The sequence below is a fragment of the Acipenser ruthenus genome, chromosome 6 (assembly GCF_902713425.1).
Source record: "Acipenser ruthenus chromosome 6, fAciRut3.2 maternal haplotype, whole genome shotgun sequence".
NCBI lineage: Eukaryota > Metazoa > Chordata > Actinopteri > Acipenseriformes > Acipenseridae > Acipenser > Acipenser ruthenus.
The window spans coordinates 49419244-49563422 of NC_081194.1; the positions used below are offsets into that span (position 1 = coordinate 49419244).

Consider the following 144179-nt stretch of genomic DNA (forward strand, 5'->3'; position numbering starts at 1 on the left):
AGTGATTCCTTACCTCTCGAGTCTGGCTGATTTGTTCGTTGTAACAAGGAAACCGGGTTGTCTCTCAGCTCGTTGAGTGTTTTGAAACTGAAGACAGTATGTGCCATGTTGGATCCAAATTCCTGCTTACTTAGTGCAAGATAAGAACTCTGTGTGAGCCAAAATGGCGTCAGTTACATCCTCCAGACCATAGCTATATATCTATGATCCAGATGGTGTGTACTTTCTAGAGTGCTGCTTCACACTGTCAGAAGCTCAGATTACAAGTTTGTGCACTAGAATTATTATTTTTCTTACAGTTCGTCTTAGTTTACTATGTAGGTAACCTTGTGTAAGTCTGCCACATAGGCTACTAGTTGTAGCCTATGTGTGTTTGTTATTTTTTATACACATACAAAATTAATCATATCTGTAGTTAACTATTTTGCACAAATTATGATTAATACTTCTAAGTCATCTTGAGTAAAGTCAGACAAATTACTAAATAATATTAATAATAATAATAATTGAGATATACACCTCATTTCCAAAATAAATAAATACAAACATCTACTGGTATTGTAACGTTATTGTACTCAAGGCTTAATTATATAACTTATGATTACATATTTGACCTTGAGGAATGAATGTATTTTATACATGACAATTTACAACTACGGTTAAATATTTTATAATTTAATAATGACGGCGATTCACCTTAGTCCACAAGGTGAAAGGTAGTATCAGCTACGATACAACAACCTTTTAGGAGGATATTGCACATTCTAATGGATGACGTTCTTAAACGTCTATTATATTTTACATGCACATTAAATATACATTTTCTAAATGTTATTTTACTGTGTTAAACACTAAAAAATAATAAATATATACACGCTTAAACTTTGTTTATATAAAATGTACATGTTGCGGTTATGGGTGTGCTTCAACGTGTGATTGATCACATGACTAATCCCAAAGGTTTACTGGATAGAAGAGAAATTGGGCAAACAGCGTTTTGCTATGTGCTGAATAAATACCACGGGTTAGTTCCACTAATACCACTCGTTCGAGCCTCTCTTTTTTGTTGTAAAAAACAATGGGAGACTCCAAATGTATAGAAAAAAACACGTAAGAAATGCAATTGACTATTTTTTTTTAAAGATTAAATTAAATTAGATTGATACTGATGGCTAAACAATGCTAATGTTTCAAACTGTTATGTTATCTCCACGATTCTAAATATATATTATTATTTTTTTGTCAAACTATATTTAATTTAATGTTTATGAACCCAGTCAACCAAATATAGATTCTCCCTAGCTTTTGTGATGTGCAGTTCGTGAACGACTCATTCTTTCTGGTTCAAATAAACCTACGTAAACAATCTTAATGCGGTCTACATTGATTGGTTTTATGTCATTGAATCAGTGAATCAAATGAACGAAATGAATCGATTCACCAAACTGAACTGAATCAAATGAATCAAGTCACTAAAAAGAATCGAACTGCCCATCACTAGTCCTCCCCAACCCCGTCCCCCTCTCCCACCGAGTCTGACTCACTAGTAGGGCTACTAGCTAGTGGAGATTGTGCTGGTGGTGATGCTGAACTGGCAGGATTAGTAGTGCAGACAGCGCTGCTAGCTAAGGCATCGCCATCAGGAACAGTTTGCCCCTCATTTTTGATTTTTTCTTTCCTTTCCCACGACACGTTTCAAATTCAGTAGCGATGACTAGCCTAGGCTACGTGACGTGATTATGTAGGGACCTCTCACTAGCTGACCACCACTGTTTCAAGATCAGTTACTTACCTCGTCGGCCCGCCCCATAACCTCTATGTACAAATAAGAGAGCAGATCTGGAATCGGTGTGGCAGGATAGGATGCACTTTTACCAGGGGGGGTGGGGGGGGGGGGTGGCAGGAGAAATAACGTGGAGGCAGAGGCAACTTTAACTGATCACTTTTATTAGAATGTTTAAAGTGCAAACAGTGGAAAAAATAATAAATCATGCCGCAAGAGGTACAGGATCCGGGCAAATTAGGTGCCGGAACGAAAAAAAGTCAAATCTGAGAGGTGCCGGATCCTGTTCTGGCAGGATCCGGCTGAAATTAAGCACTGGACCTATGGTTCATAAAAATACATATGTTTATAGAATATATTAGATTTTTAACGTTATTGATTTTGGTGGATTACATCTGTAGTAGAACCTATACTATCATGAATTAATTTATGCCCAGCTATAGTGTAGGTACCAATACTATTGCCATTTGCTTTGTTATACATTGTATTAGGGTGTGTGTTAATAAGCACTGTCATGTTCCATTTTTTATATATGAGACCTATAACCTGTTAACCTATTGTTATTACTTCATCTGTTATTGTATTGCTATGGTTAAATGGAGAAAGAATTATGTTTATTGTTGTACTTTATGTTATCTTTAATTGTTTTTATTATGATTATTCATATGCTAATTTAAGGGGTTTTTATGTTACTAAATGAATTTAACTATGATAAAAGCTCATCTCGGGTGAGTAACTTTTACCGGTGTACAAATTGACAATCAATAAATCAACTAAACAATATTAAAGAAAAATAAACACACAAATAAAAACCCAGTCAAAGTATTGGAAAAGTGGGACAACTCATTATAAAATGCATCCATTAATTAAAACAAATTGTGTAACTATTGCAATAGTTTATAACAGGGCTTGAAAATTAAGGCACCCATTCAGAAACGTAATTAACTACTGACATCTACCGGTTAAAATAATATAGCGCACAAAACAAGTATTTACCTCGGGGAGCTCCCATTATTTATTGTATTGGTGATACCATGTTAAATTTACACAAAATTGTAAAAGGATCATCATTTTTGTAAATACAGGATTTTGTTTATTTTTCTAATCTTCTCTGCGACAACTGAAGCAGCAGAGAGGAGCAGCAACTGGCTGTGGTTGAGACGGAAAGATTCTGGCTGGGGACAGGTAAGTAAGCTGGGCTGAGTTGAGTGGGGGACGGAGGGGGGTGATGCTGGGACGCCAGAATCACCGTCGAGCCCTCTTGAGGTGTCGTGGGCTAGTCGACGAAACACTGAGGATGGAAGGTGCCCACTTGAAAACCCCAGAGATGTACCCTACTTAGCTCAATCCAGACGGTTGTCATGCTGATGCGCTGGGGAGGCCGCACTTTGGTTGATCCCTGGAGCCAGCATCGCAGCCGTTGTGTGTGCTGATGCGCCAGGGAGGCAAAATAAGCTGATCCCTGGAGCCAGCATTACACTTCAGCCATTAACACCAGTCAGAAGGATATCTACATCATCATATGGAAGGAAACGTAAATGGATGGAGACGCATATGGATCACATTAGTTTACTGTAAAGCTACGTCTTAGTTGGTGCTTATCTTGGCGAGAGCCGAGTTCAAATCAGCATAAAGTTTTAACATCTACTCTCGTGTAATGGAAATCATAATTATTCTGCATGTGTTACAAAAACAAACAAATTAATATCTTGAGATATTTAATCAATTAAATAGTAAAAAAAAGTATATGCTGCTGAATTTATATTCTTGTATGAACTTCTTTATATTTATAGATATTTTATATATTTTTAGGTAATGTATTCCCAACGCTTCCATGACAAGTGCCTGCGCTCCTGGCTCATAGCTGAAAGGGAAGGAAAGGTGGCAGACAAACTGATTGTCAATGTTATTCACTAATTTATATTAAACTATAATTATTTAGCAATCATAAAAGTTAATTGAATGATTAAATTGATTGAACATGCAATTATCCTAGCAAGTACTAGTAATCAGAGTTAAGATGGGGGTGCCAGTACTTAGGTTTTTTAGTGGCAGACATAAGTATTGGCATTAATAATTTACATGCAATGTTTACTGATGCTGGCTAGGACCATTGAGTGTTCAATGAACTTTAAAAACATACCATTGCTTAAGTAAGTATAGTTTAATATACACTTTTTTATTTATGAGAAAGGCCCAACAAATGGGCTGAATTTAGGGCACAACACACAAACACAATTTTATCAATTGTTGTAATGTCCTTGTTGTCTTTGGTGATATGGGTAGTGTGCTTTGTAATATATGGTATTTGTTCCGCACTGCCCCTATTACATGTTCAACGTGGATACGGGAGTTAGCCATTTTTCTGGTGTTCTCAATGTCTCTTCCACATAACTGGTCTTTCCCTCTAGTGAAAGCTGGAATTTGTAATTGAGCACCAACACTGGCCACACTCTCAGCTATGTCAAATCCAAGATCAGCAAGCACTAGGTCTTGAGGGAGAAGACTATCTAGAAATCCACAATGTTCTGTTATGTGTTTGTCACTGGCTCTACCTCCCCAACCTTTGGAGATGAAGCTGACTGAACCCTGCGGGACTATTCCTATTGATAGGAGGAGGCTGTGTGGTCCAGTGGTTAAAGAAATGAGCTTGTAACCAGGAGGTCCCCGGTTCAAATCCCACCTCAGCCACTGACTCATTCTGTGACCCTGAGCAAGTCACTAAATTTCCTTGTGCTCCGTCTTTCGGGTGAGACGTTGTTGTAAGTGACTGTGCAGCTGATGCATAGTTCACACACCTTAGTCTCTGTAAGTCAACTTGGATAAAGGCGTCTGCTAAATAAACAAATAATAATAATAAGAAGAATTTCACTGTGTTATGATGCTTATATGAGGACCATGTCAGAGCACTAGCCATAAGGTTTGAGGGTCACTCAATAAACATTTCAAAACAATCCATTATAACAGCCACACGGGTACCAAAATAAATTCTAAAACACATGGGCATTGTTTTTCGCAGCTGTTCCCTTTCTGGCCATAAGATAAGTGGTGCGGTTCACACATATAAAATATCCATAACTGACAGAAATATTTTAGACACTGTACCCACTGTGATCTTGAAGCGATATGACAAGTCCTGTACAGATGCATCTAAACGGGGTCTGATAAGGGTCAAAATTAACATCTGAAATTTTGACAAAGCACTCCTTCCATTATGAGTAATGCTTGCAGACACAAAGTCAGAAACAATGCTAATAATGCAACACAGTTTGGGAGGCCAGTGTAATATTTCACTTTCTCATTGTCTCCTTCAAAAAACCTTTCAGTGAATGGTGCATTCTGTCTAGCCTCCTCTTTAAGTTTGATGTTTACCAGTGTAAGGCGTTGTAATTCAGACTGCATATCTGATATAGATGAACTAGTTAGCTCAGTCTGACCTTCCTGATTTGCATACTGTGGTAACTGATTTTCAGATTTGGCAGACTCTTGTATAGGCAAGTCCTGAACTAACAACTCCTGGTCTGAGGACTCTGCTTAAAGGCATCTCCTGATCGTAACTGTCTTCAGGACCCTCGTTTTCTTCAGAATGATCAAATGAAAGCTTGAAGAGGGCAGGTACACACTCATTTTGTGTTTTTCTATTCTCCCTTTCCTTTGTTCGGATGTACCTAAACTGCTGCTCTTGCCTCACTTTGTTATGACCAAGATTGACAGTGGGTACCCAGTCTGGATTCAGTTCATCATATAGGTCTGCAGACTTTCCTTAATAAAAAAAGCCAAAATCAGCCTTACATGACAATACATGTATACTACGACTACTACCACTACTACCACTGCTAATAATAATAATAAAAATAATAATAATAAAACCCCACAAAGAATACATTTATACTGGGATACATTTTACTATAATGGTACAGGTTAAAAACTAAAGTCGAGTGCTTTATCACTTTAAAGTTTGGTTATTCCTGGTAATGATAGAGTCTGACCAGTAGAGGTCTCTGTTTTGCATGTAGTCACACATAATGATATTGGATTGAATAATTAATGAATGGTTTATGGGCTGATTGCGTAATGATAACTGGTTAACCAATTTATACACCTGGATAAAAGGGCTCTGAGTGATAGTCTTGTGTGGGTTGTGTAGGAGAGCTTTGGAAGCAAGAAAGAGAACAAGTAAGGAATTAAAACTAAAAGTGTAACACCAATTCCGAGTCAACTGTGTGGAGAACGGCTTGGAAAGGTTTCATGGGAAATATGAAATGATTTATGAGATATAAGCAGTCAAATAGTGAAGGCGGTGGTGGATTGGCAATGTGCATTAATAATAATGTATGGGGAGCATGAGATAAGGCACGATGACCTAGGGGTCCCTTCTGTATCAATGGAGTCAATTTGAGTAGAGCTATGGCTTTATTCACAGGGGGGGATTAATCATAGTATTTAAAAAAAAAAAAAAACACAATTAAGCATATATTATTATTATTTATGTATCCAAGGTGACTTCCGGGTGTTACAGGGCAGTAAAGGATTACAATGCAAAATCAATATTTAAATAAAGTTTGGTTTACAGTAAGTGCAAATTAAGATGCAACAAGTTACAACAATGTATATCTGCAATACTGCAAGGATAGTGCATCAGCTGAGAATACAGTAACATGGTGCTTAGGTCATGCAAATACAGTTCATAGTAGGAGAGGTAGATCATGAGCTTTACAGGTGCAGTGTAAACAGGCGAGTCTTGAGGAGGCGGGGGAAGGCAGTGAGAGACAGTCCTGAAGTTCTCCAGTAGCTGGTTCCTCCACAGAGGAGCTAGGGAAGAGAAGGAGGGGGCATGGGAGGATGGAGAGTGGAGGGAAGGCATGACCAGTCGGCCAGTATGGGAGGATTGGAGATAGCGAGAGGGGGTGTAGTGAGACACGAGGGATTGGAGAAGGCAGTGTGGTAAAATTTGAATGCGAGAAGAGCTAGGTAACCAGTGGAGGGTGTGAAGCAGACAGGTAGCACGAGAGTAGCGAGGTTGGGAGAAACAAGACGAGCAGCAGAATTTTGAGCTGAAGGGGGCGGATAGCCGAAGCAGGGAGACTAGCAAGGGGAAAGTTACAGTAGTCCAATCTGAGTTTGGACCAGGAGTTGAGTGGAATAAGTAGTGAGAAAAGGACGGATTCAGTAGATGTTGCTAAGAAAGAAGTGGTAAGTGTTTATCAGGGAAGACATGTGTTAGGGAAGGAGAGGGAGGGGTCAAGAGTAACAGTGATAGTCAAGGGAGACTTAGATGGAGAGGTCAGAGGAGGGAGGAAGCATAAAGAAAGTAGAAGAGGTCAGATTTAGAAACGTTAAGTTTGAGGTGGTGTTAATGCATCCAAGTTGAGATAGCTGAAAGGCATTCTGTGATGCACGAGGAGATGTGAGAGTCAAAGGAGATAATGTGGCAGGCAGTATATGACATCTTGGGGATCCTGTCCTATTCTTCTGATTTTTGGTTTTAACCGATAACACCCCCGATACAAAAAAATGAAATTGGTGTATAGCCAATAAACACCGGAAAAACTCTAGAAATGGTTACTCAATTCACGTTGACTTCACCCCTTTCCCATTAAAAAAAAAAAAAACTACTACTACAAAAAATAAAAACAAACTACCTTTCCCAATGCGGTTGGGCAATGTCCCTGCTTCCTGACTTGTATCTATCATTGATTCGTTCTGAATACTTTAAACCTACTCCAGCTAACAAGTGGTAGGAAATACCTACATTTCTATTGGAGACTTCTGAGATTTAAAACGAGATTACAATTAGAAGGTTTGTTCGTGGGATTTAAAGCTGTATTACAGTTATCGGGAGAATTTAAAACAGAATTGCAAATTGTGGTGAAATGTAAAACAGAAGCCTAGACATACAAAAATCCCAGAAGAATGTGCCCATGTGACCATAAGGATTTCGTTGTGGAAGACAGCAAAGGAAAGAAGGTACAACTTAAGTGTGCAAGTACTGTCATGTTACTACATATTGCGACAGAAAAAAAACACCCAAGTATTTTGGAAAGTCACAGAAAACAATAATTTCATACAGAATATAAAAAGTGAAAGCCCCAAAATATTCTTTATCGTGGAAAACTAAAATGTTTTCGCACATATTTGTTACCTTTTTAAGGCAGCGGTTCTCAATCTGTGGTCGGCTGGCTCCCTTCAGGTGGTCCGTGGAAAGGTTACATAATTATGGACAGGAAGTGGCAACGTAGTTTATTGCAAACCCAAAATGTGAGACCTTAAAAACTCAGCTACAGAAGCAGGAAGAATATGCATGCATGGAGAATATCTCCAAGTTAAAAAAATGGTCTAAACTCTGTCATAATTCATTTTGGAGTGTCTAAAATGTATTCTTTACTAGGGAGTTTGTGTATTGCGCTCACGTGCACACAACACAGCAGCTTGTAAAGTAAGTGATAACACATGATAGGGTATGCGTTGTGTTGCATTAACATATGACAGTATTGTATATCCTTCCGATTTGGAGAAAAAAATTGTCCCTAAACAAGGTTCTATTTGTTGTAAACATTAAACAGGTTTTTCAACGTTTCCATTTATTGTAATCTATTAAAATGAATGAAGCCTCCATGCTGGTCAAAATCGCTCGGTAAACAGAGTTGACATAACCCGCAATGTTAGTGACCAAGCATATAAAAATGCCAATCATGTATTTTTGTTGAAAATGAAAAGACAGAAAAAGAGGCAAAGACAAAGGTCAATATCCACGCATTACTACCGCTGACCTGGAGAAGTAAGTACAAAAATACATGATTGGCATTTTTAAATGCTTGGTCACTAACAGGCTATCATTGCGGTTTATGTCAGCACTGTTTACAGAGCGACTGAGACCAGCACGGAGGCTGACATAAAATTGAGTACTCTTGACCAGCCGAATTATGCACTGAAGCATAGAATTCTCGTAATAGACCGTTTAGATTTTCAAGACAAACTTCCTTCCTTCCTTCCTTCCTTCCTTCCTTCCTCCCTTCCTTCCTTCCTTCCTTCCTTCCTCCCTTCCTTCCTTCCTTTCTTCCTTCCTTCACTCGACCACATTCCGCACATGTTTTCTAATGAGCGGGGTCAACAGCCAATTTGTCAATCAATTATTAGCTGCAGACCACACATTCTCATGGGATGTCATTTCGCAGAGACGAGAAGCAAACATCGACCCTGCCAAGTACATTTAACTAAAATAAACACAAATACATTAAACAATAACAATAATAATACAAATAAACACAGGGGCGGGGTGTACCCGTAACACATAAATATGTCACATAAATAATGACTGTGGAGGGAGAGTGACGACTTTCTAAGCTGCCTGGCCTGTCTAATCCCCATGATTAGTCTTCAACTCCCCAGTTAAAAGTACCAGTAAGTCATGGACTGCCTTAATGTTGTTATTGAGAATCCTAAGGCAGGCCTTTAATAGTTGATGACCTTTGACGATTTAAAACTTTCTATCTTGTAAGGAATGTAAAGATATCATTGTATAATTTAATATTCGGAAAAGGTCAATGAACAATGGTCAGTTTAAATGCCTGGATTAAAAAAAAAAGCAATTAAAGCCTCCCCAAAAGAGCATTCTGTCAATTCTGCCTTGACCTTTGCATTGTTTTTTTCTCTGGTATGCCAGTCATTTTGAATGGCTCATCCTGTGACCTACTGTATATATTGATTCACTTTACTTTAGACTGCAATCATTTCAAATTTAAATGTAGACTAAATCTCAGTTTGCTGAAAACTTTACTTGATCACTTTTGATCCCTGTTAAAGTTCCCTGGAAAAGGGGGAAAAACTGATAATGCATCAGGACATTATACTGAAAATACCATAAAATACCACTTGATATTTGTGGACAGGGAGTTTTACCTGGATAATGAAACATCTCTTTCTAAATCACATCCTACAATGCTTAAAACCTATAGTGTATTTTTTATTTTATTTTTTTAACAAAAAATCAACACTGCTTTTAACTGGCTTTAATATATATATATATATATATATATATATATATATATATATATATATATATATATATATATATATATATATATATATATAAATTTTGTGAGGGTTTAAATTAATTAAGGTACAGTTTGGGATGGATGGCATTATTGCAGAGGGAGTATTTTTAACATTAGGTAAATAGATTACGTTTCAATTAGGCATGCTTAAAATTCAAAGGTAGAGCACAGCACACAGTCACGCTAAAGAATCAAGAAGTGCAGTTAGCATATTTAATGACTAGTGAACTGTTTTGTCATTGCAAATCTTTTTCACAAAACAAACATTTAACTTTAAAGCTGCAGTGTCCAGTGCAAACCAACATCATGAAAAAACACATTTGTAGGTAAAAAAAACGCTAAAATAAAAGTTGCTACATTTAATAAATATATAAACAAGTGAAATTTTCGGTCTACTAAAATAAAGGGCTTTACATAATCTCTGCAAGTAAGAAATTGCTGTGTCTAGTGTGAAAGAACAACATAAAATAATACATTAGCACCCAAAGTAGCACTGTATAAAATGTTCAATACAAAAAAATGGCGCCTGAGTTGCAAGCTCTTCCAGTCTAAAAAAAATGTCAAAAATATGGATTGTAGCATAACAACAGGAAAACGTAATCAATCAGACTGTGGAGTCTGTATCTGAACCAAAGATAACCCTAAAGTTCTCCACACACTGGACGCGATGCGACAAGTGAATGTGTCGTACAACAACAGCACCACGACAAAAAAAATTAAAATAAAACGTATATTTTTGATACAAGACATTCACATGCCTGCAATGCGACAGGTGACACTTAAGTGACATAGAAGCGATGTGAAAAAAATAGGATTGGTGTCCAAGTTTGCGATTTTATGGCGTGACAGCTGGGGAACTGACCAATAAGGAACAGCTTCCCTTGTGCGCCTTGAAGGCTTCAGTAAACAATAAAGAAAATATTTTCTTTCTGTACCAAAATACCCAGAGCTGTACGATAAAGGACACAAAAATGATAAAGACACAGCAATGAGGGAGAACATCTGGGAGTCCATTTCCAGGGAACTGGATATAGCTGGTGTATATGATTTGTACGGAAGCGTCCTGGTGCCAATGAAAAAAAAAAAAAAAAAAGAAAGCATCTCCTACGTAGGACTTTTTAACTTCTAATCATGAGTCCATCTAGATTGCTTTCACAAGTTGAGGTACCCGGCACTGCATAATATGTGGTACTGGTAAGTAGTTTTAATGTTTTACATTGAAAACCTTAATATCACACAACTACAAAAGCTGTGGCAGTCAATGCCAAGTTGTCTGAGATAAATGATCGATAAAAAATATGGAAACATGAATGTGGAGGCCTAGACTATTCAATACTTGCAAGTTATCAGAAGTTGCGTATGTGTGGTCCAGTGGTTAAAGAAAAGGGCTTGTAACCAGGAGGGCCCCGGTTCAAATCCCACCTCAGCTACTGACTCATTGTGTGACCCTGAGCAAGTCACTTAACCTTCTTGTGCTCCGTCTTTCGGGTGAGACGTAATTGTAAGTGACTCTGCAGCTGATGCATAGTTCACACACTCTAGTCTCTGTAAGTCGCCTTGGATAAAGGTGTCTGCTAAATAAACTAATAATAATAATAACACAGCTGTCTTTTCAGAACACTTTCAGTTCTTTATGGGAAGAACAAAATATGTTCTGTAATATTTGGATATATATTTTATTATGTTGTAGTAAAAATAAAATATGATTTACTGTTGCAATATTAGTGTTTTGCATAGCCTACACTAATCCCTTTGCACGTAAACTTGGGCCTAAATACTGTAAGTGGGTATATTGTTAATTTACTGGATGATCTACACAAGAAAATAGTTTTTCAGGCTACTTTCTGTTAAAAATAGAAATAAGCTAAATAAAATTGTTAAGTCTGTCCTGGAGTGACTGAGAGAAAACAAGGTATTGTCTATAGTTTAATCTCATTTGATTTTCATGATTATTGAGAGACCTTTGTTGTCTTTATAATACATGGATTTCATTGCCCTTCAGGATAAAGCAATCTTTCAAAGCGCCATTGTAGACTTTTCTATTGTTGACAGTGATGATGTGATGGAAGTGCTGGACACACACGACTGCTGGACCAGGGTCACCCGGAGTAATATTCCAGCAGTTCTGCACAAGGAAATGGTCCAGAAACCAATGTTTGTTTCCGATTGCTGGAGGGACATTCTACAAGAACTTTGTATTGCAAATGAGAGGCTGGATGGCATTTACACAAAGCTAATTCCATCTAACAAAGGCGGTCGTCACATGTTAGTGTTGCCTGACTCTGGCAACGCGCGTGGGAATGAGGTGTGCAGATTTCTGAAAAGATTATTATTATTTATTTCTTAGCAGATGCCCTTATCCAGGGCGACTGTATGTGAAAGAGTTGGATTTCCACAGGTTACGCCTCTTCCTTCGCTACTGCACTGGCTGAGGTGTATTGAATGTTGACAGAAGCACAGTAGACTTGGTACGAATGAAGGTCTTTGAACGAAGGCCAAGTGGTCACACCTGTGGGTGTGTTTGTTGGAGCCTGCAAACCACGACAGCTTCATGGAATTCAGAAGTGAATTTGACAAAGTAATAGAGAGCAATGTCTGGGTGATGGACTTCATCTGAGTCAACTGCAGAAAACAATTATTTTAATTTTAGACTGTTTAAGGACTACTATTATCCTGGCTTAATCACAACCCAGTTTAATTGTGAAGGAATGTTTTGGAAATGATGTTATTTTGTTTAGAATATAGCGAGAAAGAATATTTTACATTGCCATTTATGAAGCCAGATGTTCTTCCGCTGAAAATGAATGGTGGCCATCATCATTTCTTTAAGTTTGTTTCATGGAGATTTTAGATTACTTATGGAAACATGACAGTTGTCACTGTTTAACATAATGGTAACATGAACATATTTTTCAATTTACGATTTTCGTTGAAAGTGTTTAAAATTAATTCTTGTTGAACATGTAGGTCTATTCGGAATGTGTTTCGCAATACTTTTACTTAGAGGTTGTTAGCAAAGGTGCCTGTCAATGGGCCTACTGACATCGTAAACTTTATTTTGAAATGTGTCCACTGCCTTTGGTATCCTTTAGTTTATCCGTAGCAAGCTGACAGTTTATGGGTTTTCTTTAATTTATTTTACATATACTATACAGGGTAGATAATTTAATATTTTCCATTTAGCACTGACATTTAATGTATCAGTTGTACAACTGAATATATCTCTAATAATTAATAGAGGGTAATTATTTTGTTTATTACTGCCTAAAATGTATAAGAACTATAATCATATTTAAATATAAAGTCTCAGATAGCTGTTACAATAGGTAATTAAAAATATTATTGTTTAATGAATTATAGTTTGTTTTGAATGTAATTATTTACATAAAACACACAACAAAGTGATGTACAGATAACAAATACATTTCCAATTTTATTGATTAAACATGGTTAAACATTTGCTGTTCAGAAAAAAAAGAAAAGAAAAAACCTTTTTGATGCTTAAGTCAGTCTTACTGTATATGATTGTTACAAATTTACAAGGTAAAATGTTTTGTAACTCGTAATTGTGTTGTTTAAGCTAATACAGTTGATTATGATGTAGGAAACAATCTGATCAATAACCTTAATCTGTTCATTTGTAATAATTAGTCTGTGTTAATTTATAATAAAATTATACAAGTTCGTGAACAACAATTGTTACCCTCACAGACACGGACACTGTTTGTTTTTAATTAAGGTTTTTTTTATTTTTTTTATTTATGACACCTGGAGAGCACAGGGACACACACAAACTTAAACTAGACTAAACTAGACTTAAACAAATTACAAATCTGGTACTGATAGCGCTGTTTTGTTTGTCAGAGGACACTGTTTCTACAGAATGGAAACCCGCCATCAAATACTCGGTATGTAGTTTGCGATTAGCAGATGGATCACATACTTTTACCTACACAAGGTATGCATCTTTTAGAAATCGAGAAAAAAAAATAGAAATACTTTTAGTTGCTTAAAAAGGGTTTTGCAGAGTGTTGCTATAGTGTATAGGTGTTGATATAACAACCAAGCACAATCAAAATAAAAGGGGTAAAATTAATTTGCCCAGGTAACATTAGGAAACAAAATCAGGGGCTCCAGAGTGGCGCATGCAGTAAAGGCGTGCCGCATGGAGTGCAGGATGCGCCCTATAGCCTGGAGATTGCAGGTTCAAATCCAGGCTATGTCCCAGTGGGCGGCACACAATTGGCCGAGCACCGCCCGGGTAGGGAGGGCTTAGGTCGGCAGGGCAATCCACGGTTCACCACACACCAGCGACCCCTGTGGCTGATAGGTCACCTGCAGTGGAGCCATTAAGATCTGTGTTGCACTCCAGCACTATAGGTCCGACAACGGCATAGTCTGTGCTGCAGCAATACCTCAAAGCCATTCACAAGAAACACTAAGTTACAGCCTCCAGAGCATTTTTTGGGCATAACTGTATTATTAAGAACTCTAAAGTCAGCATGAAATTTTATGAATGCTCTGTTGTTAGCCAAAAGAAAAAAACAAGACAAATTATAGTTGATTCTGACAGCGACTAATTATTATTTTAAAAAAAGTAGTTTTTTGATTTATGACTTTTAGTAAAGAAAAGTTTAGTTTAATTTTATTTGTGTGTGTTTCTTTTTTAGTACTGGTATTATACAAAATAAAATACAAGCTACTGGTCATAATTCAGATTGTAAAAAGCCACCTCAGCACTCGGCATACAGCCAAGACCTTTGTGAAGTCACGGAACTCCTTGGTGGCTTTTTACAATCTGATTAATTTTAATTTTGTCATGCCAGTAAAGTCTTTTTTAATGTACAGTAGCTTGTACTTTATGCTCGATATATTATGTACATTCTAAAACGAACCCACAGGTTCCGAAAGTAACCTTTATTATAAGGTTCTTCAGGGGACCCCATCAAAAAGGTTCTTCAACCCACAGTATCAACCCCAGGAACCCTAAAAGGTTCTTAATGAAACTATTTTTTCTTAGAGTGTACAGCCGCAGAACCAAGTATTGACACCCTTCATTTGAAAACTTTATAGTGAGTACTGCTAAAGATTGCAGGAACATTATTTGACTTAAGACAGGTGTGCCAATACGTATGTCTGCAACTACATAGATAATCTATTGGAATCTTCACTAGTTCTCTCATAAACTCTGTAAAGATAGCATTGATAGATAAGTATAGATTAATAAACTTTAATATTTATTTAACTAAATGAATCAGTGAATAACATTAAAATGAAATGAAGGTTGCCAACACTTTGTTCTGTGACTTTACATGAAGTCAAATCATTCTCAACTTTAATGAGTATAAGTGATGATATATGAGCCACCACATCAGTCAAATACATGTTGTGTGAATTAAACACACTGACGTTATATTCACCTTGTTTTGTTTGAAGGACAATTGCATTAATAAAAAAGCAGTTTCATCTAGATGCTCTAGATCGTCACAGCTTCAGACATTTACTTTATTGTTTGGTCCACAAAATGAGTTACTTTCACTTTCAAATCCAGAAAAAATACATGTATTTAGATTATTTGCAGAGGTGGCTGGGAAACACGGTGGTTGATTGCTCGGTTATTTGGAGGAAAACACGATAGATAGATTCAACCATATAATCTACCCCCTCACCCCACTTCTGCATAATTTTATTTAGAATGTCACTTCTAGTGTTTTACAAAAGGACATAGGCCCCCATACCACATCTGGCAAATGTTAATTGTAATAAATTGCCTTTTTAAATGACCATATCTTATCTGTATGAGGTCCATAAAGTAGAACTGAATAAGGGCCTTATCAAGGAAATCACCAGTGAAACACCCCATGTCTTTCAGCATTGCAAAGAAATCCATCCAGTATTCTGCATTTTGTTTCCTTAAAAAGCCCCACCATTGTTCGATTCATTAATATATTTTGATTGTGGGGAGGGTGACAAAATTTGCCCTGACATCGCCACTGGTGTGAAATATATTGTTGCAGCGAAAATACCATTTTATCACCAGACAAATCGCATCGCATCTGGTGTGTGAAGACCTTAACCCTGAATCATTTAATGCACAGATCAACTACTTCTAGTCAGTTTTTTCTATTCACGTGAGACCCGATATTTCCCCTCAGGCATTATTTGCGCATGGTTATTAAAAACCTGAAATTAATGGTGAAAATTTGACTTTCAGCTAAAAGTTGGGGTGGGGCAATCGTTCAAACGAAGGCATTAACTCAGCAGAATCAGGTAATTACATATCTGCTTTATAACTTTGTTATTTCCTTACTATGTGTAACGGATAGTGTTGTGTTAAATTGGAACCTCTGTTGGCGAGATGAGATGGGGTTTAAAGCGCTAGCTCTTTTGCACTTTCAGACATAAAGGTGCCTCAAAGACACCCCTGCGTTACAGAAAATGTGAATAAGGCCCTTTTTTTTAAGCAAGTGCACAGGCAAATTATCAGAGATGAATGCAACTGTAGTAATGGTTTAAAGCTAGACTGCTTAGTTGTAGGAAGGAGCAATTAAATGTTCTAAGTAGTTTCTGGCTAGTTTTGTACTGAATAAATGAAAATTAGCCGCTGCCATTGCTTTTGCACTTGGGTCAAAACAGGGCACTTACTGTTAACATTTTCTAAGCACTTACATAAAAACTCATGCTTACCCCTGTTGAAATTGAATTTGAATGTTACCATATAACTTACAAAATTACACCAAGAAGTCACTCAAGTTCTGAATACTGTGAATTGTCTAAATTTCGATTTTGAAGTTATCATCCTATTCACAAGAAACGTCCTGCATATATGTGAAAGGCTCAATTGTAAATTAAATGCATTGTTTTCTGCACTGACTGCCCCCCACAAATGCAGATTGCAAGTACAATTAGAGTCTGCAATGTATTCCATGTTATATGATCTACTAGACTGAAATAAGCTGCAACATGTGCAACATTTATTTGAAAGCAGAAGGATCTTGTGACTTCCCAAGGGGGTGCCCAGGCCAGAGGGTTGTCCTTCAACACAGTGGAATATTATCAAGTTTTAAAGTTCAAAAAAAAGAATACAAAAGACAACAATAGGTTTTCTTTTAAGTTGCATATTTTTTTGTTGTTATATAGCAGATTTGAACCACCAATGCATATTCATCAAAGCAAAGGGTACTTTATCTTTAACTATTTAAATTAATATCAATACAGGGATATCTCAATGAACTGTGATGATCTTCCTAATTATATATTAATATGTATACGCATATGGCAATATAACATTACAGTGACATAACAAGAGTGCTCCAGATGTCCTCAATAGAGCTGTCAATTGTTGAAATGGTTACAATATGGGCCATTTAAAAAATGTCAGTTTAAAATACTGTCTTTGAAGCTGCAGTGAAAGCAGAACAAGTACACAGTCAATTCAGTCTGTCAATATCACACTGCATTAGAATTATTGCTGATCCCTTTTGAACATCCTCTCCCTGTGTCAGCATTAGGGCTTGTCAGCTGTAAAGAAATGATAATAAGCGGGTGTATGAAGACATTTCTTTTTAAAACTAAATGTTTAACAAAACAGAAAAAAAACACATGAAATCATATTGTGGCAGAGCAGACGCCCTGCTGCTGTAAATAGTGTAAGGTTGGCAGGGATGGGGTTCAATTTGTCCCTGCCAGCAATCTCAGGTGTGGCCATTCCCCAATTAGGTAATTTATGATAATTGGGCAGTGGCCACATGTATAAAAAGAGCCAGTATAGTCTTTGTTTGTTGGAGGAGTTTGTACCTTTTATTTTGGCACTTGTGCCTTTTTGTTTGTTTGTTTATTTGTTTAATAAAATGTGCAACAGCACTTTAAAACTGCAGCTTTCTGTCTCTGGGTCTCTTTCCTGCCGGTAACATCTTGGGCTGTGACGCTACCCTGTCACACATATACTTGGTAAATTGGCTGTCATAATCTATAATCAACAAAGCTGAATTTATAGTACACCGATTCACTCAAATCTCTTCTACAAATACTTACTAATCCACTATATGTGAACAATTTACCTTAGGGGCCGTAACAAGAAAAGGTTCTCTAAATTGAGAAGTAAGTTAAGCCCCAGACGTCCTACAAAATGAATGTAACTTCTGCAAGCTTGCAACCGTTCTTCTATTTTTTAGGATATCATCTTTTGAACATGGCTACAAGCCTTTTAAAGTGGTTTTAGCGGACACAATAATTCCATAAATCTTCCAAAATGGCAGATGTACATGTGGTTTTGATGACACACTAGAAGCGGTCATGTGGGTGTGCCATTTCGTACAGGGGTAGACATGGTCCTTGATTAATTCTGATTGAAAAAAAAAAAAAAATGTGTTAACAATTACATATCTGAAAGGTATCCTATGTCATTTCACCTGGAGAGTGAAATTGTCTTCACTTATTCAGTGACCTTGGAAATTAAACAGGTTACTTAAAGTAAGGCAATCAAACTGTTAGCTTTCTTTACCAGATCTATTTTTGTATCTATTACTGTATATAATGAATGTAAATGCATTGTACTGTAGGTAAGATTTATGGAATTAGTTATTTAGCTATAACCACATTAAATTCAGACACTTTGGAATTCTGTTTAATTTTAGCTATAATTGTAAACCTATTTTGTTAAAATATTCGAACAATAGAAAATTGAAAACCATTATTTGACGTATAAAATTATATATTTTATTTAAGCAGAACTCTTTAGAAAAAAAAGATTACACTAAAGTAATGTTGCATACATACTTTCAAACCTACAACTTCAGATCTCAGAATTAAAAAATTCTAACGCTTAAAATATACAATCAAACTTTTTTGCAGCAGTTTAGGTCTGTCAGAAACATAAAACCAGACATTACCCTAACACACAAAAACAAACATTAGTGTAAATCAAAAATACATATTTAAACCAATGGGCATTGATAGTGACAGAACTTTAAAAAAACAACATTGTTAGTAGATGGCTGAATCAAGCGCCTTTCTAATATTAATAATTCAAACATTAAAAAAAGGAATTTATTTTCTTCTGTTGACAAATTGCTTTGCTTCCTTCTTTAACTCTGTAATGTCTTCCTTGGCGCTATCATCAGACTCCGGTTCATAGTCGGAATCTTCATCAGTGTGATCAAAATCCTCTTCATCATTTATGAAACTGTCCTCCAGGTCATACTCATTGGATTGTCCATCCTCATCACTGTCATCAGCCAAAACACTCTTACCTAGACAAAGATAAAGGATTATAAATGATATCCTCTTCGCTAACCAATTTGAGTTTCTTCACAAAATGGTTATATACTTCTGTATTGAGAGGGAGTATATATATATATACAGTGTATATATATATATATATATATATATATATATATATATATATATATATATATATATATATATATATATATATATATATATATATGTGTGGCTTATAGTAACTGTACAAAAAAAAGGATCAAATTCAAGTTCCATGTAGAAATCTTAGCATGCAGAGTCCCTGGAATCACATTATACTACTTGCCCCGAGCACTGCTGTAGAAACAAATATTTAAACTGAGTGCATGTGGCAAACACAAAATTACATTTGTAGAAGGTAGAATAATGAAAACTGGTGCAATTAACATTGAAGCTGAAATACCCTCCAGCATGGAAAACTTCCTCAAAAACATAGGAGAAACACTTCTGGATAAACTATGACATAAGGAAACAGTTAAAGCATTTATGGTACAATTATATTAAAATGATGAATATTTAAGATTTAAAAAAACAATCAGCTTCTTTATTTATGCCAGTATCTAATCTCAATCCTTAACCTTTTCCAGAACATACTAGCCAACGTTTAACTAGCTTCACTTTGAGGTTTGGATGACAGCGAATGCACATGCCCACAGTGTATCTATACTGGCACACTAATGAATACACCACTTGTGTTTGAAACGGATCAAAACAAACAATGCACTTCACTAGACAATAAATCTTCCTGTATTTCCCATCGCTTTGAACACTGTTTCCGCTAGTTCCTAGAATTGTGATTGAGTGTTTTGAAGGAATGAGTTAAACACACTTTTCTAAATTAGCTTTCTTAATAGGGCCAAAGTCGCACATCACGGCTTTAATATACTATATTTATTTATTTGTTTGAATATATTTCACACTTAAGGTTGTGATTGTAAAAAAGATTCAGATTCAGTAGGGTTATGTTGCTTGAGGGGTTTTATACTTGGACACAATATTATATATGCCTATCATTTAAGCCACTCAATTGTAACCAAATACACAAAGCATTTGAGTTGGCTTTGAGAGCTCACATACTGCCTCTTTGTCTTGACAAGCAGAAGACTGAATAGCATTATGAGGCAGCAACAGGTGTTTCACAGAGATAGTCTTGGGCCAAAGGTATCCAATACAATTACTAAGTGACTGGCAGTTCAATTAATCATTTTCATCCTAATACCATGCGAGTTCTCCATAATTGGTTTAAGCAGCATTATAAGCATAATACTCACAGTATCCCAGGTTCAATCTACTCATTGCTAAAAAAATACTTTATTGTATGTTTCTTCATTAGCAGGCACTTAAAATATATTTTAGTGGAACATTCAGATAGAAAAAAGTAAAAAAAAAATAAATAAAATGATTTAAAAACAAAATATAGAATAGGTAAATACATCAAATTTAAATAATTAAAATAGCCTTGCTTACCGCTTGCTATTCTCAATAAAAAGCTCTTACTTTCCCAAGTTACAGTCAATCACCATATGGTAATGCCCTCTATATGGTCCACATGTGTCTACAAGATTTCTTTCATTTACTTAAAAGCTCTGTAGACACACATATAGTTGCTCTACCCTGTTTTATATCCCAAACACTAACAGAACCAACAGAAGAATATGGAGCATTGGGACTTCAAACTCAAAGCTACTTGGAGTGATTGTGGTTCTCATAGCATTATACTGAGCTGGAGCTGTGAGCAAAAGCTGTTTGGACTGTGCTAATGGGAAAATAAAATGTACCATCTTTGCTGAATGCTTATTTTTTAGCTTTATAGGACAACATAAAAATTCCACTGAACATTACTTTAATGCACTGTATTACTCACATTTATTGAAATATTGAAATATTTTTAAGGAGATTGTGCTAATGGTTAAGATATTATTATTCATACTGACCACAGATCACTTCCCCCATGTGCAAGTACATTAAAATGGCATGGTTCACTTTTGGTTCAGTTAATAAAGAACAGAAAACATATGCAGGCGACTTCAAAAGTACCCTTTCTACCTTTTAGGTCATGCTTCCGCTTTGATCTACGCTCGCCAGTCTCTAAAAGACAAAAGTATGAAAATAACAGGTTCATGTTACTGTATAATTGAAATGTAAAGAACAAACAGAAACATAGTTTAAATACATACATAATGGGAATCCTACATGGAATCATCTGTTGGAAGTCATCATTTATTGTAATATGAAAAACATTGAAGTACATTTTGTTTGTGTACTTGACCCATGGTTTTAACTTGGTTCCATGCAACATACTGTACTGACTGCATTAGAAAACCATACCTCTGGATGAGACGTAAAACTGAGGTCCTATTGTAAGGGACTGCAGCAGCAGTTGTTGATGCATAGTTCACCCCTTGTAAGTCGCTTTGGGTACATGCATCTGTTAAATGACTAATTAATAAAACTTAAATATGAGGTAGTTGTTTTACAAATCATGTAATTATTTGGTGATATCCATAGATTTTTATTTTCCTGTATTTCAAGGACACAGGGTAAACACGTTTTAAGATGGGTACAATTCTGGGGCATTCCCAAAATAATTACTCTTTAAGTGCTTATATTGACTAATAAATAAAATAAATAATGTACCTGGAGGCAAAGTGTGCTTGTACTCCTCCCTGTGTTGTGGATTTTTCCTGTGAAGAATTTCAAAAAAAAAAAAAAAAAAAATGTTATTATCTATTTGTGGGGGTTTAAGTTTTATGTTTAAAATGTTAAACACTCACCACGTATACACTTTATTAAACCCCACAAATAACTCGGTTGGATAATTTTCAAACATTTCTTGGTTAGCTACTTACATTGATTGATTACTTTGTAGTTTTATTCCATTAGTTTTATCCCCTTCCATTATTTTTATTAAAATGTTTAAATTGACCAGGTGCTTGTAAGCTTGTACGTTCATGGAAAACGTTTAAAACTTTTACCAGTTTACCACAGTTTAATGTGTATGACTAGAAGTACAGGAGCAGAGCGGGAAATTGCTTCTCCGGCTCTCTCCTGTCAAGTTCATGTTCTTTCCCGTCAGCGTAGATGTTGTCATGTGACTCCTCCTTGCTCACTGATTGGATATTTGTCCAGGGCGATCGCTTCCGATTGCATGAAAATAGAGCCCCAGCTCGACAGCTTGCGATAGGATGCAATCCGAACGAGCCCGATTGCACAGTGCAATAATGATGTGATAACCATGCAATCACGTGCTGCATTGCACCGAAACTGCATAGTGTATCGTGGCCTTTACAGCGAGGGAGCACTGTAGAATCAGAATTTTAGAAACAAATCTTCACAGCAGCAATTGCATGAGCTCAAATGTAAAATGCAAGCACATTATTTTTACTTAGAACATATAATTGTTTTTAGACAACATTTATCATCAGAGTAGGTCTTTAGAAAGACTGCATATGTGTAAGCGAACACAACTTCTAAAAAGATAAATATAGCTAGAATATAACCTGCATATTATAAATTACCTCAAGTCATGAATGTGTGTTGTAAATTAAACAGAATTAGACAAGTTCTGAAAGGTCTGTCAACAAGGACAGCAAGCATCAGAATACAATAAAATTGTAATAATGCTTTTGTTGTGTAACTAGCCAGTTGTATTATTTAATCACCACTTTTGGCTACCAAAAAAATAATATTTTAACAGTGGTGTTTTTGTTGTTTATATATATATATATATATATATATATATATATATATATATATATATATATATATATATATATAGTGGTTTGCAGAAGTATTCACCCCCCAGCAAAGTTTTCACCTTTTGTTGGCACCTGAGCGTACTCTACAATTTCAAATTAGACTTTACATGTAGAATCTACACAAATTACTCCTCATTAATGAAGTTAAAAATGCATATACAATATAAATAAGTAAGATTTACAGAGAAAAACAGATTAATATCAGTTGCAGAATTATTCAACCCCTTTGCTACTGCAGCCCTAAATCAGCTCAGGTGCAAATGATTTCTTTGAAAGGTAACAAAATTAGTGAAATGGTTTCAGCCTGTGTGTACTCAAAGTGGTTTAACTTGTAGATAAGTTCCCTCGGGTATTCAATCTGCAACTCACATAGTGATCCAACAAAGCAACCATGAAGACCAAGGAGCTTTCGAAACAAGTCAGGGATAAAGGGGTAGAGAGGAACAAAGCAGAAGGGTACAAGAAAATTTCAAAGGTGATGATTATCCCTCTCAGCACAGTGAAATCCATCATTAAGAAGTGGAAGATGCATCATACCACCCAGACACTGCCCAGCTCAGGTCAGCCGGGCAAGCAAGAAACTTGTTTGGGATGTCACTCTGAAGCCAACAATGACCTTGAGAGATTTGCAAAGTTCTATGTCTGAGATGAGAGTCAGTGTTGTTGGAACAATTCAATAATTGATAATTTAATGTTTATCTCTTCTTAATAATATTTAATTAATAATATTTAATTGACGTGTTACAAAGATCGAGGATTTACTATGAACACACATTCACGCAAAGACACAAGGAATACTTAATCAATAATAGTATTTTATTAAGTACACAAATAATAAACAGAAATCAGAAAAGTCAGAAAGTAAATGTCTTAGTCTCTAAGCACAAAACACAACTCAAAAACTCTCACTGACTTAACTGGACTAGCAGGTAATTTAAATATGACACCGCCTGTCTCCTCACACCCCCGCACCAGCTTCAACAGCAAGCAGGCTGTGACGTAGCTAGTCACTCGCTCACACACACACACACGCCCACTTGCAAACACAGAGTAAATCTGAGATAATGTAGACAATCTTAGAATACATCACATTAAGCTTATTAATGGTATATAGATTAAGTATATGGCAAGTTTACTTTTAAAGAAATTCTTCATACAGCAATATGAGGTAGATTACTTACAGTTATTTCAAAAAGTTTCACTAAAAGTTATCTGACGCACAAAGTGTGCAAACTAAATAATTAACAGTTCAATTATATGTGAATGTGTTACAATTAATTAATTTAGTTCCATGAAAGGAAAATGCAACTGGAATTATACTCAACGTTTCCTGGAAGCTTAGACTTTTGGTCCGTTATTTTGGAAACTCAATCTGTTGAAGTGTCCAGTACAAAAACTCTCCTCTCCGCAACAAAGTCTTACATTGGATCAAACTCGGCAACAAAGCTTTCAATACTCGATAGAATCAACAAACAGCTGCAACAAAGTCTTCAGTCCTCAGTATAGGATCCACAATAGCACCTGTCCGCTCTGTCCTCTTTGTTGAATCTTTTAGCTACGCAGGTAGCAGGGCAGTTTCTTTTGGATACTGTGGTTGTAGGTGTACAGCAGACCCAGACTGGTTTGTTTGATAACAGTCTCTAAGTTTTACGGCTGTCCTTCAGCTGGGCCTCAGTCTCGTGGCTTGTTGTCGTTGAGTCCCGTCTTGATTCTGTTTTTAGGCAGAGTCCAGGAGTTGCAGCTTTGCTTAGCAGAGTGACAGCACCTTGTTTAGCATTCGATGTGGAGCGCAAAATGTTCAGCTTTACTTGGATATTTATAGTCTTTCTCACTCTGCTAAATAGCCACTTTCATGAGATAATTTGTGTATCTTGCCTTTTTTTTAAACTCACAGTCCTTCGATGTTTTAATGTCCTTTTCCACTGGGACATCACTAGTTAATGTCTTCCTTGGGTCAAAACTATTGTTGTTGCATGTGTGAATTACCTGTACATAATTCAACTGTCCGCTCAGCCTAATCCAGTTAAGGCCCCAGTCCTCTAATCAGTAGGTCACATAGTTCAGTATGTCTGCGAGGAACCAAGGGGACCTTTTTCTTAAGACACAGCAGTTTCATTAATTAGTCCAGTTATATCATTAATACACGTTCAAGTATTATCATATTCAGGGAATATGTCCAACAGTGTTCACACATCAACAATAAGCCGGTCCCTACACAAAGCTTTCCTGTATGGGCAGGTGGCAAGAAAGAAGCCATTACTCAAAAAGCCTCATCTTAAAGCACGTATGCAGTTTGCGAAAAAGCATGTAGACGCAGACATGTGGAAAAAGGTTTTGTGGTCAGACGAGACAAAAATTGAACTTTTCAGTCTAAATTCTAAGTGTTACGTCTGGCGCAAGCCCAACACTGCACATCAGTCAACACCATTCCAGCTGTCAAGCATGGTGGTGGCAGCATCATGTTATGGGAATGCTTATCTTCAGCAGGGACTGGGAAGCTTATCAGGATAGAGGAGAGAATGGATGGTGCAAAAGTGAGGAAAACCTGATTGAGTCAGCCAAGACTCTGAAACTAGGGAGGAAATTCACATTTCAGCAGGACAATGACCCGAAGCACAAAGCCAAAGCCACACTGGAGTGGTTGAACAAGAAGAGAATTAATGTTTTTGAGTGGCCCAGTCAAAGTCCTGACTTGAATCCAATCAGATTTATGGCGAGACTTGAAGATTGCAGTCCATTGACGATCTCCAACAAACTTATCAGAATAAAAAACACTTTCAGCAATCTTATATATTAAATTTAAAGGATTGGTTGGCTATATCTGGCATGCACAAAACAATCACATCAATTCACATCAAAATGGTACCATTTTGTACAAGTTTTCCGGTTCGTTTTTTGGCACATTGTATTTTAGCTTTGTATTCCATGATGTCCCCCCATTTGTTGTGTTGAAAAAAATGTATTAATTTCTGGTGTACATGCTGACATGGTATGGTGTCCTGAAAGATTAGTTTAAATTTTAATTTAAAAAAAAGAATATAGTCTGCAGAAGAGGGTTTAAAAAAATACACACCTTGGAAGAAACTGACAACAACATTTAAAAAACAGAAATAAACTATTGAGCCATAAACAGAGTTCTTTAATGCCATCAGTTTGCATTCACATCTTCCCATCAAGAATTAAAATTCTATTTACTTTCTCTAATTTATCAAACTGAAAATTATAGATTTACTTGACCATGGACTAGATTTTTTACTGCGTGTATATTTTCACAATTGGCAGCACTTAAGTTTTTTAAATAGTAAACAGTAGCAAACAGACTTTACAATTAGGAGGAAGCAGTAGAGGGCCCATTTAAAGGGGACCCACAAACTCTTCTTTACCTTTTTACATATGTGCATGAACCTTTTTTTTTATACTACTTTTATTAAAATTACTGCCATTTTAAGATACAAGTTTCCATACTATTTTGTAATTAGTCCAAGATTAGTGCTAATAGGGGTCTATGAAACCAGCTGTCAACTATTTATTTATAAATGTGCTTTTTACAAAACTATCTATTTTTAAAGATGCTTTACTGAACTATTTAAGTTATGTGGCTGTTTTATATTTGTTTAAAATGTGCCTGCACATAAAGTTTTAGCAAATTTTTCAACTCTGAAAATATAGTAATAATACTCGGTTTCAAAACAGCAAACAAACTTGTTTTACAGAAAAGCTGCTCACATTATTTATTTTTATATATTTTTGGTATATAGCAAAACAATATTGAGTGGGAGGAGTAATCTGCATTTAAAAATATATAAAACAGATATTTATTTTTTAATTTTTTAAACGGGGTGGTAATGCGTGTAACAGTTCCCTGCACTTATTTTTGTTCTACTGACTGTATGCAAGGGTGTTTTTTGTATACAAAGTTATAAGCATTGATGAGCGCATTAGCGAAATATTGTGGTAATACTTCAAACTCTATGATCTCCAGGATGCTAGGATGCTGCCGTTTACCTTGTGGTTGAAATATTTGTATATTTAGAATTAACTTAAGAAAGCAAGTGAAGAAGCAAAAGATCATTATAAGAAAAAAAGGTGAACCTAAAAAGAGGTAAGAAATTAGATTTTATAACCTTGGTAGATCATGGTCACGTAGCAACATAACCTTTTCATTTTTAAAATGGAAACATTTCTAGATTAAACAACATGTCTTTCCGGGATATTTTTCAAAATAAATACGGATATAAATAGTAATGAATAAAAAGTAATGAATAAATAAAAGGGCAACCAAAGTAACTAAAGGCGGAAATCTCTTCAAGGAAGTCAGTCCAAGAGATAAAGTTGGTTTAAAATTAACAAATCAATAAGCCAAGTGCATACTGTATACTGGTGGATATCCAGCCCAGCGTTTCTCAAATGCGGCTACCAGCGTGAATTTGTACGGTCACCCTGTAGCCTGCCAGCAACTCCACTCTTACTCAACCATTACCTTAATTGTGTCACTTCCATTCAGTGCAGTTCATTGCTGCTATTGTTTTGGCTTGCATTCCGATTCCTCATACTGTTGTTTCTGTTAGCTGTTCTTGGACAGCGCTAATATCAGTATAATCACTGCACATGCACACTAATCACTTATGCTTATACTGAAGACGTCAAAATGTTTGCATATTTTATGAAGTTTTTACTAGTTCAAGCACTTGACTTTTCTTGAGTGTTTTAAGTTAATATTTGTACAGTAAACAAACAAAAACAATATTATTATTATTATTATTATTATTATTATTATTATTATTATTATTATTATTATTATTGTAGTTGGGAGTGTGATTTAGGGGCCTGGAGCTAGGGCTCCTCCCCCCGTTCTATCCTGACAATAATCTCTGCCAATCTCCCTATTTAAACCCCAAGTCATGCCCTTGTTCTCTGTCTTGCGTTTTTCGTTTGTGTGTCCCTGCACAGCTGACAAACACTGCTGACTACTCTACTCTTGACACTGCTGGACAAAGCTTTCTCGCTCCGAATTCTCGCATGCTGAATCTGAATTCCCGAATGGGCTGTCTGTTTTCGTTCCTGTATCACTACACAGCTCTGCAGACTCCGACTTAATCATTTCAATATGATGATCTATTTAGATATAAAATGGCTACTCACCCGCAACACTTTTCTTGCTCTTCATAATCAAATTCTCGAATGGTAACTGCGTTCTTTAGAGACTGGCCCAATGACAAGATTCTGTTTCTATGTACTGCCGCGGCGCACTCCCCAGCTGTTGATTTTCTCTATGTACTATGTACTGCCGCAGCACCCTCCAGTGCTGATGATTTTCTCTATGTACTATGTACTGCCACAGAGCCCTCCCCTGCTGTTGATTTTCTCTATGTACTGCTGCAGAGCCCTCCCCTGCTGTTGATTTTCTCTATGTACTGCTGCAGAGCCCTCCCCTGCTGTTGTTTTTCTCCTGTGCTGATGATTTTCTCTATTTACTATGTGCTCCCGTGCTGATGACGTGACCCAGCAGCCTGATATTGCAAGCAAGAATAATAAATGGGCTCCTTCACAAGCTGCTTGCTAAGCCGTAAACAGAAATACATTTTTTGATTAACTGTTTCAGGACATGTACATGTAGTCATAGATACTGTATGTGTCTTTATGTTAGTATGGTATTGGGACAACTCATTCAGACTCTCAGCTCTGCCGTTTTCAATCCACTTAATCAGCGCCATTTTCTCTCCCCCTCCAGCACAATGCAGAAACCAGCCACCAGAAGTCCCGCCCTCGCAGTACAAGCACATTCCATCCGGCATTCCTCTATGCAAACTGTCTATCACTCTTGTAGTGACATACAGTTATGGCTGTGTATTCTTTCACGGTTTACAAAATTGGTATTTTTCACTATCTAAAATAGGTATATCAAGATTCACGATTAAACATAATATTTATTCCTTCCAGATAGATGCAATCAAAGTTAATGTCAACAGGTCTTCCTCTGCAGTGGAATTTTTTGTTTGTTCTCTGTGATATGTCTTTGTCGACAGAGTATTGCTAGTGGGGGCCATCTCTCTGACAGGCCTTATATTAAAATGAATAATACATTTTGCTAATCATTAACACATTTCCAGGTTGTGGAATTATTATTATTATTATTATTATTATTATTATTATTATTATTATTATTATTATTATTATTGTTGTGTTGGAACGTCCATTTATGCTTTAAACCAAGTTTTGTAGCAGAGGGTTTCAGATGGTATGCTATGGAATCCATTTTACCATGTATTGGAACTACATTTCCTGTGCCATTAGAGGAAAAGTAACCCCACTGAAGGATATTACCACCTCCATGCTTGACAGTAGGTATGGTGTTCTTTTCTTTCTACGCATCACCAGACTTTCTCCAAACGTAACGAGTTTCAGCGTGACCAAATAGCTTGAATTTTGTTTCATCGCTCCACAAAACCTTTGACCAGAACTCTTATTCATCATTCAAATGCTGTTTTGCAAACTTTAAGTGATTGTCCTTGTGACGTTTTCAAAGAGTGGATTTTTCCTTGGCCTGCGACTATTGAGACCTTCACCATGCAATACTCGACCTATGGTTGAAATGGAAAGCCCAGTCCCACTTGCAGCCAATTCACTTTGAATATCTTTGGCAGTCAATCTCAGATTGTTATTAACCTTCCTCACGATTCTTCTACTTGTTCTTGGTGAAAGAACCTTCTTTCTTCCAGACCGAGGGAGGGTTGTGACAGTCCCATGAGTCTTGTATGTCTTGATAACAGAAATAGTTGAAATTGGGATACTCAAATGCTTGGAAATCTTCTTGTATCCTTCTCCAGCTTTATGACAATAAATAATTTTCTGGCTAAGGTCTTCAGATAGCTCTTTACTTTTTCCACATATGGACTTATTGGTAATGATAGCAATCATCCTATGCCTAACCCTTTTATTCTCTCTAAGAATATTCATCTAAAATCCAGCACCCCCCTTTGAAACCCAACCCCTTCCCCAACCCCTTTGAAACCCAACCCCTTCCCCAACCCCTTTGAAACCCAACCCTTTCCCCACAAGTCTTCTTGTGGGTGGGTTGGAGGGCGGGTCAGTCCACATTCTGGCGCCTCCGGGAAGGGACCGGGAAATGACGACAGGGGATCCAAAAGGGGTGACTGGGAGGTTGCAACAGCAGGTCACAGCAATGTCTAACCCACCAGGGGGAACAAAGCAGGAGGCAAGGGGAACACCAGTGACGTCTGCCGACAGAGCAGTGCCATCTGGGGTTTCAGGGGGAGCACAGTAGGAGACCAGGCGAACAACTGTGCCTAGTGGCACATCAACCTGGGATCTAGGCCCAGTAACAGGAGGTCCAGACACCACAGCAGGGTGTCTAGGAGTACGGGGCAAGGGGCCTGACTTACCGACACTGGTTCTCGATTTTAGTGTTTGGAGCATCTTTCTTTTGTAGTATGTTTTGTAGTTAATTTTCACAGAATCGGTGTTCAGCCATTTTCTGTTGTTATGAGGAGTGCCGGGGACAAAGGTGTTCCTTTGAAATGGGCCAGGACTAACAGTGATGTGAACCAATCATAGACTATTACCCAGTGGTGTAAGGATGTGAGGGCAATAGTTCAATCTATTTTTGCTCCTATGATGAGGTTTTAACCAATCACAGGCCAGGATTTCCAACTACTGATTCTTATTATCATATATATATATATATATATATATATATATATATATATATATATATATATATAAAATTAGGCTGTCAAGCAATTTAAAAAATTGTGATTAATCTCATGATTAAAGAAGTTAATCTTCGTTAATCTTGGTTTTTAATCGCATATTAAATTGATACAATTGCTACATCCACCTAATTTAAATTTGTTTTATTATTATTATTATTATTATTATTATTATTATCCTTAACTGTAAGTTAACTTTTAAAATGTATTTATTTAAATCAGGAAATGTACCTATTGAGACCGTCACCAAAATTTACTAGGGGCAATAATTTAGAAATTACAAATGTAACCAACACAATAAAACGTGCGGTTCAATTCAAGCTTGATCATCAGCATGCAGGATATCAGAAAACCAAATAAATAGAATATCTATTTTTCAATGAAAAATTGTGGATAAAATGGTTTGCAGTGATCCTGAATGTCTGTCGAAACTGGTGGGTTTAATTTGTTGTTGTATTGTTATTGTCTGTAGCAGAAGTGCTGCTAGTGTATTTTGAGAAGTGAAGGCGTGTTCAGCACGCAGCAGACTAGATATACTCATGTGTGATGCTGTGTGTAATACTGGAACTCACTTTGGCAGTAAACAAGTAAGCGTCTTTCTGTCCAGTGAGCTGTCAGAACATTAACCAAAAAAAAAAAAAAAAGAAAAAAAATCTCCCATTCATTTTTAGTGCTGTGCTCCATTACGCGGCTCAGTGACTGACTTTCTATTTAAACAATAACTGCACTTAAAAGACACTCAATCCAATGTTGCCGCGGCCGGGATTGAAGTACGGTGTGCTGAAAGGCTCAAGACACAGAAGTTAACTGTGATTAATTGACAGCCCTAATATAAATATATATATATATATATATATATATATATATATATATATATATATATATATATATTAGGGCTGTCAATTAATCACACACACGCACAGTCGCCACCACCGTACAGGGTTAGTTCGGGCAGCCGTAAATATCGGACAAATACTGTTTGCCATTCCCTTTGATTTCAATAACAAATGCATTGTTTATACCGTGTTAAGCACGTCATATATTTCAGGCAAACTCAGCTGTATGGATCTTGTTATGTGCCATTCACATAGATTTAAATAACAAACGCACTGCTTCCGCCAGCTGGCTCATTTCGTCTTAGAGGGGCAGGTTGAAGGAACAACAGAGCGTTCTCTTATAGGGTCAGCAATCCCTATAACTCTCAGCCACTCAGAGAGAGGGAAAGCCAACACACCCTCTTCCCCACTTCTCTGTGTCACTGCCATGACTGACAGGCATATCTACGAGGCTGCTGCCCCCTTCCTGCAGTACCACGCATGCGCCAGACAGTCAGCACAGATCTCCCCTGTTACACAGGGCTTGACCTCGGTTCTTAGCTCCAAAGCATATAAACAGTTGCTTGGATTGCCGCCAACTTTTTGTCCTGTCAACGTAATATGCTAATGCCCTAACCGAACAAACCGAACAAAGCGTATGGAGCCGACGCTCCTCGTCTGACTGGAATGGTGGAGGATGAAAGGCTTCCAATTCCAACGACTGATTGACATGGAAGGTCGATAGGTATTTGGGCACATAGGCTGGATTTGTGCAGAGCATGTTAGTCCTAGACTCCGTAAAAAACAAACAAGCTTATGCCACTGAAAATGCCTGCATCTCACTCATGCATCTAGCAGAGGTGATGGCAAGTAAAAACACGGCCTTTGGAGACAGGTATTTAAGCTCTGTAGAATGCAGAGGTTCAAATGGTGGTTTTGTGAGTGCACGCAGCACCACATTTAACCACCACTAAGGAACTTTGTCCTTCAAAGGAGGCCGAAGCCTCCACGCCCCTTTCAGGAACTGGCCAGCCAGAAAATGAGCCTCTGGGGACACAGAGTCAACTTTAACATGGCAAGCTTAAAGTTGAGGGGGACTTACCCTATTCAAAGAGGTCCTGCAAAAACTGCAGAATGACTGGCAAGAGACATGTCGTGGGATCAACCTGACGTGCCAAACACCAAGTCTGGAACACGCCCCACTTGTATCCATACTGAGAGCGTGTTGAAGCAGCTCTCGCATTCTGGAGAATTGATATGACTCTCTTCGACAAGCCTATGGCTGAACAGGAGCCACTTAGGGGCCAGACCCAGAGATGTAGGCTTGATGGGTTGGGGTGCCACAACGTCCCCTGCGCCTGGCTGAGCAGGTCGCGGCTCATGGGCAATTGCCAAGGCTGGTGGCGCAATAGCTGCACCAACGTGGAGAACCACATTCTCCTGGGCCAGTATGGGGCCACTAAAAGCACCCTGGATCGTTCCTGCCTGATTTTTTCCAGGCACAACGGAAGCAATCCTACCGGTGGAAAGGCATACAGGAGAGTCCTCGGCCACTCGTGTGCAAGGGCATCGACTCCCAGTTGTCTCCCGTTCCCCAGAATGGAGAACCAGAGGGGACAATGAGAGGATTCCAGAGAGATCGACCTCTGCTCTCCCGTACCTGTCCCAAATCAGGCCCATCACCTCTGGGTGGAACTTCCACTGAGCCGCATGGGACCCCTTGATAGGAGGTCTGCAGCGTGGTTTTCTGCTCATGGCAGATGTATCACTCCCAGGGAGAGAAGGTGTTTGTGAGCCTACAGTAAGATTTTGTGGGCTACCCGATGGAGACGGGGTGAGCACAGGCCACCCTGGTGGTTGATGTAAGCCACCACGGTTGTGTTGTCCATCTGCAAGGCCAGAAAAACTGCCTGCAGCTCCAGGATGTTTATGTGTGTCCCTACCCAAGGGGGCTGCCACACACTTCCTGCGTTCCTCGTCCATTCTAACAGGTGCCCCAGCCTGAGCCGGAGGCGTACTACCACACTACCGACATAGAAGGTCAGCAGCCCTGGGGATGGCCGGGGCAGTCGTAGGGTGTCCCCAAGTTGAATGGACCTCATACAGAAAATCTGGGTGAACAGGGGGCATCGAGGTCCTTCTAGAGGGAGCTGAGGGCCTGTTAAAAATGGAGCACTTCAGGCCAAGGCACTTCAATAAAGCCGTGAGCTCTGCGGAGAACGGGAGGCACTAGTGGCTCATTCCTGAAGCAGCAAGGGTTATGTGCTGCAACAGGGGGAGTGCAAGCAGGGAGTGAAGCAGTGCAGTGCCTTCAACATCTGGCTGGGCTGAGATGGCTTCACACATGCGATCCATCTGGTCTTAATGGCCGGGTCGCTCGGGGAATGGTGGCTGCTAGCCTTCTTACGCCTTGGGGGGGGGGGACGGGGGGACGACATATCCCTCTGAGAGGAGGTTGAGGGAGCAGGTTCTGCCATTGTGGTACGGTGCACACTGCGGTACGGTGCACGCTGCGGTACGGTGCACAATGCGTTTTCGGTACGGTACTGGCAGGGCCTAAGCAAACTGCACGTATCCAAGGCAGCAACACAGGGATGCAATGCAAGAATCTGAGCACCTGCTTACAGCTCTCTACCACTGACAAACCAACACAAAGCGGTGCCGAAGCTGCCTGCTATTGTGGCATGGGCAAAAGAGCAAAGCTCTCTAACTGTTGGACTACAGACCGCAACTTAGTCTGTGCAGCCTGAAGGCTAAACACAGTGCCTGTCCAGAGCCCTGGCTTGCAAGCAAGTATGAGCCCAGACTGCTGTGACTGCTTAAGCAGTAAGCAGCGCGCACAGCACCTGGAATAAAAAATAAACACAAATATAACAGTTTCAACCAGAAAAAAATATTTAAAACATAGTTTAAATTCACAATATGCTTGTTAAAAACAAGACTAATAAAACTCCAGCTGGAATTAAGGAAAAAACAAGCAGAAATAAAATAAGACACGCTTATCTGACTGCTTCTGGTCAAAGATAGAGAATTTCCACTCTTGAATGCTGAATCAGTCTCTGTGTAGCTGAAAAGGCTGAAATAGAGAATGGCTCAGAGCGCCGTGTTGCACACAGTTTTGTCTCCTGTGAGGGCAAGATAGGTGTGCTGATGTAGCGGGCATAAGACGCAGCTTTGGTAGAAGTCTTCAGCTGAATCAGGTATAACAGGTTAACCCATTGTGTAATGGAATACATTCCGTACTTGAAAGGGAACATACTGTAAGTGCTTGTTTTGTAAGAAAGAGTATTTCTATAATAGGTTTAATCTTTCTAATGAAGAATCTAAATTATTGGTACATTAGGATTAACAGACATCTAACCAAAAGCACTGAACATGTTAAGGAGTTAGAAATATGCTGGAGTACAATAAGTAATGTATTTAGTGCATGAAATAAAAGATAGCTTTTTTTCTGTAAAAACTTTGAATCATATTATTTATACAAGCCTAATGTTTTTAATGGTGAAAATAATGCCACATGATTTTTTTTCCCTCACAGAACATTAAACAATGTATTACAATTTACAATTAATTCAAATGAAAATTAGCTTGCTGCAGTTTTCTGTACTTCCATCTCACTCACCATGATGCAGTCAGTTTATGCAATTAAAATGATTCATTACTGCTCTAGACTTGATGATGTCTGTGTGTAGTTGAAAGAAGAAACTAGTCTTTTAAATACCATTTATTGTAACCTTTTAGTGTGGTTTAGGGGGCAGGAGCTAGGGCTCCTCCCCCATTATCTCCTGTTGAAAATATCAATCAGTTTCCCTATTTAAACCTTGGGTTACCCCCTTATTCTCTGTCTTGCTTTTTCATTTTCCACCATCTTCCTTTCCTTTCCACTACACTGCTCCACCTCTGCAACAGTCTCCCTCTGGGGGCAAGTGAAGCTCACTTCCCAATCTTAGAGATCCAGTCGTGCTGTCCTCGTCCTCAGTCAGGAAGGTTCCCCGCAAGCCAGAGGGGACCCCTGGCCAAATCTATCTTCTCTCCTTCATTTTCCTGTTTTCTCCCCTCTAGGTTTCCCTTGGGGAAAGTAACAGTTGCTTCCCAGCCTTGGATGCTGATCGGTTTGGACTCACCTCCCTGTACTCTCCTAAATATTAGCTTTCATCTGTGCCAGTCTCCCTCTCTGCCTGTTTATTTCCTTCTCTTTTTTCAGCGTTCCTGTCTCCCTGCGAGGGAAATGAAGCTCACAAAGTTTGGCCGTGCCAACCTCCCTCAGCAGAGGCAACCCTTGTAAGCCAGGGAGACTCTTCATCTCCCCTTGGAGTAACGGTTGCTTCCCAGCCTTGGAGGCCGATCAGTTCTGTTTCACCTCTTTTTAAAGTCACAAGCACTTATCTCCTATTTAAATTCCAGAGGTTCTTACTTCGCGCAGCCTATGCTCCTGTTCCATGAATTAACAGTTGTAAAAGTTTTACCTTTTCACAGTTCAGTGTCTATGCTCAACAAAGTGAGAGAAAGAAACCCTCAAACTCAACACAGAACTAGGAGTTAGGGTCGGCCCAATAAATAATTATTATTAGTGTAATCATAGATAACTTCATTTTTAATTAAGTATTGCTTTATAGTAATTAAGCATACATGGCCTAAAAATTAGGATTTGAAACCTGTTTCAACTGAAAGGGAATGTAATTTCTAAATGTTATGATGCACTAATGTAATTGCTTTTGTGAAAATCTGTACCTGTTTATAACAACTGTTGTCAAAGTAAATAACATGTCAGAAAGTCATCATGCTTTGCAAGTACCAGCCTTAATGCTTCTATGACTTGTTAAAAATAAATAAGTATTATACATCTATGACACACATAATAGGATGATAGTGTTAATGTTAGGATTCCAAACCAGCATATAAACCTTTCATAGTTTTACAACCACTCGTTGAAAAGAAAATACTGTAAAAACAGGAAACATCTGCGGCAACTTCATTTTGCAGCTTTGAAGTAACAGATATGTGAAATAATAATAATGTCCCATCTTCTAAGTGCAACACATCTCTAATGGGCAGCCCACAGCTTTTCAGCCTGGAAAGAGTACAGTAATAATGCAGTGTTTGTTCCTCACCTGTAACAATCAGTCCCGTATGGACATTCTGGCCTGTTATCACTCTCATCCTCATCACTCGCCTTATCTTCTTGATAATCAGAGTCACCAGGATGACTGAATTCTTGAAAATGCATAGGGTTTTTTCTACAAAAAAAAAAAAAAAAAATTATATATATACAGTGCCTTGCAAAAGTATTCAGACCCCTGACCAATTCTCTCATAGTACTGAATTACAAATGGTACACTGAAATTTCGTTATGTTTGATATTTTATTTTAAAACACTGAAACTGAAACAACTACTGTAAGGTGACATTGGTTTTATGTTGGGAAATATTTTTAAGAAAAATAAAAAACTGAAATATCGGAGACACCTGATTGTAGAATCAAAAAACCTAATATGGTCTGGGATAGAATAATTAAACGAGGGCCAACTAAGTTTTGATATGCAATTTGAACTGAATTTTAACCAAATCAACAGAAGTCTGCTATGTATAAAATAACCTTCAATTTGTGTCAGGAACACGTTAAACCTTTACAAATCAATAACTGGGATTTTTTTTTTGTATCTACTTTTCCTTTTGGAAGTCAGTTAATTTGAACCAACTTGAAAATATTTTTTAAAGCGTTAAACAAAACTTACATTTCCTAATTTCACCTACTCTCACCCCAGATATAATAATGCAGATCTCTGGATAAGAATAAGGAAATAAGCTTACAATATACATGAAAGATCTCTTGGTAGGAAGCACTATGTGTGCTCAAAGGGATGAATGGTAGTCATAGTTTATGGTTTGATGGTATTTTAAAGCAACATCCTCTTTAAATAATACATACTGTTCAGCTCTGTTCTTCAGTTTAATTGCTATTTTTTCAGTTAGATTGCATATGATCTTTGTGAACTCAGAAGTATATTTTCTCAGTAAAAGTTTAATGATAAATTATTTCAAAGCATTTTTATGCTGTAAGTGCATTGCAATCCTTTAATTTGCTTGCTCATACTGAAACCATTTGAACTTTTGATTCTTTGCACATTTGCAATATGTTGTTACCTGGTTGCACTGAGTTTAATGGCTAATGGCAGTGCTGCGGTGTGTTACAAAGTAATAATGGAACTCCCAAGTCAATAAAATAAGCATTGTAGTCAACTGAAAGAGTTAACTTTTTGAGCGCAGGGCTTGAGCATCTGTGTGAAGAATTTAATCAGCATTTTTTTTTTCATGTCATTAATTGGTGTAATCTGTTAGCTATTCCATTATTTCATAGAAAACCATGGAAGAGCAGTGGCCATTTGTTGTATAACTTAAGTTAAAGGAGTACTAAATGCTTTAAAATCAGTGTACATATCTTCCTTACATTGGTTAGCACTTGTTTAAAAGACTAGTGAAAGAAACTATAAACTGCATTATATATATATAAAAAAAAGCTCAGAAGTGAAACCATAAAAATGGAAAGCTAACTAACTAGTAAACTAGTTTTTTTTGTTGGCTGTAGTTGGTAGTCTTGAGCCTAAAATACAAAAGGTTAATCTCAAGATTCTGTTAGGAGTTTTGGGGTGTCTTTAGTGAATTCCCTTGCATAACCTTCTCCCTCTTATTTAGCATACGTGTAAAATGTCTTTGCTCCTACATATTTATGAATGAAAAAGTTAAACATTCTGTTTACCTGTAGCAGCCCTTGCCGTACATACATGGGTTTCTTTTCTGGCTTTTTCCTGCATTAGCCTGTGTTGTGTCTTTGCTCCCGGACGAACCCGAGGCTTTGGTCTCTGGACTCTGCCTTTCATTGAGTTTCTCTGTCTCCCTGCAGGAAGTTTCTGATTGCACAGGGCTGTCCTGCTGTGTCTTTCGTCTCTGGGAAGGGGCTTCCTCCTCCTCATTACCACTCATTTCCCAGTCATTAAATTCAGCAGGCGGCTTGGCCTGGATCGTAGGGCTGTCTCCTGACTCATCATCACTGAGCTTCCAGATGGCCTTGTGCACTGAAGCACCAAGCTGTTCCTCATCTGCTGTCTCCTCCTTATTGGTAGCAGCTGAAGAAGAGGCAGCCTGCATACATGAATATTCAATTTATTAAACTAGAACTGGGTTTGCGTAGTAATCGCATAATTAAAATACAGGCTTTTTATAAATTAAAACTTAGTTATAATTAATAAGAAGGCCTTTTCAATATGGCCCTGGAAAGAGGCCAGGCACACATAAGTACACTTCCACAGTTGCCAACATTTGGCAACAAACTTGCAGGATCATTCCATGACAAATCCCTGACCAGGTAAAACTCTTACCTCCGATTTACACCAAACTGAGTGCTTGGGGTTGTTCCAGGCCAAAAACAAACACATTTAGACTTTGGGGATCAACATGATCAGGTCAAGGGGTCAAATTTTAGTTGATGGGCAATTCCACGCCCTTTATTCAACCTACTCAAAAACTATTTGGGCTTCAGACTTGTGTTAGATGTTATTTTATTGGAAATTGCACGAGTTTGTGTAAAACAAAAATCTACAATTACCCCTTAACGTTTTTTGAGCTTTGATCTTGGAGTGAAACTCCAAAAATAATGGACAGGTCAATGGCTCTGGTCCTATACAAAGTTCAATTTCAAAGAAATCTGAATATGAAAAGTCACACCAGTTATGCTGCTTTCACTGGCTCCCCAGTCTCTCAGCCTTTTTGAGATCTTGATCCCTCCAGCCTCATGTGGAGGAAGAAGTGGGACTTGGACACTAAACTCAGCATAGCATGTTCTCGAGTGGTATCAAGCATTTGTCATCCTTCTCTGGACAGTCATACTATTTCCCCCTGGGTGCATGAGTTTGATATCAAATTTTCTATTGTTTTAGTTTTCAATCATTCCAATCCAATATGTACCTGTTTAGATGTATGATTCTACAAAGCCTCCCCCTATATGATAGAATTTCTTCTTCATCACCTTTGGGTTCATTTAACCCATCTCATAATATTCTAAAGCAATAGAGGAAGAGGCTTGAAGCTGGGTCTGGGAAATGAGGATAAATCTATGTAGGCATTGTGTGTTCTTAATGGTCAATGCTTACTTGAACCTTTGTTCTAGGTTTTTAGTACTGACCATAATCCCTTTTTTACATCTCTTTTTCTCTCAAAACTCCTCCTCAAACTGAAGTAAAAACTACCCCACTTTAGGAAGACTGATTACTTCAGTGCTGACTGTGCTGGCCAATACAAAAAATGGCAACATATCATCAATCTTTACCACGAAACTGAGCTTCATCTGAATTTTTTTTATCAATCAATCATATATTTTTTCTACAGCGCCCCATATACATAATAAAATGTCTCAAGGCGCTTCACAAAATCTACTTAAAAACAAGAAAATATCTACTATAAGCCTGGTCGAACAGAAAAGTCTTCAGTCTAATTTTAAACAAAGAGATTGTGGGAACACTCCTGATGTCTCTGGGAAGAGAGTTCCAAAGTTTAGGAGCGAGACATCGAAAGGAGTGTGCACCAAAAGTATCTGTCTGGAAAAAAGGTACACAAAGTAAGTAGGCATGAACAGAGCGCAGTGCTCGATTTGGGACATAACGCTGTATAAGTTCAGACAAATAGGAAGGTGCCAGGCCATGCAAAGCCTTTCAAGTAAGTAGAATTACCCTGTACTGTATTCTTTGAGTTACAGGGAGCCAATGGAGGCCTAACAGAACGGGGGTTATGTGATGTCACATCCTAGTACGTGTCAAGATTCTAGCCGCAGAGTTTTGAATCAATTGAAGCTTGGCTATAGTAGTTTTTGGAAGCCCGGCAAAAAGAGCATTGCATTAATTCAACTTTGATGTAACAAAAACATGGATTACGGATTCTGCTGCAGCTGTGTCCAAGTATGGACGAAAATGAGCAATATTTCTAAGATGAAACAATAAATTTTTGCAGACAGATCGAACATGCGCACCAAAGCGCAATTCTGGATCAAAAGTAACACCCAGATTCCTCATCGAGCGACTTAAATCGAGACAACAACTGCCCAAAGACACAATATTGTGATAGCATGATTCTAAAGATTTTTTAGATTAGTGCCTGTCTATAGTAGAGCTCCACATCATGAACTCTATTCCAACCTTATAAGCATTATCAGTATTATTATTATTATTATTTATTTCTTAGCAGACGCACTTATCCAGGGTGACTTACAATTGTTACAAGATATCACATTATTTTTACATACAATTACATTTTTGTTTTTTTAAACATACAATTCCCCATTTATACAGTTGGGTTTTTACTGGAGCAATCTAGGTAAAGTACCTTGCTCAAGGGTACAGCAGCAGTGTCCCCTACTGGGGATTGAACCCACAACCCTCTGGTCAAGAGACCAGAGCCCTAACCACTACTCCACACTGCTGCCCCTATGTGTTCACAGATGCCTTTTAAAAACAAAAAAATATATAGAATGTTGCTGAACTGACATAAATGTTATATATAACCTTGGTTCCCTGAAATAAAAATGTTATCCATTACCGATTGGGATATACTTCTGTATATGTGACCAGCTCCATGCATAACACTGCCTGTGTGGGTGACTCGGCACATATTAGCCAGTCGTCTAGATAATTAAGAACTCTGAGCCTTTGAGACTCAAAGGGTCCAGTATAGCGTCCATGCACATGGAAAACCTATGAGGCGCCAGGGAGAGGTCAAATGGCAGGACTCAGAACTTGTAAGAGGTTCCCTGAAAAGCAAACCGCAAGTACTTCCTGTGGCCAGGCCTTATAGGGATATGGAAATAGACATGAAGTTGCCTGGCCTCACTGTTTACAACAGCAGTTGCGTTGTCAGCATCTTGAATTTCCGTCGCCTCAGGAACAGGTTGAGATGTCCGAGGATGAGGATCGGCCTGAGGCTGCCGTCCCATTTCGGCACCAGGAAGTACCTGGAGCAACCCCCGATGCAGATGGCCTGTTATTGTAACAGGGCTGACACCTCCTGAGTCACTAAGATAGCGCCTTGTGGATTCATGACCGTTGTTGTGGTCACGGTAAATATTTTTCCCAAAGGAAGAGAGAAGTAGGAAAATTGGACTTCTCACAAAAAAAAACGTGACAGTGAGACAGTGGCAAGGCTGAAGAGAAAATGGCGCTGATCCCTATGCTTGCGGTACTTTATTCCCCTGGGGGAAGAGTCTCCATGCCTAATGTAGAGGAGAGCTCATATGAGCAGCTCTGACATGACTCAGGTAATTCAGGCTACACAGAGGTATATCCCAATAGCTAAAAGGATAACATTTCATACTCAAAGGGAACTGCTTTCCCCTGCAACCTGCAAAACTACAATACCAAGGGTTAGGGTTAGGGTTAGGGTTAAATTCTTAGACCATGTTTCTTTTTAAATAATTTTACTAGTTTATTTTAGTATGACTACCTATCTTACCATTAATGTTTTATAGTTATGAGGGAACCTGCACAACCAACTTCCGGTGATTACTAACCAATGTTCTTAAATGATACAGACTGATAAGAACAGAAATATATTTTAACTGTTTAATCTGCATTTCATTCATTTTACCAGTTTAAATGTTTAACTTGTTTGACTTGTTAAAAGCACACATTTGCAAATGTTCTTTTAGATGTGTGACAATACTGACAGGTATTCTTTTAAGGTACACACCCTTTATATTTTAATTCACTAAGCTATTATATGTATCAGCTTATCCACTGTAGCCCAATTCAACTGTGGTTCATTACAAGTGTCACTAAGAAATGCAAATTATCTTGCCTGGACAGCTGCTCTGCTTCACTTCACTCACATTTGTTATCATTGGGGAATGAAAGAGATAAAGCAAGAAATCTATTTAATTTATGTACTAAAAGATGCAATAACCATAAATACATTTTTTTTTTAGAACTTGTGAACAGGCTGGCTGGTGGTGACGTCAGGCCAGGAAGTAATGACAGCAGTACTGTGAGTAAATGTGCTGTTGTGCCGGTTTAGTGAAAATAATAAATAAAACAGTTGAACAAAACAAAACACTGCACACAAAACAAAACGGCACGTTGGCCAAAACAAATAGACAAACAAACAAACAAACAGCGGATGAACACTAAACACACAAGTATCGTGCTGAGCTATGTCAGCACGAGTAGCAATTGCTTTTTAGTTTTAATTTTACTCTTCTCTCTCTCTCCCATCCTTTCGCCCTGAACACCCAAACCCTGTGTGCGTGAAACACTGGTTCTTTTATGCAGCTGTACCGAGACTCGATTGCTAAGCAATCATTCAATTTGAATCTCGGTACATCTGCACATGAACTACTTGTGCACCCCCCTGGCTGGTACAATTACCCACTTTAGTCTGCATGTAAAGTGATTTCCAAGCCATTTGTTGAATAGCAATTTAGGTTAGTGTTTTTTTTTGCTTGATTTCTTTTAAAGAGCTCCTAACATGAATATATCCTTTTGATACCTCAGTAACTGGTATTTTTTTTCTACCCAGTCATGGTACATCAATGAATCAATGCCTAACATAAACCTAAGCACATACTATAAAAGCTTCAGAGGTATAAAGCATATTGCATTAATGAAACAACCACATTCAATTTTCAACAAAACAACATAGCTGTCAGAAACAACTAAAAGGAAATAAGTTGTCAAAATGCAAGTGAAATGTTTTTAAATCTGCACTTTGCTTATGGGTAAGTAATATATCAAGTTTTTATTTGACAGAATCTGGGATCATATTTCCAGTCTTAATTTTACTATGAAAAGAGAACACAATCAGACGTACTTTAAAACTGCCATTACCTGATTGTTTTTGACATGAGCATATTCTAGATGTGATTTGACATGGGGCAGTATTATAATACTGTGTTACATATAACCTGCAATATCACTCGCTGTCAATTAGGTTGCAACATTAATTGACTCATAATACAGTAGTATAGAAATACACAAATAGATCCTAAACCATTCTGAAAATCCTGTATCCTGAAATACTTTGTATGTGCATTAACCCTTAGCGGTCCATTTATTCAGCGCGTCTCAGGTGCATCAGGTCCAATTTATTTTCACACGCGCAGTTTATTTTAGACACGCTGTATAAAAGTATTTTTTTTTCACAGTAAATCAGGTTTAAAAGGCACTGCATATCAACAGGACACTCAGTACTGCATCTCCAGCCCCGCCCCATCCTTCTTTCGCTGTATTTTTCACATACCTCTTGATAGTAGTGCATACCGATAAATCACCTCCTGATCACTCGTTTTATCACCAAACTCCTCATTATTTTATTACTATAACATCTAAAAAAAGCTAATGTCTGTGATATTCTTTGAGTGCTGGATGCAGAAGCAGCTATCTTGTTTGTTTATGTTTATGTTTATGTATTCATGAGATACGACCCTTTTTTTTGGCTTCTCTCGGCTCCTATCGCTCTCACTCAGCCATTGAATGGTTTTCTTGGCTTTTTCCGGAGAAAAAACGACTAAAGACCTGTTTTTTACGTCTTTTTGATGATCTCGGACAGGGTCCGACACTGGACCGGAAAGGGTTAAATGTGCTATTCACTGCATTCATTGGAAGCCAATTTCTCATATGGTTTCCAGAAACCAAAAAGTAAAACGACAACTTGTAAAGAAACCTTGATCTACTTTTGAACTTTGATGTTTACCATCATATTGAGACAGACCCATTTTCAGACAAAAAAAGATAGAATCATGTTGCCACAGTCCCTGCTGTTTGGCGTTAACTAAAGTATGACATGTGAATGTTTTAGCAAAATTATCCCAAAGCACTGTTCACGTAATCTTTGTAAATGTCTTTACGGCTTAAAATTATTTTTTTTAAATGCTTCAAAAAGGGGGGAGACAGCACTTAATTGTGCTGACAAAATAAATAAATACACTTGCAATCCAATTTTCTCAAGTCTTTCTGAACAATCCATTCAAATATTTAAATGACAGTTGTGAAAAGCAAGGTGTTTCTGAAGTGCATATAAACAAATAAAACAAATACAAATAATCCTAGATTTCTTTTTGCTACCCTTGATAAATTAATTAATCCTACCTTAGCACTTAAGGTAGCTGTGGTAAAGCCTATGCTTAAGAAACACAATTTGGACCCTAAAGTCCTCAATAACTATAGGCCAATCTCCAACTTACCATTCTTAGATAAGGTTCTAGAGATTCATTACAAAAAATTCTAACTCTTAATGGTATATTCGAGAAGTTTCAGTCTGTTTTTTCATGCTGCACATAGCACCGAGACGGCCCTTGTCAGAGTTGTGAATTATCTACTGATAAGTTCCGTCTCAGGACTTCCAGGTTTTTGTTCCAGCAGCACTCTAAATTACTTAATTGGAGCAATTAAGTGCTTATTAGAAGCTTAGAAATTTAGTCTGGGCTTTGTAATAAAATTAAAGTCATTATGAAATAACGTATTATAATCCTGATGAGTGCTTGAAACACTGATGAAAGTCATTCTACACATCATATATTATTATTATTTACACTACATATCTTAGGCAGAACGACTGTGCCACCCTGAGTGTGACGGTGCAAAAAAATAAAAAAAATGTGCGTATTCTTCGCTCTCTGCACAGATCAGTGACCATCGGGACTGATGCTAAACGAAAGCCAGTGGAGTACGGTGTGGATATACTGGATCAAATGGCACGGCTGTATTCTGTCAAAGGTGGTATCCGCACGTGGTCTGTGGCTGTTTTTCATAATGTTTTGGACCTGGCAGCCATCAACACTTTGGTTTTGTACAAGGAGTGCACCAGCAACACAATCACTCCGAGGGACTTAATTTTGCAGCTAGCCCTTGAGCTACGGCAGAAACATTTTGATAAGAGACAGGAAAGCCAGCTGGCAAATGACCCTCAACCTTCAGCCAGCTCTGTGCCCACTGGCACAAGGAATAAAAGACAATGCCAGGTTGTTGTCTGCGCCCGTAGTGAAAAGGCAGTCTGTGGCAAATGCACTGGTTCAGTTACAAAGCGTGTTTTCTGCGTAGATTGCACTTAGAAAGCTGTAATAGAACTCTGAACAGACAGACAGAGCTTTTGAACTCTATTTCACTCAAAGCACTTTGTTTGTTTTATACTATTTTTATAACTAGTTATTTATGTATTATAATTTTAGTTGTGCATACAACTTTCTACACCTGTTTACACAGAAGTTTATTGCGTAGAGTTTATTTTATTACAGTTTTTTTATGTTTATGTGCTCTTTTTGAAAAAAATAAGAAAAAAGTTTAATTTTCAATGTAAATACGGTGTTTCTGCTCTGAAAATATTATGTATGAAGTTCATAAATAAAAATATTAACTTGTATCCGATTGTTTGTTTTTCATTTTCATGTCAAAGCCGTTTTAAAATGGAGCCGCACATTTTGCGGGTGCGGTGGTTGTATGTAGTCCGAAATCTTGACAGTTCTAGTGTTAATTGGTCCAATTAATTAATTTAGAGTACAGTTGGAACAAAAACCAGGAGGGACACCGACCCTCCAGGAACAGGATTCGAGACCCCTGCTGTAGACCATTCCGTTCTAATGAATTGTCTTGAAAGCACAGTGGGACTATCTGGCCTTGTCCTATCCTGGCTCAAGTCTTTCTGATAGGTTTCAGTTCGTCTCTATTGGGGATGTAAAAATCGGCATTATTAAAAGTTGTCTGTGGTGTTCCAAAGGGTCCCTTGTTGTTTTCAGTATATATGCTACCATTAGGTGGCATTACCTGCAGACACGGAGTGAACATCCATTGCTATGCTGGTGATACCCAGGTATATTTGTCCCTAAAGCCAGGAATTTCTTCTGCCTGGGTGTTATTAGCTACTTGCCTTACAGACATCAACCATTGGATGTCACAGTATTTTCCAATGTTGAATTCAGATAAAACAGAGGTTATGCTAGTGGACTCACAGAACCAACTAAAAGGAAATGTGGGACTATATGTGCTCGACCCTTGCAGTCTCTCATAAAAACTTAAACTACAAATTAATAGTTTGGGGATCATCTTTTATCCTGATCTATCATTTGATGAAGTATCTTTTGTATCATTTGAGAAATATAGCCAAACTTCGACCAATTATTCCCGTATCTGATGCCTACAGACTAATGCATGCTTTTGTTTCATCTAGAATTGATTATTGTAATGCACTTTTTACTGGTGTCCTAAAACGTGTGTTATCCCGCTAGAATTCTAACTAAAACCAGGAAAAGTGAACATTTTACCCCTGTTTTGACCTTTTTACATTGGCTCCCTGTGTAGTATAGAATTGATTTTAAGATTTTGCTGTTAACTTACAAGGCCCTGAAATGGATTAGCAGGAGTTACTGACCCTGTATCTTCCAAACCGCATTCTGACATCACAAGATGTGGGATTGCTGGTTATTCCTAGGGTCAACAAAAGCAACACGGGAGGTAGGGCTTTTTCTTGTAGAGCTCCGAAATTATGGAATGCCCTGCCTTTGTTTGTCAGGGAAGCTGGGATCATTACAGTTTTCAAGTCAAGACTAAAAACACACTTTTATAAAATGGCTTTCTTATCTTAGTGGGTTTTAAGGTAACTTTAAAATTGCTGCTTTTAAATTATGTGTATACTGTTATTTAAATCTGTTATTTAAATGGTCTGATTATGGCAGCTGTATGTGTGACATACTATACAAATGCATTGTGGTTTGTTCTTTTTTTCTGCTACGTACTGTACAGTGCTTTGCGATACTTTTGTATAAAAAGTGCTATATAAATGCAATAAATAAAGAAATAATAAATAAAATATATATTCAGCACTAATGATTGCGTCAATACTGCAAAAACAATGCAAATGGCACAATTTGTTTAAAGTGTGTATTTAGTCCCAAAGAACTAGTGATTGTTGTGTATAGTGAGTGTTATTCACTCTTTATTGTATTTTATCTTTAGCAAGTGCTGTGGATGTTTGTCTTGGTCCCTGGTTTGAATTGGTCTGGCTCAAATTTAAATTATAGTCGAAGAGTCTCTAGATGGTCATTCCACACCAAATTGATTACATTTTAGGATCTTCCCCCACCTCATTATCTCAGATTCTTGATATCACATATGGAAGTGCCTGGAAGTGTTTTAGGAAGAATCATGAAATATTAGCTCTCATCCCTCATTATTTTTAAAGTTATGAGCCTATAATTGGGGGATGGCTGTGACAGATGAAAAAAAAAACACTGAAAATGGGGCCATACTTAAGAAGTCAGTTCTTTTAAAGTGTTCAAGGTATTTTCTTGGTACTCACTGCACACAGAGCTGCTTGTTTAGTAATGTGTCAACCAATGACCTATTAGTGATAATGCAATTCAAGCAAATGTAGAAAAAATTGCAATGACGGCAATAAAAATGTCAACTGAACCACTGTAGTTATCACTTTCACTATGGGCCCTATGGGAATCATTCCACCTATTAATCCATAAAAAAAATATCCTCCTATTTTCTAAAGTGAACCACTGTTTTATATGCCGATGGGTTGCATTTCATGCATAATTTTCTGTGTTTTTTAGGAGCTTTAAATTAATAATTAATGAGCATTTAAGCTCTGTAATCGGCCAAAACAATAGTTCCAAATGTGTTAGCAATACTATATAAGCACAACTGAAACCTGTCCCAAAACAGCGGGGGGAAAAACGAGTCAAAACGCAAATGCAAACATATATATTTTATTACATATACTTTCTTATTTTTTTTTTTTATGTACACGTAACAAAATCTCTAAAATTGCAGGACAATGCAACAGTGTAATCTTAACAGATTGTTTGTAGCAAATGTAAATTGTCATTAAACATATATAATATACTAGCAAATGTACTGACATTTACCAATAAAAATGTGTGTGTGCATATAACATTTATCATTGCCGTTCATTACTCTGGCAGCCAGAAGTAATATCGCTATCCACATTAACAATTACAATAAAGTTAGAGTATTTTGATCAAATGAAAGGGTACTAATACATCAGGAAGCAATATTTGTCTATGTATAAAATATTTAGGTAGTTAACTGTGCAATATTTAAAATTATAAGTGTGATCATAAAGCAGCTGCTTTCATTCATTCTTATCATTACATCTTGTTCAAGTATTTATTTACATGCACCAAGAACCAAAAAGTAACGTTTTACCATGCCCACTAAATCAAATAAAAAAAATACGTAGGAAGACTGTACACACATATACTGTATACATTTCACATAGACTACAAGCATCCCAAATATGTATTTATAGGCGCTATACACTGTTCCATAACTTTATAGGCTAAAGAAAAAGCATGCATATTAAAATGATTTCAATTAATTCCTCTCTCTCTCGACACATTTTTGTCTGAAAAGCTTACCGATTTCAAGTGGTAGGGTTTTTCTATACCCTGTATGGGCGACTTAGTTTTGTTTAGAGTTTATTAATCCAGTTTATTAGAAAGCCGACTTTGTTCCTGTCCCAGCTTTTTGTACATTCACTGAAAGTTGAGCTGTATGCTCAACTTTCAGTGGTATTTTACTGTTCAACCTCCAAATTAAGAAAATTAAGGAGTCTTTGGTCTTTACCAGACATGAGCATCAATATTGACGATGCAAAAAAAAAAAAAACGTTACACGACCTCGGTATACCCCGGAGTCAGTTGAATTAGAAATTGTGACCGATTGACTTTTTCAACTTAGTTGAATAATTATGATGTCCCGGTTCAGCTCACACTCTGAACTTGCTGGATGCACTGATCCAGTTGCTCCTCCAATTTGTGACTGTTCTCATGTGCATCTATGTCATGAGCATGTAGTAAGTGATCACTTTAGGAAGTTGTTATAGCTTTTTATTTTACTGATATGTGCAGTTGCTTGTCCCTTGGCATACAATTGTAAGCAAAGCCTACAGAAGTGCCTCGTGTCATGAAGAATCAAAGATGATAATGTCCTGGTGTCAGATGGTGTGCCTGGTACCTGACTAGCTTTTGTATGTAAAGCACCAAATTCCAAACAGCTGACATACTGTTCCCATGAGGTCTATATTTAGATACTACTATACTGTAAAACTTCAATTAAACACCTCCAGCGTTTATTTACAATATTTGCCAGCAGACCTGGCATGTATTGGAGACGTGGAGGCGTTTATTAGATCTCTAGCTTCACATGCTTCATGCGGTCATTGAGAAGCCGCTAACACACAAACCTGTAATTGTAACTCAATTTAAACATTCCAGCAACTTTGTTAAAAGGTTGTGTGTCAGTGGGAACTAAGTAACAGTTTTGTTTTATAACAAAATTACATTGTATTGTACACCCTAAAGTATAAAGTGAAAGTATTATTACTGTCTTTTTATATGCACTGGTTAACAAGAATACGGTATGCAAAACATTGGAAAATGAACAAGAAGTACGAATTTGTATTTAAAAATGGAATTAGATCGACCATTGTTAATACTACTACGACTACTACCAACAACACCACCACCACCAACACCAACAGTTAAATCCACTAAAAGACAACCCTGTAGATATCAGAACACAGGTGTGTAGGCTACGCTTACAGCACAATAATAATAACAATACAACCTTCTAAAATGTTTTTAAAAATGAGCAATAAAAGCAATAAGTATCATTATCAAAATAATTTAAAACATGTTAAAATACAGCAAGAGGTTTGTATCTGGCCTACTTTCAGCACGCTTAAATTTATCAAAACATTTAATAACGTAATAACTGCATTAAACAAATATGCATTACATGTAGGCCTACCTTAAATTACATTTTCTTTTATTATTTATTAATCCTGAGAGTCACTTTCATCGCCGTTTACTTACAATATTTGCCAGCAGAACCGGCACGTATTGGAGACAGGCGATTATTTGAGACCTGGCAATTATTTGAAGTTTTACAGTATGTGCAAATGTGATCGTTCAGGCCTTTCATTGTGGGTTAATGGGGAAGTGCTAACGAACTTATCTGTTTTTTTTTTCCTGGAACTTGACATGATGAGCTGTAGAGCCCTATACCTCCCTGCTGGCTGCATGCTCAAAATCTAAAAACAATAAATACATTCATTTTAATAAAAGGCAGCTAGTACACAACGCTATTCAGAATTACCTTAAAACTTTTTTTTTTTTTTTTACAGAATATGGAACCCACACAAACTTTCTTTAATTTAAACATTTGTTGCCCTTTTAATATAAAACATTATTTTGTGAGCGAGCTACAAAAAAGAAAGAAAAGAAAAGACTAAAACCCAACCCAGTCTAAGAATGTTTTAAGTTCTTATTTTTTACTACTTAACGAGTAGTAAATACGTGAAGTGGCTGTAAAGAAAGCTCTTGCTTTACATTCACTACTTGTACAATTAGGACTAATTTGTCAAGATGGTTTTTTAGTAAGTTGCAGTCCATCCGCATGCTTTTAAATTTGGAAATTTGTGTGAAAGAAGGGGGTTTATATTAGTAAAAAAAAAAACAACATTATGAATAATGCTAAATTTAAATCATACGCTTTTCAAAACATGACATGTAAAACCAATGAGGCAGCAGCTAGGAAACTGAAGACACCTTCATAAAACACATTTTAAGAGCATTATTTAAACTACAGAAACATTAACAATAACATTTAGAATTCTAGTTTATAATGACAGTACCTGCTCTGCTTTTGCATGCCACCAAATCCCTTCACCATGCTGACAAAAGTTAGGGTGACTGGATTGGAAGTGCTGTAACTTTTTTTATACTGGCAGATATACGTATTGACCATTCTGAAGCAGGCAGAAAGCAAACTAGTGGAAGTTTAAGGTATTCACCACTTTGGCCTTTGGAAAATAGACAAGGATTCTTAGATCATGATATATTCCACCAAAATAAAAGCATCTAAATAACCAATTAATCAAACAGGTTGCTGGTGTGCGGTGCTCAAAGGACTTCCCAGCCGATCTAACCCCTACCCTGCCTGGGCAGTGCTTGGCCAATTGTGCGCTGCCCCCTGTGAACTCCTGTCCATGGTTGGCAGTGGCATAGCTTGGATTCGAATTGGGGATCTCCAAGCGATAGGGTGTATCCTGCACTCCGGGAGGAGTGCCTTTACCGGATGCACCACTCGGGAGCCCCCATATGTTTTTTTTTTTTTTTTTTATCATTATCATAATACTGTGTTACATATAACCTGCAATATTACCCACTGTCAATTAGGTTGCAACATTATTCAATTAATAATACAGTAGTAGAACAATCAAATATAAAAAGTGATATAATGAAAGAGACCTACAATCTGTATCAGATGTACATAACAATGGGATACTGTATCATTATGATCTGAACTTAATTTACTAGAAATTAACAAACATAATCCTTTTGCAGTTTTCCACTTATTTCAAGACAGGTTTTGATGTTTTTATAAAAACAAAAAACGTTATGTTGTAAATGTTTATTGGTTCCCTCTTAATAGATGTGAATGCTTACTCAACACTGAATACATAAATTAGATATTTTATCAAGATTTTATAAGCTATTGTACTCTTACGTTACATATCTTTGCTTCTGTGAATTAAAATGAACAAATGAGTGCAACACAGATCAGAAATATTAAAGGAAGAGGAATGGGCTGCTTGATAAACCTTTACACATTTTAAAAGGCAACTGTATTAAAATATTAATAATCCAAGCATCAAAATAGACATGAAATAACAAAAAACAAATGTTATTGATGCTGAAAAGAGCAAAGCTCTCATTAATATGTTTATCATATTGGCTAGTAATCAGAAGTGACATCAAACCTTTTAGTTTTAACATGTTCCTTTGAGTGCAAGATCTGTAATTCAAAAGAGAACACACACACACACACACAAAGGTTTCTAGATGAAGGTTCCAGTGTTTACTTCAAGGTGCTGATCAGAGATGAACATTACTTAAAACTACTTTCATCCCTCCCTTGGGAAAATGGTTTCGATTGATTATAAACCTTACCTTCGATTCTGCTTGCTTGTTTTCATCACTCATCTTCCTCCTCTTTTTCACTGATGACACCTCTGCTTCAGAGTTATCTGTGCTCTTTGAAGAAGGCAATCTTTTGCTTGGAGTTCCACTGGGATTTGACAGCCCTTGTTTAATTTTGCATCCTCTTTTCCCCCCATCTCCTAAACACAAAATATGATGTTTTAACTAAATGAAGTCATTTTTATAACATTTGCACACATGCCGTAGAAAGCAATAGTCAAATCTGTTGTAAGATAGTATAGTAGTATATAGAGATTACTGCCTGTACATACCAAATTCTCAACATTTGTGACGTCATTTGACACAAATTATTTACAGTCACATTGTTTATTCAGCAAAACCCATAGTATGAAACTGTTTCTGTACAGGCAAAAAAACCATAAATAAATAAATAAATTAATTAATTAATTAATTAATTAATTAAAAAAACACAACAACAACAACACCACCACCACCACCACACTGGCAGGAAAAGGTAAACTGTACCTCACCCAACATCGAACTTGAGCTACAAAATCACAAGGTACACTTGAAGGCAATATTTAAAAGAGTTAGGTCTTTATCATTCAGAAACCAAAGTCACATGACTCCATGGCAGCTCTCTTAGGTCACAGGTCAAAGTGAAGTGTGCAGTTAGATTTTGCACACAGAGTTTGAAGTTGGCACCTGTGACAGGGAGGCCCTGTCGCTGGTTCTTGGTTGAATGAGTGCCTTTATGGAAGCAGCTAGGACACACAACAGGAGACGCGCTGCTGAGAAAGTAATTTGGCAGGTAGGTTTGTCCGGCATTGAGCTGATCGGGAGGTCCGATTTTGCTGCGGGCGTGCCCGGGGAGGCTGCGCACAGCTCAAAAAGTTAGGCTCTAGGCTACTGCATGGCCGTAACCATACAGACGGGTCCTGAGCGAAAGATTGCTGCGTTTTGTTTTGGGTTGTGTTGCAGACTCGTATCAATCCAGGAGCTGAAGCTATGGAGCCAGCACTAACCCTGGGAGCATCTACCCCTGAACATGACCACAACCCAGGAGAGCGTCTGCTCCGCAGGATTAACTACTACGGAACCCTTCAACTGCAAGATGATGCTCGTGAAGGCACTGCCCAGCAGAGGTTGTTTGGAAAGGCCGTTTGAAGAGGCAGGAATCGCCATAATAAGGCTAGGACTCCGGAAGCCCTGAAGTATGTCAGTTTAGGGGCTGTTAATCCCAAATGTATAGCGAGGGTTTGCATAGAGTAGTATGTCCCTGGAGAGGGACTAGCACTCGCCCTTTGTGTGGTAAACTTTAAATGTTTAACTTTGTTTTGTTTTCTTTATTAAAACTAGAACCACAATGGCAGTCATTTTGACGGTTTGAGATTTTCAAATTTAAATTACTCTGCAAGTCTGAAAGTTATGCGGTTGTCCATTTGTGACGATCGGTAAATGTGTCTATAAAATATATTAGCTGCGTGTTCTTTAAATAAACAAATAAATAAATAACTGTAAAAATAAAAACGTTGGCCTGTCTGATCATGTTCTATTACTTGACCACCTTGAGTTGTCAGTAATTTCGATTGTGTATGCTTGAGACGAATCATATTATATAGATGTATTTATTGGGTGCAATATATAACTAATTGTGCAATATAACTGACTTGTGCAATATTAACATATATATTTAATTGGTTCACTAATTGTGCAATATAATAATTTGTGCAATATTACTAATTCTACAGGTACTAATGCTGCTATGACTATTACTCTACATTGCCTAACATTACTAGCGATGACTATTTAATGCTGCTATTTCTACTGCTCTTGCTTAAATCTAATGCTCTATGAATTATATGTGATAAAGCTAATCCTCATGTGCTAATGTTCTAATGCTGCTATTATTATTCTACATTGCTTAACCTTATTAAAAAGAACTATTTAATACTGCTATTTCTATGTGCTATGTGTTAAAGCTCATTCACATGTGCTAAGGCTGCTAGGTGTTAATTATTTAATCTGTTAGGTGTTAATTATTTGCTCTAAAGTCCTTAACCCACTAGTGACTAACAATAATGTCTTTGTTGTGTTAACCAAACCTTCTTACCTCTATAGATCAGTAAACTGTTTGTAACTTTTATCAACCATGTTGGGTACTGAGCATTTAATGTGTGTTCTCTGCTAACCAATCCTGATTGGTAAATTTCAATTGTCTAACTTATTATTCAATACCTTCCTGGGTTATGTCTTTTCCTCCTAAATGCAACGCATTGCAAATAGACTACCCTATGCTCGGATCTTTCCAGTAATTTATAGTTATAGACTTTTCAGTTAATTGACTGATTTATTTGCGTTTTTTAGGTAAATTCATATTTAGTTAGTTATGATTGCTTTGTATGATTTTTCAAGGAACAAGCAGAGCAGAGCTAGCAGTAAAATGTATGATTTCTTAAATGTGAAATACTTTCTGTAACTGTTTGGAAAACTGGAAACCTATCAATCTAATGATTACGTAAATCTGATACAGATAATAAATGTATCAGTACCACAGTCTTTTAAACTGGGTAATTACAGAGTTTATTTCGGTAAATCCTAGTAAAATCGCTGTTTTCGGTGGGGTTAAATACTACCCAGTGCCCTAGGAAAATACACTGTTACACGTTTATAGTTTTGGAGTCGTTTATAGTTTTGGAATCAAAATTCCTGGTTCCATTGACAGATATCCGGTTCAGAACCGATTCCACAAATCTCCTCAATGCACATCACTAATTTGAACTACTTAATTAGTCCTCATTTAGTCCTGCCTTAATAATATTAATAATATTATAGTCTGACAAGTTGCTACTCTCAATGTAGTTAACAACTGCGTTCACCGAGTCTCATCCCACTAGTACTAGGCTGTTACAGTTTTTGTTTTCTGTAAATCTTCCTTTCTCAGTCTCTTGTGCTCTCGCTTTTGACCGACACGCTCACTAAAAGTTTTAAAACAAGCAAACAAAACATTTTCCAGGAATATTTTTTTTAAACTGTACCGATGCTGCTCTAATGACCGGTGACTCTGCACAGCCAGGACATGAACCTGCACTTTATGACTCACCCTGCACACTACACGGCTGTGCTTTAACCAGGCAAGCCACTTGGGGACCTCCCAAAACAATTTTTTTTTTATTATGATGATCTAAAATATGCATACAATATAAACTAACTTAAGATAACTGGACTTCGTTTGACTTTCTAACTGAGGATACATGTGCTGTGTGTCTATGCTCATTGTCTAAACTATACGCAGCTGGGCGAATCAACATATTACCAGGTAAGTGGATTGTAGTTAATTTGATAGTTAAAAACGTTGTTGCTGGGGTAACTATCCCTGCATTTAATAATTGTAATTAAGTTTTGTTAACTGTGCTGGGCTGTGTTGAATTGACGCCAGTCGTTCTAAGGGCCACATATCCAAGGGCAGTCTGAGCTGTGGCAGTCAGAGTGAGGACAGGTAGAGCGAGGACCTTTTCCATATTTCTCCCAATGGCTACTAGAGGCCTCATTCCCACTCTGACACCTAAGTCTGGATCCCCTGGACAAAGCATGCTCACTTTCTTCCCTTTTAGAATGAACACTGGTAAGTACCTGCTTCAGATACTGCTAAAAACTCCATCTCCTGCTGTACTGCCTGCTACAAATTGGGCTCTCTCAATCTGTCAGCGTCCCCACTCACACCCGTGGACACACCCTGGATCTGCTCATCACCAGAGGTCTTGACATCTCCAATCTCTCTGTCTCAGCTATCTCTCTCTCTGACCACTTCTTAATCACTGCCAATATTAATATTCCTTCACCTTCAGCTACTACTGATACTGTTATTTCCTTCCGTCCCAAAAATCTGCTAAATCCTATAATACTCTCAGAATGCGTCTCTTCTTCACCTCTGACTGCTACTCTCCTGTCTTCAGTCAATGACGCGATAACCCTCTACAACACCACCCTTGCCCAGATCATTGACACAGTTGCTTCACTCACAACTAGAACAATGAAGAAACTGTCCATAGTATACCCTCGAACTTCGACTGCTTAAGTCTACCTGTCGCAAGTTTGAGTGCAAGTGGAGGTTGTCCGGACTAACGGTTCACAGAGAGATGTGGACCGATCACCTCAGTGGCTACAGGCATGTGCTCACTGCTGCCAAGGTGAAATACTTCTCAGAAATCATATCCATTGGACACGGTAAACCCAATATTCTCTTCAAAATCATTGACCAAATCCTGCAATCAGCCGCTGACAAATCCATCTCCTGTTCATCCATCTCTCTTACCTGTCATGATTTCTCCTCTTTCTTTCAGAACAAAACTGACACCCTCTATTCTACGCTCTCCTGCCACAAACCCAGTATAGTACTCGACCACCTTGACTCCCCTCCGTTTGCCCCTCCTACTCTCTCCTCCTTCTCTCCTCTCTCCATTACTGATATCTCCGGCATATTGCTGAAATCAACTATTGCCACATGCCCCTTGGACCCCTAGCCGACAAATCTTGTCCGTCTCTGTGCCTCTGATCTTGCTCCTTCCATTATGCACACTCTCAACCTATCCCTGGACTCAGGCTTGGTTCCTGCTGCCCTCAAGATTGCCCGATTGCCAGTGCTCAAAAAACTCTCCCTTGACCGGGCTGTCTTACATAATTTCCGTCCTATATCCAATCTTCCTTTTCTCTCCAAAACTCTTGAAAGGGCGGTAGCCATCCAGCTGACAAAACATTTCAGAGATAACAATCTGCTTGAATCTCTGCAGCCTGGCTTCCGGCCGCACCACAGTTCTGAAACTGCTCTGCTCCGGATTATAAATACTCTTCTGCTTAATGCTGATGCTGCTGCTCTCTCTGTCCTTGTCCTCCTTGACCTAACTGCTGCTTTTGACACCATAGATCATAGCATTTTTCTTGACCGCTTTCAGAAGTATGCTGGGATCTCTGGAACCTGTCTCTCCTGGCTGTCCCCTTACCTATCTGGACGCACGCAATCTGTTTTCTATGACGGAAGCAGTGCTGACGCAAATCCGGTCACTTGCGGTATCCCCTCAAGGATCTGTTCTTGGGCCTCTTCTCTTCAACATCTACATGCTTCCCTTGGGTCACCTCATCTGCCAACATAGCCTCATGTTTCACTGCTATGCAGATGACACCCAGCTCTACCTAAAACTAGACCCTGGATGTCCCTCTGCCATGGTCCGGCTCTCAGCTTGCATCCAAGACATCGAGGCCTGGATGTCTGCCAATTTTCTTCAGCTTGTGGCAACTGCCACTTAAATGCTGTTAAAATACTTAATTTTCTGTTCTTTAATTAGGATGGATTAAACATGGCCAGATTAAAATAAATTGTTTGTTTCTGCCCTATTTATAACTTTTATCTCCCGTTTAGTTGTCCAGGCTTGAGGGGGGATTTTTCAGGGTTCATTGTATTAAGATGATTATTTTTTTCTGTTTGAAAGCACTTCTATTACGCCAATTAAGGTAATTTGACCAGCTGCACTGCTGCAGGATTACTTTCAAAATTATCCTGCTTGCCTACAAGGCCCTCCATCATAGGTCCAGAGTATCTCTCTAACCTGCTGATTTCCCTGAATGCAAGCTGAGGTCCTCTGACTCTGGCTTGCTTGTTATACCCAAGCAAAAGTGCACCACGCTTGGACAGCGCTCTTTTAGCTTCATAGCCCCGACTCTCTGGAACTCTCTCCCAGCTTTAGTGCATGTAGCACGCAGTCGCTTGCTTCAAATCAACTCTCAAGACCCACTTGTTCTTGCTTGCTTTCAATGCTCTTTAAGCCTGATATCTGTTATTCGCTGTTGTCTTAATTGCTATTTCAGGTTTTTCACTCAATCTTGTGCGTATGATTTTGTATGACACACGCATCCACAATGTTTTGATTTCACATCCTAGCCCTTTATTTAATCTATTATGCCTGTATTTAATGTATTTGTATTGTTTTTTACTGTTTGTATTTAATGTACTATGCCCTGTATTTCACTGTATTTAATGTATTATGCATTGTTCCTCACTATCTTGTAAAGCGATTTGTGATGGTGGTCCACTATGAATTAAACTTATAAAATAAATACTGATTGATTGATTGATTGATTGATTGACTGACTGACTGTCCTTCAGGTGCAAAAGGAAAATGTAAAAGTTAGACAGTTCCTCATTCAAGAAATACAGGCTATTGACTATTCAAACTACAGAATAAAATGAAAATATATGGGCACTTCCTTAGGATAAGGCAAGTACAGTTCATAACATCAGATAGCGTTTACATTTACCTGATGTGGATGGCCCTGGGGTTTCTGATGCTCCTTTCAACATCCATGCCGGAAGCACTCGCTTCTTCTGTGCAGGTTTGGTTACATTTGGAACATGAACTGCTCCTGCAAGGCTTACCTGTTAAAACATAGTCAGATTAAATCATTCAAATAATTCACATATTTTGTTTAACAAGCATTATTGAGCTGCCTTGGGTTGCATCCTTTGAATAATGGGCACCACTTCATACAGCATATATTTGCAGTATACTTAGGTAATAGTATTCTATAAAATGTACAGTGTTTTTGATATAATAGTATAATGTGCAAACTGTAGATACCTCATTGAAGAACTCCGAAAATGTGCAATAGCATGGTATTCATCCTATTATTGACCAAAAAGTTAAGCTTTTTTTTTTATTTTTTTTGGTCTGAAAGATATCCAAGCACAATCTGTATTTAAAGCTACCATTCATATAGCTTGGTAGTGCAAGGCATTGTACTCATACATACACCAGCAACGGTAATGTGATTTGCTATAGCCTGTTCAATAACACTATAAACTGTATTTTAAATGTAGTCTTTAATCTTGTACACGTATAACATTTCCCCAAATACAATGAATCACTTAATCAATTAATCACTCACATGTTTGCCGAAAGGTGAGTTCTCTTGTGTGTCACTGCCTTCTTTTTTCGCCAAGCTCTTCAAAGCAACCAAAGATTCTTCCGCACTGCTCAAAGACTGCTTAGCTGACCGCTTCTCTCCTCTTGCAGATGCGAGATGAGGTTCTGCAAAAGTTTCTTCATCCAGGGCCTGGCTGTTTCTAAAATAACACCAGGTATATATATATATATATATATATATATATATATATATATATATATATATATATATATATATATATATATATATATATATATTGATAAATGAAGAGTCAACAAGAAGAGCATTGCTTTCATAGAAATATATGCTGCCAGGCACAACTCGAAAGGAACTAAGGGGAATGTTGATATTAACTGGTACAAGCATTTTCAACAGACTAGTTAATTCAATTAAGTGATTTTAAATAGCAGTGTGTTCAGGTGCTTAAAAATGTCACAATCAAGTGCATCCACAGCTGAGTGCACACTGTTTGTGCCTTTAGCAGCAGTTGATGCCACTGAATTTTATGCATTAAATTGGATCTCGCTGTTTAAATGTTCTGCGTGAAAATGATTGTCATCTGCAGTAACAACAAGAAAATCCATAACAGTTTAAATACAGAGAAATGCATAACACATGATAAACATTTTTAAAAAATGCATAATACATTAAATACATTGGAAAGTGCATTATACATGATAGTAACATAATACATGAAATAGTAGCAGCAACACAGCAGCTATTGCAGATATCAGGCTTAAAGAGCATGGAAAGCAAGAGAGAACAGGTGGGTCTTGAGAGTTGGTTTAAAGCGAGTGATGGTGGAAGCATCACGCACCAAAGCTGGGAGAGAGTTCCAAAGAGTCAGAGCCATGAAGCTAAACGAGTGTGATGCACTTTTGCTTGGGGATAACAAGCAGGCCAGAGTCGGACGACCTCAGCTTGCGGGCAGGGACATAGCGGGTCAGCAGGTTGAGGAGGTACTCGGGACCTGTGTGATGAAGGGCATTGTAAGTGAGCAGGAGAGTTTTGAAAATAATCCTGAACTTTACAGGTAGCCAGTTCAGCTGGGCAAGACGGGGGGTGATGTGATCACATTTTCTACATCTGGTAAGGATCCTGGCAGCGGCATTCTGGACTAGCTGCAGTCGGTTTATGGTGAGTGCCGGGAGACCACCATATATAGAGTTGCAGTAGTCGAGTCGAGAGGAGACAAATGCATGACAAAGTATCTCTGCATCTGGCAGGGAAAGGTAGGGATGGACTTTGGAGATGGTTTCAAAGATGGTAGAAGGAAGATTTGACCACGGAGGAAACGTGGGCATCAAAAGAAGAGTTTGCTGTCAAGAAGTACACCCAGGCTTCGTACTGTGGGGGAAGGCAGCAGCAGACAGTTTCCGAGGTTCAGGGCAGCTATATTTAGATTCTTAAGTTGAGTTTTAGATCCTCCTAGAAGGAGTTCAGATTTGCTAGTGTTCAGCTGAAGAAAACTGGCAGACATCCCGGCCTTGATGTCTTGAATGCAAGCCAAGAGCCGGACCATGGCAGAGGGGCTATCAGGGTCGAGTTTTAAGTAGAGCTGGGTGTCGTCAGCATAGGAGTGAAAGATGTGTTTTTTCATCTGTGTGACAATGAGTCAGTAGAATTTACTGTGTCCACCTCATATACTGTTTGTTTAAAGTTTTACCGTATTCAGTGTGGTAAAGCATCCCGGCCAAGGCTGGTTTGCACCCTTAAAACAGTATACCCAGACACCAGAACTGCAAGTTTAAAGTACTTTCGTGCACTTTTAATAAACACACTGTACACAAACAAATACAAGCCTAACTCCCACTGCAGTACTAACTAAACTTTTCCAAATCCCTAAACTATAAGCCGGATGGCTAAGCCATTTACCGGTTCAACAAAAACACTTGTAACACACAATATCTTTTATGTTTTCAGGAGAACCACAGAGGTTCACCCATTCCGGTCTCTTCACAGTCCTTCACACAGACAGCCTTTAAAAAACATTTTAAACCTGTTTTTATATACCTGCCTGTCTCAACACCTCTCTTCTCTCTGGCCTCTTTCCCTCTGCCTTCAAACAAGCCTCTATCACTACCCTCCTCAAAAAACCTACCCTGGACCCCCGTCCGCTCTCTGCTCGACCCGCTCCAATCTGGTTTTTGCTCTGCTCACTCTACTGAAACTGCTCTCCTGTCTGTCACTAACTTGCTAAACTCTGCCTGTGCTGCCTCTCTCTCCTCTGTCCTAATTCTCCTCGATCTCTCTGCTGCCTTTGACACTGTCGATCACTGTCTATCCTCTCTCGCTGACCTGGGAATCTCTTGCACTGCTCTGGCCTGGTTCTCCTACCTCTCCAAAAGCACCTACCAGGTAACCTGGCACGGCTCAACCTTCACACCTCACCCTCTCACAACAGGAGTCCCCCAAGGATCTTGGGTCCTCTCCTGTTCTCTCTCTACACCCGCTCCCTCGGCCCCCTCATCGCATCCTATGATTTCTCATACCATTTCTATGTTGATGATGCTCAGATCTTCCTCTCCTCCACTCAAGCATGCACCTGCCGTTTCTTCCTGAGCAACATACGAAGAATCTGACCCTTCCTCACCAACTACTCCACTCAACTCCTTGCAGGCTTGGCAGCCCTAGGTGGTGCAGGTTTGGCAGCAATAGGCTTTGCAGGCTTGGCAGCCCGGCGGTACATGCTTTGCAGGACAGGGCAGGAGTTGACCCTTGGGAGGCGACGACAGGAGCTGACCCTCGGGAGGTAGCTTCAGCTCCTCTGGTGGTGGTGGTGGGAGCAGCTCTTCTCCCCCTGGCAGTGGAGGCGGGAGCAGCAGGTAGTCTCCCCCTGGCGGTGGAGGCAGGAGCAGCAGGTAGTCTCCCTTTATTATTGGGGACTGGTGCGTCTCTCCCTCGGTCATGGGGGACTGGTGCGGGTCTCCCTCGGTCGCTGGGGACTGATGCGGCTCTCCTTCGATCGCTGGGGACTGGTGCAGCTCTCCTTCAGTCACTGGGCCCTGGCGTGGACATGCCTACTGCCTGTGGAGGTGGGAGGAGCAGGTCGATTCCCATCTCTGCTGCCAGGTAATGGAGGGACGCTGGGTGATATAGTTGCTATGTCTGGGAGGGACGCTGGGTGATATTGTCGCTCCCAGTCTTCCCACTGCTTCCCATCTCTGGTCCACAGCAGTTTGATCACAACTGGGAGGGCCTCCTCTGGATTCACCCGAGGGTCCACCATCCAGTTCCGCGAGGACATTCGCTCCTTGTGCTCCTCCCTTGTGGGCGCTGGAGCTTGTGCTGGCTTTTTCCCCTTCTTCCTGGGACGGCCACTCCTCCCCTTCTTTCTCGGGGCAGGTCGCACTTCCCTCTCCTCCCTAACAGGGACCTCCTCCACCAGCTCCCCAGAACCCATCAGGCTGCGGGCACTTCTGCCATAAATGGCCAAAATGCTCACACAGCCCACAACCATCTTGGACTTCTGGGCAGTCCTTCCACTGATGGTGGTTCTCATTCCCACAGTACTCACAGTAGTACCACTCCTCTTCCATTCTCTCCACTCCTTTTAAAATAAATAAATAAATAAAAAAGAAATCTTCAAAAATAATTCACCCGCAGTACTGTTCCTGACCTGAGTCTGTGGAAGCGCCCACTTTTCTGACACCATATGTGAACAGGATGGCTTGCTGGTGACGTCAGACCAGGAAGAAAATGGACACAGTACTCGGGTTGAATGCGCTGGTGCACAAGTTTAATTACAAATAAAAGATTTAAACAAAACGAAACACTGAACAAACAAAACAGCACATTAGCCAAAATAAACAGACAAAACAGACACAGGACAAACAAGTATCGTGCTAGTGTAAAACCAGCACAGGTAGCAATTGTTTTCTCTCCTTCAGTTCTCTTTACTCACGTCCCTCATTCCCCCTCTGAACACACTAACCCCGTAAAGCCAAATCTGTGGGTTTTTATACATGTGACCGTCTCCAGTTTATCAATAAATTTATCAACTGGAGATGGTCACATTCTACACAGGTTTAGCATGGATGGGGAATTTTAACCCCATCCATGCTGTAAAATAATTAAGAATAAAACAATGTGTTTTAAAACACCAAGCCATACATTTAAATAATAATACAACAAATACAAATACAAAATAATATAGATACACACAGGGGCAGGGGTTACCCCGTTACATAGGCTTCAGGAGTCATGTATAACTCCAAGTACCACAAGAGTCTGCCATGCTGCAGTAAGTACATATATATATTTTCATTGCCTGTCTTTGTGGTGTTTTGTGTCATAAATTTTCTACATTATTTAATTGTATGACTTATTGTATGACTTATTGTATGACTTATATTGTAACACTTGAATGTATTTGTATTTGCTTGCGATTGTAAGTCGCCCTGGATAAGGGCGTCTGCTAAGAAATAAATAATAATAAAATAATAATAATATTTAATGTGCATTTAACAGAATGTTATTTTTCATCAAACTACTACGTATTTGGAGTACAATATCCTTCAACACCATTGTGAATTGTTTTATATGCAATTTCTTTTTTTATTTAGCAGACGCCTTTATCCAATGCGACTTACAGAGACTAGGGTGTGTGAACAGTGCAACAGCTGCAGAGTCACTTACAATTACGTCTCACCCGAAAGACGGAGCACAAGGAGGTTAAGTGACTTGCTCAGGGTCACACAATGAGTCAGTGGCTGAGGTGGGATTTGAACCGGGGACCTCCTGGTTACAAGCCCTTTTCTTTAACCACTGGACCACACAGCCTCCTAAATTTACCAGAATGTTGGTTGTTCTTCATAAGTGGTTCACAATATTGTTCAGTACCATGTTGAACTAGTTTAAATTGCTCAATTGTGCATTACTATAAGCTCATTAATGATTATTTTGTTAATGGAAAATGTGTATGTAGAAATAAATATATTGTTCATGGATTTGTATGGCTATTGTTCGACATCAATGTTTTTTGTTAATGGAAAATGTGTATGCGGAAATGCATTTAAAAAACAAAAATGCAGATTTTTCATTCTTTGTCCTCAAATAAGTAATTTGGACAGTTTCCTAAACATTTTTTCCTTTATTTTTAAAAATACACACTTTATTGTTATTATGAAAAACGGAAATATATTATTTCACTAGAACTTAAATAACTATAACAATTTGTTTACAATTGCAGCATTATAACAATATAAATCACAAAATAACATACTTTCTTTTCCAATGGCAGCATTATATAAGTATAAATAAAACATTTTTTTTTTAATTGCAGCTTTATAATAACAGTGTGGCAAAAAGAAATTGTGCAGTCATATCACGTTTTAGAAACTATTTTTTGTGTTATACATTTCAAAGCAGAAGCCCTTCAAACTCTCATGAATGTCTTTATCTAGTACATGTACATCAGAAAATTTTCAATCACGTCATATACAGGGTGATTAGGAAGTAAGTTTACTACACAAAGCACCATATCATTGATGTGGCAAACTTACTTTCTATCTTCCACAGTTTTGGGTACGGGTATGTATCGCTGTTATATGCATTAATATCTGTGAAGTGTACTTCATCAGCAGAATAAATCGGTTCCTTACAACCCCTTGTAACATCAACAAAATACCCTCCTCTCATTCGCTGTAGTGAGCATTCATTTTTTACTCAGCAAATGCAGCCATCCATTTTTTACTGCTCATCTATGGATGGTCTGTCAGCCAATTTCTTTGGGACTGCTGCCATTTGCCAGCAAAAAACTAAACTGCAGACTATAGTACCATATATTCTGCTTCTGAGATTTAGTGTAGCATGTCAAAAAGGCGTGTTAAACTTTGCAGATGCACATATAAGTGCCTGCACGCTATTCTCACAGGAGTGACAAATTTGGACTTGCTTGCGCTCCATGTGGAAATCGCGGGATAAGCAGCTGGGTGGTTAATGATTATGTTATTTCTTTATAATTTCTGACATTTACCAATAAACTTTGGTAAATCATAAGATTAACTGGTAAATGTATGAAAAGCAATCTATTTCTTAATCATTTCTGGCATTTACCACCTTATTTGGTAAATGTTGACATTTACCAGTAAAATTTAAGATTGACCGTAACACATACACACATTTAAAAAAAAAAAAAGAAAAAATCTGACACATCAGCCATAATCCACATGCATGAAGTAGGTGTACCTTTGAGTGTTATTGTTTTTGCTGTCAGTTGAGATGACCCTGAATATGTATTTGTCCGGAAGCAAAGAAAAAAGGTTTCCTGGGTATAGAGGATGCCACTTATCTTTCTCCAAAGGCCGAGGGGTGTCTTCAGTTGAGGACTGATAGAAGCATGGATTTAAATGGGTCTGTAATGAAAGTAAAAAAGGGAAAATACATGAATACTTCCAGTTTAACATACCCATTGACTCAAGAGACAACAAAGCAATTCTGCAGTTTTTCTATAAAAGCAGGGTTATAGAGTAGTTATCTGTCTTCTTTGGATGAATCAATGGCAACTTCCACATGAGTCATTAGAGTCACTGGAGTATGTGATTGTATTGGGAACATGATTAAACAGCAAATAGTTGCTTCCGGCAACTTGGCTCCGAGCTGGCTATTTTAAAATAGCTAGAAACACATTAAGATGATTTGAGAAATGATACACGGAGCAACTGCAATTGAAAAAAATCACAAAAAGGAAAGGGACATAAAAAAAGACTTACAATAACAGTACGTTATTTGTATTGATGAACGATTAACCGAAAATACGGTTAATTTTCAATTATTAAATTAAACACCGAAACTGACTTTGAACGATTAATTAACTGCACAATTTTGGTCTATTATTATACTATAAAAAAAGTCACGTCTTCTTTATGGTCACTCATCATAAAAGTTACTTCCGCATCCCAGCGGTTTGAGTCAGACAGCCACTGAAGCTGCTCTCCCTCTGGGATCTGTAGTCAAGGGAACTTCGAGAACTGCCCTCCTGTTAAAGCTCCCATAATGCATACAAAACGAAATCACAAACAAAAACACACAGGGAGCGTAGTGCAGTATCAGAACTTCATTATAAATACTTGTCAGAGGAAGAATGTGAACGAGTGTTTAAATACTGTAAGTTTATAAATACAAACCATTTTTTTTTCTTTACACATTTATCAATAACCTTATTAATGACATTTTGTTTCGCAAGAGAAAAGCAGCAGATATTAAGTGATATAAAATATAGGGCCAGTCCATCACTCACCCTTGAAACCGAAGGTTCATGGATGGCGATATAAATATGTATTTATAAGTGAGCTACCCAAAGTTATTGTATTGTTTTACTGGGACTTTCACGTTTATGTATCTGTTATTGTTACCTCGGTTTCTCATTTTAGTTTAGTCAGCGAGGCAGCTTAATAAGACAATTTTTAATAATAAAAAAAATGTTTCAAATTACTATTTATTGTATTACGTTTAATTTAATAAGAATTAATTGGAATGTAATACAAGAAAGAATGGCAACCTGAAACAAAAGTAATTGTAATTATTAATTACGAACAATTATTTTTCTAATATTTTGTTTCAGGTTGCCATTATTTCCTGTATTACGTTATATTTAATTAAACTTCCAGCCATGTATTATTATTATTATTATTATTATTATTATTATTATTATTATTAGTTATGCAACATTATCAACTCTAGGCAGTTGAGAGCAAAAGAGTGCTTTGTCAGATAGTGTGTGCAGATAATGGTTTCTGTGAAGTGGTATTGTTTATATATCGGTCATGCTGCTTTAGTAGTGACTTCAATATAATGCATACTGTATGTTTTGTAGGTTTATAAGTGCTGTTGAAAAAAGTTATTGAAGTTTTATTGTAGTTTATAATTAGAAATGTAAAAAAAAAAAAAATTAAATCAGGAACATTTTTGTGACTTTTTGCTCCTAAGAATGATGTTATTAGAATAAATCGATAATCTGGATTATTTTTAGATATCGAATCGATAAATCGAACCGACATGCAAAAGTGATACTCGCTCATCACTAGTTATTTGCTCTTTAAGATGGTCTACCGTGCATTGTAATGCAAGCCAACAACATTCTGCATCTTGCCTGTGACCTGGTTTTGACATGGTTGGTCATCATCAAATACAAGTAAAAGCAAGCACTTCTGTCTTAAAAAATAAACAACAAGCAGTCACAAACATGTGTTTTCAGCACCAAAAACACATACATGCATTGGCCTCTATAATAATGGTCACTGTATACCCAGTGCTTTAACTGAATGCCACTGACCTCAATTTCACAAAGAAATATGAAATTTAAGTGACATCTCCTGCCTACCCATGGCAGATGAAATCATTTTTTATATTCATATTTCTCAGCATTTTTCTGAGGCCATTCATTAAGGAGATGGAAAGTTGTACCTTGAACTTTTTGCCTAACAGACAAGGATTGTGTATTTTGATTCATTCTATAGTTAGGATATGAACCCACTCTTAACTCATTTTAAAACAATGATATAACTCATTTTAAAACAACAATAATAATACTAATAATAATAATAATAATAATAAATTATTATTATTATTATTATTATTATTATTATTATTATTATTATTATTATTATTATTATCATCCACAGTTCTGGCTTGCAATCATGCATGTAGAATATCTGACCATATTGAGATAATCTGTGTTTTTTTCTTTAAGTGTATGGGGACTTCAATTTATGCTTTGTTTCAAGCACTAAGATAGCTTCCTCCAATGCTGGATCAAATTAACAAAATTGACTACCTTCATCAAAGGCAAATTAAGAATAAGAGAACAGAATATGGAAATTACCTGAGATCAAAGAGCACACAAACAGGAAACAGAACAGCAGACATTATTATCCCTATGAGAAATGTGTTTCAATTTGAGTAAGGATCTTAAGAAATTAATGCTAGAATACTACTAATGTTAAAGTATTTTAAGAGCATCTCAATTACAGTGTGATTAAGTTTAAATTTGAGAATAATACATTTTGAACCACATGGCCGAATTTTTCTTTTAAAATTTCAGAGGAATATTTAATAATTAGAAATAATATTGTAGCGATCTCGGTTAACGCAGGCATGCGCATCACACAGGGCGAGGCAATCCACACACAGGCAGAGGGCGTGCACAAACCCGGGACCTCTAGCACTAAAGCAGAGCGCCGATACCGCTGTACAAAAGAGCCGGCTCTATTGCAAGGAGCGTATATCGGGCTTATGTCTTCGTGTGTGATTACGTCACCTACCAGCCCTGCTACTGCCTTCCCCCGTGCACACTACAATACGATTAACCGCCATCTGATCCTCGAGATGGAATTATGGTGGTAAATACATCCTGCTATTTATTTATATATTTATATCTATATATTTTTACAAACTATACTGAATATCTCAATTATTTTATTTTATTTATTGGTTTAAACCTAAAATCATAAACCATCATAATCATAAAAGTAATGCATAACCCTGTACATATTTTATAGCTTTAGTCCTATGCATTAGTATGATAGCCTATAGATATAGATTGCACTATATTCATAAAAATATATTTATGCAGACCTAAAGTTAAGATTCACAATTATGTGTTTTGTTTTTTTTTGTCATTTCACTGTTAGATCAAAACATTTCAAATGTACTTGATCTAAAAGAAAGCTTTTGGATATAACAAAGTAATCATTGTCAGCTGGCGCACCCTTAAGCTGATGAATTCTGACCCATGCATTGTTGGGTAATGACCACATGCTGTCCACTGACATGAACCGAGACGCTTTGCTATGGTATTATAAAGACACCTCAAGGTGCCCTTTGCAGCACCAAAGCTGCTAAAGGGATATCTGCACACATTTCAGGATATTATATATATATATATATATATATATATATATATATATATATATATATATATATATATATATATATATATATACACACACATACACACACACATACACAGTACTGTGCAAAAGTTTTAGGCAGGTGTGAAAAAATGCTGTAAAGTAAGAATGCTTTCAAAAATAGACATGTTAATAGATTATATTTTTTATCAATTAACTAAATGCAAAGTGAGTGAACAGAAGAAAAATCTAAATCAAATCCATATTTGGTGTGACCACCCTTTGCCTTCAAAACAGCATAAATTCTTCTAGGTACACTTGCACAAAGTCAGGGATTTTGTAGGCATATAGTCAGGTGTATGATTAAACAATTATACCAAACAGGTGCTAATGATCATCAATTCAATATGTAGGTTGAAACACAATCATTAACTGAAACAGAAACAGCTGTGTAGGAGGAATAAAACTGGGTGAGGAACAGCCAAACTCAGCTAACAAGGTGAGGTTGCTGAAGACAGTTTACTGTCAAAAGTCATACACCATGGCAAGACTGAGCACAGCAACAAGACAGAAGGTAGTTATACTGCATCAGCAAGGTCTCTCCCAGGCAGAAATTTCAAGGCAGACAGGGGTTTCCAGATGTGCTGTCCAAGCTCTTTTGAAGAAGCACAAAGAAACGGGCAAAGTTGAGGACCGTAGACACAGTGGTCGGCGAAGGAAACTTACTGCAGCAGATGAAAGACACATCATGCTTACTTCCCTTCGCAATCGGAAGATGTCCAGCAGTGCCATCAGCTCAGAACTGGCAGAAAACAGTGGGACCCTGGTACACCCATCTACTGTCCAGAGAAGTCTGGTCAGAAGTGGCCTTCATGGAAGACTTGCGGCCAAAAAGCCATACCTCCGACGTGGAAACAAGGCCAAGCGACTCAACTATGCACGAAAACACAGGAACTGGGGTGCAGTAAAATGGCAGCAGGTGCTCTGGACTGATGAGTCAAAATTTGAAATATTTGGCTGTAGCAGAAGGCAGTTTGTTCGCCGAAGGGCTGGAGAGCGGTACACGAATGAGTGTCTGCAGGCAACAGTGAAGCATGGTGGAGGTTCCTTGCAAGTTTGGGGCTGCATTTCTGCAAATGGAGTTGGGGATTTGGTCAGAATTAATGGTCTCCTCAATGCTGAGAAGTACAGGCAGATACTTATCCATCATGCAATACCATCAGGGAGGCATCTGATTGGCCCCAAATTTATTCTGCAGCATGACAACGACCCCAAACATACAGTGAAAGTCATTAAGAACTATCTTCAGCATAAAGAAGAACAAAGAGTCCTGGAAGTGATGGTATGGCCCCCACAGAGCCCTGATCTCAACATCATCGAGTCTGTCTGGGATTACATGAAGAGAGAGAAGCAACTGAGGCTGCCTAAATCCACAGAAGAACTGTGGTTAGTTCTCCAAGATGTTTGGGCCAACCTACCTGCCGAGTTCCTTCAAACATTGTGTGCAAGTGTACCTAGAAGAATTGATGCTGTTTAGAAGGCAAAGGGTAGTCACACCAAATATTGATTTGATGTAATTTTTCTTCTGTTCACTCACTTTGCATTTAGTTAATTGATAAATATAAACTATTAACATGTCTATTTTTGAAAGCATTCTTACTTTACAGCATTTTTTCACACCTGCCTAAAACTTTTGCACAGTACTGTACATATATATACATATATACACACACACACATATATATATATATATATATATATATATATATATATATATATATATATATATATATATATATATATATATATATATATATATATATTATTGCATAAGTATTCACCCCCTACCAATAATGACCCCCGTGTCACATTACCTGAGCACATATTTAAAAAGCTGCCTGATATTCTCGGTGTGACCACGTGTCTGTTGCACTACGGAACAAGACGCTACGTCACACAGCAACCTTCGCCATTTGATTCCTCACTCCAACCTTGCTCTGTTTTTGTGAGTATCTTTTTCTCTTCGCTATTCCTCCTTGGAAGCGGATGTGTGGTTTTGGCGGCTGAGAAGCAGCGGCTGCTGTTTCCGTGCCTCGTAGCTCCGGCTCGGCAGCTTATAGCACATTTACCCAGTGCACAGCACTTCGTGCATAGAATTCTGGGCCTTTATCGGTGGTACATACCACTCCCGTGCGTAGCCCCGGTACACTCAGCACCCCCGTGCATTGTACTGCTGTGCATAGCACCCTCAGTGCCCCGTGCTCGGTGCCCCGTACATTCATCTGGATTAACCTGGTGCATAGCACCTCCGTGTATAGCCCCGGTACACATAACACTCCCGTGCATAGCATCCCCGTGCACTTCCTCAGTGTCCCCATGTCTGGTAGACCTCAGTACTTAGCACTCCTGTGCATAGCACCAGTGTCTTACCCTGTGCTCAGTACAGGTGCATAGCACTCCTGTGCAGAGCACCCCCCACATTTATCCATCCGCACAATGTCGTTCCATGATTGTGTGAGATGTGGGGCCAGCCTCCCCTCAGAGGACGGCCATAATTTGTGCGTCCAATGCTTGGGAGCTGATTATGCCCCGCGAGCGTTGGCAGATCCCACATTTTGTGCTCTGTGCACTAGCTTTCAAAAGAGGTCCAGGGCTAAGAGGGCAGACCGTGCTGAAGGTTGTTCCACCTCCTCTGGCTCTCTGCTGACACTCTCAAGGAGCCCCTCGCATGAGCCGTCTGCCAGCCACAGTGCTCGGTCTGTATCTCGCTCTCTGGAGCACAAGACCAAGAAAGCAAAGCAGCGCAGGCACTCGCCCAATGCAGATGCGTCAGCCTTACGGGCACAAATGAAGCAGCTAGCAAGCACGGTTGCATATCAGCAGTCGTTGTTGGAGTGTCTTGTCAATTTGACAGCTCCCCCTGCACTCACTGGCTTTTGGGGTACTGGAGACCCCCTCAGCTCTTGCACTGGTCCCTGCTCTCCCGCAGTCTCAGCTAACTGAGGAGGAGCAGGACGATGCGGTGTCCCTGGCCGTCTCCATGGAGGAAGGCGAATTCAGGATATTATATATATATATATATACACACACACACACACATATATATATATATATATATATATATATATATATATATATATATATATATATATATATATATACACACACACACACACACACACACACACACACACACACACACACACACATATACATACATATATATATATATATATATATATATATATATATATATACACACACATACACATATATATATATATATATACACATACACATATACACATATACATACATATATATAGACCTATATGGCTCCTAGCAGTCTGCTGGTGGACAAGCTAGCCGCCCTTGTGAGCAGAGCTGCTGCCCGGGTCCAGATCCCTTGGACTGAGGAGACCCAGGTCCACCGATCGGTTTTTGAAACCTCGGTGTCGACTACACAGCGCTGTAAGCCCCTCTCGGTCCTCCCGGATTTTGAGGAGGAGTTGCAGTCTTCATGGAGCAGCCCAGCATCAGCGCCCACTTGCTCCAGAAGGGTGGAAGCATTGTATGCCCTCCAGGGCACGGAGAAGCTGGGGCTCCAGGATTTTCCGCCCGTTGATTCCGCGGTGGCCAAGCTATCGGACGTAACCTGGATGCCCTTGTAGTTTCGTGACGTCAGGTTTGGCTCTCCCAGGCCAGGTTCCCGTACACAGACAAAGCGTCCCTGCTCAACGCGCCCATCTCCCCCGGCTACACCTTCGGGCCAACCGTGGAAGAGACGCTGCAGCAGACTCACTACGAGGGAGTCGTCCCACACACACCCAGCACCAGGGACAACAGCGATGGAGACCCAGAGCTGCTCCACCTGGGCCAAGCAGGCAGTACTCCCGCAACCGACCCTCGGCAGGGGCGGGCAGCGCCCTCAATAGAGGCAGCGCCAGCCGAACACAGCCCAGCAAAAGCAGCAGTAACCCTGACGGGCTCCAGCCTCCGGCCTCAGGCCCTGCACCCGTTCAGCCAGCACCACCTTCTAGCATGGAGGCAATGCACCACCGACGCGTGGGTGCTTGCAACCGTCCACTCCGGCTATTCACTCCAGTTTCGAGCCAGACTTCCTCTCCTCCAAGGGCTTGTGAACACTTCAGTGTCCAACCACGCACAGACCTCTGTCCTCATGCAAGAATTGGACGCTTTACTCACAAAGCGTGCAATTAATCTTGTAGAACCCCCATGTCAACAGGAGAGTTTTTACTCAAGGTATTTTCTGGTACCAAAGCAGTACGACAGGCTCTGTCCCATTTTGGATCTCAGAGGCCTATACATATTCCTAAAGGAGAGAAAGTTCAAGATGCTAACTACCCGTCACATTCTCCAGTCCGGCCGGGCAACTGGTTTGCGACCGTGGACCTCCGGGATGTGTACTTCCACGTCCCGGGGCAGCATGTACGAGTTCTGTGTTCTGCCATTTGGTGTCTCTTGCTCCCAGGACTTTCTCCAAGTGCATGGACGCAGTTCTGGCACCCCTGCGGCTGCAGGGGGTCTGGGTCCTCAATTACTTGGACGACTGGCTCATCTGTGGCCAGTCGCGGGGGCAAGCCGTGTCTCACACGGCTCTAGTGATGGAGCATCTTACCTGGCTGGGGCTCACACTCAACCTGGAGAAGAGCTCCCTGCAGCCGGTGCAAGTGACGGTTTTCCTGGGGATCCGGCTGGATTCCCGCTCCATGCTCGCTTCACTGTCGACCGACAGTGTAAGCGCATTGCAAGCCTGTCTGTCCCTTTTTCATCTCAGACAGTCAGTGTAGGTGGTGCTGTGCCAACGTTTGCTAGGTTTGCTGGCCGCAGCATCCTCTGTCCTCCCTCTCGGTCTCTTCCATATGCGCCCCTTGCAGGCATGGCTCAATGCCCAAGTAGTTCAACCAGCCCAAGACAGACACAGTCAGTTGACAGTGTCTCGGTCATGCTAGCGTGCCCTGAGCTGGTGGAAGAATCCTCGCCACCTCAGTGAAGGAATAACTATGGGTGTAATATAGTGCAGGATGTGCCCTATAGTCTGGACGTCACGAGTTCGAGTCCAGGCTATTCCTTGCCAACTGAGGATGGGAGCTTCCAGGGGGCAGCGCTCAATTGGCTGAGCGCCACCCGGGGGGAGGGAGGGCTAGGTCGGCCAGGGTGTCCTCGGCTCACCGTGCACCAGCGACTCCTGTAATCTGTCCGGGCGCCTGCGGGCTTGCCTGTAAGCTGCCCAGGGTTGTGTTGTCCTCCGATGCTGTAGCTCTGGGTGGCTGCATGGCGAGTCTGCAGTGTGTAAAAAAGCGGTCGGCTGACGGCACACGCTTCGGAGGACAGCGTGTGCTCGTCTTCGCCGCTCCTGAGTCTGCGCAGGCGTGGTAGCAGTGGGCTGAGCCTAAAAAAATAATTGGACATTACTAAACTGGGGAGAAAACAATAAAAATAATTGGCGACCATTAAATTTAAAATAAATAAATAAATAAATAAAATTAAAAATAAATGATGGACTTCACTGTGCTGAGAGGGATAAATCAGCGCCTTTTAAATTTGCTTGTACCCTTCTCCTGCTCTGTGCCTCTCTACCACTTTATCCCTGACTTGTTTCGAAAGCTCCTTGGTCATCATGGTTACCTTGTTGGATCACTATGTGAGTTGCAGCTTAAAAGTCTTTATATACCTGAGGGAAATTATCTACAAGTTAAACCACTTTGAGTACACACTGGCTGAAACCATTTCACTAATTTTGTGACCTTTCAAACAAATCATTTGCACCTGAGCTGATTTAGGGCTGCAGTAGCAAAGGAGCTGAATACTTATGCAACTGAGATTAATCTGTTTTTCTCTGTAAATGTTACTTATTTATATTCTATATGCATTTTTTAACTTTATCAATGTGGAGTAGTTTGTGTAGATTCTACATGTAAAGTCTAATTTGAAAGTGTTGTGGAGTATGCTCAGGCACCAACAAAATGTGAAAACTTTGCAGGGGGGTGAATACTTCTGCAAACCACTGTATTATATATATATATATATATATATATATATATATATATATATATATATATATATATACACACACACCGAGCATCAAAAAAACCTTCTTATAACACATTTATTTTTGAAAAAAATAACATATATAAATAATGGACATTGACAAAATATTTTTGGTTTCCTTTTAATCACTCGATCATTCATCCTTGACCATGACACGCTTGAGTGACTATGACTGAAGCATATGCACTTAATCACCTAATTAGTGAGACAGTTGATTGGACACTGGATATGGAGTGATTTCAGCTGTTGAATTGCAAGCTTGAATAAAAGCAATAAAGAAAATCACAGAAAAAAAAAAAACAATATGCCACCCCTGTCAAGAGAGCAGCGCCTTTGTGCAATCGGCATGTTGAGGCTGGACTTGGGCAGCATACTGTGGGTGCTCACAGCCACAATTTCAAACCTGGCGAGACGGTATAACCAGACACACTCTGTCAATGACAGGCCATGAACTGGGAGACCAACAGTCATAACACTTGCCCAAGATCGACAGATCATTTTGCAGCATCTTCATGATGTCAATTGTTAATCAGCAGAATAGAAAGTCACTGCACCTGCTCTAAAACAAAGTTTGTCATTTTTCAATCACATCTAGTGAATTTTATCCAAATATAAGTGATAAGTTTCTTTTAATGCTCAGTATATATGAGGGTTGGTGAACTAAACATGAATTGACCATTGCAATGAGAAGCACTTGAGGAGTTGTAATAGTGGTAATAGGTTTGACAGTTTTTGTATACTTAATTAAATCTGCAGAAAAAAATAAGCTTGTCACAATAAAATTTAATTTAGAGAACAAATGGTTGAAAAAATATGAAACAGGTATGTTTTCTCTGCATAAGCTTACGAAAAACTTGGCTGCCATCATGTAATCTCAACATTATGCTTGATTATCACCATGATAACTTTAGCTTCCTACAAATTTGATTTATTTGGTTGTTTTCTTTTAACCGATTTCCAATGAGCAGCCAGGCAGGTAAAAATATAAAAAAATAACTAACTAACTTGTATTAACTTGTTCAAAAATACTGAACTGCGGCTTTCAATACACACTCAACTATAGCACTCCTAATAGACTGCAATACATCAAACACTATTAGCTCTGCTCCTCATACCCTCAACACTGCGAACACCTAGAAAGCTGTCGCATGAACTGCTACAGCGCTCCTGATAAGGTTTTGGGTCATTGAGTAATTTACTCTCCAATTCAGACACAGAAACAGAACTTTTTTTTTTTATTCCAACGCTGCAGATGGAATATACTAACAAAAGGCCTGCATGCACATTCTATACATTTCTAAAGAAACGATAATATTGTATTACTGATTGATTGCCTTGCTATAGCAATATAAAGCATGCCAACTTTCTTGCTAACATGGAATATCTTATTTATTATATAGATTTACCTTCCAAAAATCTGGTTGACGAGTAAACTGGCAGGTTAGGTTGAGGGGCATTAAGACAACACCGAGAAATCCAGAATCCAAAATCAAGAATCCAGTTGCTTATTCACATCACAAACATGCATCGCAAGTGAGTTGAATCAACGTCGTTTTTTGTAATTTTTTTTATTGAAAACACAGACTTATTGATCATGTGTTTCTGGCCCTTCCCAATCAGGCTACAAGCTGTCCCGTCATTTCTATGATCCATTCTCTAGCTATCGCATGCAGTACATTCACAACTGATCATTGAGACACAGGGAAACAACGAAGTACAAGAAGCTTGATAACATGCAAACTCAAGCTCTGCAGCAAAATTGCTATGCGTATTCATTGCGCATTCAATTTAAATATCATGCGTAATTCATATTTTTTCAATGCGGAAAACACCTTTTAGGTAGCTTATCTGGAGTGCTAAACTGCCATGTGCTAAAGACAAAATGCTAGGTATATGACATGGGTCTTCTGGATTGATGTTTTGGAGAAAACAAATGAAGTGATAGTGAACATCAATGAAGGCACTGGTAGTGGGACACAAAGTAAAGTACCGCATCCCCAGCTAAGGGCAAGGGTGCTTACAAAAGACAAGATTGGTCGTCCGTGCAAAAATGTTTTCTAATACCAAATAACAACCAGAGCAATGGCACTGCTGACAACTCACCTCTGCAGTAATGCCATTTAATGTAGTAATAAATTAAAAGAATTACAGGAACAAATGGGTATAATATTGTTTAAGAGGTGTTCAATGAAGCAGTAAAGGTGGTGTCTACAAGAATCACTAAAACAGTTATTCATGTTAAGTCTGGTAAGGGAAGATGCTGTTAGTCATTCTAATTGGTAGCAGACAATGATTTAAATGATGTTGCCCTTCTTAGCAGCTTGAGTGACTTTTTAATGAATGACTGACATTTCAAACTGGAAATGAAAATCATTTTTAATTAAGAATTTAAATGAAATGCAATTGGCTAGCACCTGAAATAATAATAATACAAAAATAGAATTAAAAGCATTTTACAAAGTGGTGCCATTGAACACAGGAAGCACTCATTGAAATTATTCTACACAATTATTATTATTATTATTATTTATTTCTTAGCAGACGCCCTTATCCAGGGCGACTTACAATTATTATTACAACATTATTTTTACATACAATTACCCATTTATACAGTTGGGTTTTTACTGGAGCAATCTAGGTAAAGTACCTTGCTCAAGGGTACAGCAGCAGTGTCCCCCACCTGGGATTGAACCCACGACCCTCCGGTCAAGAGTCCAGAGCCTTAACCACTACTCCACACTGCTACCCTGAAAAGAAAAATATCCAAAACTACTCTACCATGAAAAGAAAAATATCTAGGCATTATACTTATTTCATCAGGAAAGAACACCTGACAAAGAAAAACATTTTATCTATTTAAAATATAAATATATAAGACTTGTATCTATTTAAAAACAGGTTGTCAGCAGCGCAGGGCTTCAATCACCACATGCCCTGTGTAGTATATCATGGCCTTTCTGGAACGGCATCCAATAATATGACAAATCACACAAACATTCACACTTGTATTCAGCGAATTATTGATTTTCATATGCATTTGACCGGTGTTCTTGTTTAATTGTGAAATAGAGAAATAAAAACATCTTTGTCACCAATTTAAACTGTATCAGTAAAAATGGTATCAGAATATTTTTTTTTTAAAGACTGTATGTACTGACAGTTCTGGACAATTTAATTTTACACTACAGTTTTTATCCCCTGGCGCTACTGCATTTTATCTCATCAGATAAGAAACATTAGTACCTGTTTGTACTGTAAATTTTGAGAAATGTTTTTTTGGGAAAAAATAATAATAATAATAATAATAAATGTTGTTGAAGCTGACACCCTGGGATCCTTCAAGAAGCTGCTTGATGAGATTCTGGGATCAATAACAACCAAACAAGCAAGATGAGCCGAATGGCCTCCTCTTGTTTGTAACCTTTCTTACGTTCTCATGTTCTAGATGTAGTATGGAAAATTGTGCTTAATAAAGCAGAGACCAAATCACGGGCATTTTGTGTTTAAGAATCAGTCACAGTTCAGTATATAAAATGAATCAGTTTCTGGTGTGTGAAAAAAGACAAAAAATGTGCAGGTGCATCATCGTCCAAAAAAAGAAAAAGTTGGTTCAGAAATATGAAGAAAGTTGCTTGGGAATTGGATTTATCTTTGTTGGCACTGCAGATGAACCTCGTCCTTGGTGTTGTCTGTGTTGATGTACTGGTAAATGACAGACTGTTTATAAAAAATTGAAGTGCAGCTGGAGTATCGTGTGTTTTTAAAAGTAGCGATTTCGGTAATATTTTCTTCAGGGAAAACTAGAGTGAAGTTAATCCAAACGTAAAGCCAGAATGCAGTTAATAGGATGATCTATTTTACAAAAGGTATCAGGCATGCGTTTCTTTTTTTCATTTTTGACTACTGGAATTAGGTGTGGTGTTCTATACACGGGATGAGATCTGTACACGGGATAAGATGCAATGGAATACACATTTGGTTGCTGTGTTTATTTTTTAGTTCTGAAAGAAAATATGTCACAGGACCATTTCAGGTATTTCTTTTTCCTTTTCAATCTGACTTTTATTTTAATCAGCTTCATTATATTCTCTTCCTCATCTTTGGATACAATGCATTTGTAATAGTAGAAAGGAACAAACATCCACAACATTCCTTTCAAAGAAAACTGCAACATCAGAAAATTCCTCTTGAAGACAATATATGTTCTTCTGGCCAAATTGTACTGTATTTTTTAGGGGTCTCCATTTACATCTGCTCACATTAGGTCTCATAGTTTTAAAACCTTTTGCTAGGTCTATAACCTGGCATATTCATAATCTATACTAGCATGCCAATGTGTTTTTGTTTGTCATGCCAACAACACTTTAGGGATGTCTGCTGCAAATTACTGAACCAACAGTGTACTCTGTCCAAGTCCCAACTATAGAGAAATCTATAGCAATATGGGGTTGATGACCAGTAAGTAACACAAAAAAAGGTTTAGAATAATCTACTTAATTTGGCAATGCTGTTGAGAACTCAACTCTTAACACAACATTATAACGTCAAAAAACAAAAAGCAAAAACATTGATAAACGTCACAAGATTATTATTATTATTATTATTTATTTTATGTATAGAGTGACATCCAGAAGCTCTGGTGGGACTCTGATAGGTTTTTTATTCCACATGACATGGCAGATAAATCTACAGAGCAAGCCAACCTCACTCTTGGCTTTTTCTTTCAAGCATGTGATGTGGATCAGAAATCACAGGCAGATATTGAAGTGTTTTTTGTTGTTCCCGAGCTAATCCCACCTCTCTGAACCAGTGCTGGAGCGAACAGGTAGGACAGATGAACCATTTAAAATGCTTAACTTTGGGAGAGGAGTCAGGAACCAATGATTTCTGATTGAACAACTTGGATTGAAGCTGCCAAGGTTGTGAATTCAGAAGGCATTTTGAAAGGAAGACCAGAAGCATAACAGATGTAAAACAAAATAACCAGTCAAAAATGCTACATAACCCAAACCATACAAACTAAACAAAATACACCCCGTCACAGGGTCTTACTGGGAAATTGTGAGATTAAAAAATATGGAACAACATATCCATTTGCAATCTCAAATAAAATGTCTGAAATGTGTGCTTGCCTTAACTCGTTATAGCTACCTGCATGTTCCGACTGCTGTGCTGCAGGTACCTGACATGTCGTGCCTCCCATGCTGGACACGAAATGATGTTGCAGTGAGAGAGAAATCTGGAAGGCTTGATTGAAAAGTCAGCAGCAAAATGTTTCTTTTATTCCTAAAACCTCAGTTGGTGCATGAACTGAGATCAAAACATATCTTATAATCCAATTTAGTTCCCTTGTCATGAATTCAACTGGTGTTAAGCTCTGAATCTGATTTTTGAAACGTGTTTGCTGCGGCTTTGTCGGGATCCATTGCTCTCCAGTGAGCCATTTTACCCAATGGGACGAGCCGCTGTTTTCAAACCCAACAACTTCGGGGCTTTGAATTTGAACCGATTTGTTTCGCCAGCAAGTTGGTTTAGTTGGTTAAGGATTATCAAAAATATTCTGTTAAGAAGCAGCACAAGGCTCATTAATAGCAGTGTCCAAGAACTTATTAGGGGCTGTACATATGTTTAAACAAACTGTCAACGTGAGGGGCGTGCCAAAATAGAAACTGAATAGTTAACCTGGTGCTTGAGCAGAGTAAATACTTACGTTCTGTCTGTACCTGTGTCACAATTTGGTAGGTTACTGCACACTACATGTCCTGTTTTATAATTGACACTGCCTAAGGAAAGTGGAAATGAAGTGGAATGGAGATGGGGAGCCATCACATCTTTCTCCCTGGAACACCCGACTCCTGGGAGCGTTATAGTGGAGAAGATTGTTACTACCTAATATTTTCATGCTTTTATCATCAAATGCACAATTCTTACAATGTTTGCTGGACTGAAAGGGCGGCACCCAAAGTATTAACATCATTCATATTTTGCCTATTGAAAATGGTAGGGTAATAGGTAATATAGTAGATATGGTCATACAATATGAGTATATTTAGCCATGTGTAGGATTAAGTAACATTAAGGTTTTTTTTTATATATATATAGATTTATGAGAACATGATGAGGTGATGTTTAAGTTAAATTGAAACTTCTCTTAAAATTGAATTTGCTTTGTCAGAAATCTGTTTCCCCATTTATATATTTACAGTTGTATATGTGCTTCAGAATCAACTCTAATATCTTGTTCTTTTTCAAATATTTAACTTTAAAATTACTCCATACAATGGATAACAGATTTAACTATGACAATGCACATGAAACAACAATGCATACAATATATTGAAATATATAAAATATTAATTTGGTATTTCAGTGTGTTAATTAAAATCAAGAAAACATATCCAAAGTGTACTGAAAATCCACATGAGAGCTCAAAAAAAGCACATACGTAGCCCAGTTGGAACCCGGGTTTTTAGTGAGGGAACCCACATAGAAACCGTACAGAGCCCACATAGGGCCAATACAGGACCCGTCCTTTAGCCCAGTTGGACTTGCCCACTTTGGACCTACATGGAGCCTGTGGCCAAAATTAACTTTGGTCCACGTGGGCAGCCCAGTAGGACATTCTGGCTGGGTTACTGCCTCTTTAATCGTAGTATCCAGGCTGCTCTGTTGTAGTTTCAAGGCCTGCATGATCCCATTTAAAATGGTGCAGTCTAGATCTTTCCTCGATATGTTGAGAGACTCTTTGAATCTTTTATTTGAGAGGCAAGTGTTCTTCCTCTTTTTTCAACGTTGTCTTGGTTGACGACATACTTATATGTATCTTACCCATTTTAGAATGGCCGACTATACGCAGATTCATGGTAAATACAAAAAAAAAAAAAAAAAAGCAGAGCTGTAGACAGAGCTCAGGGATTAAGCATGCATTGCCGCTGAGAGGTCATGTGTCTCTCCCTCGTCTCGCTTTTTATAAATTACACTACCCTCAGCCAGCTAGAGATGCACAACTTACTCTCAGGTCAGACAGAGCAATACCTTAAAGGGTGGCTTGCGGGTGACGTCTGACCAGGAAATGCAGAGACACAGTACTGTGAGTGAAGCACTGCTGCGCAGATTTATTATAAATAAAAAGATTAAACAAAACACCTCTCACAAAACAAAAGGCACGATGGCCAAAACAAACAGGTAAAATAAAGCAACAAGCCTGCATGCGTAGCAATTGTTATTATAAATGTACCTTTCTAGATCTCGTTCTCTTTCGTTCCACCTCTGAACACATCAACCCCAAGGGAGATATTCGTGCTGCTTCTAAGCAGCTGTGCCAGGACATGATTGCTAATCATTCAATCTGGCCCCGGCACAGTCTGCATGTGAAGTGATTGTGACTTCCCCATGCCCACATACCAATCGTACATTTTAAATCACCCATACTACATAACCCAAACTATACCAAATAAACCAAATACACTCAGGGGCAGGGGGGTACCTCGTCACAGGTATGTTTATACATTTTCCTCAATGATATTCAGTACGAAAGGGTTTTGAGTGGGAAATAAAGGGTAATGATAGTCGTTTGATTTCAAGACTGTTGTCCAGATATCATTGGCAGAGGTCCAAAAACTATACTGTGATTACCAGGTGTTCAAAATTATTTTATCTATTTCTTGTAGATGATAACAGAGAAAAATCGTTTTTTTTTTTTTGTTTTTTTTTACCAGCCCATAAAAGTGACGAATACATTGATAATTGTTCCAGTGGCATCTTACTCATTTCAGAGGTCAAGCTTCGTCTGCGAAAATGACACACATTCGATTTAGTTTAGTCCACATCATTACACCATGTCTCCTCTGCAAATAAACCATTCTGGCAAAACTGTCTCTACATCAGCAAGACAGCAGGAAATCTGTGGTTCAACTGCCCATTTACTAACTTGAATTTCATAGCAAGCCCCCCCCCCCCCAAAAAAAAATAAAAAAAATAAAAAAACTTGACTACATACAAAAAACAGCAAAAAGACGACAAAAAAACACTTTTTTTGAATAATTCAGAGCACTACCGCCTTTGATCAATATGTTTTGCTTCAATAGATACATCTTCTTTCTCTCCATTTAGAAGGTTAACATCAAAGAATCTTCAGTGCTGAACTAAGAAATTGATGCAAACAAAAAAATAATATAATGGGAATGGCATTTTTGATGGAATGGTTTGTAAATATGAAGTAATATTATTATGTGAAAAATGTGTAGTGTCTTGTTTCTTTTATTATTATTATTATTATTATTATTATTATTATTATTATTATTATTTATTTCTTAGCAGACACCCTTATCCAGAGCGACTTACAACTGTTATAAGATATCACATTATTTTTACATACAATTACCCATTTATACAGTTGGGTTTTTACTGGAGCAATCTATGTAAAGTACCTTGCTCAAGGGTACAGCAGCAGTGTCTCCCCACCTGGGATTGAACCCACAACCCTCCAGTCAAGAGTCCAGAGCCCTAACCACGAACTCCACTGCGGCACTCTTAAAGAGCAAGTAACGGGGTTCCGAAAAATATAGAGTTATATATCCTCATATGTTGCTACAACTGTTTAAATAATGTACCTGTAATTGTTCTTTTCATTGTTAACATCCTGACAACTTTGTACACTTAGAAGTTTAAAGTCTATTTCAAAGGTATTTTCAAGATGTCAAGTCTAATGCACTCAACTTTGAGATCAGGGGCGATTAGAAAAAATAAAAATAAAAACTACAAGTGCTCTGGCTTTGTGCTCCGTGTGACATCATGGGTCGTGTTACCTGTTTGGCAATGTGGGCAATAATCCTTAGACTATCAGCTAATAATAATAATAATAATAATAAATCATTGTTAACATCCTAACAACTTTTTATACTTAAAACTTTAAAGTCTGTTTCAAAGCTCTTTTCAAAATGTCTGCTCTAGTGCACTGGGGCTTGAGATCTGTCCTCTAAATCACTGCAGGAAGAGAGATTTAAAAAAAAAAAAAAAAAAAAAAAAAAAAACAACACACACATAACAAGTGGTTTGGCTTTTCTGTTCCATACCACATCATGGATCGTTACTGAGTGTTACCTGTTTGACAATGTGTGCAATAATCCTTACACTATCAGTGCGGTACAGCAGACATTTAAATGTAACAGCTTTCAAACATCGACACCTCCTCTCACCCCGCTCAGTTTGGAAAGCGAAGAATCAGCGAGCGTCCTTAATGCAACCCCATAACTGCATCCCTCTTCTCTGAATGGATGAACCCATGACCCAAAATTATTCACGCTTCGGTATTTTAACTGAAATACTTCTTAACCAATCAAAAAGCGACATTTAATTTATTTATAACTACACTACACTATATAAGCATTCAGGCTTTGATAGTTTTACAGGTTGCTAAAATGTTTGCTTTTATCAAACTAATTATTAGTTTAAAAAAAAAAAAAAAGGTATTAAACTAAGATATTGTAGGCAGACTAACTTGGATAGGTGGGTTGGGGGGTGCCACGTCTATGAACATTCTCTCACATGACAGCCAGACCAGGTTCTTGAGTTAAGGGTGTGACTTAAATGGTTATTAAAGATCTGATTTGCTGAAGGATTGTGCCTGCTTTAATACTTTGTTTTAGTGTTGTCGCCCACACTGCTTTTCACACATCATCTGTGGGGGGGGGGGGGGTAGATCTTTGTTAATAATAAACTGGGCTAAATCTGATTGGTCATTGAACAGGTGTTTCGGCTATTGCAAGGGAGGGGATGGATACTATTGAAGCATACTTAAGTGAACCATGAATTTGTTCCCAAAATTATTACAGCCTGCTGTATCCTGTACAATCTGTGCCAGGACTGTAAGGAGGTGTTCAGGCAAACAGAGGAACAGCTACCTCTGCCTCCAGCAAGAATTGTACAACAGCGATGTGAAGAGGGTCCTGCTATTAGAGATGCACTGCTAGCTTTATTTTTGTAACCCGACTGTGTACTTTTATTTTGTATCACATTTTTGTTTTATTAGCTTATTTTGTATCTCTTTATACCAAATATAGCATCCTAATTTGCGCTGTATTTGTATGACTGCTTCTGATTAATAAAGAATTGGAATATTGAGTAGTATTGTTGATTCCCTAGAAATAAGTCGCGAAAATTCCACACCACATTTTATTTTGAGAGTGGGTTAAACAATGTTCCTGTTGTGCATTGTATCAAGCTGCCTCATCATATCCTCTTCCCTTGTGGATAGTAACACCCGAGTCTCTTCATCGCTCCAACGGACGTAAGTGGAGGATGGACACGGGATTTGCCCATACATAAGTAACTAGGAGAAATTGCATTGGAGTATAGTTATACACATTTAAACATAGTACTTCGTAGTACTTTACAATAAAGATGTTTTGAAAGATGTTTGGAAAGTTATTTGCAAGTGTATTCTGAAGTACTGTACAGTAGCTGTAACCACCTGAATTCACAAACCCACAATGCAGTTTATCAAACACTTTTATAGCAGCTGTAGGAAAGGAATTGAACGAGCTAATTAACATTTTCATGAGTAACTTGTGTTTACATGTGTAAGTGGGCGTTGATTTCACAAGCATTTCCTGGAATCTCAGACTTTCACAGTAAAATACTGAGACCATTTTTTGGGACATTTTCACAAGCTTTCCCTGACAAGTTTCACATGAAACAAACCAACATGTAAACTGGCCTAATGTGTGTACATTGTGAGAATGGGTGGTCGGGCAGGAAAGTGTGCCTGTGATTGAGGGAGCGCGCACGACGGAGCGAAGTGTAAGCATGGCAGAGGGAGGGGCTGGGTGAAGTGTGAGTTTTGGAGCATACCGAGTTAGACATGCAGAGACTGTTAGCTGACTGTTTATTAAACCCTTTTATTTATCTTGTGTTCATTATTGTTTATTGCATTTCAGTGGTGGCTCATGACTTTTTTGACTGGTGAGGCACAAATCACAAAATAGTTATTACCACCCCCACTCAATGGCTAACATACTAAAAATTGGACTTTGTTCAGCTGATTGTATAAATGCCTCTGCTGAGAGCATTTTAATGCATTCAAATAAGAGACTGCAGTCGCTATGTAAAATATAAAAAAAACATTAGCACTGTAAACAGTGACAGGGTGCTTGTGTCACGTGTGTGGGTAACCGCTGCTTAAGCAATACAGCGAGACATGGGGCGTGGAGTTGAAAAACTAGCACAGGCGCGCAGGATTTATTAATACACCAAAAAAATAAATAAAGGGGTCATATGACGTTACCAGCGATGGTAATGCACAGAGGACACATACAGGAAGCTGTACAAAAGGCAAAATAAAACACAGTACAAAAACTACAAATAAAATTATTATTATTATTATTATTATTATTATTTATTTCTTAGCTGACGCCCTTATCCAGGGCGACTTACAATTGTAACAAGATATCACATTATTTTTACATACAATTACCCATTTATACAGTTGGGTTTTTACTGGAGCAATCTAGGTAAAGTACCTTGCTCAAGGGTACAGCAGCAGTGTCCCCATCGGGATATGAACCCACGACCCTCCGGTCAAGAGTCCAGAGCCCTAACCACTACTCCACACTGCTGAAAGGTGAGGAGTACCACAGAGGCTACACTCCCGCTCCAGGAACCGGCTACACTACGTAACCCTCGCTATACATTACTTGGGATCTCTATACCCTAAAGTAACCTACTTATGAGCCAGTATTCATACGATGACTCCTGCTGCTTCATACGGCCTTGGCTGGGCATTGCCTTCACAAGCACCGCTTGCAGTTTCAGGGTTGCGTAGCTGTCGTTCCTGCAGAGTGAACCCTCTCCTCCCGAATATACGCAGCTCCCCTCTGGAGCACGGTGTTGCAGTCGCCCTGAGCGATCTCCACCAGATGTTTTTAAACGGACGGACACTTTGTCGAGACCGGCCCACCTGCTGATTGAGGACTGGCACAGCCAATCATCCACTGCCCCTCCTCTGAACCAAACCCAGCTGGCAGCAAAGTCTGAAACGAGCACCCGTCTGTAAACAATAATTTAATCACACAAATCAACTCCAAAAAGACACACAATAAACTCATTTCCCCATATAAAATTACACCAACACTAATTTACACATGTGCAGGGCAATCGCCCTGCTACAATCCCATATAGATTATAAAATGTAAGATAAGAAAAATGGAAAGCACTTTGTGATGATGGTCCACTATGAAAGGCGCTATATAAAATAAAGATTGATTGATATTAATATACAGTAAAATAGAGATTACTGTACAAGGGATGTTACAGTTGATACATGCATATACTTCCAAACAAACACATTTCTAAAGTTTAGAATACCACAAAATAAATTACTTACACGTATCAGATGTGTTCATTGTCCTTTGAAACAGAAAATAGAAATAGACATTTTTTGTTGGGCTGAAATAAAACTCAGTGCAGGTGATCTGGGAATGTGGGTCTGTGAGACAGTGACAGCTGCAACACCAATCAATGCCTCTACCTTCAAATCAAACAGCCTGTCAGTCAAGCTGATTAGGTAAACATAGAAGTCTGGCAGGGTTACAAAGGGCTTGCCTGTCTCTATACAAAGTTTGATGCAGTTTAATGACAGAATGACGTAGTTACACAGCTAAGAAGGGATGCATAGCGTGAAATCAAACATGGCTGATGCAGGGCCGGATTAACACAGGGGCTTTAGGGGCTGCAGCTCAGGGCCTCAGATTTTGAGGGGCCTCAAAAATATATAAGTAATAATAGAATATCTGAATAAGTAGCGTGTGACTGTATGGATCGGAACAACAGGGCTGTTTTACCAAGTCGTATTGTGTTGGAGGAGCAAGGACTGCCTGATCATATGTCTTGACCTGCGACCGAGTCACATGCCACTTTGATCAGGTGTGCTGCGGCGCGAACGTGACGCAAATCAGAACCTGTAAATGTCTGACAAAGCAGCACCTAGGAAGTATGAGAGCGACGCTGAAAAGCAGAAACACAACAAGTACAATGTCATTGCGAGGAAGATGTTAAACAAAACACCAATGCTGACACGCTATTTTAATACAATACCAACAAATGTATGGGAAGGTACAAGTACTTCGGAAAATACACTGGAGAGAAATCAACAGGAGGAAACGACCTAGGTTTATATGGATTACAGTGGGGCAATCTCCATGGAAAAATAAAAATATGTCTCACCTTTTTCTCACTCTATTTTGGTAGTAGTTTCGGGTTGTGTCTGTTTCCATTTAGTTTTCTTTTAGACTGAGAAATTCTTGTTCCAAATGCAAATAAACAAATTCATATTAAAATACCAGAGGCAGTATGTTTGTGTCTAAGTTCCACTTTGGCCTTGTCCGACTTTCTGATATCGTATGAAGTTTTTAGGTTGTCTTAAAACACAGCCTGCCTCATTTGGTCCCCAAAAAACAAAACAAAAAAAACAAAAAACACCAAAAAAACACTTGTTCCTCTGCTGACACAAATAATAACAACAACAACATTACATAAGAAAGCACTGTGTACTATCCTTGTACTATTTGCTAAACATTTTTGGCTGCATATATACAGACGTGCTCAAATTTGTTGGTACCCTTACAGCTCATTGAAATAATGCTTCATTCTTCCTGAAAAGTGATGACATTAAAAGCTATTTTATCATGTATACTTGCATGCCTTTGGTATGTCATAGAATAAAGCAAAGAAACTGTGAAAAGAGATGAATTATTGCTTATTCTACAAAAGATATTCTAAAATGGCCTGGACACATTTGTTGGTACCCCTTAGAAAAGATAATAAATAATTGGATTATAGTGATATTTCAAACTAATTAGTTTCTTTAATTAGTATCACACATGTCTCCAATCTTGTAATCAGTCATTCAGCCTATTTAAAATGGAGAAAAGTAGTCACTGTGCTGTTTGGTATCATTGTGTGCACCACACTGAACATGGACCAGAGAAAGCAAAGGAGAGAGTTGTCTCAGGAGATCAGAAAGAAAATAATAGACAAGCATGGTAAAGGTAAAGGCTACAAGACCATCTCCAAGCAGCTTGATGTTCCTGTGACAACAGTTGCAAATATTATTAAGAAGTTTAAGGTCCATGGAACTATAGCCACCTCCCTGGGCGCGGCCACAAGAGGAAAATCGACCCCAGATTGAACAGAAGGATAGTGCGAATGGTAGAAAAAGAACCAAGGATAACTGCCAAAGAGATACAAGCTGAACTCCAAGGTGAAGGTACGGCAGTTTCTGATCGCACCATCCGTCGCTTTTTGAGCGAAAGTGGGCTCCATGGAAGAAGACCCAGGAGGACTCCACTTTTGAAAGAAAAACATAAAAAAGCCAGACTAGAATTTGCTAAAATGCATATTGACAAGCCACAATCCTTCTGGGAGAATGTCCTTTGCACAGATGAGTCAAAACTGGAGCTTTTTGGCAAGTCACATCAGCTCTATGTTCACAGACGAAAAAATGAAGCTTTCAAAGAAAAGAACACCATACCTACAGTGAAACATGGAGGAGGCTCAGTTATGTTTTGGGGCTGCTTTGCTGCGCCTGGCACAGGGTGCCTTGAATCTGTGCAGGGCACAATGAAATCTCAAGACTATCAAGGCATTCTGGAGCGAAACGTACTGCCCAGTGTCAGAAAGCTCTGTCTCAGTCGCAGGTCATGGGTCCTCCAACAGGATAATGACCCAAAACACACAGCTAAAAGCACCCAAGAATGGATAAGAACAAAACATTGGACTATTCTGAAGTGGCCTTCTATGAGTCCTGATCTGAATCCTATCGAACATCTATGGAAAGAGCTGAAACTTGCAGTCTGGAGAAGGCACTCATCAAACCTGAGACAGCTGGAGCACTTTGCTCAGGAAGAGTGGGCCAAACTACCTGTTATCAGGTGCAGAAGTCTCATTGAGAGCTACAGAAAACATTTGATTGCAGTGATTGCCTCTAAAGGTTGTGCAACAAAATATTAGGTTAGCGGTCCCATCATTTTTGTCCATGCCATTTTCATTTGTTATCTTATTTACAATATTATGTTGAATAAAAAATCAAAAGCAAAGTCTGATTTCTATTAAATATGGAATAAACAATGGTGGATGCCAATTACTTTTGTCAGTTTGAAGTTATTTCAGAGAAAATTGTGCATTCTTCGTTTTTTGTGGAGGGGTACCAACAAATTTGAGCACGTCTGTATATGTATTATAAATAGAGGTCTACTTAAATCGCGGTAAATTTACGTATTTTTCACGGGTATGTTGCGGAATAAAATTAGTATTTCTTGGACATTTCGCGGACCTGTTTAAACATTAAATAAACCTAAGTAGACAGTATTTCAGAACACTATAAAGCCTAAAAATAGTGGTACTAGCTTCCTTACTAAAACAGATGCTGTCATTTGTTAAAGGCGAGTATGCAGCATCCCCCTGCAGTTGACTTGCCCATTAATGAGACTGCACGTTCTGCACACACTGAATTGGTTGTAAGTTAAGGCAAAGCTTTGCCAAGTTATAGAGATTTGGATATCGATTAGAAACAGCCCCAAAACTCGGTTACACAAGGGCATTTGGCATACTTTAATAAAGTCAATGTATGCAGTACGTTCGTTGTCATGTTATTTGTCCCATCCAATTTATTTTATTAGTACCGAGTCAAAACAAAGAAGACGTGGCTATTCGGGTCTAAAATTCCAAATGTAAGCATCAGGTTGAAGCGAGGTGGCTGTGCTGGATCGTTTTAGTTCTAATTTAACTAACAGACAGGAATACTTGTTGTCTGGGCTGATCCAGTTTGGTTTCTGAAAGCTGTTTAGCAGCCTCTGTGGTAGCCTTTTGTTTAATGTGTGATTCTGAAGCTAGCGATCGATCGTATTTTCTCCAAAGACACTTAAGATATGGAAAACAATTGCCTCAGTCTGCATGTACAGTTTCTTTGGGAAATATCTTGAAATGATCATCAGCCAAAATATACTTTGCTTTTTTGTCGTCCATTTCTAGTATTTTACCTCCAATGCCGAAAACTAGATTTTAGCAACCTAAATCAAAACAATGCAGTACCACTTTGTCCCACCCCCTACTGCACAGTACAGATCACATAAAAGCAGTAAAGACGCACTGATAGGCTGATTAAAACTTTGTCCTATGAACAGTAAACAAGAACGTTAACTGCTTTGGAGAATTTATTTTGTAAATGTTATTTGTGGATGTTTTTTGTTTGTTTGTTTTTTGCTTAAGTGCAATGCACACGGGACGGTGAAGGAATCAAAAAGGGCTATCTACAGAAGGAAGATACGTAGTTTGCGTCGCTTGCGTTGTGCAGCAGTTCATTTAAACGTTTTTTTTTTTTTTTCCTCTCCGTACTTGTTTGTATGCATTGGCCCCTAAGAGGTGAATTTCGCGGTGACCCCTCAATTTCACGATTTCAGCGAATTCGCGATTTAGGTAGGTCCCTAATTATAAACCTATTATACACGTGCATATTCATAAGAGATAAGGACAACACATTTCCAGATAACTTTTCCGACAAAAGAGTCTACAGTTTGCATTTCCCATTTTGTATTTGAAACTGCCAGTAACTAATTCTGTGGCCAATGCTCATTTTCAAAACTGGCGCTAATGCAAACATTGAAATCAGGTAAAATATGGATCAGCTAAGACTGAATAATTTGACATTAATGTTAATCGAGTGCGGCTGTAGCAAAACAGTAAAAGGGAAGCAAATGAATATGCAAAGAGGGGCCCCCAAAACAATAACAACCCCGGGCCCCATTAAACTTAATCCGGCCCTGGGCTGATGGCAGCTACCCAAATACTAGTAGGGGGATCAAACATAGCCAATGGAGGCTGCAAAGAGATTAAGGGTAAGGGTTAGTCATTGATATACAAAGAACCATAAAATACATCCCCCATGATCGGCATTAAAGCTCTAAATCAGACCAGGAAACTAAAGATTTATATGTTGTTATATCCCTGTCAAGAGTGGTCACAGCCAATGAGGAGAGCGTGTCATAACCAGGGCCAGACAGAATACGTGCCACCAGATTTTTGACGAAAAATGTGCGGAATTCAATGGATTCAAATTATGCGAGAAATAAAGAATTGCCTAGTGCCACACTACAACAGTAACAAAAGTACTAACATAATCCTGCACTACATAGACAGTAAAGATTCATGTCAATTAACTACATCCGAATTCATGTTGGTGTATATTACACTGTCCATATACACCAGTTCGTTGCTATGACAGTTGCATTTCCGGTTACACGATCAGCACACAATAATTTCATTTGAAATACTGATAGCTACCAGTATTGAGTAGTTATTAAAAACGAGACAAATGCTAAAAATCACACGAAAACAAGAAGCAAAGCACTGATGATGCCAGGAAAAAAAACACGTTTCAACCAAAATTAGTGCACGGGATCGTGCTCAACAATTTCCAGCCCATTTCTATGAAGATGGGGGATGCTTTTTTGTACATTCTGTTAGCACTTGATCGATTCCCTTCGGAATCAAACAGTGTTGAAACACATGAACTCTCAGGCACATCAACAGAAAAGCAAAAAATCAAGAAAGTAAGGATACACATTATATTATTATTACATTTGTTTTCCGCTTTCCACTGTAGACATGGATAGCAGATCTTGTCTTCAAGTTTTGTGAACTAGCCAGCAACAGCATTAAGATTATTAGAACAGAACACAAAACCATGGATCAGCTAATGTTTCAAATAGTATACATTTATTATGTCAGGCATAAATTGTATTAGTAAGTTACTGTATGAAAACATTGAATGTTATTTGGTTGGGGGTTAAATTGAGTTCTACATTATAATAAATTAAATATTGAAAACATTGTTTACATTTAGTTAAACATGGTACTTGATATATTTTTTAATGGGTTTAGCTGATAGTTTCAGCCAAATGTTTATTTAAAAAAAAACACAAAAAAAACACACATTATGAAATGCTGTCTTAATAAATATTGTAGTTTCAGAAAGTGTGTGAAAATAATAAATCATCATCACTATCAATAATTATTATTATTACTATTATTATTACCCTAAAATGTGGCATGTGCTGGTAATAAAACTAATGCATTACCTTGTTTAATTCTACTAAGCATCTTACAATTTAAGATTTCAACATTATGTATAAATGCAAAGTTGTTACAGAGGTTAATAAACAGCAAATATGTACATTGCAGTATGTTTCATATTATTTTCATTCATAAAACATAATAGCCTTTTCCATAAAATCAAAATGTATTAATTTCCACAGAATTTAGGTAAAATGAACCACAGAATTTGGAAAAATTCCCTGCAGATTCTGTCTGGGCCTGGGTATAACATTACAAAATATGGATGCCATGACAATGGTAGAGTTTTTATAACTTTACAGCCTACATCTTAATTAGCTACAAGAACTTCCTTCAAAACACTTAATGATAAGCAGCAGAAAAGCACAGGAGAACATTAGAAGGCAAAGTCAGCTTGTGACTTTCAACATTTTTTACTGAAGTAGGCAGTGATTTGCTATGAAACATTGTGTAATGTGTATGCAACAATACTTGTGATTATGCCTATATTACTCAGTACATATGGCCTAAGCACCCTAGACATAGCAATATAACATTCACTTGTAGGTGTGCAGTGTTGTCATTTAAATAAAACCCAAAAGGGAAAGTTAAGGAGATACATACTGGTTTGATTCGGAGCTGATCTTCAATAACTTCTAGTAGGCTATGGTTTCTAGATACCCGTTTATCAGTGACCTGAAAAAAAAAATCAAATAAAAAAAAGTCAATTAATGCAATGTTTTTGATAATATGAATGTATCACTAAGGACATCTCAAAACAGCTAGTTCAAGTACTGGTACTATATAAAAAATAAAATTTGCAACAGATAATGGAAATAAATATGTTGCACTGACACATGCCCAATAATCAATGTTAGTGCTGTACAATAGTAAACCAAAAATACTTTTCTGATTCTGATTTCTTTAAAAAATTACTTTTCTATTTATCTTTTCTTACTTGACTAAATATGCATCTACCAATCATCTACAGTATATTCAACAGTTTGTTTAGTCTATCAGAACACTCATTTGGCAGCATCCATCACGGGCATCGACATACAGCAAAATTACATTAGTGTAAATTCACAAAACAGGAAGACAAGATGCAAAGATGGCATGACCACGGAAATAATTTTACCAAGAACAACAAACTTTACAAGGATTGCACTTTAATAGACTTTCAGAATTGCTACCAGAGACTCCACCCCTGCTGTGACGTGCTGATCATTTTCATGACATGGGTTTACTCCAGTCTTTAACACACATTTTGTTTTTAAGCAGTATGCCTGTTAATTTTACAAAACAAGAACAAAACAATTAAATAATACAATTCAAGTTCTCTTCAGCACTCTCATGTGTTTATTTCTTATTTTGTAACTTTAAGGTGATGTTTTAATCTGATAAAAAAAAAAAAAGAAAATAGAGTGGAGGAAATACTTTGAAAATATGGCCCACGGTATTTTTGCCTGAATCTTACTCTTTTAACCCCTTAAAGACAATATGATGCACTTCATTCAATGCTCTCAACAGTTACTGCACAGTGATTGCTAGAACTAGTCCTAGACTTAATTATGAATTCATAGCGTTTCCACTGTGTATGGAGTGCAAAAAAACAAGCTTTTCATCCTCACTGTGCAGCCAACCAGTTACACTGGAGTGCTGAGCCACAGCAACTGCAGTCTTTAATAGTCTCCTGCAAAACCCTAATCTGTTCGCAAAGTACACTGTCACAGTAAACAGCCTTCACAGATGAAACATTACTGAAAAACAGTTTACTAAAAGCTACATTAATCACTCATAGCAGCACATTTATAGAGAGAGAATTACACTTGCTCCTCCTGCTGGGACAGAATAGTCTAATGTGCATGTAAGCTCCACAGTATAAGCCCCCTTTTCTGGATCTCACAGGGGCAACATAAACGTACATTAAATTCACAAGGGAAGGGCAAGAAGAAAATCTTTAACTTGTACAGTAAGGGTCTTTTTATATCTCTTTCAAGCTGATACTCAAAAAGATTATTGTCCAAACTTTCTCGTTTTGAAAATATCCTGCAACAAACGATTATGAGAGAATCCCAAAGAAACATCTAGATAATGAAAAAGTACAGGTAAACCAAAATATAAAAAATGCTAATAACAGAAGGGGCGTGTTTACAGTAGTTCCTATATAATGTAAGACAACAGTACAGATACATCAACTGCCCTTTAGTTCTGAATTGGCAGGGATTTCCAGAATTGTAGTGGTGGTTTTGTGTTGCATTGGTTTGCTCAACTAGAAAGGGGTGTTTGGATACTGAATAATGTGATGGCTAGAGTGGAGCATGTGGGTGGTGACGTCAGGTACAGGACGAAGCACAAAACAGACTGAAGGTACGGGGCTAAAATGGCCTCAGCCATATCTATTAAATAACAAAATAAACTGTTTAAACAAAACACACAATATGCAAAAAAGGCACACGGGCCAAAGTAAAACAAACACAAAACTATAATTCTATGTTATAACAACGAGTATCTTGTCGCTGGCTGGTAGCATTCATTCTTAATCTCATTAATTCTCCTCACAACTCTCTTCGCTGCTCTGAGCCCGGAGTGGGTCTTTTATACTGTGGCTAGAGCCTTAATTACCTATTAAACAATTACCTTATTAAGGCACCAGCCACATTCACACAAGCTACTTAGGATGGGGAATTCAACCCCATTCATGCCAACCACATTTTACGAGTCTCAAACAACAATGATGGACAGTTTCGTCCGCCCATACACAAACACAATTTTATATATATTAATAATAATAATAATAATAATAATATAACACAAATAATATATACATACATACATACATACATACATACAATACACACAGGGTGTCGGAAACCTGTCACACTATCTTAATGGTTTAGATACTATTTATTTAACCAAGAAAATAACCTCTTCATGTTTACTTTGAAAAGCCTTAATCTTTATAGCACGTGTAAATCAATACAGCACGCACACAAACTCCAAGCATAAATAAATGAAAGCTAACTGAACCATTGTAATTTAGAATTTAAATTACAGTACACGTGGCTTCTTGGTACCTGTATTTATATAGTTCTGTGCTACACACACTTTCTATGGGGCAACATTCTCAGCTTTTTACTACAAACAGCCAGTAGCGTGTTTTTTCAGATAGTAAAATGCACCAAATAAAAGTTACCAAACCAGGAATAAACAACTAAATTTAATTTAGTGCTGGGCTGGTAAGCTTCAAAAAGACATTGAAAAAAAGCTTCTCGTTAAAACTATTGTCATTAATTTAATTTAGTATTTCTAACTTGACCTCAAACCAGACTCATTGCAGTTTGATCGCTCATGGTGACTAGCTGCTGTTGTGAAGAGGATACTGAGCCCAAGTGCAACGGACTGGAGTTTTCCTCAGTGGCATATTTTGTAGATATCGGCCATTGCTTGATGTGTTTGACCTTCAGTATTTTCTACACGCTTTATCGCAAACTCCATACGTGCTTTAATGTGAGGCTTTTTGAGTAATGGCTTCTTTCTTGCCACCCATACATAGAGGCCAGCTTTGTGTAGGGACCGGCTTATTGTTGATGTGTGAACACTGACTCCCATCTCAGACACAGAACTTTGCAGATCCCTCATGGTCATTTTTGGCTTCAGAGTGACATCCCAAACCAGTTTCCTGCTTGCCCGGCTGCTAAGTTTGGGAGGGCGGCCTGATCTGGGTAGTGTCTGGGTGGTATGATGCATCTTCCACTTCTTAATGATGGACTTCACTGTGCTGAGAAGGATAATCAGTGCCTTTGACATTTTCTTGTACCCTTCTCCTGCTCTGTGCCTCTCTACCACTTTATCCCTGACTTGTTTCGAAAGCTCCTTGGTCTTCATGGTTACCTTGTTGGATCACTATGTGACTTACAGCTTGAAAGTCTTTATATACCTGAGGGAAATTATCTACAAGTTAAACCACTTTGAGTACACACAGGCTAAAACCATTTCACTAATTTTGTGACCTTTCAAACAAATCATTTGCACCTGAGCTGATTTAGGGCTGCAGTAGCAAAGGGGCTGAATACTTATGCAACTGAGATTAATCTATTTTTCTCTGTAAATCATACTTATTCATTGTTTAACTTTATCAATGTGGAGTAGTTTGTGTAGATTCTACATGTAAAGTATAATTTGAAAGCGTCGTGGAGTACGCTCAGGAACCAACAAAATGTGAAAACTTTGCAGGGGGGTGAATAATTCTGCAAACCACTGTGTGTGTGTGTATATATATACAGCAAAAAATTAAGAGACCACTGCAAAATTATCAGTTTCTCTGGTTTTACTATTTATATGTATGTGTTTGGGTAAAATGAACATTTTTGTTTTATTCTATTGACAACATTTCTCCCAAATTCCAAATAAAAATATTGTCATTTAGAGCATTTATTTGCAGAAAATGACAACTGGTCAAAATAACAAAAAAGATGCAGTGTTGTCAGACCTCGAATAATGCAAAGAAAATAAGTTCATATTCATTTTTAAACAACACAATACTAATGTTTTAACTTAGGAAGAGTTCAGAAATCAATATTTGGTGGAATAACCCTGATTTTCAAGCACAGCTTTCATGCATCTTGGCATGCTCTCCACCAGTCTTTCACATTGATGTTGGGTGACTTTATGCCACTCCTGGCGCAAAAATTCAAGCAGCTCGGCTTTGTTTGATGGCTTGTGACCATCCATCTTCCTCTTGATCACATTCCAGAGGTTTTCAATGGGGTTTAGGTCTGGAGATTGGGCTGGCCATGACAGGGTCTTGATCTGGTGGTCCTCCATCCACACCTTGATTGACCTGGCTGTGTGGCATGGAGCATTGTCCTGCTGGAAAAACCAATCCTCAGAGTTGGGGAACATTGTCAGAGCAGAAGGAAGCAAGTTTTCTTCCAGGACAACCTTGTACTTGGCTTGATTCATGCGTCCTTCACAGAGACAAATCTGCCTGATTCCAGCCTTGCTGAAGCACCCCCAGATCATCACCGATCCTCCACCACATTTCACAGTGGGTGCGAGACACTGTGGCTTGTAGGCCTCTCCAGGCCTCCGTCTAACCATTAGACGACCAGGTGTTGGGCAAAGCTGAAAATTGGACTCATAAGAGAAGATGACCTTACTCCAGTCCTCCAACAGCTTCTGAAGATGCAGGAACGGTTGCTACAAGACACATCAGACAGTAAAGCTGGCACATGGCTTTGTCGAAATTGTTTAGCCTGAAGTACTTTAAGAGAGTGCAAATATCTCTATTACCAACTCTGAGATTTGTGTCTGCATAGAATACAATGAGCTCACTTTTAAAGCACTTAATGTCAAAGAAACAGTTGACTTGTTTAATGATTCTAGAGCCTCCATGGGGAAATTCATTGTTCATTTGGACATATTTTGATGGCTCAAGAAGTTGCAAAACCTTCAGTTCTTCTAGTTCGACGAAACAAGCCGACAGTTGCTCCAGCATATTATCCAGAATGTTGTAGTATAGGCTATGATACTTCAGCATAGGATCAGCTTGTGCGCCCTCCAAATGACCCCTCTTTCTTCTCACTCTATAGCTCTCTATAGGATGCTCAGTAAAGTCAGCAGCTTCATTAAATAGCATTTGGAAAGTATTTTCCATTTTCATGTTGGTGATGACTGTGTAAAAGTTATCAACTATCCTCCTGCAAAACACAACATCACTGGCTTTCTGCTGCAGAATCTCCAAAGCTGGTTCAGTTGTATGAAAGCAGCATAAACATGAAATCAAAACTCTTCAGTGTATTAATGAAGCCGCTTGATGCAGTGATGGCGTCAAAATCTGTTGAGTCCATAATGGTTTCAAAGGATTGTAGTTGTGGACGATTTGACAGTGCAGTGCAGACTGCCATGGAAGTAAAATTCCACCGAGTTGGAGCAGTTGATGGAAGTCTGCCGGCTCCACAATGCTCAAGAATGCTCAGAGCTGCTGGCTGTTCCCCTTGACGAGGTGTTTCACTCTGGGAGGTCTGAGTTTCTCTACTAGCGCTCCTAAACTTTGGAACTCATTGCCACAAGTTGTGAGAGGCTCTCGTTCTCTTGAGAAATGGGTCATAGAATAATGCCTTTGTATACATGTATCTCTAAGCAGAATACATAATAAAAATTACTTAACTTAAAAAAAAAAGAAAACTAAATATTGTGTTAAAAAAAGCAAAAAGTGTGTATGGTTTCTGAAGTACTTTATAATGTTCCCCAGAGTGTTCTAAAAAAGGACACCATTTCCAAGATGCTACTGTAAAAAAATGATTTTTAGAGTCAACTACAACCAAAAAACATCTGGTCCTGGAGTAGCATCCCACTAAAAAAACTCTTGGTCCTGAAAGGGTTAAAAACTCTCTGGGCTGTAGCTGTCTCAGGGGTTTCTTTTAAACTAATAAATTCTGGCGAGTCAACGCCCAGGGGGCGTAAAGTTGTCATTAAGGTAAAAATGTGTGTGTTGGGGGGGGGGGGGGGGGGGGGTTGACTCTGGCAGGAGAGCAATTACAGGCATTATTGCAGAGGGAGTATTTTAACATTATGCTTACAATTAGGCATGCTTTAAATTCAAAGGTAGAGCACAGCACACAGTCACACTAAAGAATCAAGAACTGCATTTAACATATTTGGTGAAATACAATTCAAAGTTGCTGCAGTATGTCCAGTGTTTTGTCATTTCAAATATTTTCACAAATATTTGTGTGCATGGCACTTAGACAAAAAAAATGTTCTTAGAGAAATACTATTAAAAAAAAAAATACTCCAAATCAGTAAACTTTCTTGTTTACTGTTCACATGACAACAATGTTTTAATCAACCTATCAGTGTGTCTGTACATGCTTTTCTGTGACCTGTACTGTAAAGTAGGAGGTGGGGCAGAGTCAGCGTTGCATTAATATTTTGATTTAATTTGCTAAAATCTAGTTTTCAGCATTGGAGGTAAAATACCAGAAATAGACAACAAAGGAAAAAAAGCAAAGTATATTTCGGCTGAGGATCATGTCAAGAAATTTCCCTAAGCAACTTTGCATGCACATGGAGGTAAATTGTTTCACAAATACTATTTAGCTTCAGAATCACACATTAAAACTACTACAGAGGCTGCTAAACAGAACGTATAACAAATAACAGCTTTCAGAAAAGAAACTTGAAAGTCAGCGCAGACAAAAAGTATTCCTGTCAGTTGTATCCAATTTAAATCAGTACTGCAGGTACAGTCCAGCACAGCCACCTCACTTCAAACAACCCCGTTAGAATTTTAGAGCCGAATAGGCACGTTTTCTTTCTTTTGCCTCGGTACTAATAAAATAAATTCCTGGATGGGACAAGCAATATGACAATGAACATGCTGCATATATGGCCTTTATTAAAGAATGCCAGATGCCCTTGGTTAACCGAGTTTTGGGACTGTTTCTAATTGATTTCCACATCTGTATAACTTGGCAAAGTGTTGCCTTACACTTCCAACCAATTCAGTGGATGCAGAACGTGCAGTCTAATGTATGGGCAAGTGTTCACAACAAAGAGACAGAGAATGCCGGCAGCAACTGCTGGGGGTTGTTGCATGCTTGCCTTTAACAAATGATAGCACTCCATTTTAGTAAGTACCACTATTTTTAGGCTTTTATAGTGGTCTGAAATATTACTAAATTAATCTATTAATTTTATTCCATAACCTACCCGGGAAAAATATGTAAATTCTCCACGATTTAAGTAGACCCCTAACTATAACATTCAAATGTTCAATACAAAAAAAATAAAAATAAAAAAATCCAAAAACTATGGATTGTAGCGCAACAGGAAAGCGTAATCAATCAGCATGCAGAGTCTGTATCACCTGATCCGAAACCGCCGAACACCACGTCTTCGTCATCTGAACCTATTGAAGATGCAAGCAATTGCCTGAATCATTAATGCACAGAGCAACTACTTCTGGGCAGTTTTTTATTTCACGTGAGCTGCGACATTTCCCCTCACTTCCCCCCATTTCCATGATTTGCGCATGGTTATTAAAAACTGGAAATTAATGGTAAGAATGTTATTTTCATCTAGAAGTTGGGAGGGGGGGGGTAATCGTTCAAACCGGGGCGTTGACTCAGCAGAATCTGGTAATTATTTATTTATGTTGTATAATGTAATGGGAAAAAGTTGGGGTGCTTGAAAATGGGTTTTAAATCCCAACTGAATCCAATACTGTGTTATGGTTAGGGCCTTGTGTTTTACACGACTTGTCTTTTAACCTCTAATTTATTCCTACAGCAAAAAGATGTCGATATAGCCTCCAGAGTAAACCACATAATGATAAATCATTTTTTTGTGTTTTGTGTTTTGTTTAAACCTTTGTTTTTGCCCTTGTGCCTTTGTTTGTACTTTTGTGTTATTTTTGTTTCTTGAAGTGCGCTTTAGCGCTTGTGCTGCAGTTTCCTGGCTTGAGTCTCCGTCTTGCTGCTATCCTGTCACATCATTATAATCATTTATTGGAATCTGGACATTAAATAGATTCTGTAACATACAGTATGTAAGCTGTGTTTCTTTGTTTTTACTGGTTTTGTGATATAATGCGAATAAAAAAAAAAAAAAAAAGTTTTCATAAGAAGCCCGTAAGTGTTACTTATGTTTGCATTATATTTTGCTATTAAGTTTAAACATCGGTCTTCCTTCATGGATTGATGTTGCTCAGTGAAAATATGTCCATAAGAAGAAACACTTCTTTCAGTATCCACAGAATTGGTAACAACTGACAAATATATTTGAGCCTTTCTTGCTAAATTGGTATAGTTATAATAGTAAAATAGTAAATAGTAAAATAGTTATTCTGCATTTCTCTAAAATTCAGTCAAAGAAATTCCACTACCGTTTTCTTTTGCATATAGCGGATATCCCTCCATTTCTGATTTGCAGTCAGCATCAAACCCTGAAATACAATCTAACAGGAGGGGTTCTTTATCCAAACTACAAACATATTGCAGGTATAAAATCCTTACTGCCTTCAGAAACTTGTGAGACGGTTAAATAAAATGTGGTTTTATTCTGCATTGATCAAGGTTGTAGTAACTTGACAATTTTTCAAAACCTTTGTGGAAAGTTTTAACACCCTTATTCTGCCATCTGTGCTGTGCAACTGTTATGCCAGTGCTCAGTATGTATTTATTAATTCTGCAACTTTATTATACGTTTGATGAATTCCAACATTACAACCTTCAAAAGAAGCAGCACACCAGGTGGATATTGCTGCGTGCAATCTATCAAAGAAATGCTGAGTTGAGTTTGTTGGTGCATCTATTTGTTCTTAAACAGCAAGTCCCGAGGTAAGCTTTTTCTTTAAACGCAATCAATTTCTATAATGACAAGGGGTATTTTCTAATTAGCCCGAATTTTATGGGTTGATTACTTAATTATTCTTTTGATCAGTTTAGCTGGAGTGGCTACACGGACATCTGGAGGATTAGGAGTGAATTGCAGGTTAAAAAAAAAAAACAAGTCGTGAAAAATGCAGGGCTTCACACTGAAATATAATGTGTTCTGTTGGATATCTGGCACCCGGAATGCCAGATATCGGAATTACTCCAGGCTTGTTGCCTACAAGGGGAATTGATGCTACTGTATATATTATTCTAGGAAAATGTATGTTACTGTACATGTTTATAAAACTGAAATGAAATTAGAGATTATTTTTTTCTGAACAGTATTCCCAGTAAAAGAATCTAAAGGGCTTGTCATTTCAGATCAAATGGTTTGTGAGCATTAAGTAAAATGCAATGTGAAAAAGAATGTATTATTGATACAGTAGCCCCTCGCTAGTACAGACATCGTTATACCATACATTCTAATATGCCAGGCACAACGTATGTCCCCCAATAAAATACAATTAAGCGGGACACACTAAAAAAAAAAATGGCTGTTACACTGACACTAAAGTGGCCTGCTAAATCGCTAAAATTAAGTGTAGTGCATGATTAAAGGGGGGCATATAAACTCACACTCAACAGAGTTTAGACTAACTGCAATTGATCGGTTAAAAATGGGTGACAAATCTTTCAGAAATACTGATGGACTACAGTGCATCGAAACACAAGATGTGGACGACAATAATTACAATTCTGATGTCTTTAAGAACATAAGAAAGGTTACAAACGAGAGGAGGCCATTCGGCCCCACGTTGCTCATTTGGTTGTTAGTAGCTTATTGATCCCAGAATCTCATCAAGCAGCTTCTTGAAGGATCCCTGTGTCAGCTTCAAAAACATTGCAGGGGAGTTGGATCCAGACTCCCACAATTTTCTGTGCCTCCTGTTTTTTCCTAAATGCCCCTTTATCTAATCTCTGTTTGTGACCCTGGTCCTTGTTTCTTTTTTCAGGTCGAAAAAGGGGACTTTTTCGACCTGAAAAATACCTTTTAGAATGCTGAATGCTTGAACCAGATCGCAGAGTAGTTGTCTTTGTTCAAGACTGAAGATTCAATTATTTTAGCCTGTCTGCATATGACATGCCTTTTAAACCAAGAATAATTCTGGTCGCTTCTTTGCACTCTTTCTAGAGCAGCAATATCCTTATCCTTTAATTGCTTTTGCAAAGTCTGGCATGCCAACAGAAAACAAAAGTAGCAGGTAGGCTATGTGTTTCACTTCCAGCCATGCATACACTGTAAAACGTCTATGTACATTTAAAAATAATTTATTTCTGTAAAGTATGTGCAGTATATGCAAGGCACTGTATTGTATCATAATGTGTCAATGCAACACCATGAGCTATTGTGTGTACTTTAGTTTCAATTTAAAATAATCTTTTATTATTTTCGCATTGTATAGTAATGTGCACAATGCAGCAGCATAATATATGCTAGATATTCATTCGATTTTACCACTGTACAGATGTATATGTGTACATAATGTAATTTGTACAGAGAACACATTAGTGTTATTTCAGCACAATGATATATACATTTTAAATAAATTGAGCACTATAAATGTACATAGCAAGGGACTACTGAATATCCACAGCTTAAAACAATGTGGTACTGAAACCATTAGTGTTCTCTGGAAACCACCTGTGACGGAGCTTTATTGACAGAGACAAATTATTGTTTAAAGTGCAACATTACTAATCCATTTTCAGACAGGTTATTATTTACCATATAGTGCATGTCAGGCACTATTTGACACAATCTGTGAAAAAAAGTCCACATTATGTATGAGGACCCCTAAAATGGTTTCAACAACATTATTTTCCTTAGATTTTACCACTGTGTTAACATCTGTAACAATACCTTGCATGATAGTGCCACCTACAGTCACAGACAAAAGTATTGGCACCCTACGCTTACTATACCATAATTCAAGCTAACAAATTATTGACACGCATTTTGTAAACTTTAACCACGTTTTAATAACACAGAAAGCAAAATTGTATCATTGTACTTTGTAGAATATTTTGATACATGGTTGCATTCATTTGATCTTCAGTCACATCAATGTCTCATCGCTGAAATGCTACAACACCCCCATATCATGATCAAACCACCTCCATGATTAAATGTAGGTACAAGGTTTTCTTCATTGAAGGCTTCTGTGTTTCGGTGCCTTCGTACAGTTATTTTATGCACTATTAGGCCCGATGCTTCTAAATCTTTCTTTAAGTCCTTGGCTGTTAATCTTGTTTTTGTTTTGTTTTTTGTTGCTCGGATGATTCTCCTACCTGCTGTACCCGTAATTTTCTTTGGACGTCCACTTCTTTTAAGCATTTCAGTTGAATTTGCTCTGTGGTACTTCTTGATTATTGCTCTGATTGTGGATTTTGGTATTCCATATTTCTTTCATACTGTTCTGTAGCCATTACCTTGGTTGTAGTTTGTTACGAGGGCTTTTCTTAAACATGAATCCAACCTCTTTTGTCTGCTGTGTTGCCAAAACGTTGTTCTTCAACAGATGTTGGAAATAATAACCTATTTACTGACAATTGACTTTGCAGCTTAATTACTGTGTAATGGGTTTCCACCAATTAATACATTTTTTAATTAGTTCTATTACATTTTTAAATAAATAAATGTGCCAATACTTCTGTCATGAACAAATATTTAAAATTGCTTAAGTGTTTTTTGGGGGTTTTTTTTGGTTAAACTATCAGAAATTGTGTAATTTTGTCTTTGTCTTATTAATTAGTGGCTGACAAATGCTTGTATGTAACATGTTTTCTTGAATTATCTTATATTAAGTGTAGGGTGCCAATATAGAAATAACACATTTCACATTTGTACGATAATTTTAACCTCGTGCTGCACTCAGTGTTCATGTTAAGGCTGTCCATTTTAGTGCAAATCTGAAAGATTAAAATGAACTGCCCTATTTGTTTTTATAGGCACCAGGGAACTAAGAATGGGGGATCATCAGTTATTTTTGCATTAATGTACAGTGTATGAAATATGCTCACAAAAATGTAATAGATTAAAACGTAGTGAAACCTAAATTGAAATTAGCTGCATTATTTGAACAAGCAACAATAAGTTTTGACAAAGAGGTAACTAATCACTAGCCGTCCTCAAAAAAGGTAAGGTGGAGTGAGAAGGAGTTTTACACTGTAAACTGAACTCAGAACTGATAAATGCTATGTTTAATTGTTTGTATTTAATAGAAAGGAACTGTTAAAGTCTCTGTTAAAGCTGCCACAGTGAATTACTTTGGCTTGTGTTTAAAGCACATCCTGACCCCTTGTGGCTTTTTAAAAGCACTGCAAAAAATGCAAAAAGGTGCAGCATTTTATTTTAGCTGGAAACAGTTGATGTTGAAAAGTAGATCTGATATAATTTTCCTTCTAACATACTTTTGTTCAGAATGGCATTTTATAATGTAAATGGTCATATATAACAGAATAATGCCAATACATATCTAGTCTGCTGCTGTTTTCTTGAACTCTTTCATACATGGTGACCTCATATGGGGACAGATCCTAATAAATCTTAAAGTCTTTATATGACACTATAACTGCACTGTTTCTAGGGAACATTTCGTGTGATGTATCTTTAAGCTGTTGGGCCCAGTATTTGAACCCCTGTGGTGTTTAAGATACCATAAACAAACTTTATTCACAGTGCATAATTTACAAAACAGCAGTGCAAATGTAAACAATCACAAGTATACAAAACATTTGGAAACTATGGAAAACAACAACAAAAGCTACATTATCTATAATACTGGTGGGGGATATGTTCCCGCCCCCCGCCCCCTCCAAACTGTCTTTAAGACATGTAAGAGGTATATCTGTATATTTAAAAATGGATCAGAGATTCCCTTTAACCTGACAAATATATAAATACAGTATTATTTTATGTATTTGACTTTTTTCTGCTTGATGAAAGAAAATCTCTGTTCTAGGTCACAACCTCGGAATGATGTCTATAAATGTCAGCAGCCATACAGTAAGCCCAACAGGAATAGCAACTAGTCTCCGGTTTGAATGACAAGTTGTAGATATCAAAACAACTGGATGCAGACTGATTACTTTGAATAAACTTTGTGAACACAAGTGAACAAGTTACTAAACAAACAGCACGATCAGCACTAACACATGTAGTCTACTACATATTTTTAAATACAACTTTTTTTTTCTGTCGCTAATAAATTTTAGCATCTATTGGTAACTTAAAGCTCATATGTCACCTATTTCATAATACTATCTGATTATATTTTATTAAAACTATACAATAATAGTGTTCTAAAAATATATATAATCATTTATACTTTTGCACTTTAACTGTAAGAAAATTGCAATGGTAAAGCTTGTTTTAACTGCTTCCGCCAAAAAAGTCTTATTACCAATTATTGGTCTAATTAAGTAATTTAGAGCACAGTTGGAACAAAAGCCAGGAGGGACACCGGTCCTCCAGGACCGGAATTGCCCACTCCTACTCTAGAACCTGTGTGCTGATAACTTCACTCTGATGGTAAGAGCCAAAGTTAGTCAGATTTATATTGAGCAGGGCTGGACCAAATCAGGCCTGGTTGTTAACCAAAGTACTCAAACAGCTGACCCTAATTATCCCTTTAATTCGGTTGAGTTAACTAGGGGGGGGGCAATAACTTTTTCACACCTGAAGATTGCATGTTTGATTATCTTGCACACCAAACAAATGAAAGAAGCACCAAACTTTGGTGTCATTTTTTCTCTCAGACTCCCTCTATATACTACTACAACCCACAAAAAAATCTGACCAAATACAATGTGAAAAATGTAGAAAATCAGACAGGGGGCAAATACTTTTTCACGGCACTGTGTGTCCAAGAAACGGTGATCAGAAAGCTCAGAAAAAAACTAGTTTACCTACAGTTCGCAGGAAATAAAAAAAGATGTTCAACGGCAGTCTGAAGTATTTTGTTTAGCGATGTTTAGTTTTGGAGAAAGTGAGTATGTATTTTCAACAGACTACTTGTGTACACTTCATTGTGTGAAAAAAAGTTTCAAGAAATATAACATACGTGGGCGCAAGCAAGCAATTCATATATATGAAGATCACAACCGGGAGTTTACAGTAACATACGACCTGCGTTCAGAATTTTAACAGCCGATTAGCAGGTATAAAGCAAGTGTTCAAACAGTTTTATAATTATAATAAAAATTAAGTTATTATTGTGCATGTATGTGTGTCAAATGGGAGGGCACTTAACTTTCAACAGTGAAGACGTACAGTAAAGAAAGACTGCTTTACACACTCGAAACAGCAGGCTAACCAAGTGTATGTACACATTTGTATTTCTTTTTTCTGCAAAAGACACAGAACTTTATTATTTAGTTTTCATGAGATAGAATTTATATTACAGTACTTAGTGCTGAAAGACACACAAATATAATTCTGTACTTGAAGGGAAATGTTGAGTTCAGTGACAGAGCTTCAGATTGATTGACGCTTTGGTATGAAAACAACTTGATGGCGTCAAAATAAGCAGGACGCTGATGCTTTGACACAACGCACTTGGTGTGAAAAGATCTTAACCAAAAATAATAATTTCATAGTATATAAAAAGCAAAAACACTGTGACAGGATGGCTGAGGTTGGTGACGTCAGGCCAAAAGCAGGAACTGAAAACACACAGGCAGGTACTCGGGTGAAAAGCGCACTGCAGCACCGTGTTTATTTTAACAAAAATAAATAAAAATGTTTTACAAAAACAATGCTCACAGAGCAAAACAGAAAGGCAAACAAAAACTCCTGCTTGTTACCTCTGTGCCTGTGTAACCCTAGCCTGCGTGTGTGCGTTCTTTGTCTCTCCTGATTGGCCCTTGTCTGTCGGCCCCCATTGGTTGTTGTTAGTCTGTGCCCATTGGTCCTAATGTGCGGCTAAGGACGAATGGGATGTGCGTGTACTGTGGTACCCTGGTCAACATAAGGGGCTGAGCTGAGTGTATAAGAATGGGCTGGACCCGGCATTCTGTGTCACTGTTGTAACCTGTGGAGCTGACAGAGCTGTGGAGAAAAGCGTGCTTAAATAAATAAGCATTCCAAGAACCAAGCGTCCTCCTTTGTTTTCTGCCTCTTGCACCAACACTCTACATTATGGTGAATATGGTTAGCCTGCTGTTTCGAGCGTGTAAAGCAGTCTTTCTTTACTGTACGTCTTCACTTTTGAAAGTTAAGTGCCTTCTCATTTGACACACAGACCATAAAATTTGACACACTGAAAATACTCACTTTCTCCAAAACTAAACATTGCTAAACAAAATACTTCAGACTGCTGTTGAACTTTTTTTTTTATCATTCCAACACAACAACTATTATTATTATTACTATTATTATTATTATTATTATTATTATTATTTATTTCTTAGCCGACGCACTTATCCAGGGCGACTTACAATTGTTACAAGATATCACAATATTTTTACATACAATTACCCATTTATACAGTTGGGTTTTTACTGGAGCAATCTAGGTAAAGTACCTTGCTCAAGGGTACAGCAGCAGTGTCCCCCACTGGGGAGTGAATCCACAACCCTCCGGTCAAGAGTCCAGAGCCCTAACCACTACTGACACCCTGGGATCCTTCAAGAAGCTGCCTGATGAGATTCTGGGATCAATAAGCTACTAATAACCAAACGAGCAAGATGGGCTGAATGGCCACCTCTCATTTGTAAACTTTCTCATGTTCTTCAATTTTTTAAAAAAAGTACCAAAATGCACATCCCTGGAACTAGCCTTTGTGTGAACAATAGTTTAGTATTTGATGGATGGGAAGCAAAATTTTGAACGCATGAACAGACATACACATATACACACAGGTGAAATGAAAAATGTACTGACAAAAAAAAAGTGAAACACCTGCCATACCACTGTCAATTCCACGTAACAGATCAGCAATGTGTTTCAATTATTGTGGAGTGTTAGGGTCATTCCTCAATGATTTAAAACTGTTTCTCATTAAACTTCAGTATGATGGGCAGCGTAGATATGGGGGGAAAAAAAACAAAAACTTATCCACATCTGCTATGTCCAGCAGCCTGAAACTGACTTGCAGAAGGGTGATGCGTGATGCGGGAATATTATTTTAAGAAGAGCAGTCACTTGAGAATTGTAAAGTACACAAGTGTGTGTGTGTGTGTGTTTTGTTTTGTTTTTTGCCAATCCCTATGCCTTGTACATGGTACTCTGTGCTACGGATCCAGGCACTGCTGCACAAATCAGGTCTTACTGTGTACAGCACTAGCTTACATTATTACTTTAAAAGTACAGTGCTTGATGGAAGCCTAGTTATAGATATAGTTATTGTTACCTTTAAATTAACTTAAGTTGAATTGAAAGATATCTCAAAGTACATGCATTATAGTATATAACATGTTATACTTACTCCAAGTAAAGGACCTCGACCAACAACTGTTTCCCCGTCTGTCAGAGATATTAAACTGCCTCCGTCAACGGGCTCCAGCTGAAAAGCCGACATTTGCACTGATTCTACAATATATTAATGTACAACAAAAGTTCATAACACACGCCTTCCGTATGAAGAAGACCTATTAGAACCATGGACCCGAGCTGTTGCTTCCGAGTTTCAAATGATGTCCATCCGTCCCCGGAAACTAAAGCCAACAACTAGCGTTCCTATAGGTGACGGACTAAACCAAGAATTAATCCTCACTTTCTTGAATTAATCCAATTATCATCTGTAAAATAGCTAAATAAGCAGAATTACGTTTTTAATCTATCTATCTATCTATCTATCTATCTCTCTCTCTCTCTCTCTCTCTCTCTCTCTCTCTCTCTCTCTCTCTCTCTCTCTCTATCCTTACAAAAAAATCTATAGTATACCTTTAAGATCCTATAGGATTTCTATAGTGCCATATAATATCTGTAGTAGTTTTGTAGTATTGTATAAAGTTTACTATAGAATTCTATAGTAGTTTATAATGACACTTTAGAATCCTATATTACTATAGTCGTGCTGCAGACTACTCTAAAGTACGTATAGTACTAGAGTAGTCTGCAGCACGACTATAGTAATTTTATAGTACTATTGTTACCTTTGGTAATTATGTCTTACTTTCATAGTAACATTCTTATTCTATAGAAACTTATAGTGGTAATCTAGAATTGCCTTTAGTGGCTAGTTATGTTCATAACTTTTAGTAGTGATAAATTAAAGATGTGTTGTATTAAAATCAATATAATGCGTACTATTGAAAATATATTATAACGTTTTCGAAGTTCAATGATGGAGGCTGAAGCAGGTGTAATAATTAAGGCTCAAGCCAAGTTTAATTTACAAAGAATAAAATTAATTAAATCAAGGGAAGGGGAACTGGGAGTAAAATAACAAAACAAAACATAATTTAACAGCTTTACATCACCCCTACCCCCCGCACCCCAAATTGCACACACCAATGACACAAATTAATCCAGTTCATATGAATTTGGAAGTGGCTGCAAACAACCATCTGCATGTACACATTTCATTTTTAATTCAGACAAGAAGTATGCTGATGTTCAACCTGTTCTTTCAAGCTTGTTTAAGAATTGTTTGATGTCAATTCTATACTTCTGTTAGCGCAGAAGCAAATGTATTTCGCAAAATTCTCCACTAATTTAATTAATTTAATTCAATTTGCACACTAGAATTGTATCTTTCTTGTAACTTGTATAGTTAGTATTGTAATATACAACGTTGTCTATGATTATCTTACAAGGTAACACCATGTTTTTCCAATGTATCTAACAGCAGATCTTTGATTCCAATTGTAGAAAGGTCCTGTTTTCTGGTGATTGCATGTCCAAAGCTTTGTATTACCGTCGACCGCTGAGTGGGCTCCAATAATGGCGCCTGTAGTGATTACACGCATTGACTCATGGGATTGACTGTCCTATCTTTTTAGATCCTTGCTGGCAGTGCAAAATAGCTCCTATGCTTTATCCCGGCAGTTTCTGCATATTAAAACATGCATACCCCGCCAATTTCACTGATTTATCAGTGCGATGGCTACTCGTTTCCAGACAATTTGAAAACTTGTCAAACCAAGATGAGGAAAATAACACATTATTTTCATGTGATTGGAGAAGTTAAAAAAAAACGCGATGAATAAAATTCAGATATGTCGGCGTCTTTACAAGAAATGAGCAATGAAGGTATATCAGAAAATGAAAGCGAACAGGGAACTTCGAGAAAGGCTATGTTAGTTACAGCGTGTTCACAGTTGTAAGTAGCAAAAAAAACATATAAGTTCAACCAACAGTGGCTAAATGATTTTCCCTGGCTTAAGTTTGACAACATTAAAAAAAAAAAAAAAAAAACATGTTTTACATGGTTTGTCAGGATGCAGGGGAACTGATGGCAGGCAAGACTGCATTTTTAACAGGGAGCCAGTTCAAACGTGAAAATATTTAAAACACAGTGCATCAATTAAACGAACAGAAACTTAAGCCAGACCATCCCGCTACCATAAACAGGCAAGTAGCACATTATGAGGAAGATGCTACCAGGCAGTTAAAAATCGTTTAAGTTGGAGAAAAAAGTTGTTCATTATAATTTTGTTGATGCAAACGTACTGAACTGCACAAGTGTTATGTAAGAAAGAAAGGAAAACATATTTGTAGATATCCAACAATAAATTTGAGCAAAATTGTATTTTTTTTGTGTGATCCCATAAATGTTTAGGTGCGCACCTACATTTTTTAACTGAGGGGCACATGTGCCTAAAAAGAAGAGGCCAACACCAGGTTTCAACTCAGATGACAAATGCTGGTAAGATTCTGTTTTATAACTACCTATGCTTAATATTAAAAATGCTTTGATTGCGTGTTTGTTACAATTTTGCTGTTGTCGTTGTTTTGTTTTATTATTTCTATCTTATGTATTGGACACTATTAGGCCAAATAAAATAAAAAATATATATATATATATATATATATATATATATATATATATATGGTTCTGGTTACGCTGGTAAAAAAAAAAAATAGGGTTGGTAGGTAGGTAAAACTTTTTATTTTATTTTGAGGGTGCATATTCATTAATAAACTTGCAAGGACAGGTCCGGGTTCCGGGGTCTGCCTTCCTTGCGTTTCGTCTCCACTTCAGGGTATGAAAGAAAAGTCTTTTCAAAAAACAAGTCATTAACTATTTAGGTATTCCACTGAAGCAGGAATTTCTCCACCAACATGTGCACCCTTCGTCCGGTTATGTCTGGGACATTCCACCACAATACTCCAGCACTGCTAGCTCAATAAATTGAATATATTTCAATTTATGTCGGCTTCAAATGTTCATCCAGCTCTTTCTCCGGTGATCAATCGGGGCTAAGTTAGAGATTTGATTACAAGTACTTTTAGGATTTGTTGTTCTTGTTCTCCATTGGTCTGCTATTTCGCCCCCTGTTGGCTGGATTTATGTGATGGACTGGTTCCTGTCTTAGTTGTCAAAGCAGTTTAAAAGTATTTTTTGTCACAGTAAAACAGGTTTAAAAGGCACTGCATTTCAACAGGACACTCAGTACTGCATCTCCAGCCCCGCCCCACCCCTTGTTCACTGTATTTTTCACATACCTCTTCATAGTAGTGCATACCGATAAATCATCTCCTGATCACTCGTTTTATCACCAAACTCCTCAATAATGCGATCCAAGTCATTATTTTATCACTATAACATCTAAAAAAAGCTCTGCAAATGTCTGTGATATTCTTTGAGCGCTGGATGCAGAAGCAGCTATCTTATTTGTTTATGTCTGTGTTATCTCTGTGGTGGCGGGGCTATGTGTATTGCTCAGATCCGCCCCTTTTTTTTCCCGGCTTCTCTCTGCTCCTATCGGTCTCACTCAGCCATTGAAAGGTTTTCTCTGCTTTTTCCGGAGAAAAAACAACTAGAGGCCTATGCTTGACATCTTTTTGATGATGTCGGACAGGGTCCGACATTGGACCGGAAAGGGAAAATTGTAATGTCGGACTTAGTCCGACATAGGACTGCAAAGGGTTAATAGCATTCTTTGTCAGTGGGGGAGTTTGTGACCAGAAACCAAGAAGACACAGAGAATGGTTTAAGATTCCCCTCTCTATATTTCAATTCTGTTACTTTCATACACAGAATGTATGACCCCCTCTGACACTACACAATCCACCAGAATACCAAATGGAGGACTGCACACCTAAGTGAAAAGAAGTAGAGCAAGCTGTAAAAAAGGCAAGGGCTTCATCATCTCCTGGGCTTAATGGAGTTCCGTACAGAGCGTACAAGTATCGGTCACTTTTGCCCTATTGCCCTATTTCCCTGTTAAACGTGGAAGGCAAGATTTTCTTCAGCATTGTTGCTCAGAGATTGTCAGCTTACCTATTGAAGAACTGCTTCATTGACACTTCAGTACAGAAAGCCGGTATTCCAGGTTTCCGAGGATGTTTAGAGCACATCAGTGTGATCTGGCAGCAAATTCAAAAAGCTAAAAAGGAGAGGAAGGAGCTCCAAAGTTTCTTCTTTTCATATGCCTCATCCACAGCATCGTCCCATGGCACTGTTAACTCTACCAGGTGAACAAGGCATGCTGATCCAGACCACAAGACAATATCAAGTCGAAGGTTAGTGGTGGCAATCTCAGGTGGGAAATAAGCCGTTGTCCAACATTTGCCAGCATTTTCCAGTCTCTTGCAGCTTCCAGTTGTCCTACATGAGTTTTGGTTTTTCTTGGAGGTTGCTCCCCAGGATGGAGGAATGTTGTTCTTTGTGTGTCATATATTGCTGGAATTGGTGGCATATATAATATATATATATATATATATATATATATATATATATATATATATATATATATATATATATATATATATATATTGTGATTGGTCAGGTTTTGGTACAAAAAGTCAGAAACTTGGGGAATCTGATATCTTTCGCTTGAACACAAGACAAAGCGGAGACCAGTGCTGCAGTTTTTAAGAAACTCCATTTCCCATGATCCGTTGGGGTAAAAGTCTGGCGATTAATGGTACAGGGATCCTGGGATATATAAGGAAGAGCAACAGTAATTAGGGAGAGAGTAGACTGGACTGGAAGCAGTCTTGCATGAAGTGCATGGTGAATTGCAGGAGGGTGAATAGCAGTAAGAAGACAGAGCAAAGCAGAGCAGAGTGTGCGAGTGCTGATGGCTTGATTCAAAACGGTTCCAGTTTCAAGGCTAACCTGTTCGGGATGACTTTAACCACTTCAACACCATGACGTACGCACGTACGTCAAATGAAAACCCACTTACCCCTGCGTACGTCAAGTTTCCCATTCTATTCTATGAGCGGTTTCTCAGTCTAGCGTTTCAGGTTTCATCCTCTAAGGCAGTGCTAGTACTGTGGAATGTGCAATGAAAGTCGGAGGAGGGTCAGGTGACATTTGTATCCAGTTGCGTGTCATGTAGCGATTCCAATCTACCTGTGGGTGTTTAGAAGACTGAGATATTGTGGGAAGCCATTCAACTTTTACAAGTATATATATCGTTTTTTAAATTATTATTTTTTGTTTTATTATTAGTTTTACTTGTTTAGTTGTAGTTTATATAGTTTTTATCGAAAGCTAAACATGTCAACATATGTGGTCTTTCTATAATGAGCAACAGGAGTGAAGCTGGTTCAGAGGATTTCGATACTAGCGACAGTGATGCTGACTTATCACTTAGCGATGATGATGAAGAGGATGTGTAGCCAAGAACAATACAAACTGTACAAACAGAAGAGCATGCAGCTACTTTACAGGTAAGCCAGCTGCAAATGGGAAGCTGTTTGGTTTGATATGGCAGTGCTGTGACGAAATACTATCAAAACACAGCACTGGGTACAGGCAATGCAGCAGCCAGATCCATCACAATGCCTGCACAAAGTAGCTGTGTACACGCATTTGTGACTATCCCTCCAACACAAGGGAAGCAGAGACTGCAACAAAAGTGCAGAGTCTGCTACTAAAATGAAGACAAAAGAAAAGACACAATGTGCAGTGGTTGTGAAGGCAATCCCGGGTTCTGTTGTATTGAACATTTCAATAAATGGCACAGAGCAAGTCGATAATGGCACACGTTTTGATTTAGTTTGAGTTTTATTTGATAATTACTGTGTACTGATTATTATTGTTATTAGCAGCGTTTTTGTTTTCATTGTTAAAATAAGTGTTTTTATCTCTATATTGAATATGGGTATGTAGTACACAGCAGCATAAAGGGTCATTTATTTGTGTTTTATTCATCATATGTTAACATTTTATAGCAATTACAGGTCTGTATTATTATTTTCAGAATCTGGTACCTCGGAAGGGGTTTCATTGTCGTGCTGGGGAGAACTGTGCCACGAACTCAAGTACAATCAGCAGAACGAGCCAGTCTGCTATTGAGTAATGAAAACCTGTTCAAATATTATTCAGCCAGAAGCATCTGGTTTCACTTTATAACTGTGCAGTAGTCACCTGTTGAAGAGAAAAGCACTGAATGAAAAGGACTGTTTTAACTCACCTGCTTCCATACCATTTGGAGAACAGTCTGCACTTCACTTTTAGTTTCACAAACTAAATGTCTGTTGTTAAATGCCCAGCCAGGACGGTGCAGAATATTTTATAAACAAAGTAAACGGTGCCAGTGCACCATCAGTACAAACTTTGTTTTGTATACAGTGCATAAAAATAGTTGCTGTACAAACAGCCTTATTTGTATGGACTTTGTAAATATTCAATGGCTGTGTTTGAATGGACTGTTTAAATGTAAAAACGGCTGTACTGAAATGCACTGAGTAAGCCAACAGGCTGCACTTTTATCTAAAAATTGCACAGCCTGTTTCAAAACAAACTGTTAACAGGCTATAAAGTAAGGGATGGTCCAAAAAACGTCAAAGCCTATTTAAAAACGAACTTTGTAAAATAAAGAGAGGCCTTGGTTTGAAGGACTGTTTACTAAAAACCTAGAGTGACCTAGTTTAACAGAGCCAGTGACAAACTGAAGTTATACAGTAGGCAACTAACTGGGTGACCGCTTCAGGAAGAAGACAGTGAGCCTCCTCCACAGAAAGAATATTAAAACACGACCAGTTAGGTTGTATTGTTTATTTTGATAGTACTGATTAGTTAGCATGGAAGCGGCAGACCAGGCTCCTTGCACTTTGGGAGTGTTCATCAACAGCGGTCCCAGCTGAGCCTGAAAGGAGACAAGGTTCAGTGTTGGAAATAAGAGATGGTGTGCTGAACAGTTTACAATACTTATCTGGATTACCTTGCGGAGCTCTCTCTCTCTATCTCACTCTCTCGCTCTCTCTCTGGACAAAAAAGGTAGGAAGGAGAGATCAAAAACCTAGTGGATTACAAGAAAATAAATTGAGCTGGAGTACTTACCTGGTGGAGATCTTCCCAAAGAAAGGTGCAAGCAGGATCGGGAGGCAGCCAGTGGCAACCATTAAACCCTGGAGCGTAATTCAGTAAAAGTACCACAGGTTACTGTGAGCATCAGTACAAACTGTTTCTTTTCACTTACCTGGAGTTTAGCTCGGGAAAGGCTGAGTCAGGGCAACTGAAGGAAGTTGTAGTTTGCGCCCAGAGTGACAGGTTTTGTTTTCTTTGTTTTGTTTTTGATTACATTGCACCACAGTATTCTAATTTAATCAAACTGACCGATTGCAACTTCATCTTCTGTTCTGCGTGTCTCTCCAGTTGGCTACCACATACAAATACTGAACATCTTGTTCACTATATATATATATATATATATATATATATATATATATATATATATATATATATACTGTATATACAGTATATATATACCTTTTATTCTAAATGAAATATGGAGTGGATCACTTTCTTTAATTATAAGATGACCATATAAAGATGTTTCTGATGAGTGTGCACCCCTAAATTTAAAGAACTTGAATAAAATTAGCTGTACACGAATGACATTTTGAGTTTTATGTATATATATGTATATACTGTATATATATATATGTGTATATATATATATATATACTGTATATATATATATGTATGTATATATAGTGACATATGTATAACATTTTGCAATGATTTTAATATAGAAAAGGTGGAGTTTGATTATCCAGTTCATTGCAAATGAATACTTGTCATGAATGATTGTTTATTTTAGTGTCTGTGTGTTTGAATGACCTACCTGTTATTTTCTGTGTTTCAAGGAATTCACTTCCCAGAATGCATAGGATAGGAGTCCATAGCAATGAGAATTATGGGAAGGAAGTAAGTCCTTGATAAACAGGGCTAGTGCAGAGAGGAAAAGAGAGGGGAGTGTAAGGAGAACGCATTCAGTGAAGGAGATTTCCCAGCCTGAATGTGAACATAGCTGTGATATCGTGTGTGGATATTACAGAGTTGTCTTTGGAAACCAGCAAAGTGAAACACAGGACGTGATGGCAGCTAACAACCGTAAGTTAGCTGGGATTGTCTAAAAGTATCTGACCATGAGTGTGGTCCAGGTTGAAGCAATTTGATTACTTCACTGTGTGACCGCTGGACTGTCTGGGCGTGTAGGCAGAACACAAAACCACATTGAGAGTGGTGTGTGTGATAATGGCAATCTGAGTTACCAAGCAGAGATGAGTGACCTGTGTGTTACTTGAACAGTAGCACTGAAGCCTGGCAATACAAGTGGTATTATATACAGTGGACGTAATACCAAGATAATCTTTATGAAGAGAGTAGCGTGCATGCACAGAAAAGGAAAATACAACTATGGAGTGGTAAGGTAGTTTTATTCAAAAATTTGCAGCAGTGTTTTGGGGATTTATTTATTTATTTTTCTAAGTGTTAATTTTCATCTGTGCATAAACGCTGAGTGGCCTGTTGAGCAGACAGAGACCGTGGACTGTTTTATTCCTGTTTATGAACCATACTATAAAAAGAAATTAGTGATTTTATTTGTGGGGATTTAAAAAGCCATCTGAACAAGCTGAACTGGGAGTGCAGGGTTCAGCGTTTCAAGAATACTTTGGGGGGGGGGGGAAACTAGCGAAGCAAACTACAGACAAGAAAATACAACTACGATGCGGTAAGGTATTTGAAAACTTTCTAATAATCTAAACAGGAGTGTGTTTGGGATTTTAGAAGTACAGCTAGGAGTGAAGGCAGCCACCAAAGACTGTTTGATTCTTAATTTAATACATGAGTTTGGAGCTAGAAGTGCTAGAGAGGGAACAGCTGCGTTCCAACAGGTCCAAGATGGACCAGCTGACTAAACAGACACCCAATCCCAGAGAAGGAAAGGGAGCTGCACCAAACTCCAGCGACCGGAGGAGAGTCACTGCAAGCTTCCAAGGTAGAGGTAGAGGACCGACTAGGCCCACCTCCACTGCCAGGGGGAGAAGAGCTGGAGCTGCAAAAAGCACCCATACAATTGCAGATTGAGAACTGGGTGCAGGAGGTGCAGCATGAAATCAATCGATCAGGAGAACTGATAACACTGATTGAGGCCAAGAAGAAGCCTCAGTCAGAAATCAATGGATAAAGCAATGGATAAAGAGCACAAAGTAGAAGGTCGCATCAGACAGGAATTCTGGGGCCTCTGGTCTGATGAACTTCAGACCGCAAAGAAGCAATACCAAACTTTGAGGGAGCAGCTCCAGGAGAAACACAACAAAGAACCGGAGGCCTTAATGATGGAAGAGGAGTCCCAGTTCCATTCCCATGACCATTCCGCTCTGAATGGCTAGATGTCACTGTCAGTCAACTCGGTGGTCCCTTAATGGGCTACTGTAGTTTCACTGTCAGTCATTTCATCCTGTTACATTGAAATTAGCGGGTTAAAGTGTAGGTAAGCTTTTGCTATAGGTATTTTGATTTGAAAATGGGCCGCAAGAGGAAAACACTTGAGGCGTAGCGTACATTGAGGCAGCCGAGGCGGCCGCCTTTGTAAAAATCAGCTAGGTACATAAAAAAAAAAAAAAATAGTACAAAAATATCAAAAAATGTTTTCTTCTTCTTCTTCTTCTTCTTCTTCTTATTTTATTTGCCATTTCTTCATAACATTATTGTGATCTTAGGCTGTATATAAATTTGACAGCCTGGGTATTGAAACTTTGCGTCAAACAGACATGTTCACTTCTCATTCGCATTGGTCAGTTTCCCTAGTTACGCCGCGTGTAGCTCCAGAATTGGATCCAACATCTGTTGATGATCCGACTCCAGTGAATTCAGATCCAATCCCATGTTTTGTTCTCGTTAGTGCAACCAGCCCCTGGAGCAGCGCGTAGTCACTATATCGGTGCTGTAGGAGCGAGGAGCTCTGTACATGATTATTTGTTTATTTTTAGAATGGGGTACCCCTCCGCCCCTGTGCAATTTATTATTTTGTATTTGTTTTGTTGTAATTATTATTATTATTATTATTATTATTATTATTATTACTTATTTATGAATGTGACGGCGAAACCGTATGTTTTTGTTATTGTTTTCATTTAAATGTGTTCTGGCAGAAGCGAGATCGGCAGCTCGTCCTCTGCCGGTAGTATTGAAAAACCTTGTGGTAATGTGTGGCTGTCGGGTAGTGCGTTGTTAAACTAGTCGGCAGTTACATGTAATTAATAAACTCATACAGATTGTGGCCGAGGGGTAATAGAATAATTACTAGCTAGTTAAAGGGGGGCCGAGGGGCCACGGTATATAAACCCGCATTGCTCTCAGTTCAGGATGGGTGTACAGAGGCGAGTATGCGAGCGCGAGAGGCAAAAAGAGAAAAGAAAAGTAAAAAATTATACAGGATCAGTGACAGCATCTGCCCAGCCTGACCTGTGTGTTTTGTGTTCGTGATTTGTTTTTGTTTATCTTTTTATTTTGCTCTGTGAGCAGTGTGTTTTTTTGTTAAACCTTTTATTTTTGTTACTGTTTAAATAAACGGCGCACGCCGCGCCTTTTGCCCTGCAGTACTGCTTTTGTTTTCTTCCTGCATCTGGCCTGACGTCACCACACGGCCATCCCTGTCACACATCCCCAAATATTTAGAAGTCTTTTCTGATCCTGCCTGACACACAATGTATGCAGCAATTTTGCCTCAACACATAAACAATCACTGACATCTGCCAACTGCTTCAGGCTGACCTGGAAGAGCACACTGTTTGCCTGTAGCACTAAGGGTACCTGCTGCACTAACATTTTATGTCACTGGCTCGTTCCAACGTACTGTGGGTTACTGTAAAGCCAGAAATATTTGCGACCAATATTTGGTGAATCACACCCATAACCTATTTTGCGTTGGCTATCTGTCGCAATATATGAAGTATGTATAGTTAATGGAATTTGATTTGTTTGACTTTTTTCATACATGAAAAACTCATAATAAAAGCCTCGCAAATATTTATGGCTTTACAGTATACTGCAGACATGAGCCAGTTGGCTGTGCAGTGCGAGATGTAACTGCAGCTTTAGTAAAGCTGGCAGGAGAATTCATCCATTTCCCTGTCTGTCACGAGCAGCAACAAAATACAAGCAGGGTTTTCTTGGGAGGTATGGGTTTCCTGGTGTCTGGGAGCATTGATTGCACACATGTGCAGCTACGTGCACCAACACAGTATAGGCACCTCTACATAAATTGTTCTCAGACGTATGAACTGGGCTTGCAACGTATCCAGGTGACTTTTAATAATCAAGAAACTCACACAGACTCATTTGATTTGAAGTTTTAACAAATCAGAGTAGTAGCAGTACTCCGGTTTATTAAATGCTTAAAAATTATTGAGTAGTTACAGATTACGTCAAATCCCAATTGACAGGCAATCTGGGAAGTTCAGTGCCTTAACAGGTATAATAGCATTAATACTTCAATATGTTTATGATTATAACATGTTTTGCCCTTTGCCCTTAAATCCTAGAACACCCAATATATATATATTACTCTCTTGGACTAAAACATAAGTCATATACCTTATAGCAAAAGAGATATGGATTCAAAATAGTTCTTACCTTCCAAAATCTATGGAAGTATAAAATATAATGTAAGGACAGAAACTGTCTTCAAAGGCAAAGACTTCTAAATACGACACCAATAGCAATCAGCTCGATCAGAGATCTTCAGAGCATGGATCACATCAGCTTGTAGTTAGCAAACTGTGTGACACTTGACTAAGATTTTACCTCGGTTATATATAGTTTTTGCTTCGCTTTTTACGTCAGAAGTCATAATTAAATCTTAAACGTTAATCAGCCTTAACAGCTCTTGTCCTTCAAGTTAATAACATTTTCAAAACACCTGGCAACTCCTTCTATAAGATTAATTAGCCATCATTAATAGAAGAGTCTTCTGTAAGCATTTTCTCAGATGTATGACATAACATGGTCTTATGCTATGGTTCCCCCTCACTTGTTTTTACCAGGTCTTCATTAATTTCTATGATATGAATCCATATATAGTTCACCACTGACTCCCCTTTCCTGTACCAGGAGGTATGTAAAAGATCACTCATTGTAGAAACCTTGGATTTCAAACCCCACATACTTTAAAACTTGCATTAGTTGCCAAAAAGTTATTTCCTTTAATTACCCCCCATCTGGTACTGCAAGCAAGCAAGCAAGCAAAGGTTACCAAGATTAATTACCTTCTCTTTGGCAAGCCTACTATATGCTTGACGCAGAAGGTACTATTATGTTTTGACTGAAGTTTTTACTTTAAATTAATGTCTACACTATATTCTCTTAGTTTCAAACTTAACAGTTCTTCTGTTAAAATAAAACATTAACACTTATATTATGTTTGGATTATTCTAGAATACCTGTGTTTAGCCTAAAGACTACTTTCAGATCAAGCTTACTTCTCTAAATAAGAAACTTGATGCTCGCGTCTGTCTTTCTGCTCAAGGTTATAAACCTTGGCACCAGTAGCTCAGACAAAGACAAGCTTAGCTAATTTCACAGGTGCTTCTTGGTCAGCATGACCCTAACCTAGCTCCCTTTTTACTCAGACTGTTTCTGTCAAAGAGACATCTATCTCTGCCGCATACACCTTTCACTCAGAAAAGGTGATCGCACCTTGTACAAAGGAAGATAGGTTTTAGATTCATTTGTGACAACTCACCAAACACCAAACCCCGAGTGAGTGAAACACTGCATCTTTTATGCAGCTGTACCGAGACTCGATTGCTAATCAATCATTCAGTTGGACTCTCAGTACATCTGCACGTGAACTAATTGTGCTCCCCGTGCTTCCATATTTTGGGGAAAAGAGATCATCTCCTCTTATTAGGCAGATTTATATGGATTTTGAAAACCCAGTTTGTTTGTGCCTGAAAGAGTCATAGCCCTACTTTAATAAAATGTGTACCACGCAGTACTTCACCACCAATAAAGTCTCCACCATCCTTCTTACCAATCTCTATAAAAAGCATGACATGGTCTAGGTAGCGTGCTGTCCACTATCTATCACTAGGGGTGATGTACCCAGCTGCTATATGCAATATTTGTATTAACGCTTATGAATTTATGCACGGTGAAGGGGCTAGCAATAACGCTGATGACACCAGTGGTGAGGAATGTGGATAGAGTATACATTTATAACTCGTAGGTTCCATTCATATTTGTGTACAGGTACTTCACATATCCCAATCACAATTATATGCTATCATTAAGCCAGTATAAAGGTCAATATTTATGAATTTGTGTAGCTTCCAATGTAGAGACCAAACTTTCCCCTTTAAGAAACAGCCGACAGCCTGCTGTACTTTGTGACGGTTTACGAACAACACGTTTTCTGTAATGCTTAGAAACAACGTCAACACTTTGAAAAAAATGTCGAGTATTACGAAATAAATGTATGATTTACGAATGTTATTAGAAAAATAATAAACTGGTGAATGTGTTGTCTCCCATCTGTCTGCCACCTCTTCCCTTCCAGAATCCTGGAGTCGCCACTGATAGAAACACAGGAGAGATTAGCTGCCAATTTTAACAATTTGAATATATACTTAAATACTTAAAATACTATCATGATAAATAAGCCTTACACTGTACACTTACTGCTGTAAAAAGTTCTCATACTTTCTTTCATCATTTGTTTAACTTAAAAACATTTTCATTTTTTCAAAATGGGCTCACGTGTGTTTAAATGGAGAAGAACTTGTAAATCCTGGTTTGTTCTGAGCAACATGAACAGAAAGTTATCCAAGTGAATTTTGTCTAAAAGTATAAATCTTTTATGCCTGTCAAATATTGATGTTAGCCACAGTTTTTACAGCAGTAAGTATAAAGTGTAAGGCTAATTTATCACAATAGTATTTTAGGTTTTTTCTGTTTGTACAAATACTTTATACACAAAAGCTGCAGTAGTTTATAGAAAAGTTACGGATGGCTTTTCATATTTCATATAGATGTCGTAAGATTGCAGTACTGTTTAGTTATTCTTAATTAACTCTTTATCACACAGATATAGTGCAGGGTGTTGTAAGAGTGGAAGGATATCAGATATTACTGTACATCACCCTATACAATATTATATAGAGAGATCAGAGGATTAGTACTGAATTAAGAGATGAGCTAATACAGTATTGAGGACTCCTTGTGGTACTGAGGAAAGACAACTCAGTGAATTGTCACTCTATACAAATGCGGGCAGAGTTTAAGTGGTGCTTTATTTTCTGGCTCTAACAATGGACAGAGTGGCCTAAATTGCTCTCTTTCTTATTACATAGTTTTGAGAGGTGCCTCACTGATGTAGCTTACGCTGTATTTATAACCCCACCTCCTACAACTAATGTTTGTTTATGTTAAAGGCTGTCCCCATAGTTGACCCCACATGCTCAGCCTAGTAACACTAAAACAAACCAGTAACAGAAAGTAAACAGGGACTAATTTAGCACGGGAACCCTCCCAGTTGTGCATGTGATACTTGCTACAGCTGCGCTGCCCATATGCATGACTGTAAACACTATAGGGGGTACCCCCCAACACATTGTAGTATTTGCATGCTTTTTCCCCATTTTGCAAGTTATACCTAATTAGCCTAGTACACTATGATATTACCCCTGTTTTGGCCTCTTTGCACTGGTTCCCTGTGCAGTATAGAACTGGTTTTAAGATTTTGCTGTTAACTTTCAAGGCCCTGAATGGATTAGCACCTAGTCATTTGCAGGAGTTACTGATCCTGTATCTTCCAAACCGCACTCTGAGATCACAGGATGCGGGGTTGCTGCTTATTCCTAGAGTCAACAAAAGCAACATGGGAGGTAGGGTTTTCCTTGTAGAGCTCCTAAATTATGGAATGCTCTGCCTTCATTTGTCAGGGAAGCTGGGACCGTTCCAGTTTTAAAGTCAAGACTAAAAACGCACTTTTATAAAAATGGCTTTCTTATCTTAGTGGGTTTTAATGTAACTTTAAAATTGCTGCTTTTGTGTTATTATGTGTATACTGTTATTTAAATGTGTTATTTAAATGGTCTGATTATGGCATTTGTATGTGTGACATGCTATAAAACTGTGGTATTGTGGTTTGTTCTTTTTTTCTCCTATATATTGTACAGTGCTTTGCGATACTTTTGTATAAAAAGCGCTATATAAATGCAATAAATAAATAAGTTGGCACAAAAAACCTGGGTTAAAAATGTAAATATTTTCAATTACAAACTAATACAGAGGTCTGCATACAACACAAAATAAAATAATGCATGTACAGTCGCAGACAAAAGTATTGGCATCCGACAAGCATTTAGTGAACAAGTATTTAGTGAACATTAGCCATGAATTAATATGCTAAAGACCAAAATACACAATTTCTGGTAGTTTAACAAAGAATCTTTATAAAAAAAAAATAAAAAAAAAGCTCTTCAGCAATTTCAAACATTTGTTCATGACAAAAGTATTGGCACCTTTACATTAAAAGTATGTAGAAATGTAATATAACTAATTTAAAAAGATTAATTGATTGAAAACCATTACACAGTAAGCTGCATTATAACGTCAAAAGACTTCCAACATAAATACTAAAATGCTTGAAAGAAATAGTCTCCCAAAGAAACTTACTTAGCAGGTAGGAGAATCATCCGAGCAGCTGAAAAAAAGCCAAGATCAAAAGCCAAAGACTTAAATAAAGATTGAGAAGCATCGGGCATAATAGTGCATGAAAGAATTGTACAAAGGACAGAGAACGCAGAAGAGTTGTATGCACATAGACGTCACTGCAAACCACTTTTAAAGGGGGGGAAAAAACTTTTAAATAAGCAATGCAATATGAGCAGGAATCTGAAGCATTGTTCAACAAAATAATCTAAAATATAACTTTTCCCCCAAAAATGGACCATAGTATGTTTAGAAAAGAAAAAAGGGAAAGCCCTTGGGGGTTTTATAAGTTCAGGGACTGGAGACATTCATGTGATTTGAAGATCGAATGAATGAAGGCACGTATCAAAGTACAATGATACCACCTGCGCATAGGCTGATTGGCAGACAGTTTATCTTCCAACACGACAACGACCCAAAGCATATGGCTGTCAACTGGAGTTCTTGAAGAAAAGGAAGATAAAATCAAGATAAACCCAGCTGTATAAATGGGTAATTGTATGTAAAAATAATGTGATATCTGTATACTGTGTAAATAATGTATAATGTGATATGTTGTAACAATTGTAAGTCGCCCTGGATAAGGGTGTCTGCTAAGAAATAAATAATAATAATAATAATAAAATATTTCAATCCAATAGAAATGCTTTGACTGATCTGAAAAAATCTGTAGCCAAGCATCGTGTATCCAATCCGAGTTGAAGGAAATATGCAAGACGGAATAGGCCCAGATTTCAATGACACGATGTAACACACTGGTTAAGAATGATCATAAACGTAATAAAGACCCTGAGCAAGTCACTGAACCTCCTTGTGCTCCGTCTTTCGTGTGAGACGTAATTGTAAGTGACTTTGCAGCTGATGCATAGTTCGCACACCCTAGTCTCTGTAAGTCACCTTGGATAAAGGCATCTGCTAAATAAACTAATAATAATAATAATAATAATAATAATAATAATAATAAAAGCAAAAGGACACACGAAATACTAAAGCAGGCGTGCCAAGACTTTTGTCATGAACAAATGTTTGAAATTGCTGAATTGCTTTTGTTTTTTTTGTTTTTTTTACATAAAGATTGATTGTTAAACTACCAGACAGTGTGTATTAGTGGCTAATGTTCACTAAATGTTTGTATTTAACATGTTTTCTTGAATTATGTGATATTAAGGGTGCCAATACTTTTGTCTGTGACTGTATTCATATTGTTAAGCTCTTTTTGAAAGTAACAATAAACACAGACTGGGCCAGTCCTTGTTTCTGTTAAAACTATCCATCCTTGTACCATTCATCACTATACATGTTACCCAGGTACAAGTCTATCCAAGATATTTTTCTTTCTTGGGAGAACAAATATAGTTTGATGTGTACATGCCATGTTCCCTAGGTATGAATTGCTTGGGACAATAAATGATAAAATGCAGTTTCACAACAGTGGGATCATCTTGAATAAACCCAAGTGGATACAGTAAATATTTCACTCTATAAAGGATTGTTAGTTAAGGATTAATAAAGTGAGCCATTAATGGCTAGATAACACAATGTTGTGATATAGAAAAAGCAAGAGGAATGAAAGAGTTGTTTTTTCTTTTCGTTTCTGAGATTTTAATGCTGTGTAAATTTGATTGAATCAAATCCTCAAAATGAAATTTCATAGCTTGGTACTTTGATATAGCCTACACTATTTTCCAGTCTTGGCCACTGTTTGAATGGCCTGGATCCACTCTTTCCGCTCAGTAGGCGTAGCTGCTTGTAGAAAGTAGTGAGTTTCATCTGATGTGATGATTTCAAAGAGATTGCCTTCTATGTCGTACTTCTTAGCTAAAAAAGAACAAAAAGTTGTTAATCTTAGATAAACAGATAGACAGGTAGGCAAAGCAGGCCTGGTTTATTGAAATATGGCCCTCTGAGTATACACTTATGACCTTATGCTAGATGAGAGAGATTGTTATGTTTCGGCTGCACTTGCTTTAGTTAAAGCCACAGGCCCTGTGTAAAACCAATACAGTAAACAGGACCCTGGTTGTACATGTTATCCAAAGGATGGTACATTTAATTAAACACAACTCCTATATGACCTATATACTTCTTACACATCTTGCATGCTTACCATCTTGTACGTGTTCTACAGCAGTCACCACAGAGCCACGCAAGTGGATAGCACCAAGAGCATAATCCTCGCCCTGTAGACAAAGCAATATACAGAGAAAAGAATATCTTCAATCTTTTGAAAGATGGTACAGGAAGCATTACCGTGTAATGGTTTACCAATTTAAATAATCAGATCATCTGTCAATTCACATTTTTTCAATGGTGTCAAATGTTATTATACCAGCTTAGTATAATTACATATTAATAAAACCCTGCCTTATCCCAGCAGAGTTTTTTTTATTTTTTTTTTAAATACAATTTTTAATTTTTTTAGGGTGGAACTATTGAAGGGGGCTCAGAAACCCAACCAACAAAAGGCGAAGTCAGCACTATGGGTGTTGTATCGATTTATTTATTTATTTATTTATTTATTTATTTATTTGGCAGGCATTTATTCAAGATGACGTGTTACATGGCAGTACAAGGTTACAATGCAAGCTTAATATTTGAATACAGTGTAGTTTACAGTAAGTGCAACAGTACTACTAAAATACAATATGAAATAGGATAAAACTAGCTACTATTGTAGTGGTATTGTGGAAAAAGGGTTACATTATATTTACAATAACTAGAAAATTGGTCAGTTCACCAGTCCTGAGTTTGTAAATGCATGTACTGCACAGTAGTACTATTTTTTTAGCAGTGCCTTTGTTGTTGTGATGTTTACATTGCTCAAAATGTTTTCTTTGCAGACCAAAATAATGCTAGGCCCACCTCTTAATTTCATTGTTGTTTATTTATTTTAACAGTTTTAGTTAATTTTAGTGTTTCTAAATAGGATGAATACCCTGATTCCATTATTGTCCTGCCCATAAGATAACCATGTGTTACCTTGACAAAAAAAAAAAAACAAGAATGATTGCAAACAACATAGTAAAATATGAACATTGTTTAAACCCATCAAAATATCATATTTAGGATTTTTAGTTATTTTGGTGAAAACAGGACTTATGCTGAAGAAGTTACAGTACTGTTGTTGAAACAAGACTGTAATATGACAGCATCACATTACCTTGGTAGGATCATAGTAATGCATGTAGGCAGGATCATCTCTTAGAATACATTTTCTCACTTTCCAGTTTTTCCTTCGGTGTCCCTATAAGACAAATATTGTATTTATGAGTTGCTTGCAACTTTCTTAAAAATCAAATAGCTTTTACAGACATTACAGTTGGCCAGCAAATATGACACAATGGCAACAGGGTTCTGGACCTTGGCTATATCTGACTTTCTACCATGTTTTGAGATGTTTTGTAAAAATGTACTCAAGTTATCATGGTATCGTTATCTGAGTTAACAGTTTGACCCACTTAATAAATTATGACCTGTGACAGGAATGGCTGAGGGTCTGACGTCACGGCAGAGGAAGGGACCACAACAACAAAAAGGTATTGTGCAGTGGCGCGGGCGCCGTTTTATTTAAAGCAACCAAAAATAAAACAAATATTTAAACAAAAGAACACTTGCTCACAGAGCAAAATAAAAGGGTAAACAAAAACAAATCACGAACACAAAATCCAAAATAAATAAACCATGAACCATACAGGTCAGGCTGGGCAGTCGCTGTCACTGTTCCTGTATGCTATGATTTAGTTTCGTTTTAAGTAACTCCGTCTCCTCTCACACACTCTCTCCTTCTGACACCCACCACGAGTTGGAGATCTGCAGGCTTTTTATAACAGGTGACCATCTCCCGATTAGCAACAAATTAAATCACCTAATTAATTCGGGAGATGGCCACCTTCTGCACGAGTTTTAATTAATTACTCATGGCAGAGGACGAGCACTGATCTCGCCTCTGCCAGGACACGTTTTAAAAATAAACAAAACAATAACATACGGCGCTCGCCGTCATGTATACAATAATACAATAAAAGTAATACAAAATAAACACACTGCACAGGGGCGGAGGGGGAGACCCCGATCTAAAAATAAATAAACAATGTACAGGGCTGCTCGCCCTGTTACAGACCCAACAGGTTTTCAGGAGGGTTTTGGACCGTGCAGGGCTGTTTTTTGTGAAAACGTACTCAAGTTATTGCAGTCGCATTGTCAAGAATAACAAACTGCACAGTGATGACTACTGTTTTTGTCCTAGTAGACAACAGAGTCCCAGTATATCAATGTCCAATGGCTGGAATACTGGGATTGGATATTATCCTGACCACATTCTGCAAACTGCAATACACACATAGCTATGTCGGGTCAATGTTACATTTACCCTTGGATGTAATGCTGTTTTATTTTCCAATTGTTATTTTTGGGTGTCTGCAGTTGCAACTAGTGATGAATGATGTATTTAGAATGTTGATTCACTAAAGGTTTATGAATATGACCCTGTATTTTAAAGAATGTAGTAGTATTCTTGGTGTTTTTCATTGAGTAGTATACAAAAGATGCCCATTGTACAAGAAGCCAGAGTTATACAAAACATGTAACCAAAAGCAGCTCAGTCATGCATGTTATACTCTGCGTTATATTCTAAAAGGAAGATACATACAGGTAGTGGACAAAAAAATGGAAACACCAATGTAAAGTCACTTAATAGGGCGTTGGGCCACTGTGGTATCCAGCTCCGTGGAGTTCTCGGCGGACCGTTTTTGATGAAACTGGCTGCTTGTGCCCCAGGTTGAAATTTGCAGTCAATTGATCTGCAGTTACTCGCCTGTTTTGCCTTGCACTTTGAATTAAGGCACAGATATCATGATCCTGCAGTATGCGCTTCTGCCCACTGTTGCCCTTTGCTGATGATGTCTTTCCCTCGGAGTTCCATGCCGACATCACCTTAGACACCGTTGCTCGTGAAACATCAGCAAGTTGAGCTGTCTTGGTCACTGAAGGTCCTGCCAAACGCACCCCAACAATCACCCCACTTTCAAAGTCACTGAGGTCTCCTCTTGCAGCCATGCTAGCCATAACTATAGGCAACCAGGCCTGGCCAGCATTTTTATACATGACCCTAAGAATGCTGGGATGTTATTTGCTTAATTAACACATGAGCCACACCTGTGTGGAAGACCTTGCTTTCACTATACTTGGTGTCCCTCATTTACCCAAGTGTTTCCATTTTTTTGTCCACTACCTGTATATGCATTGAGGGTTTTCTTTTTTTACTTGCACCCCAGTTTGAAGTCTTAATCTTTTTATGTCCATTCTTCATTTATGGTGAATAAAAAAAAACCAATTATGATTGATAAGCCAGCAGGAAGGTAGTAAGCCACAAGAAGAAATGACTTGATCAACTGATAATAATCAAGGCAAAATGAGTCATATATCATTCTTCCAAGATAACATCTTTGTTTGTCAAGCACTTCCTCAAGATAAAACTGGTTTTACATGTAGCTCTCATTTCGCACGCTTTAAAAAAAAGTATATATTAGAAGGAAGGATTTTGTCCTACTGGTTCAGTATTTGATTTGTAAAATTCACAAAGCCATTTTCTCCATGTCATTAGCACCATTTTGTCTAAAAAGGGAACTGTATAGGGGAAAAAAAGTTACAAACTGGAAATGAACAATTAATTCAAAAGCTAGAATATACAAAAAAAAGTTATCTTACTTGGGAGGTACACAATATTTGTTTTCTTATAAATGCCAATATGAGAAATAAGTTGCCTAGCTCCCAAGTTAATTTACTTGTAAAGTTTTACTTGTAGAATTGTACTTGTAAAATGTACTTGTAAAAATTAACTCGCGTTTTATTCATGGTATTTGGTTTCCAATTGTTATTTTGTTTCCATGTTTAATCACATTTTACATTTATGTTTACAAAGTTTGAGCTCAGCAAGGTTTGAGCTCAGATGTTCTATACTAAAGATCATTACAAGATGTTTCTAGTTAGTCCCCCACAAGGTTTTTTTTACATCATTACTGTAAGACTTAAAGTAAGTGTCACCTCATTACAAAAAGGATATTGCTGCTCTAGAAAGAGTGCAAAGAAGAGAAACCAGAATTATCCCGGGTTTAAAAGGCATGTTGTAGGCAGACAGGCTAAAAGAATTGAATCTATTCAGTCTTGAACAAAGAAGACTACGCGGCGATCTGATTCAAACATTCAAAATCCTAAAAGGTATAGACAATGTCGACCCAGGGGTCTTTTTTAACCTGAAAAAAGAAACAAGGACCAGGGGTCACAAATGGAGATTAGATAAAGGGGCATTCAGAACAGAAAATAGGAGGTACTTTTTTACACAGAGAATTGTGAGGGTCTGGAACCAACTCCCCAGTAATGTTGTTGAAGCTGACACCCTAGGATCCTTCAAGAAGCTGCTTGATGAGATTCTGGGATCAATAAGCTACGAACAACCAAACGAGCAAGATGGGTGAATGGCCTCCTCTTGTTTGTAAACTTTCTTATGTTCTTAATCTTTTAATATTGTACATTTTACGGTACCTTTAACTGGTGTATTTATCGTTAGAAAAAGTGGTGCTAAAGAAACTTTGACTAAAATGCCATTTTGTTTTTGAGTTGGGGAAGAAAATATTTGAATTGAAAAAGAAAAACCAGAGAAATTAAAAAATTGTTTCTAACCTGTTTCAATAGGCACCCTTGTTTCACAACCGTCCCTCTGAACTCTTCTTTCCAAACGACATCTTCATCGCTTGAGTATCCCTCACAGTAAAAGCCACTGTCTGCCTGCAGAAATCAACATGAGCTTTACAAAAGGGAAGGCATTCAAACGTTTATTTGTAATCACAGCTGTAAAAGGCACTCTCTGAAAATCAGCTTTAGTGATGAAATTACACTTTATTAAGTGTATCTCATTTTAAAACTCTCCAGTATGTATTTGTTTGGCTGACAGCATGAGATTTGTGACTGGATGCCAGTGTTTGCTTCCAAAGTGATGGTTAAAGAACAGTAAACCTAGGCACTCTCATTGAGGTGGTGGAAATCATTCCACAATATCAATACTTACAAAGTAATAAAGAGCATCATGTTGATCAAGGAGTGTGACATCTGATACACTTTCCACTGTCTTTTTGGAAATGTCTCCAGCAGGCTGCAGATAACCTTCATTCAGAAGAGCAGTCGCAAGCATGAGACCCTCCTGCCGATTTCTTGTCTTGTTGTTTGCCATCAGCCAGTCAATGACAGTGCTTCCTGATAGCCAGAAAGCAAAGTGAAAATGGGTTACAGGGTTTCAAAGCAACTAATACAAAGAATCAACATGTATTCAAGTACATGTATACAGTTGGGTTTACTGGAGCAATCTGTAGTTATGCTCCAGTAGTTAAACAGATGAGTAGTTATGTCGTTGAACAGATGAGTAGTTTTGTAATTAAACAGATGAGCCACAAGTGTTTCATGCATATTATATGTTAGAGGTCAATAAAATCACTGTTCAAATACAACTCTGGATTGCATTGGGTTTATGTCACACATACATGTCTTACATACATGTCACATGCCTTAGCACATTACTATCCAATAACATACATAATGTGGCTCTGTACTTCTCTCTATCATGTCAGCATTTACTATTACATATATTGTAGTAGGAAATAGGAACATTTTGGGATAGTTAAAGTTGCTGGCCAGTAAAAGTCATTATCATCATGTTTAGTTAGGTTCCAAGCTATTTTCGCCTGTTTTTTTTTTTTTATTTTTTTTTTTACTGTTGTTAGATTTGTACCTATAACTCAAAGGTTATAGGTACATGTCATCCATGAAATGAATGTGCACACACTGGACTTCCATAAAAAAAAGTTAAATAGTCTGTCTGTTTAGTACAGATAACAAAAAACACAGAAAAAGAGAGATGCTTTTTAGAAAAAAACATTATTTATTGTTTATAAAATTTATTTTAGGATGGTCGGCTCAAATCTGACAGTGTACAATGAAACTTCAACATGTAGGGAACATGGAAAAAACTGAACAAATTGCATAATAAAGGAATTATGGCCATATATATAAAAGGGACCAAAAGCAACCAAAAAAAAATGAACAATTGGAAAATGTGCAAAATAAAAAAAAAAAAGATAATACTTGGAGGATGGCTATTTAAATAACCATTAAAAAGACTATATTTAAATAGTTGAATTAGTCTTATCAGTTATTTAACAGTGTGACCTGTTTTTGAGCTTTGAAAATCTGGTTACCCTAATTCATGTGCACTGCAGCCCCATCAGAAGATGTCTGTAATGTCACATGTGTGCAATCAATTGCCCCCAACACTGATGGAAATCCACGTATGTTTTAAAACGCATCTTTCTTTTGACACTGTTGTTGCTTGTCAGTGTGAAAATTGATATATAATTGCCTGCCGTACGAACTAACACATCTGTTACCTGATGCAGGATACACAGGATATGGCTGGATGGGTGACCCCAAATCTGTCTCCTTCAGCTCTTTGAAAATACCCTGTTGCATAAAATCCCAATGCCATTAATATTTTTCATATGCACAGGTAATGCGTGGCTTCTGGCTGTCAGGCTTTCCAAGTCATTCTTTAGTTGCATGATGTCCTCGTCAGGCAGGTTGAATAAATGTATGCGTGGCCTATAAATTCTAGCTCACAAATGTCATCTGACATTTCGTTGTTGTTCACAGTGCAGTGCTGCAGGCTTCTGGTGCACAGGCTGAAGTCGATTCTCCTCATTTATTACAGCAATAGCGGCAATGCCAGCAACAGCGGCAGCATTACCCATACACGCTACAACACCAGCGGACAAATCCATGTTTGCAATGCCAATATGCCAGTTCCTATGGTGAATGCTAGGCTAATATGCCTTTAGGGCAGACCAGACCTGTCGTTAAACTTTGACGGAAAAAGGTTTCCTTAAACATTACTAAACCTTTTGCGTATCACTTCGAACTCCCAAATGAGCAGTTAATGAGGAGATAACAAGCCACACAGTCCAATATATATATATATATATATATATATATATATATATATATATATATATATATAAAGGAAAATTACCAAAATGTCCTTTATATAAGAAAAAGGTAATGTAGGTACACAAAAATGTGAATAATTGATAAAAAAAAAACTATTATATCAGGACGTTTCGGACTACAAGTCCTTCTTCCAGCTGAATTACTCACATTTTTATTTACCTACATTACCTTTTTCTTTTTCATTTTGCAACTTTTGGTACACAGCAGTTTTCCTTTTTCAAATTATATATATGATTCCATAACAGCTGCATGTCACCGATATCACTAATTCTTAATAATATTTTGGAGCTTTAAAAAGTAAAGACCATAATTAATTTGCTTAAATGGTACTTGCATAACTGTATTGTGGTATCACAAGCCTTTTACTAAGATTAGAAAGTTTGGCAAACATATTTCCTGTGTGGGTTCATATGTTTCAGTATGGGAATTTCTTGTATTATGTATATTGTTATTGCTTATTTAATTATCTAATTTCTTATAGTTTGTTCAATGTAAACTGAGACACAGAGGTTTGTAAAACATGTACAGTGTCTACCTGTGAAACAGTAATTGAAGACTCGTTTGTCTTTCTCCAGTTTCAGTTCTTTCACTCCAGATTCTTGGTTCTTCATGGCGATATAAAGAGCACTAAAAGAAAGAGAAATATGCTGACATAAACTTGCTAAATATTACAGTAAAATAATAATCCAAATAACAAAAATAATAATCATAAAATCATGAAAAACACAGTGGCTGTCGTTCATGAAGCTCAGAGATTGTTGTGCATGAAAATTAGAAACCTATTCCAAAAATATTGTCTCATTGATTTTAAGTCTAATGTAATTGAACACATAAAAAGACAAATGCATTGTATTTGTACAGTAAAATAATTTGGGAAAATGTGTTACAGTTAATTCAATGTTCATAGATGGGTAGTAGAAAAGCAGAGCCAAAATTATAACTATTTTATGTTTTTTTGTAATGCAATTCCCTTGGACAAATTAAGAATTACCCTAAATCGACAGTTTCTGACAATCTTATTGATTTCCGAGTTGATTTTCTTGCAAATTTGTGTCCCGCTTCAAGGCATGTGATTGCTCTCTTGATGTCTTTAATCCAGGCATCCCTCTCTTCTAGAAAAGCAGCCTGAAAAAAGTGATCTTGTTTCTTTCCTGTGCTGAGTTTAATAACAAACTGAAAGAAAAAGTACATGTATGCTTAATGTTTATGAATGACAGCATGAAAATGTACATGCAATGGGGGAGACTTTACTGTGTCATAGTACACTACTTTTTTATTCTTATACTTCTCATTTCAAGAGGATTTAGCCTTTGTAAAGAATTGCAAAACATCCTTTTATGTGTACAGAAAACTCACTCCATACAAAGACTACCTCAATGTCTCGATTCCACTGTACAGCGATAAATTAATACATTTCTGTACTGTATGTTTTAATTTTGTAGTTTTTAATAAATCATATGTTGGATTTGTTGGTTGGTGATTTCTTCAATCAAGGTTGCCTTGTAACATGTACTGAATTAGATACAGTTTAGAACACCAGGACAAGCTTCAAAAAGTGGCCTGGTGTATAAACAGAATATGAAAAAGGTTTCAGTGATCGATCACGTTCCCTCACTCATGTGCAAAAGGCCTGGTACATTACTGTACAGTAGTGCAACTTACTAGGGTTTCAAATGCATATGTTTTACGTTGTTTTGGCAGTGTGATCTGATATGATTATGCAAACACAAAGTTCTAAGTGGAAGAAATAGCCTACTGCATGCGATTTCCTGTTCAGTGGAATTGAAACGGTTTCAGAAGTATACTGAGCATCAAAAGAAACGTATCACTTATATTTGAGCATCAAAAGAAACGTATCACTTATATTTGAGCATCAAAAGAAACTTATCACTTATATTTGAGCATCAAAAGAAACGTATCACTTATATTTGGATAAAATTCACTAGATGTGATTTTCTTTATTGCTTTTATTCAAGCTTGCAATTCAACAGCTGAAATCACTCCATATCCAGTGTCTCACTAATTAGGTGATTAAGTGCATATGCTTCAGTCATAGTCACTCAAGCGTGTCATGGTCAAGGATGAATGATCAAGTGATTTAAAAAGAAACCAAAAACATTTTGTCTATGTCCATTATTTATATACCTTATTTTTTACGAAAATAAATGTGTTATAATAGTGATAAGTTTCTTTTGATGCTCGGTATAGATAGCACATTCAAACCACCCTAAGATTCATTGAAATTACTTAATCAAACCACATTTTCAAAACATAACATTCCTTTAAATATAGACCTTTTCCGGTTTTAATCAGCAACGCATATTCCTTTCATGTTTTCAAAACCAATTACTCTTAATAAACAGGAAATTGGCATATTTCCATTGTCCGAGTCATTATTGTTTCATTAGAATAACTGCAATATCTTCAGGTAACTGATATCCTATTGTAAATAACAGATTGACAAGACCATATCAGATTCTATCATGGAGATTAAAACTAAAACAAACAAGAACTACTTTTGATGAGTAATATAATATTAAAAAAAGCTGTGTGTATACTGAAACACTATGTGGCAGAAGCCTTACATTTCCAGTAGGGGGAAGGGATTATCTTTGTCCTGCACCCAGTTCTAATTATGGTAGCTACCTTGATGTTATAATACTACCTTTGAGACCACGTAATTGTCATTCACTTCATTCATAATCATGTTTTCAAAATGAAATGATCCACATTATTTAGGTAGTGTGAATAAGTTATTAGTCTTATCCGAGTGTGATTGATTACTTCATGAATGCAAGAGAAGATTCAGGTCACTATGGATGGGTGGGCCTGATTGCATTAGTAACACACCTTTCAACACATTTCAACAAGGTGTTTTAAAAAAACAACTTGGGTATGGTATACAGTAGAATATCCATGTCTATATTGCTTCCATGACAAGTGCCAGGCAGTGATGAAGTCTAAGGGAGGACCAAAAAGCACTGAAGGAATTAGCAGACGTGTGTTGACTGTCTATTGACTTCCATAAAAAAAAAAACTCCTATAACTTTGTGTTCACACAATCATATCAGATTACACTGTCAAAACAACTGAAAACATAGGCATTTGAAACTCTAATAGTTCAGTCATATTTGTGTGATAAAACACAATAACAATTACAGAGAAATGTAAAACAATATTCATGACCACTACTGTACTGCATGTAATTGAATTCTAGTTTACAATAAACTGTCACTCTGTAACAATTCCATTAGATACACTGTGTGAAAACAGCCCCACAATTTACTTGTTCCCCTGTACTGTAATTGTTAGTGCTCTTGTTTTTGTCTTGTTCTGCCTGAAGTGAATTAATGCCCGGTTGCTTCTTGTTGTTTGATGGTCTAACAATCAGAAGCCAGAATGTATGCATGCTTAGTTCACTGTGATTCAAATTCTGACACCCTCATAAACTTCTGGACATAAAAATAAAAAAATCACGACAGTATATCCCCATCATCTTTGATATGCATCTCCATTGGGGGATAATAAGTAAAGTTATATCACAAGCATTAGTGGCAAACCTTGCTTATTCAGATTTGTGCTGTCACAGTCATCACACTACACAATCTTGATTGTATTATACAAGGTAAGCTTATCATTTCTGATAATGTTGACTCTGAACCATTTTTCTGATAATCAGCATAACCTTTCCCTTTTATCATTATTCTGTGCTTAGCGTATAAGCAACTGAGATCACAGCAATTTGTAGTAATATACAGAAATATAGTCTGTAAAGCAGATCCCCATTAATATATATATCTAGATATTTTGGTAAATTCTGGAACAACTGCCTTTGTAACTGAGTCCTACAGAGATCATATACCATTTTAGTATAATAATAACAACAACAATTCACAATTACCTGTCCAGAACCAAACATCAAAAATAACGTGTCGTCAAAAAAATAGGAAAAGTAAAAAACAGAAAAAGACATAATACACACCATTCTTTTTCCAAAGTCTTGGCATAGACTAGAGATGGACCCCCCTTTCAGCGGGATCATTCCTTTGGGACTGCTGTCTGTTTTCTTCTTGTAGAATTCAATCCCATCATCAAACAGCACAACCCACATTGCCTTCCAGGAGTTAAACACGGTTCCCTAAATCGGAAGAGGAAACAACACATCAAATTGGAAGGACCAAGAGCTTAAAGCAATCACAAACCCATACACTGTTACAGTGGTAAATGTGTATGACATGACTGCAGTCAGTAGTTATGGAGTAAAAATGACAGACAAGCAAACAACAATGCAAGCAATATCTTCATCAGTGATAAACTAGATAAGATAGATAGATGGATACAAAATGGAAAGTCCTTGGCAGTCAATCGTTGCCATTAGCTTGTGTTTGATAAAAGCTGGGGGCCGTCAGCACACTAGGCAGCACCATTAAAAGAAGCACACTATAAAAAAAAGATTGTTGAGCTAATTTTTTTTTTTACCCAATGCAAACCACTTATCGATCAGGAAGCTTTCTCCCCAACCATTTCTTTTCACTTGCCTAGTATTGGAATAATCAATGGCATCATGTAGCATGCAGCTACTGTATCTTTCTATGTGTTGACCAGTGTTGCTTTGTAAGAAACATATTAAAAAAAATACCTATTTAGTTACGCTTATGAGACTTATAACTCAATGTATGTGAAAGAATGCTATGGAGCAGATCTGTGCAATGTTTAAAGCACCTTAGAAAAGTATCACTAATGAAAAAAAAAACCCTCTAATATAAAATGAGGTTAGTTTACTAGTAAAAAAAAAAAGACTATATGTAGTAGATAAGGAATTTATAATACAGGATAAAAACTATTTAATCACAAGACACTTTGTGCTCATTAGACATTACATCAATATTGTTGTATTTTGACCGTACAGTACCTGCTTCTACTAAAAGTGTTGCGCCTGTCGCAATAGTCGCAAACCCAAACAAGTCTGAAGTCTTGGGTGAAATGTACTAAACATGCGCAATGCTGTTAGCAACTTTTTAGAGAATGCTTTGCAGCAGCAGTTTTTCTTTGCGGTTCAAGGTTAGATGAATATGTAATTATGGGCATTCCTGCATAAATGTGTGGTGGACATAGTGCAAATGAGGGTTCTCAAATATTATTGAGGCAATTGCGACACTTATAATTGCATCAGTTTGTCAAGAACTTTTGAAAGCATGTTTAAACAGTCACAACTGTTGCTGACATTTTCCAGTCCTCTTTTTCTCGTGCGTTGCCAGTTGTGTGCAATGCATTTTTGAGGCGAACACCCAAGTAACTGACTTTTACAAAAGTCAGGGTGTACTTACAATCCTTGAAAACAAATTTCTATGTTATTTCTGGTTTCCCCAATAAACAATAAACTGCACTCCATTTAAGAATCAGGATGGGAGGTAACCTTTTAAAAATAACCCTTAAATGCGAAAAAAGACTATCAGCCAAAAATAGTTCCTCTTAATAGTCTTTTTTCGCAATTAGGGGTCATTTTTAAAAGGTTACCTCCCATCCTGATTCTTAAATGGAGTTGTGTAACGGGCAGTGTTGTGTGATGCCCTGTGGTTACAGATTCTGTGCCGTTAGTGAGATGAGATGTGGTTTAAAGCTCTATAACCTCTATCACCTCTATAAAGGTCGCCGGTTCACACCCGGCCTCTGCCCTGTTACATATGCATTTTTATTTTTGAACTGTTGAATGCATACTGAATAATAAATGCATTCTTCCCATTGTCATGTTGCTGAAACATTGGCTCACATTTTGTAAGAGTAGGGTTGAGAAATGGTCTTTCAGCAAGCTTCCTCTTGCACCATACAGAGTAGTTGTTAGAATATAAATACCAGGAAAGGTCTTGGGTGAATAAAATGAAGCAAATATTTGCCCATACGACTTATCATACAATCTATTTCTTATTATTATTATTTGTTTATTTAGCAGATGCCTTTATCCAAGGCGACTTACAGAGACTAGCATGTGTGAACTATGCATCAGCTGCAGAGTCACTTACAATTACGTCTCACCCGAAAGACGTAGCACAATGAGGTTAAGTGACTTGCTCAGGGTCACACAATGAGTCAGTGGCTGAGGGGGGATTTGAACCAGGGACCTCCTGGTTATAAGCCCTTTTCTTTAACCACTGGACCACACAGCCTCCTATATAGTTCTTATATATCAGAACCACAAGGACTGCTTTAGGCAGTTGCTGGTAACGCAAAAAGCTCTAAAGGAACTTTTGGAGGACATTTATATCTGTATGTAACTGAAAAAAGCTTCAGTCTATGCAGGTTCTTTTTCACACAGTGGTTTCTAAAGGTGAAGAACGTTAACAGTGACATGAAAAACTTGCATTGCATATTAAGCAGTTCTTCAAATAAATGGTTTTGTTTTTCTTTTCTGAAATGTAAAACCCGTATTGTGTCCATCTTTGAAAAATGAGAACTATTTTCACTTAAAGAATATTTTGTTTTGAAAATGTTGGGTTTTATTGGTTTACAGAACTGAAGGGTTATCAATGAACAGTGGTTAGGGATCAATTCCCTTTGCCAGCTGAACAGAATTCACCCAACCATACACTGCAGCCATAATAATAATAATAATAATAATAATAATAATAATAATAATAATAATAATAATAATAATAATAATAGATGGCTTTGTAATGAATTGTATACCACAATGGACAAATTTCTTTAAAAAAATTCATTTTGGTTTCTATAAAAACACGTTGCATAATTAAGAATTAATCTGTTTCATAAACATTCCTATTTCCAACGAACTGCTAGGATATGAGACATCGTCTGATTTTGAAACTGCCTGAATTATAACAGTTGATAAACAAAAAATGATTAACATTAGCAACATTTTCAGTAGCAGTATAACACACATAACTCTTCATTAACAATGACTAAAAAGCATAATACTTTGTCTTTACAGTTCTAAAAGTATGACACAATGGGGACCCCTATTACACTGGTTCTCAAACTGGTGTCTGGGTACCCTTTGGGGTCCACATGGGTTGTTTAGGATGTCCCAGGAAATTCTGGAATCTTCTCTTCGCTTGTAAAACAACCTGTGAGACAGGCCTTTTCTCAGAGAATAAGAATAAAAATAAATGGGTTTTAGAGACCTCATAACCACCAGGGCAGAAGCTTGAGTGGTTTATAGTTACTGGTTTCAGAAACTACATGCTTTTAACTGCTGTATCTTTTTTTTTTTTTTTAAAGCCAGTACTTGAGAAAGATTGTCTTGTTCAATATCTGATTTTTTTTTTTAAATTAATGAGAGCTGTGATGCTGCATTTTCAGTCTGATAACATCAATATGTCTATGGTCTCTATGGAGCAGATTGCCTTGAGGTATTTTAGAATAAAACACTCAAGTTAAAATGATATACCAAAGATTCTGCTCACCAGTATAAAATACCCATTACAATTGTTATTTTTAAAGCTTTTAAAGTTACCTTCAACACTATAAAAACTAATTGTCTGCTTACTATATTTATGCTATTGCCTGTATTATGCATTTGCTGTGCATTTGCTGTTTTTTGCAATTTGTTACCATAGCTGTCTGTAATTTACCATGATTTGCTGTGCTTTGCCACAGTAAACTTACACAAGCTTGCCACTGTACTAGCCATGCTCCTGTTCCGACTTATGGCATTAGAAGGTATTGAGATGATGTAATCTACACGCTCTAATGTAGCTCAAGAAGCAAAAAGTAAAGTCAAATAATAACTTTTTTTTTTTCAAAGTGACATTTTTAATACTAGTAATATTATACAGGAAACATGTGTATAACTGATATATTTTATATTGATTTATGACTTAAAATCCTTTTTAAAACTGTACACAACTTTTAAACAGTTAAGAAATGTACTCCACTTATAAGAACATCTTACCTTTTTAACCAAATATCCCTCCCTGATCTTTTTAGGTTCCGTCTCCATGACTGCACACTTCCAGTCTTAGCTGCACTTTGAGTTCTCTAGCCTTTTGTTCTGTAATTCAGTTTTGCCCACACTGTAACTGACTCACTGCTTCCATATAGGTCTGTGGACACCAGTTCCTTATTCTGTCAACCACGTGGGAGTGTCTAATTTCCTCTATTTCTTAGCAGTCAATCACCACTCTTACAACCACACACACATACTTTCCTTTTACTTAGACAAGATTACATTTCTTGTGTTCCATCCTACCTGTCATTCAGGCATCATAAAAAAAAAAAAGTTTAGTCATAAAAATATGCAGCAATACGTATTACACAGTGTTTGTTCTATTTATTATTATTTGTTTATTTAGTAGACGCCTTTATCCAAGGTGACTTACAGAGACTAGGGTGTGTGAACTATGCATCAGCTGCAGAGTCACTTACAATTACGTCTCACCCGAAAGACGGAGCACAAGGAGATTAAGTGACTTGCTCAGGGTCACACAATGAGTCAGTGGCTGAGGTGGGATTTGAACTGGGGACCTCCTGGTTACAAACCCTTTTCTTTAACCACTGGACCACACAGCCTCTTTATTTATAGGCATAATATACTTTAAAAAAGCCGTGGGACACTGTGGCAGTCTGGCTCGCAGTGGTGATGTGGATGACGTCACGGACCAGGAAGTAACTCAAACCAAAACAGTGGATGGGCGGTTGAAGCTGAGTGCTGGTGCACTCAGCGTATTTAATAAACAGAACAAAAACAAAAGATTTAACAAAACACCAAACAAAAGGGCACGAGGGCCGAACGAATAAACAAACAAGTAAGTTTCGTGCTGGATACTCCAGCACGTTTTAGCAATTGTTTTCTTCCTCTCTCTCTCCCGTTCTCCACTCTCGAACACTCCACACCCCGAGTGCAGAGTGCTGCTGGTTTATATACTCTGGCCGAGGGATTTAACTAGTTGGTAATTATCTTATTATCCCCCGGCCAGAGTCTGCACGCGTTTGGTAAGGATGCATGACTGTCAGCTAGTTAAATAATCAGTAGCTGATCAGCCATGCATCCTCACGAGGTTTTTAAATATAACAATAAAAGACGCGGCGCTTTTACCCGCGCTGCAAACAAAAATACAAATAATAATAAATAGGGGCGGGACCCTCCGCCACACATGCCCCCCCTTGTGCGCAGCACACATGGCCTTTTCGGCCACCTCCCCCCTTAGTCCCCAAAGTCCCGGTTAGCAGTCCCGGCGCAGGAACAGGGGCAGCAGCGGACCAAAGGTGGCGGC

At 37.9% G+C, this 144179-nt stretch overlaps 2 protein-coding genes across 4 annotated transcripts; both read right to left on the bottom strand.

Annotated features, from left to right (window-relative positions):
• Nucleotides 1-18529: 18529 nt before the first annotated feature.
• aplf (aprataxin and PNKP like factor) lies at nt 18530-110517 on the bottom strand. Of its 3 annotated transcripts, XM_059025459.1 has the most exons (11): nt 110257-110515; nt 94014-94085; nt 65551-65717; nt 59344-59521; nt 58717-58834; nt 52414-52583; nt 38158-38540; nt 36513-36638; nt 21736-21782; nt 21145-21186; nt 18530-19088 (listed from the first exon to the last, which is right to left on the bottom strand). In XM_059025459.1, exons 1-11 carry the CDS (start codon nt 110347-110349, stop codon nt 18886-18888), a joined length of 1599 nt encoding a protein of 532 aa, XP_058881442.1. In that variant the 5' UTR covers nt 110350-110515; the 3' UTR covers nt 18530-18885. The 3 variants fall into 3 exon arrangements, with proteins under 3 accessions (XP_058881442.1, XP_058881443.1, XP_058881445.1); XM_059025460.1 differs by lacking the exon at nt 21145-21186 and having other exon boundaries at nt 110257-110517; XM_059025462.1 differs by lacking the exons at nt 18530-19088; nt 21145-21186; nt 21736-21782 and adding an exon at nt 29020-29394 and having other exon boundaries at nt 110257-110517.
• Nucleotides 110518-125432: 14915 nt separating this feature from the next.
• LOC117410890 (pleckstrin-like) lies at nt 125433-143012 on the bottom strand. The gene is made up of 9 exons (XM_034017802.3): nt 142859-143012; nt 138932-139087; nt 135941-136122; nt 135485-135576; nt 132962-133146; nt 132577-132681; nt 129059-129142; nt 128006-128078; nt 125433-127716 (listed from the first exon to the last, which is right to left on the bottom strand). The coding sequence occupies exons 1-9, from the start codon at nt 142904-142906 to the stop codon at nt 127577-127579; spliced, it is 1065 nt and encodes a 354-aa protein (XP_033873693.3). The 5' UTR covers nt 142907-143012; the 3' UTR covers nt 125433-127576.
• Nucleotides 143013-144179: the final 1167 nt, after the last annotated feature.

What these genes read in the sequence shown, in the direction of transcription:
- aplf (XM_059025459.1), bottom strand. Translation starts at nt 110,349, where the DNA reads ATGTCGGCTTTTCAGCTGGAGCCCGTTGACGGAGGCAGTTTAATATCT. An exon ending in ACTCACCTTTCGGCAAACAT is followed by an intron (nt 58,835 to 59,343) that starts GTGAGTGATTAA and finishes ATGTTTTAACAG; the next exon opens with GTAAGCCTTGCAGGAGCAGT. An exon ending in CCCAGGGCCATCCACATCAG is followed by an intron (nt 52,584 to 58,716) that starts GTAAATGTAAAC and finishes TTTTGTGTTTAG; the next exon opens with GAGATGGGGGGAAAAGAGGA.
- LOC117410890 (XM_034017802.3), bottom strand. Translation starts at nt 142,906, where the DNA reads ATGGAGACGGAACCTAAAAAGATCAGGGAGGGATATTTGGTTAAAAAG. An exon ending in TCAGAAACTGTCGATTTAGG is followed by an intron (nt 135,577 to 135,940) that starts GTAATTCTTAAT and finishes TCTTTCTTTTAG; the next exon opens with TGCTCTTTATATCGCCATGA. An exon ending in ATGATGCTCTTTATTACTTT is followed by an intron (nt 132,682 to 132,961) that starts GTAAGTATTGAT and finishes TGATTTCTGCAG; the next exon opens with GCAGACAGTGGCTTTTACTG.